Raw genomic sequence first — 144,179 nt, 5'->3', positions numbered from 1 at the left:
TGATTGCCTGGGGAACCCGCCCTTTCCAGCACAGGGCTGCACCACCCTCTGTCATTGTTTCAGGCTTAGGTGGAGCAGGGGAAGTAAGGCAGCCAAGAGATTAGTATATTTTCTCACAGACAATGAGGACACAGGCTATGTCAAAGCTGAGGGGCGAGGGTCCATCACCCCCTTTTGCTGTAGCCTCCAAAGTCCTTCCTTGGGGACCTCCCATGTGATCGTGCTCTTAGGTCGTTTACCCCTTGAAGAATCTTACCTGTCATTGGCTAATCGACCAAGCATTGGGGGCCAGGCAGGGTGAAGTAAAAGGAGTGGAAGCAGTGCTCCTGCCAGGGGGATAAGCTTTTGTCTCCTTGGTGGTTTATGGTCCAAGGTCATTCTCTCAGCCTTAGCCTTGGCAGGGGTTACAGCTTCTGATACCAGGCAGGGCGGTTCCCAACAATAAGCCATTCCATTTTTTCCAGTAGACCAGCCACTTCTAGGTGGTATGTACGTCATCAGAACACTGAATTCCTTGGGGATGAGCCAGCTGTTGCACTTCCTTTGCTGCAGGAGGAGTGCCTTGATCAGGAGCAATGCTGTGTGGGCTACAGTGACTGTCAACAAGGCACTTTGTGAGCCCATGGATGGCAATGCCAGCAGAAATATTACAGGAGGGAACACAAATTCATATTCAGAAAGCATATTTTGTCAAGAGAAGATGACTCAGTTCTCACCATGAAAGACTTAGTGCAATGTCATTGTGGCGGCTGGGATCCAGTGTCCTGGGAATGTGCACGTTGGCATGCAGATTATTTCCAACTGAAATTGGCTAAAACACAACACACTCAAGAAGTGCTTTTTACTTCCTCTTTTTCTTAAGGAGATTCAGATAGAAAAACCTGTTTTAGGAAAAGGGCCTTGGAATAATCACCTTAAGAATTTTCACCCTAAAATTAGCCCGGAAGACTCCAAGCATGTTAGCCTAGATACCCCACTCTGTCCCATTGTTTCTGAGTTGTCAAGCGAGAGTCTGCCTGCAGTGTGTGTTCTGCTCGTCCTTAAGTACCTATAAATCACCCAGTCTCACTTCAGAAATCGAATACCCCGGCCCCCTTTTTTTCTCCTTTGTCCAAAATGTCCTGTACATCCAATGCTGCCTCACTGTCTTTGGAATTTTCATGCTTATGTGAATTCCCCATGTGCAAGTACAAACATTTTGATTTTCTCCTGTTCATCAGCTGTTTGTTGTTTGAATTCTTTGACCAATCAGAAGAACTAGAGGGACAAGGGGACAGTTTCCTTGGCCCTGACATAACCAATCACCTACCGTTTGACTGGGTACCAGGCATTAGTGCCACACCAGGGACTCAGTGTTGCTTCTGTTGGTAGGAGGTTGGGCACTCAGCAATAAGCAGAGGCCAGAGTCTCCCTTTTCATAGGGAAGCCGAAGCTGGGGAGCTCATGAGTAAGCTCCATCTCGGCCATCATGGTCACTTTGGTCCTGAGCCACTGAACAAGGACTGATGGAGTTGGGGTGACTGACATCCACCTAATTGTCGCTTTACCCATTTGATTATTGAGATTATGAAAAAAGGACAGCTTTCTCCAAAGTACTCTACAAAATTCAGGCTCCTTACTTTACCTTGGCTCTAGAATGCTTCATTCCACTGTACTTTTGGTTCCCTCAGTGCCCTCCTATCGTTTCAAGTGTTCCTACTTCCCATATGCAGGTCTGTGATTTAGGTGTGAATAAAAGAATTTTCATTTGAGAAATAATATTATTGTTGGTGTCCAACTTAAAATTAGATCTTTTCATTGTGGAAAATATGTAAAGGCCATGATCCATTCTTCGTTACGTCACTAGGCATTTTCTGTGCCTGTAACGATTAAGCAGGTTGCTTTTTAATTCAGTTGTATCTAAAGTTATGTGGATTATAAATATATACTGCTGTTTTCACCTTTATTCCAATTCCATTTTCTCCTTTACTTTCAAGGTTTATAGTGCAACTGAGCTTTCCAGGCATGGGTTGCAGAGAGATATTCCCCCCAAATTTAAACTGTCAGCAGTATGCTCGTCTGAGGCTGGCCTGGACTAAGAGAAAAATCTCTAGCACTTCACAAGCTTTAATTTCTGTAGAAATTCCCCAAAGACCTTGTTATTGTTTGATGAAGAATACGACTTGTTAAGTATGAGGTGAGACTTGAAACTGCATTTCTTTTTATTTTATTTCATTTTAATCATTGTTCGAGTACAGTTTTCTCCCTTTTACTCACGAAACTGTATTTATCTAACAAGCTCCATGGTGACATCCATAGAGTGCCAATCTGTGGGCCTATATTTTGAAAACAAAGGAAAAAAAGACATAAAATGTGCTTTTGTTCTTGATTCAGCTCTGATCGGCTCCTGCGAGCCTACGGTTACATTGTCAGGAATTTCTCAAGGCAATTGTCAACATAGCCATTATAAAAAGTTTAATCGTCTAATGATCCAAACTTTCAATTAAATAAATTATATTAAAACATGTAAAATGTGCATCTAAAATTCATCATTTCTTCATTAGTTTCTTACCTTTTATTTGTATCCACACTGGAGCTTGTTAACAGCTGGTGTGTCTGTGCGATGAAAACACTGGGTCATGGTGTCCTGAGACATGTCTCGTTCTAACTCCACTTTCAGTAGCATCATGAATGGCCAGGGTGGGAGTGGTTATAACATGTCCTGAGACATGTTTCATTCTAACTCCACTTTCAGGAGCGTCGTGAATGGCCAGGGTGGGAGTGGTTATAACATGAAATTGACAAACACGGCAAATCATTGCCTCCCCCATTTTTCCAAAGAGGCTGTTGTTAACATTGCCAACACATCACTGGTCCATAGTGAGGCTTTTGACCTCTTATCTAAGTTATCACCCAAAGGGTAGACCAGGTAGATGCAATGCTCTGTAACTGCACTCCAATCCCAGGCTTGAAAGAGAAATAGACACCACTTTACTTCTTCCGTACCTGAAAAGAACTACACTCTGAGCACTTAGACTCTGAGCACTGAGACACATATTGACCCTGAAGAGATAGAAAGGGCACTTCTCTGAAATCTTTGGTTCTTGCTGTACAAAGAAAATAGCTTTTAGTTTAAAGACTCTATGATGTGAAATTTTTGTGAATATGTGAATTAGAAAATATGCTGGTTTTAGGAATCTATATTTGTACTAAAAAAATATTTGGAGCAAACGAAAAGTCCCTTGTGAAATGAGCCTTTCTGTCCTCATTGGCTTTCTTTACACTTTTATGGCACATTTACTCTTTCATAGTAAATTTACACATTTACACATTTTATAGATCCACCTTCACAAGGAGTTGTCCAGCTTCTACTCTTGTCTTATAATAATTTTAGCCTTGTAATGCATAGGAATACCTGGGTAAAACTGCTGACTATAAGTTTAAAATACTATGTAAAATTTATTCTTCAATCTGCACTTAACTCACCCATTTAAGCTCAGTTCAAATATTTCCCCATTCCGCTAATCTCCACGGACCACAAAGGTAAAAGAAATATTCCTTCCTACCTCACCTCTGAATTCCCAGAGTATTTCCTGCTTGGAAAAGAAAATCAATCAGAGCATCATTCAGGTAAGATTTTATTCAAAAAATGCCTAGTGTGTGAAGGCTCTGAAGGCGTGAAGGAGCATTCTAAATTAGGGAAAGGGGTGGAATGTTTTATGGGGCTTTAGCAGGAGGAAAGAAGTCGGTCAAATTCCAGCTAGTTCCAGAAATGGAGAGATAGGAATTTTTTTATGTGGATTAGCAGTCATTGTTGGGGTAGCCTGGGTTTTTCTTTAAAGATTTTATTTATTTATTTTTAGAGAGAGGAGAAGGGAAGGAGAAAGAGGAAAAATAACATCAGTATGTGGTTGTTTCTCGTGCACCCCCTACTGGGGATCTGGCGTGCAACCCAGGGCAGCCCTGACTGGGAATCGAACTGGTGACCCTTTGGTTCACAGGCCAGTGCTCAGTCCACTGAGCCACACCAGCCAGGGCAGCAGCCTGGATTTGATCTAAAGGATGAGAGGAATAGCTGGGGACTCTGTTATGCACCTGGGTGGGTGGAACAGCTGCCAGGGACAAGATCATTTGAAGACCATGGTGGGGAATTCCCAGGTCTTAAATCCTCCAGGTTCTCTCATACACATCGATTAGTCATTTGGCGTTTTCAATATACCTTATAGTTAGGGTGAGGATAAAACCTTTCTTCAACAGTAGGAGAATGAAAACAAATGGTACTAATAATTACTCTAGAAGAATAAGCACAAACCCTATGATCATCACACATTCCATTATTTTAATCCTATCTTTTTCTGTTTGTCTGATCAGTTACATTTTAAAATTCCATATAGCAACACAGTGCCCAAGAGGCCTTACAACTATTGCTCGATTGACTGCGATAAAATGGTTAATATAAAAGTCTTCACATAAACACTCACTAACTATAGCTCCAAACTGCCTTCAGGTAATTTTAATCCAGTTTACATTTCACACTCTCTTCTGGGCACACGGATGATATGTCCCCTTACATCTCAAGAATACCGCAGTGTTACTCAGCTGGTTTCTGCAATACCCACTGTCCTATTATTTCCCTGCTTTTAGAATTCCAAAAGGAGAAAAAATTAATATAACTTCTCTATGTAAAGGAGAAAAGCAATATATATGAAAATTAGTCAAATATACTAACTTTAGGCATTTTAATTTGTGAAAATTCATTACAGTTCCTATCAGAACAGTCCTCACTCAATTCAAGCATGGTGAGCTTTGAAATAAGTCACAGTACTTTCAAAGTGTTTTAAATTTATTCCTTTATGAATTACAAATCTGTACATGAAAAGAAGGTTTTCTGTATGTTATTTGGAAATGTAACAATGGCTATGAAACATAAAAGAAGATAAAACAAGATCAGTTAAATTTCTTGAACACATGAATATATACATTGCCAAATTAAAAATATACAAAATTAAAACATCTATGCAAAGTGATTTTTTATTATTGGATAATTTTATAAACCACTTAACTTTTCTATTAATTTTTATCTCCATAATAAAATTGGAATAAACTCATTCAGCTCAACAAATATTTAATGAGCACTATCAACATAAGAAAACTACTTTATGACTGAGTCATTTTGTGTTTCTAATATTAATAAAATTGGATACTTCCAACTGAGGGGCTAACAGTCCAAGAGATAGAGACAAATATGTCAACAAATACATTTTTTGAAACACATTTCTTTTCTGGGTAATGTAATAGAAGAATAGATCATTTTACCTGGAGAATCAGAAATAACTTTGAATTAGAAAACTATTGAAATGATTCAAGCTAAGGAAAAATATTAAATTATTTTTCTTTCAGCATTGGGTATTTTTAAATCACATTTTATGATAAAGTTGATTTATGAATACAACTGATTTGGAAAAACATAGAACAATAAAATAAAAATCACTCATAACTCCATCACCCCAAAATACTATTGTTATTTTTTATATTTTCTTCTATTCATTTTTCTTTTTCATAAATATACTTTGAAAATAGAACTTGAGTAATAAAAATGTATTAACCTGCTCTTTTCACTTGATATTATACTATGGAAATTATCTGTCATTACCTGTACTTCAGACACAAATTTTAATGATTTCTAAATATTCTACTTTAAGATTTGTCTTTAGTAAAATATAACAGAAAAGAAAACTTTTTCAAGGGTAAATACATCTGTGCTGAACTCTCTTATGAATGCACTGTTGTGTGAATAAGTGCTTTTTTCCTCTAGAATAAATTCTCAGAAGTTAAATCAAAGAGTCAAAGTAAATGAATATTTTAAGGTTCTTGATACAAGTTACCAAACTGCCCTTAAGAAAGATTGCTGATTTATATGCCTGTCAAGAACGTATGAGAATTTTCAATTATCTGCAAACTCAAAGATGTCATTATTATTTTTTAAGCAAAATGGCTAAAAAAGACCCATTCATCAATTTAGCAGGTGAAAACTAAACTCCTGAAATATGTTGTTTTATTTTGCATATCTTTAATCTATCATTGGATTAACCTTTTTTTATGTTTGTTTGCTTCTCCCATTTCTCTCATTTTGTGATGAACTCATTTTTTTTTCTGTTGAATTGTACAATCCTTTTCAGTGTTTTAAGAATTTAAAAAAATTAAAAATTATAATCATTTGTCATAAACATTGCAAATATCTCCCTGGATTAACTATTGCCTTTCAATTGTATTGTTCATTTGTCTGTTTTTTGGACATTGTAGAAGGTTGAAATTTTTAACCTTAAAGATCAATGTCTCTCTTTAACAATTTTTGGCTTTGTGACAAGCTTAGAGAGGCACTGCCCACTGAAAGATTACATAACTGACTGGAATTTATTTTAGTCCTTCACACTTTTATTTTACCATTGAAGCATTTAATTTACTTTGCCCACTTAATGATTTCCAGCCATTTACTGCATTTTTTAAAGGATTTTATTTATTTAATTTTGGAGAGGGGGGTAGGGAGGGAGAGAGAGAGAGAGGGAGAAGCAAGAGTATGGAAGAGACACATCAATCATTAATCTGTTGCCTCTCGCAGGCTCCCAGCAGGAGACCTGGCCCCAAAAGCCAGGCCCCTGCCCTGAACAGAATTGAACGGGTGAGATTTCGCTTTGCTGGGTGATGCCTAACCTACTGAGCCACACCAGTCAGTGCCACTTAATGTTTTTTTACCTGGAATTCTACATATCTGATTCTCATATTATAAACCTTCCATTTACCTAATAAACCTGTCTGTTCTTTTATTGGAAAGCTTTTTGCACTTTTTAAAATATGACACTTTCAAAAAATTTGATTTTTGCCTTACCTCACCAAAGAGTTCCACCTTTGAATTAAAACAGCCCTTTTGAATTGCTTTTACATATTTTTCAGATTTTTTTTCTTCATCTTCATGACTTTAAAAATTGCCACAAAATATCCAGAGTGGGGGTCATTTAGTGATGTTGCTTATAGTGGCTGGTTTCTTGCAACAGTACACGGGAATCTTCATTCTCAGCTCAGCTGTAACTCCTCTGTTTGGTCTGGCTTCTGCTGTCTTGTTTTCTGTTCTTTCTGCTTCCTTTGTGTTTGTTTTTACTATGTGGACTTTCTGAAAAGTTTTATTTCACTGATATAATCTGCAGTGTTTTAGAAGACATATACAGCATTCTATTACTATTAAACTTTAAATTTTTCAAGGATTGCTCATTCACACAGGTGTCGTTATTAATACAGTCGGAGGGATTATATAGCAGTTGTCATTATGTGATTTTAATACTGCATATGTTAAAAATAATTTAATATTTTAAATGGCATTCTTTTTTGTATTGAAAATAGTTTATTTTATTCCATTGCCATATTCTTCACCATTACATTTAATATTGCAATTTATTTATTTATTTTTTCACTTCTTTAGCTGGTCATTCCTCTTCTGACTTTATTTGCCTCTGTCAACTGATGTGTTATCGGGTGATTTTTTAAAAGTATATCATGGGTGGCATTTTTATGAATCATTTTTATATTTGCATATATTGCTATCTCCTTTCACAAAAACAACTGGCTGAGTATACAATTATTAGATCAAATTAAAACTTCAAAAAATACGATTCATATCTTTGGCACTTAGGTTTGCTTAGAACATTTTAGCAGATGATCTTTTTTTTAGATGATATTTACAAAGAATTTGTGGGACTAGATGAAGTTGCTCATTTTATATTTTATTTTGTTTTATTTTCTTTTTGCAGACCCAGGATATTTTACAACATAAACATGTTCTCATTGCTTTTAATCTGCATGTGCAAGATTTAATTGGTAGGACTTTGTTTATTGTTCCTCGTGTATTATTTTGTTCCATTTTTCATTCACCATTAAAATCAGTTCTTTTGTTTCCATCCTTTTTTTTAATTTTATTTTCATTGTTGTTCAAGTACAATTTTCTATCTTTAACCCCCATCCCAGCCCTCCCCACCTCCCATTTCATTTCCATCCTTTTGTGATTTATTTCTGCATTCTCAAAGAACTTCTGCATTTTATCCTCCAAATCCCTAATTCTATTCCTCACTATTATAGTTCTGACCCTTCTCAATCCAGCATCGATTATTATTCAGATATTTTTCTTTGGGTCACTTTGCCATTCTTCCTTGTCTCACACACCCCTTTTTCCATCCTATCCTACGGTGCTGTAATGTCTGCCTTGTCTCTCTTCAGGACCTCCCCGTCCCGTTGGGTTGGGATAATGTCTCCTTGCAATCGAGTAAGATTTTTTTTCAATCTCATTGAGGTTTTCTTTTCAATGGTTTAGTGATAACTTTCAGATTTATCTTCTCCTTCTATATCTTCATGATGATGGTCCTTCCTCTTGTCCTGCACTGTTATTCCCATATGGTTTTATTTCTCTTTTCATCCTTGAGTGAGGCAGAACATGCAGGGTGTTCACCAGAAGACCCTTTGTGTGGTCTGTACACAGGACTGTTAGTTTTATGTGGCTGAGAGTTCGATTACATTCTTGAGTTTCTACCTGGAGATTGATTTCTATGCAGAATCCCAAGGCCAATATTTAGTCTCTGGTGGTAATTTATCTGATGCAGTGTAGCTTCACTGGGGTTGATTCATGTCTTCCACCCATTGTCCAGTTTCTCAGAGTTGAAAAAATCCACCCCCAGAATCCACAGTTGCCAGGGTCTTCCCAGGATTCCTTTTACGTCCTCTTTTCTCTTCTTTGTTTTATTATTGGGTTAGTTTTTATGGGGCTGTTCCAGTTTTCACATTTATATGTGTCTTCAGATATTGGTAAAAAATTGGGAGATGTTAAATTCAGAGCTGTTGATAGACTATAAGTCATTTACTCTTAACTATAAATCTTTTTATAGTTAAGCTTTTTACCCCTTCTGAGTTTCTTCTTCATTAATACTTAACTTAATCTTCTAGCAGTATATCATGCTATATTTCTCTAGCTCATTGTTACTGGCTTAATTGTGCCCCCCCGCCAAATTCATACATTGAAGTCCTAACCCAAAGTATACCATAACGTGAGACTGTTGGGAGATAGGTACTTTAAAGAGGTAGTAATGATGTTAAAATGAGGTCATTATGGTGGGTTCCAATATGACTGGAGAACTTTTAAAAAGAGGGAATTTGGATACAGATAGGCACAGAGAGGGAAGACCAAGTGAAAACTCAGGGAGAAGACAGCCATCTATAGGCTAAGGCCATAGGCATCTATGGCTGACTTTGGTCTCGGACTTCTAGCCTCCGGTGCTGTAAGATGTCAGTCTCTGTTGTTTAAGCCTCCCAGTCTGTGGCACCAGTCATGGCAGCCCCAGCGAACTAGTACATCCTTTTACAGCCTCACAATGATAGATGACTATTTCTCCCACTCTCCTTGTCCTTCAGGCCTGCTCCTCCTCTCCCATATTCTCACCCTCAGCTGAGGACCCTGTGTTTTATTTCACTGAAAAAATATAAGCCATCAGAAAAGAACATCCACAGATACTCGCTACCACTTCCATATGGGACACATATATGGGACAAGCATGGAACACATAGACCATCTGAAACCTTTGCATCGGCTGTTCCCAGTGCTGAGGTGTTCTTCCCTGAGACACCTGCATGACTAACTGACTCCCCTCTCTTACGTTATTGCTCAAATAACACCTTTTCTATGAGTTCTAACCTGACCAGGTCACTTAATTGTAATGCACTCCCCAACCCTACACTCACCCTTACCTGATCAATTCTTTTCACAGCACCTTTGAATACTCTACATAATTTATGAATTGTTACATTTGTCATTTATTGTCTGTCTCTATCAGAGGACAAGCCCCAAGGACGTAGAGGTGTGTGTCTATTTGCTCCTGATCTATCTCAAGTAACCAGATCAGTGTCTGCACAAAATAGATGCTGAATAAATTTATTAAATCCACTAAGAAGTTGAACATCTTCAAAAATTCCTACTCAGCTCCAGCTCCCTGTTTGTGCCCTACTTATCAACTGGGAAAAAAATGAGATTAATTTGGTGGCATAGGTCATGTACTGGAGAGTAACAAGCATACCAGATTTCTGTGCACACCAATGGATTATCAGTGTCCTAGGACAATGAATCACAGGTCTGGTATTTATAATGGCACCCCCTAGCAGAAGTGCCTTTGACTGCTACCTATTCTTAGGACATAATAAAGTACTAACTATCCGCACGAGCATCAAGCCGATGGCTCCCTATAAAAGTTCCTACTTTTTTTCAAGGTCACATTATCTAAGAAAGTCTGATTTCTTGAAATTTTTTATTAGAGTTGACATTGAATATTTCCTATTCTTTTTTCTTTTTTTTAAGATTTTATTTATTTATTTTTAGAGAGGGAAGGGAGGGAGGAAGAGAGAGAGAGAGACATCAATGTGAGGTTGCTGGGGCCCGTGGCCTGCAACCCAGGCATGTGCCGTCACTGGGAATTGAACCTGTGACACTTTGGTTCCCAGCCAGAGCTCAATCCACTGAGCTACGCCAGCCAGGGCTAAATGTTTCCTATTCTTCATGAACCTTCTTTACCGGTTCATGGCTTTCCCCCCAAAGTTCCCCGATCTGGCCCCCACTCTGCAGGTCCTGAGGCTGAATTCCCCAGGTGTCGCTCTCTGCGTCTCCCCTAACACGCCCCCACTTCTCAGACAGGAGGAGGCAGTGTTACACAGAGAACACGGGCGTGAGCGAGGCCCGGAGGCAAGCAACCTGCCTGAGTCTGAGTCCTCCCTCCTCCTCCCTCCGCCACATCCTGGTCCCCTTGACTCGTCTCGCCTGAAGCTTCCTTTTCTATGAAACGGATCAAGTGGCAGCGCATACCTAAAAGAATTTGTGAGGACTGCAACATCTCACGCATGCAAGCTATTGGCCAGAGCATTTTCAAAGAAGAAGCATTCAAAAATGTCATCGGTTGTTGTTCATGTTAACTGGCTGTGGCATGCATCGGGAACCAAGGATGACTTGTTTTTAGAAACCCTTGTGGAAGCAGTGTGTTTTACTCTGTTCCCTTTACATTGGCATCAGCCGCGGCAGGATTTTATTTTCTCTGTTTCCTTGGATATCAGCACTTGGGCTGCAGAAGGCAGGCATATTTGTAGGTAAAATTAAGTGTTATGTATCACTTTCCTCCACGGAGCCTCCTTGCTCCCTGCTCTTTGCACCTCCCAATATGCTGCGTGCCCGTGGATTCAGGGTTATCGTGCTTCTCCAGGGAAGAAGTGTCGGGCTCCCCAACATTCAGGCTCCCTGGGAAAGAGTTTCCTTTCCTGTGGGCTATCCTGTGTCTCAGACACCAACAACCTACCTGAATCTGCATTCAACTTCGACTTAGTGAATCTTCATCATTTTATGTTTAATATACAGTGTCTGCTTGTAAGCTAGTAGAGTCATACAAAAACTCACTGAATCATGTAAAATCTCTCTCATTTAGGCAGGAACCATGAAAATATATTTTTAAAAAATCAAGTCGCCCTGGCCGGGTAGCTCAGTTTGTTGGAGCATTATCCCGTACACCCAAAGACTGTGGTCTGATTCCTGGTCAGGGCACATACCGGGTTGTGGGTTCATTTCTTAGTCAAGGCAACCAATTAATGTTTCTCTCTCACATCAGTGTTCCTCTCTCTCTCGCTCCCTCTCTCTAGTGTCAATGGATATATCCTTGGGTGAGTAATTTTTAAAAAGTAGAAAAAATATAAATAAATAATATCAATTCATACAAATTAGTTTTTTCAATATATCCCAATGTTTGATAGTTTTGTTCAACGGAATTTTACTGGTACCTCACTATGTGCCAGTCCTGACAAAGCAATCATGGTCCCTGCCTCAGCACTCCACAGAATAATGGGGGTAGGGGGGACTCAGTCCCTAACATTGACAATGAATACAATAAGCTGAGACATAACGTATTAAGTGATTGGTTTCATTGTACCAAAATAAAGTTGCTTTTACCAAGTATATTGTTATGCCCTGAGAATGCTTAGATGTTTTAAAAAACATTTTAATGAAATCCATTAAATGGCCTTTTTATAATCAAAGAAATTTGTGAAAAAGCAAACCTATAACTTCTTTTCAGAATTCCTGATGAGAAATCCTTATACATGGCCAACATGTGATAAATCCGTTTTACATGAAACATATATCTATAGCTATTTTTTCATTAGAAACAAAGAAATTTCATGAACAATGGCTGGAATCTGGGGCTCAGCAAGAGACACATTTTGATGTAGCCTCACAATTTACTACAAAAATTTCACATTTTTACCCTAGATTTATGGAGTGTTTGATCCAGAAACACTTCAGTATGTTTAAGAGTCTCCTTCCAGTACCTTTGGCTTTCTGCCCAGTTTCAATCAAAGCAACATTTTTATTATCAAGTGGTTTCTCTCTGTCCCTTTGATGTAGTTTTAGCTTGTTAAGTGCATAGTCAGTTCATTCCTTTCTATCAAACTTTTTCGCAAGTTGATATCTAAAGGTAGACAGTATGACTACAAATACTGCCTTATTAAATCCCGCATCTCCACGCAGACATCCGGATGAGAATCGGGGGTGGGAAAGGGGACTGCAAGTGTTGATCAAAATCCCACACATTGATTCCGGAATCTGACCTGAGTGAACCGCTTACCACATTTCTATTTTCTCAGCTGGAAGTAAAATAAAGTTTATGTGTCCCATCAACACTCTCTGGTAGCATTAAGGCTTTAGAATGTTAACTGTAGCTTCTCTTCCCCAAATTTGGAGAAGCCACATCATCTGTACCTGAATGTGGCTGAGAATAGTAGGTTATAGGGGTAATTTTCAACTGATGGTTAAGACTACCCATACTGTGTTTATTAATGCCAATGTTTGTATTTGAAAAATTTTATAAATTACTCAACTTTCATTGACATGGGAGGGCACATTAGTCATGGTAAAAACCTGTGGATTTACCCTGAGGTGCTTTGGCTCTAGCTAGATCTTGGGAAAGATTATTGCTTTTTTTTAGTTGTTGGGATGCACATTAGATCTTAATCTCTCTATGAGTGGACACCAACTCTAAATTGTCCCCACGGGATCCCCTGACTTCTCATAGTAACCAGCTTAGTGCTTGCTCAGTAAGTATTTGCAGAATGAATAATTGGATGACTCAGTGAATTAACAAGTCATCTCTCAAGGAATAACTTTCATATGCAAACCTCCACATCACTGGAAATGCGTAATCTGCAGATAGATTATTCTGTAATGCTTACATAGCTAAGCCTCCATCTTTTATCGTACTTATGAGTCCTTCCTTAACTTTCATTTTTCTAGAAATGTTGGGAGGTCTCACGCTTATATTAAACCTGTTGCTGCTGAAGCCTGGCTCCCCTGCCCTTTCTGGCTCACCCTGTAAACTGAGATGACAGCCTTGGCTCTAGGCTCAGCGCATAGTCACGTGACTCCTCGCTGGGGCCTGTTGACCTCTCAGAACCAGCCAGCAGGGAATCAGAAGAAGCCGAGACTTAACGATTTCCAGTGAAATATTTTCTTTGAGGTTTCCTCAATTATTCCTTCCTCCCCATAAACAAACACTATCGAACAAACGAAAACAACTTCTGATTTGCCCAGTGGGAATTTGCTATAGGATCTAAGTATCTCTTACTCTGATCTTCCAGGAAACATTCAGGGATTTCCTTGATAGAGAAAACTGACACCTCAGTTCCATCAGATGAGGATCTTGCTCTGTGTCCCGATGAATGATATGAAAATTGTAAGTAAGTGACCAGAAGTGGGGGGGGAGGGGTGGAGGATAATGGTGGAAAGAAAAGGAAGGCACTAGACAAAGAACATGTATGAGTGACCCACGGACATGAACAACAGGGTAGAAATTAACTGTGGGAGGCCCGTGGGCAGAGGAGGGCAAAGGAGGAAAAACTGGAACAACTGTAATAGAATAACAATAAAAAAACATTAAAAAATAAAATAAAAATAAAAATGTAAGTAGCTTTATGCATATTTGAAAGCATTACAAAGATAGCAACTTTTTTTTTAAATTGGAGGGGAGTTTGTGGGATCTTTCCAAAGAGGTGTCAGACGGTTGTTGTTGGTGTTCCGATCCAAGAGTGCAGACTTCAGAGCCAGCGTTCCCCCCCCCACCCCTTCCAATACCCCCGATGAAATGATATTACACAAATAAACCCATTACATCACAGAAAGCGGTCCACACAAAGATAAGCGATTTTCTAACAAATGTCGGAAAGACTGAAACGGAGGGGAAGCCTGCTGACAGATGAAAAACAGCCGCGCAAAGTAGGCGGAGGAGGACGGCGGCAAAGACGAGTCAGACTCGGGAGCGCTTCCAGGCTCCACTGGCGAGGACAAGACAGAGGAAGGAGAATGGCTTGGAAATACCTTCAGAACTAATGTATTTTTCCACTTTCAGTGAGGTGTAGTTGGCAAACAAAACCGTAAGATATTTGAAGGGCGCGACACAATGATTTCATATACGTGCACACGGTGAAAGGATCCCCCACGGAGTCAATGAACACATCCACCGCCTCACTTATTTATTTCTTCTACTTTGGTGAGAGCATGTAAGTTCTATTCCGTTAGAGAATTTTAATTATACCATACGGTTTTATCAAGTATAGTGACCATGTTAAACATTCGGTCCTCAGAACTGAGCCTATGACTGAAAGTTTATACCCTTTTACCAACTTCTCCCTATTTTTTCCTGCTCCCTTTCTTTTGGAAACTACTTTTCCACTCTTTTGTTGTTGTTGTTGCTGTTGTTGTTGTTGAAGATCTAGTATCTTAGCCTGAAATTCCCTTCATTCCCCACTTCCAAAGCAGCCCAAGTTTTCCCCTGGCAACCACCTGACAACTCCAAATAATTTACCAAACTGCTGTGGAAATACAGGGCCGATGGGATGGCTTCTGGAACTCCAGAAGAAATCGCTTCCATTCTAGAATGTCGAGGACCTACTCTACATACACATTAGCTTTTCTCCTGCTCACCCTCACCTTGGCAAGGACAGCTGATCAGCCCTTTACCATGCAGAGAGCCTGGAGTGATGTTTCTATTCATTGAAAAGATCAGCGGGGAAAAGACACACACAAAATAAGTGACTAGTTTCCTTCAAGTTCACCCAAGTCCTCAATCCTTAAACATGGACAAACCACTAAAAATCACCACCCTCTGGGAAAAAAAAAAGCACCAAATAAAACCTCCAAAGGAACAAACACAACAGACTCACTTGTACATTTTTAACTTTTTGGATTGAACTTTGACACACACATAGACTCCTTCTGTGGTTGAAGCATGTAACACAACCTTGGAGGGTAAAGGTAAAGGGGGAGCAGACATCAGGTGGGGCTGGGGGAGAAGCAGAGACGGAGACAAGAGCAGAGGCATCAGCAGCAGCATCTTTCAAAGTGACACTGGCTGTCAAGAGACATTGCTTCAGTCTCATGGAGTAAGAGAGATTCTGTTATTAAAGGCATGAATGCAGCTCATAGAGAACTGTATCAAAAATTATAAGAGGATAGGAAAAAAGAGTGCAGTGCCAATGAAATGCCATTTTTAATGTATAAATCAATAATTCAAATGATGTAAGAGCAATCACCAGAACAAATAAATATAGAAACGCTTAAAATTCCTTTTCTCCGGAAAATGAAACTGAGGATGTTGAGGGTGTAGGGGGGGTTGTTTTGATTTGTATTCTAAGCCTTTCTGCTCTGTTTCATTTCTTAATTTGTACATAAATCACTTTACTTTTGAAAAATTAAAGCTGGACATTAGTGCAAAAGAGAGTTCTTTTCTCTGACTTGCGGTTCGATTTCCATTGTTTAGATGTTATGTGCCATAACTTACTGACTGGGCTTCTCAGTAAAGGTACCATTGCACTGACTAAGTTGTCCTTAAGCACGTGAAAAGGACAGATCCATCTACCTAAGGACTCCTTGTCTGAATCCCACAGGTATTGTCACAGAGTTGTGACTATGTGACCCAAGGTGGAAAATCTCCACCCTGAGCATCCAGGCATTGAGAAAGTAAGACACACACCTCATTACCCTCTGCTCTGTGCACGGTTTTGTCTCCCCCAAATCCTTCTCTCTTTTATGTTCCACATCTTTTTTTTTTTAAAGATTTTATTTATTTATTTTTAGAGAGGGAAGGGAGATAGAGAGAGAGAGAGAAACATCAATGTGCGGTTGCTGGGGGTCATGGCCTGCAACCCAGGCATGTACCCTGGCTGGGAATCGAACCTGGGACACTTTGGTTCCCAGCCCGCGCTCCATCCACTGAGCTACGCCAGCCAGGTCCACATCTTTTTTTTTAACATAAAACTGTGTTCTCCTGTATTCTGAACTTCACATTCATCCGGGGCTTGTCTCTAGATCCATTTCTGGCTTCATAGCTTAATTCTAATTCCTAGTTGTTCCCTGGATTTATGGTTTAATTTGGCATTTTCAGTCCCCAACTGCTTTGATGGCCCCATCACCATCACCAAAGCCTATATACCACAGCATGACACTGGCATAGACCAAACCATTTCTACGAGACACCACACAATGCTGAAAAAATTATAATGGCACTCCCTGAGGCCCAGGAATTGACACAATGACTTTGGTAGTTCAGATTCAGGAAATAACACATAGCTGGGAAACTGGGTAATCCAATTCATAGAATCCATCATACTCTGCACGGTGTTTCAAGAGTTTGACTCTGTTCTTACTATATTATAAAAATAATTTTCTCTAGAATTTATTGTTAACTATTTAAATCAGGGTTCATTTTTATCAGCTAACTAAATCAATATTGTAAAATACTATAGTATACATTTCACCACTTACTCCTAGTTGCACACATTACAATATAGTTTGAAATGTATTTGTTTTACATGAGCTTTGCACACAGCAGGCACTCCCAATGCACAAAGGCAGACAGCAAGGTCATACTAATGTTAGGCAGAGCATTTACCCATGAAGAGCATCAAAACAATAGTGTCATTACATGTCTTAGCATTCAACTGCAAATTGCCTTATAGTGTTCAAAAATTTTAAAAACCTTCCTTTTGAATACCAAAAATGACCATGTAACCATTTAACTATTTATTAAATAAATGTATTGATCATTTAGTAGAAAATTTAAGTCTTAGAATGAGGATAATATATGTTGAATTCCTTCTCTATTATTCACTAGCTTCAAGAACTTGAGTGAGATTCATAATCCTTCTAAACATTTCTCCTAAACATTCAAATGTGGAGGTATTAGTCAGGGTTTTTGTTTATAAACAACAGAGGCCAGCTCAGACTAACTTAAACAGAAAAGGAATGTATTCAAAAGGTATCAGATGGCTCAAAGCCTGAAGTGTATCACATTACAGACTCATAAAATGATAAAAAATCAGGGAAGGAGAAATAATATACATAAACATTACTCAAGACATCACCAGGCGTTATACCATGACATCTCAGATTCAGGAAATCATTTCAGACAAATTTCCTGCGTCTTTGAATCCCTACACAGTAAAAAAAAATATCTGATAGACCCTACCCCTCCACCTACCTTGGGAATCCCTGAAAATAAAAACAACAGTTAATATTTCATAGCACTTACCTCATGACTTGTACTATTCTGAACCCCATGGATTTCATAACTTATTTAATCGTCACAATAACCACATGGGGTTGTCCTTTATTTAGTGAATTAACTAATGAGGCTGTTCATTTTGATCAACTAACTACTGATATACATATGATGATTATTGCTCATTCCACACATTTGGAAACTGAGGCATGTATGTGATAAGTAACTTCCCGAAGACCTCACTGTTGGCGAGTGGTAATGCCAGAATTCAAACCTGCTGAAACTTGGTGATTAACATGCCAACCCCACCGATGATGGAGGTGCCAGATACTCAGTGGTTGTGTGATAATCATGTAATTATGTGATTATATGGTCATGTCCCTCAAGTCTTCATGAAATAGGGATCGCTAATGATGAACTATTTTATATTTGCTAAAGTACTTATGTTTTAGAAGTACAGGCTGACTGTGGAAAGCATTATGGAGATGCCTCAGAAAATGTAAACTGGATCTGCCTTTCTACCCAGCAATCCCACTTCTGGGAATACATCCAAAGGAACTCAAAACACTAATTTGAAAGAACATTAGCACCCCTATGTTTATTGCAGATTTGTTTACAGTTGCCAAGATATGGAAGCAGCCCAAGTGTCCATCAACAGATGAGTGGATAAAACAACTGTGGGACATTTACACAATGGAATTCTACTGAGCCATAAAAAAGAAGAGAATTTTACCCTTTTCAACAACAGCGTGGATGGACCTGGAGAACATTATGCTAAGTGAAATAAGCCCATCAGAGAAAGACAAGTACCATTTGATTTCACCCATATGTGGAATCTCATGAACAAACTGAACTAACAAGCAAAACAGAGACAGACTCATAGATGGAGAGCAGATGACAGCTAGCAGGGGAGGGGAGTTAGGGGGTGGAGGGATTGGGCAAAAAGGAAAGAAGACTCATGCACAGGAACAACAGGAGATTACTCAGGGGAAAGAGATATAAGGAGACTGGTAATGGAAAAATATATAATAAAGATAAAAAAGAAAAGAAAAACTAAATTTATAAAGAAGTACAGGCTGTTTCCTACACTGAGTGGGTACAGTCTCTCTCTGGTAGAAGAAACATTGGGAAACATCGGTGTAAAACTGCACGGACAGTGGGGAAACGCACTGACGATGAAATCAAGGCCAGCGCCCTAGCATAGTGCTGCCCATCCATTTCACATCATGACATTCTGAGAAAAGGATCTTTTTGCCCAGAGTAATAGAAAAACAGACCAGGACGTTTGCAGCTGGAGCTGCCCTGCACCCCACCTGCCTCTAGTGGGATCAGAAGGCACAGGCACCTCAGGGGACCTACAGTCCATTCACAGCAGTGCCCCGTCTGCCATACAGAATGTTTTCAGATATCAATAATTAATATTAGAGATTATGTTTTAACAAAACATTCTGTTTTCTTTCTTTCTTTTTTAAATCACCAAAAGACTACTAAGCAAATTCAAATCTTCTCATTTGCAGGGACCTTCAAATTTCTGCAGGTAGTGTTTATAAATTATGCTATGTATCAGGACTCGCCTATTGACACAGAAGTTTAAAAGAAAGAACTGTTTAGCAGTTACTGTGATGCACTGGGGCGTGGGGTGTAGCTAGCTCTCTCATCCAGCACCTACCTCAGCCTCTTCACACAGGCGGTGCCACGGCACTTCCCAGAATGCAGTGTGAAAAGTGCTGATCTGCGTAAAACAGACCGCCCTCCTCCTCTTCCGACCACGACACCCCACGCATAGAAACCTATCTCCACTTCCCCCAGATGCGCCGTATTTTCATCTCTGGCCTTTCCATGAAGTCTTCACACAACCTAAAATGACCTTCCCTCTTTCTTCCCGACACTCTACCTACTTAGCCATCACCTTCCAGCAAGAAGTCCCTGCTCGGACTCTAGAGGGCTGTCATACGTACTCTTCTTTGCCAAGTTCCTTTGTCACCCTCTGTCAGGGGACTCTTCATTCCACAACATAATGGTTTACTTGGTGGCCACACTGTAAACACGACCACCCGTCCGCCGAGCTCCAGGCCTAGTACGCAGCACCGAAGGCTCACGTATTTTCTTCCCTCCTAAATGGTTTGTTGTTAATTTCATTTTCTACTATATCACCCCGTATCCCAGATTGAGCCACTTTTTCTTTTCCTTTTAGATCACCATTGCCAGTGGAGAGTAAGGGAGTGTGTTGACACTACTCTCTTGGCTAGTGGGAGTAGAACAACCTTTCAGGAGTGTTGAACTTCTCCCAGAAAGGAGCCATAACCCCAAAGGAACATGAAAATATCTTCCACTGGCCTCCTAGAAGCCTGACTTGTGTTTCTAGCCTCCTGTTTGACATCATCCCTTAAATGGCCTAAATCTTTAAATTGTTGGTAACTCTTCCTCTTCACACCCTATAGCCAATCTGTTAGCAAATTCTGTCTGGTCTACCTTTGAAATGTATAAACTATCCAACGAATTCTTAGCATCTCCACTACTTCTGGTCCACTGCCAGCCAACAATCCTCACTGGGATTATTGCATTTTGCCCCCTACCTGGCATCCCTCTTGTCACCTCGCCTTCCTACAGTCTCCTGTCACCTGGAATCCTCATGGTGCCCCTCTGCTCCAAACTCTTTGTTCTCTGTCATTTTACAACTCACTCAGAGTAAATGCCGAGGTATTTTCAACTGCCTACATGATCTGCCCTTCCACAGTTTTGCTTCTATCTTCATTCTAAATTATAATTCTCTCTCTCTCTCTCTCCCTCTCTCTCTCTCTCAATCTCTCTCTCTCTGTCCCCCAGTAACTTCTACCATTGCTTGAAATGCCCTGGACAGCCCTGCTTCACAGTATTTGCCTTGTTATTCCCTCTGCCTGTCATGCTCTTCCCCCACATACCACACACCACACGTACATGGCTCATTCTTGTTTCATATCTTTGCTCAAAGACACTTTCCTAGTGAGGCCCTCTATAAACATCGCACTTAAAAATATACTTCCTACTAGACTACTCCTCACTTTTTTCCCATAGTACTTACTACCATCTGAAAGACCATATGTCTTATTTATTAATGTATTCATTATCCATCTACGCTTATTGGAATACAAGCCCTACAAAGGCAGCATTTCCATCTTTTGTTCATTGCTGTATCCTAGCACTTGGCACAAGCCTGATCCATAGTAGAGGCTCAGCAAATACTTGTCAGTTATCTGAACATGGAGAGCACAACTTCAGGATCAACTCTCTATTATTGGAATGAGCACATAGGCAGCTGTAAATGGGCATCTGCCTAGGTTTCTGTGGAATAAACTGGTTCTAGAGAGTGCAGCACTGAAGAAAGAATATAGTATCACAGAATTGTACTCTTGAAACTCACATGATTCTATCAACTAATGTCACCCTGATAAATTTAATTTTAAAAAATTATTCAACCCCTTGATGGTCAGATCACTTTCATGTGAAATGGAATAATTTATGTTATTAATGGAATAGCACTAACAGTAGTAATAGTAATAAAAATCTACTTTCCAAGGTGGTGGTTTAAGGGCAGATAGAGGTAATGCAAGTCAAGCATCTAGCACAGAGCCCATTAAATTCTAAGTGTTCACTAAATGGTAGCCATTGCAATCATCTTTTATCACCATTATTATTATTTTGAGGTGTGAGGTAAATGAGAAAAAAACTTCTGGATAATGAGATTTGCTTGGAAACTTGTTCTAAAACACTTGGAAACAGAATGATGTGTTCCCGCTTACTTTGGGTGAATTTGGAAAGTGTGTTCTCTAAAAGAATGTTTCATGTTTTGTGACCCGACACCAAGGTCAAAGGCAGAGAGCCAGAGCTCCATTTCTGTCCTAGGCTCTGTGATCTGAGCAGCAAAGGCAGGAAAGGGGGTTCCTGACGATCCGCATCATTCTCTGCTCACCTGGGCAAGCAAAGCCACTTAGAAAACCTGAGAACCTAACCCTACGGAGTCTCTGGCTCACCCTGACCACACCTCCCTGAGGGACACTTGAGGGACCTTTGTAATAGCAGAGTCCCCCCCATGACCGAATAAAGTGGAGGCCAGGAACACTGAGCTGTCAATGGAGAGGATAAATTGCTCCCAATGAGACTATTGTGTACCAAACTGTTTCATTAAAAAAAATAGATTCATTAGTTTGGATATTTTGGACAAAACATTTCATTGATCTTTTTCAGAAAATGCACTTCATAAAAAATAAAAAAACAGTGTGAAAATCACTAGAATATGTAACTATTTTTAAGTCTTGAGTGATTTTTAACACTAAGGGAGAGGAAGATAGGTCTGTAATTTGAAGTCAGACATGTCCCAAGACTCCTAAAACGACTTACACATTCAAATTAAAGTGCAATACGCTCCTTCATGCTGTTGACAGTTCATAGAGCCTTCAATGACTGGAGCACAATACTGATTAAAGTAAGATTTTTTTCCCCACAGTAAGAGAGAATGACTAATAATGCGCCAAGAAACATTCTTCAGGTAGCCCAAGTTTCGAGATAAAGGCCCCATGACTTGGCTGTGCTTGGCGCTTTGGGTTTACATTTTCACACGGGAGCAACGTCAGGGCTCCCAGTAGCTCACGGGTGCAACTGCTCTGCAGAGGCTGTCCAGGGTCCCACGCCTGCTGTCACATAATACTGCGTGACTTCCTGTCACTATCATTCATTGTTACACCTTTCCTTTACACCTTTAATAGGTGCTTGCAGTGATTGTACCCGGATAAAAAATACTTATTTTAGGAGGAAAAGGTGTACTGGCAATGGCAAATAATTCTCAGCTAGAACATTTTCCATTGTGGACCACCTCTATCCAAGTCCCCAAGTCTTCTGCCCCAAATTCAAAACCTCGCTTGCTACAGCCACAGCCCCGGCCTCCCCTTCTTCCCCAGTCCTTTCTCCCACCACCCCCAGCCTCTCCGCCATAACTTCTCCCTCCTGGAGTGACCACTGGGCTTTGCTTTTCTCCTCCACACCCCGAGCCCAGCACAAGGCTGCTCTGAATAGGGTCTCTCCCAAATGTATGCAGCTGAGTAAAGCTAGACAATTTAAGAGCCAGACGTGTTTTCTAAGATGATTAGCTCTCTTCTCCGCTTTCTTTCTTCTACTGTCTGAACACAGTGTTCAAAAGCAAGTGATCTAGTTACAGTTGTTTGCAGCTTTTGGTTCTATATGAACCAAATCGGCCCATCACCAGGCTACTTGAGTTTCTAGGACAAACCATATCATCACATTTGATATAGAGATAGATAAAGATGAGCTAGAGATAGAGATGGAGAGACACATAGTGAATGATAATGAATGTGACTATGACACAATTTCAAACTTCATTTAAAACCATTTGAATTTTCACACATGTCTGTGTTCACATACCTTCTCTGTGTGTATGTGAATGTGATATAAATAGCACTGTACTCTTCTCACCAACATTCTCTCTCTCTCTGGCAATGCCGTCCATATCCATGGCTTCCATCATCACCTGTGGAAGGGGACTCTTGGGGGGAGCTCTCTAGTCCAGACATCTCCCCTGAGGTTTAGCCCTGTCTATTTGATAATCTTCTCAAGATGAACACACATCACTTTGTCACCTTGCTTCTTCTACCCACTGGGCAAGGTGGAATTAAGGGAAGCCTCTTCCAATGTCTTCTCTTGTGCTACCCTCCAGTGAGCAGTATGAAACAGAAATCCGAGGTGCCCATTTTCCTTCTCTCTCCTTCACCCTCAATATCTAATCTATCACCAAACACTGTGTATTTTATTGTGTGTTTTTCTGGCCTAGTGCATCATCTCCATCTCCTTTAACACCATGAAAGTACAAGCCAAATAGGGATCCAAATGAGATGGGTTTTTTTATTGCAATGGATCAAAGCAGGAGCTAAAGTCAGGGACATGAAGCCAAAAGTACCCATATTCTAAAGACACCAGAAAACATTCAGGGGCCTGATATGTCCTCAGGGTTTATTAGGAAGTGTCCAAACCAGCTGGAGCCTCCGGCCATAGCCCTATTGTCTTCCTCCGGTTTCTAAAAGCAGATTCCAACAAGGAGAGAGAAAGGAACAGTAGAAGTTTTGATTAGAGAAGAGCTCTGTCATTTTGTGAACCACCGCTCACCCTGCCAACACCATTGTTATCCCCAGAAAGTCGGAGAAAGAGAGTAAAGGGGGGTTCTCACTGGCTTTCTCTTTCTTACTCTATGTTTGCTTATAAGCCACTTTCGACTATTGGAGTGAAGAGAAAACAAGAACGAGGAAGAGATGTCAGTTCATAAATGAAGTTATTTTGCTTTGAATTCCCACAGTTGTTACGTGTACATGCCCCCTGGGCCCAGTAAAAACACCGTGGAAGCTACGTGGGTGTGAGTCATCTAGCCAGCACCTTGGGCAGGAGGACCGGTTGCTGGGAAAGGAAAAGTCAGCGGCAAGAAGGTATGTGTGGGGCATGAGACAGGGGAGCAAGAGCAGCGAAGCCACCAGACAGTGAGGACGCCCTCGAAGTACTATGTAAAGAACTCACCCATGGGCTCCACCAAAGCAAATGGCATTTAGAAGTTTGCCCCGAAGGGAATGTCTTCAGCCCACCAGAGAAACAGTAATGGTCCAGAGAGGGTGGCACCATCAGCAGCTCAAACAAACAAACAAGACAAAAGCATAATCTTCCTTCAGAGCCCAGCCCAAACATCCTGTCCTCAAAGCATTCTGCCCACTAGGTCACAACCCATGATTAAAATTTGTGTCATACTGTGATAACTCCTTCTGGTATTTGTCAGGGGGGTACTTTTACATTAGTTTGTATAGTTATTTAAATGATGTCTCTCTCTGTAATCTGCATCCTCCCCAACCCCAACATGCTGCTTTATGATGGCAGAAACAATGTCTGTTGATAGGTATTTTTTGTATCCTATCTGTCTAAAACAGTGTTAGACACATAGTAAAAAAAAAGTCAATGTTTGACAAATTAATGCATTATACAATTTATGTATATGATCACAAATATATTAGGTACCAAATTTTAAATCTTATAGTTCATCAGCAGCTTTTCATTTCGTCTGCATTGGTGTTACTACAATGCCAGTGTTCATCAGTGTTTTGGCCAGTTGGTCAAAGGCCATAACAGCTTAAATAGTTGACACTGAAACTCAAGATGCAAATCGATTTTGAATGTTAAGCCTTTAGTCTATGTGTCCCTGGTTCATAGAGATGCTACTCCCTGAGCATCATCAGGTTAAAATTAGGAAGAACTTGGATAAGTCCTCTAAAGATCAAAAAGCGAAGAACAGAAAACAAAAATATGCAGATATGCAGACCCACCAACAGGGTCTATTTCCTAATACTAAATGGAAAGGAAATTATACCAGTAAAAGCACTACAACAGTGAGTATACAGTAAGTCCCCAGTAAATGTTAGATAATTACTGTAATTATTATACGTGTATAACATTTTTGTTTGCTAATGATGTATGATCATGTGCAAAATTCAGTTGCAATTTATTTCATGTTTAATTCTTTAATATATAACTATATTAAAAAGTCTGACAACGTTAATTTTGTATACTTTTAATAGTAGACTTGTCCAAAAGTCTAGCTCTTTTTTATAATTATTTTCATTTTTCTTATATTTAAAGATTTTTTACTTTTATTTAAAAATTTTCTATCAACATTTATGCCCCCATGCCTTCTTCCACCTCATTTTTTCCTACATTCTAAAGAAATTGATGATGCGCTGTCTTATTAGAATTCAGAGGCAGCATTAAATCGACTTCATTGATTTTATATTCCAATGTGGACGCAGTGGAATCTCACGCAGCAGCCAGCCTTCCTGGCACCAGGAGACACATGGAAAATGCCCAGATTTCTCCAAAGTCGTCGGTTAATAGAAACTGTCATGGCTCAGTGGCACTTTGTGCTTCTGATAATGAAGCAAAGTCAATCCGAGAGGAGGTTACTCTCAGTGTGAAATTGGCTGCTCACCTCTGGGAATGCCTCTGGAAAATAACTTCATGTGTTCAAGTTTATTCTGAGAATGATTAAATAATTCTGAAATGGCTGCTCTAGGTTGCAGAATTCTTTTCTTTCTAGAAAGAACGGGATGATTTTTCAACCCCAGAATGTCATCCTCAATCTTCAAAATAGATCATAAATTAAGACATTAAAGTAAAAACCAAGCCTTATATGTGCATCAAAGGTTTAGTCTGTGCCAAATAGCGACAAGCTTTAGACAGAAAAGAAGAAAAAGTCACCGTTCCTTGGAATATAAGTGCGCTAATCCTTTATGAGAAACTCTTTGATTTAAACATGTGGTCTTGGTACTGCAGGCTCAGGGGCACCATCATACAATTAAAAACATATTTAAGGCAAGAGTTCTTTTAAAAATATTTATACAATACTCTACCTTCTTTAACCTAAAAGAACACATGTAATCACATTGTAGATATTGCCATTATCATGAAAACCATGGCTTCGATAGGGCAGTGATAGCTTTTTATTATTTTTTTGTTGAGACTAGCAAGGTCAAATAGCCAGGATTTGGTTTAAAAGAAAATGGGTGATTGCTTGTCTCTTTTTTTCTTGAATTTCTGGGGTAAGTTAAAATCTAAAATGACTATCCATGTTGTTATTCATGATCTCTTATTTCATGACTATACCCGTGTCATTTGCAAAAATAAAACTATGTTTCTGTGGTAACTACTGCCTAAAGTCATTAAACATTAATGTGAGCCAAAACAAAAACAAAAAAAGACAAGAAAACCTCATGATAAAAATGGCATGTTTTCTTCTTACAACTGAAGCCTGCAAATCAAACCAAATGATATGGGGAGGGCTGGGATGCAGGGGGTGGAGGGGGACAGAGACGCGCTTGAGGCCCCCGTGTGAGAATATGATGTCCATGAGTCATTGTTAGGAAGCTACGCTCTTTAGATCTCAATAACAGTGATGAGTTTGTCCTGAGTCATCCACTCTCTTGTCCAGATGTTTCTGTGACTAAGTGCTTAATTTTCAACAAGTGCGTTTCAGCAAAGCAAACACACAGCACACGGTATTTATATTCATTTATAATGTTTATCAAAATCAACAATGTATCAAATTACTATAATTTCTAAACTATCTCTCATAAATATGCACAGATTTACTCCACAAAAACAATCGAGGCCATAAATGTTTTTCAGCACTACTGACTGAAGACTTCCTCTCTGACTTCCAGCTGTTTAACAGGGAGTTTAAGTCACCAGCAACTTCAGAGGACAATTTCATATTACCGGTTGCTCAGCCATTTTACTGCTCTTCCCAATACATTTAGGACCGCGCAGGTTTTTCCCATTCATTCCACAAGACAGGAAGCAAAAACAGTTTATCAACTTGGCTGCATGCTTAGAGAGAGTATGGACATAGGACACAGCATTCATTTCACGTTAGATTGCATGGTTTCCCGCTAAAGGCAACCTGTTCAAGGGTGGGGTCATGATAATGGATACTTTGTCACTATTTAGCAGTATGATTTAGCCAATAAAGCCAAAAGACCGTAGATTAATTTGAAAATCCAAAATTTACAACCTGTGTCCACAGAAGTCCTGAGCACTCTCATAAATACAAGCTTTAAAACACTTGCTGAGAGCGGAGAGCAGCCCCATCTCCTTAGGATGGCATGCAAAAGAATATAAAGGAAGACACCAGAGTTCTTCGGGGGATTCTGAGGCTTAAAAACAGAGAACACAGACAGTGACATATGACGACGGGATTGGACATATTAGGCAAGGCTGGGCCACACAGTTTTCGAAGGACTGCAGCGACCAGCAGGGGCTGGTTGTTTTCACAGGGTGCCCTGGGGAAGCCTGGCCCCAGCCAGTGTCTCTACAGATGCACAATCAGTGCAGCGACCTGCTGACATTCTGGAAGGAGAAACTAAAAGGCATCAGGCCTCACACCCCAAGTGGATCTTCTCAGAAATCCTTCTGTGGCAAAGACTAGGATAAATTTCAGTAGCTTTATTAAAGACCCTCCTCTAAGCCCTGGCTGGCATAGCTCAGTGGATTGAGCGCAGGCTGCGAACCAAAGCATTGCATGTTCGATTCCTAGTCAGGGCACATGCCTGGATTGCAGGCCACGGCCCCCAGCAACTGCACATTGATGTTTCTCTCTCTCTCTCTCTTTCTCCCTCCCTTCCCTCTCTAAAAATAAATAAAAATGTGTGGTTTTTTTTTAAAAAAAAAACCCTCCTCTAGAAGGCATACAGGGATGTGCAAGTTGACTGATTTTTATTAAAATTGACTTTGGAATTATGACAAAATGTCCTCCTAAAATTCAACATCTTTCTCTTTCTTGTTCAGTTCTATTTATACGGATTGTCTAACAAGTAGGACTCAGGTAAGATAGGAATAAAGTATAGTTGATACTAACAGTGGATTCATAGTAACATGCATGTTTATCTGATGTTTCAGTGTAGTGTCCTAAATCCAGAAAGTCTAATGTTGTGAAGAAAGTGGCTCTATTTAGAATGGTAGACATATCTTAGATAGGCAATTCCTATCTCTCCATTTTTTCTATGATAATAGTAAAATGCATAAAAAATCCCATAATAGAGATGTAGAAAAATATTTTAAATGGAGGGCAATAGCACATCTGCATTTTATAAAACCCTTTGTGGGGGCAATATTGAGGGCACAAAATTCATTAGAAGGCTATTTTCAATGAACTCAGGCAAATAGGAACCTAAGACTGAAGGTCCAGTTGTTTCATCTGGACCCACCACCACTGCCTACTCTTCCACTTCTCTTGGTAAGAATTAAAATGAAATCCAATAAAATAATTAATGAGGCTAAGGTCATCATCCAAAGTGATCTGTTAAAGTCAAAACTCATGAACAAGGTAAGGTAGAGGAAAGACCAGCCCAAAACAGTATCTTAGAAAAAAAAAAGTTTGGAGAACTGAACCCCTGGACCTGAGCAGGGAGCACTTTTTATTAGGGTTATGGGAATATCCTGACCTGAGCCCTTAGTGGTGAAGAAGCTCGCAGAAAGCAAAGATTGCGAAGAAGAGAACTTGGAAAGCAATAGTACAGATAAGCAGTGATGAGGACTGAAAGAATCACTGCAAATCATTGCAGATTTGGGCAGCAGATGTACTGGGCACTACAAGATGATGCTGCACACAGGTGTGGGATGCAAAAGCTGGGTACCATACTTCTACTCGGCCCTACAGCTTTTGAACATTTGGATATTCCCATCACTAGACCTACTCAAGTTTAAAGGGAAATTGAAAAACACAACTAAGATCAAGGATAACTGAACTCTGCGTTATCATCCATTTAAGATTCACGGTTGTACTACCTACTCCAATTATGCAGATTATTTGGAACAGACTAATCTTTTCTTTCAACTCTCTCCTGTTTTTATATTTCATCAATTTTCAAATGCTCACAAGGTATTGAACATTTAAAATTTTGTTACTACAAATATGTGTTCATCTTTATTTTTAAAGTTACTAAAAGTAAACTTTGCTGATACGAGTTCTCACTGTGATTTCTTCTCCATATTGTAAGACTAATTTGGAAGGGGCAAGGATCACTGTTTATCCATTGATCTGTTAATCAACACTTGTTTTCACATTTTGGCTTCTGCAAATAATGCTATAAGGAATATGTAATACAAATATCTGAGTCCATGTTTTTAATTCTTTTGGATTATACCTAAGAGTAGACTTGCTGGGTCCTTTGTTAATTATATCTTTAACCTTTTGAGGAAACACCAACGTTTTCTACAGTGGCCACATCATTTTATATTCCCACCAGCAATGTATAAATGTTCCAGTTTCTGTACATTCTCACCTACACTTGTTATTTTCTCTTTCATTATTATTATTTTAGCCATCTTTGCAGGTGTGAAGTGATATCTCATTATGACTTTGATTTGCATTTCCCTAATGAGTAATGCCCATTTTTATGTGAAAATCACATTTAGTAAAATAATTAATGTTTATGTTTCTAACTGTTTATTTGTGGTCTTTTATTTTCTAAGGTGGTCTTTAAAATTTTGTACCCTTAGCTCAATATTTTAAAATGTATTTTAAAGGAGAGATTAAACTTAGTGGTACTCCTTTTTCTATTTCTTTTTTTTAAAGACTTTATTTATTTATTTTTAGGGAGGAAAAGGAGGGGGGAGAGAGAGAGAGAGAGAGAGAGAGAGAGAGAGAGAGAGAGAGAAACATCAATGTACGGTTGCTGGGGGTCATGGCCTGCAACCCAGGCATGTACCATTACTGGGAATCAAACCTGGGACACTTTGGTTCCCAGCCCGCGCTCAATCCACTGAGCTATGCCAGCCAGGGCTCTCTTTCCATTTCTAATATATTCTAGAGCTCAATTCAGCAGTGTCTTAGTGAAAATTATTATGGTTTTCATTTTTTAGGTACACATGTTCATGGAGAATTTCAAACGGAACCAATAGCAGCAGAGAACACATTTAGTATGCATTTGTTAAACTATTTAAAGAATATATGAAACACTGTTCTAGTTCAATAGGAGACTTATTTATATATGACTTATGTATGACTTATTTCTTGTATTATCTTCTTGATCAAATGTGATGCCTGCTTATTTAAAAATGTGGCTTTGTTTTTAAATATATTAAGAATGTCGTCTGATCCACATGACTTTGTAAATACAGGTAAAATAGTTGTCTGTCTTTATACTTAATCCTCTTTCCAAGTCATACTTATTTTCATATTCTTTATTTTTCTCAAAGTATAAAACTTGGAATTTATTTTTAATAGCTGCTGGACATGACACATAAGAGTCAATTATCATACTCTAAATATAGGCAGAGTGATTCTAAAGTAATGATATGTCTATAACTTGGTATTAACCTAAAATTTAGGCATCCAGTGATTTCAAAGCATTCGATTGATTTTTTTTAACACCAATGACTGAATTTTATTTTTTTTATTTTGGACACTATTACAGGTGTCCTCCACTTCTCCCCCTTTGCCCCACTTTACCCAGCCTCTGCCCTCTCGGACTTTACCGTATTGTTGGGTGTGTCCATGGGCTATGCATGGATGCATCTATGTTCTTCTGCTAATTTCTTTCAGTCCCTTCCACCCTCCCCCCTATGTTCCATGTGCCCATGCCTCAGGTTTATTTTTGTCCATCACTTTATTTTGTTCGTCGATTCCACATATGAGTGAGATCATATGGTATTTTTCTTTCTGTGACCGGCTCATTTCATTTAATATTCTCCAGGCCCATTCAGGCTGTCACAAAGGGTAAAATTAAATTTAATACTCTGTGTAGACAGGCATATTACCTGGCCCTAATTTGAAGATAGATATCTTTCCAAAGAATCTTTATTTTTATAACTTATTCCCCATGAAAGAATATATTGGTTTGGCACTTTTCTTAATTTTTTAATCCACATGTGCTATGACTGACTTATATTCAATATTCAATATTTTTCATTTCTTATTAGCATTTCATTAAAAGTTCTTTAAAATAAGAAGTAGTGGAAGCCTTTCTGTTTTCTCTTTTTAAAAAGAGGGTCACATAAGAATGAGATTGTCAATTTATCTTAAAGTTTTTTCTCTTATCTGTTTCCAAGAGCCATGCTCACCAACAAGACTCTCCCACTCAAAAGCGTGGAAATAGACACGCGGAAATGTGCAAAGGATAATGTCGGTGGTATGAAAACAGGAGTGGGTGCTTCACTTCCATCTCCTTCTGGAGGGTTAAACTGATACTAGCCTGAAAAATACACATAGAACATCTCCTTTCCCAAAACACACACTCACACACAAGTCGTTTTAGCAGTCTGGAAGGGATTCTTGAACTGCTCTAACTTTGAAAAAGGGTAGACCGATTTTTAATTGCTAAGATAATGGTTTAAAGCAAAAATGATTGTTGGTAAGTTTTGAACATTCATTGTCCAGAAGAACCTAATAATACCTTTTACTAACAATCCTTCAAATAATAGGGGGAAGTAATTGACAGAACATTCACCAAGACAGAAAACAGGCAGAAATTGCTGGCTTAAAAATTAAAAACTGACAAGCATTGTACTCTGATCTCAACTAGACTGACTTCTACCAATGAGGAGACAATACACCTTGATCACGTGTTAGCTTTTGAGTTTTTGGTGAGCATGTGTAGTCTTATTAACAACAATAAAAATGAACACCAACAAAAACATAAACAAGCAATATCTGCCTTTGATCCTAAAAGAAATGGTTAAGTTGTGGTGAATCTGAGAGATGTAACCCACAAAATGGGATGATGGAACACCAAACCACCCTCCAATCATCCCACAGGGTTTTTCTAAAGTCTGAGTGCATGAAGTACCGAGAAGAGTGCTCCTGTGTCCAAGCAGCACTTAACTGTGTCCGAGAGAACTGCGACACCTAATTGACACCCAGCACCCAAGACAACGTGTTACCACTTAGGAAGCTCCATCTCAATTCTGTCTTTCAAGCATGACCACAAGCCCCATGGAGCAAAAACAGGGAGCTCTCCAGAAAAAGCTCTTTGCCAATTGACTGCCTCTTAGTTGCACAGAAGAGGACATGTAAGTGCTCCCAGCAAAGTGCAGTGGGTATCTGAGAAGCCCTAACAAATCTGTGGGTACCTGTTCACACACCCACCTTAGAAGCTATCTGAGAGAAAGTGGCAGCTGTAAGAGGTCAGCTCACTGTGAAACATCTCATCTGTTCTCTAGCAAAGTGGAGTGTATGGATTTTTTTGATCAATTATACTATATCACCTGGTGGTCTCATTTTCCATAAATAAAAGAAAATCAAAATAATGGTGCTTCTAAACTTCAACCATACACAAATACTTCTACATAATACTTCTCCTAATAAAATAGCACTGATATCATAATTATAAGTATACTTAAATGTATTTTGGGTGTTTTTTTTTAGATACAACAACACACATGATAATACATGTGCTAAACTATATATTTTACTATATCCTATTTAATTTTTACTATTTGGTATTTCATATAAATATCCCGAGACCTAATATTCAAATAGTTATTTTCATCTATCTCCCTCAACTTCCAAAAAAGAAGCACCTACCCTTAACATATAAATTAAAAGTGCATACAAAAACTCTTTTATTTTTCACATGAAGACAGAAAAACTGATTTTCACTAGGAATCCACAGCCTTGCTGTGACTGAGAAGAAATAGCAGATGTTGGTCTCCATGGTCAGTTTTCAACTACGATGACTGCGTCGTCAGTTCTTCACCAGCTGGCCCGAAGAAACTCCTTTCAGACTCTTGCATCTCGGTTGAACATAGATACCTCTCTCATTTTTCAATGCATAGTTAAAACAGGGCTACAGTGTTTAACAAAACTTAATTCGTCTTATTCTCTAGCAAAGTCAGAAAGTCAGAGATCCCCAAACTCAGAGAACACTCAAAAATAAAAACCAGATAACCATTCAAAATTGACTTCAATGCTGTGCTGTCTCAGCCTTCCCGCTGGCTTTAAGTTAGAAGGGGGAATTGTGCCAAGACCTCTGAAAGTTGAATAAACATTGAACAACCACATAATGCCTATGAAAACCACCATGGTTCACTATATTTATGACATTGTGCTGATGGGGCCCAGCGAGGCAGAGGTAGCCTACACCCTCAATGCCTTGGGAAGAGACATGCGTGCCAGAGGCTGAATAACAGAGTCCAGGAACATGGAGGGAGCTGCCGCCACCACAAGTCCTCAGGTGTGCAATGTTGGCAACGTTTCTTTCAGGTCCCAAGCGAAATACATGCCACTTTACCCTGTACATGCAACTGTGAAGAGAGAATCACAACAACTGTTATCCTCCTTGGAATCTGGAAGCAGCATAGATTGCATTTAGATGCCCTTCCCTGACATGTTTACCAAGTGGCCCATGAGGCTGACAGTTCGAATGGGGCTGGTGGAAGGGAAAGCTCCAGAACAGGACTCAGCTGCACCAGGCTTCAGGGTAAGGAGCTATGCTGACTGGTCTTTCTGAGCCATTGTCTTTAACCTATCATGGCGTAACAAACCGCCCTGAGTCATAATTACTTACAACCACAACAATCATTTACGAATTAAAATTTGGGCAGGGCTCTGAGAAGATAACTCATGTTTCTTCTGCAATTCCTGGGCCTCTGCTGAGAAAACTGAAGTGGCTGGAGGCCTGGAGCTACTGAAGGCTGGCTAGATAACCTCTTCACGTGGTGTTTCAGGTAGCTGGAGCTTCCCCACAGGACGGCAGCTTTGGAATGATTGAATTTCTTACACGGCTGTTCGGGGTTCCAAGTAGAAATGCACACTCTGCCAGTCCTTGAAGACGTGATTCTCAAAGGGGTCTGTGCATCCCCTCTGCCACACCTTATAGGTCAAAGAAATTAATAAATCATCCAGACTCAAAAGTAGGGGTTTAGAGTGCTTTTCAATAAGTGTGATAAAGACTACGCAGCCTTCTTTAACCTGTGACAGCCAATGGATCCACCAGTGCTCAAATTGTGTGTGACTGAACAGATTGTTGTAATACCTCTATCATAGGAATTAAATATAAAATCACAGCGGGGGGGGGGGGGAGTGGTGACAAAACCATGCCCTCTTTTACAAGTAACTATTCCTTCTTTTTTTTTTGAGAGACAGTTCTGGGCTCACTGTTAAGCTCTGATGAAACTTAACACATGACTATGGAACACAAAGTAATCAAGTGACGTAAGCAGCGCATTATCACGTGGCTGTCATCTGACCCACCAACTAAAAAGAGGCCTGCCTATCCCACTTCCATTCCCACCTGGGAGAGGTGTGTACATGATTAGGCTTCAGCAGGTCTGAATACACAATGGCATGGGGGGAGGGCGTTCGCACACCCAGGGTGCGTATTCCTGCTGCCCATCCCTAAGCCCTCAGCAAACACCTGCGCCTCATTCAGAGTTCCCTCTCACTAACTGGTTGGCAGAGGTTTCTTCGTGACACCCTGATACCACACAAAACTGGACATTTATGGCTCTACCTTTTCCTTTAGGATGGTCCTGAGGGACAACGGGAGTGGGAACTCCTCCCAGAGGAGAGAACGTCAAGCACTGCGGTCATTCTTGTTATCCAGAGTTGGTAGCAATGCTGATGCACGGGAGGAAAGGAGGAGGAGCCAGTCCTTACTGCTGGGCCCCTCCTACTACACCCACATGCGCTTGTACAGGAAAAGGAAACAATTCAACAAGTTAGTTCAGGTGGGTTTGTCAAGTGTTCAAGCCTCTCAGGAATAAATCTCAGGTCACCTGTCAGCTAAAGAAACTGTCCAGTGAAAGTATTGGCTAAAAGCAAAGAAAATATGAAATGAATAGTTAGGAAAGAAATTGTTATGCATATCAAATACAACTTTTTGGGCAGCTTTATAAACAAAGACTACAGTGATGAAACATATTTTTCACTGTTCTGTTCTGTTATTTATATATGATTCCTTTTTCTTTTTCACTCTCACTTTTACTAGAGACTTTCTACAGGATTTTACACAAGATTTTTATGGGTAATGATATATCAGTGCAAAAACTAGAGGACATCAGGATGTTGCTGAATTATGAAGGAAAAGGAAGAATAAACATAAAGCAGAAATGCAGGAAGGAATGAGACTGTGCGATCTCTTTGAGAGAGAAGGTTTGTTTTGGTTGGAATAGAAATAAATGTGTTAAGCGAAACAGTAGCACTTTAAAGTTACAATGCAGTTATTTGGAACTTTAAATATTGGAAGACGGGTAGACGAATGTGGAAAAGCCAAAGGGACTTACTGAGCAGAGAGTGGACATCGGCTCACTCAGCACCAGTTCCAGCCCCCTGGAGCTTATCTTCCCATAGCGCAGGGACCGAAAGTAGTATTTGTGTACTAATGTACCAAAGCAGAAAAAGCATTCTTTTAAGAGATTCAAAAGAAACATTCTGTAAAAATTAACTTGCATTCATGATTGTTTCAAAGTGCTTAGCCAACACATAATGGAAATTTATTTCCTTAACTTAATAAAAGAATTTGCCAACCTTGACAGGAAAAAAAAAAACCCAAAACCTTGTGTTGGAATATAGGTGCATTCCTACTATGGTGTTTATGGTGTTCCAAACTAACACAGTAAAACAGGAAATAAATTAGACTAGACATAAATATAAAATAAAACAGAAAAGTGTCATTATTTATGGCTAACATGTTTATGCACCAAAAAAATAATGGCAATGAAAACAATTATAGTTCTGTTTAACATTTATTAACCCCTTACTATATCAGGCACTTTTCTAAGCTGTTTATTTACATAGACTAACTTAATAGTAAGGATTATTAACAAAACTAGATATCTTACCAAAATGTAGATTCTTTAGCTAAAATATTTGAATTCTTTAAAGTCTAGCAAGTAATTGGATGCATGCATAAACTACACAATGAAATGATGTTCCTGTAAATATTTATTTATTTATTTTTAAAAGATTTTATTTATTTATTTTTAGAGAGGGAAGAGAGGGAGAAAGAGAGAGAGAGAAACATCAATGTGTGGCTACTGGGGGTCATGGCCTGCAACCCAGGCATGTACCCTGACTAGGAATCGAACCTGTGATGCTTTGGTTCACAGCCCACGCTCAATCCACTGAACTACGCCAGCCAGGGCTCCTATAAATATTTACATTTAAAAAGAAAACAAAAATGTCTAGTCTTAACAAAAATAAATGTACAAGTACCCCAGGAATAACCAAACAAGTAATGAATAACATCTATAAGGAGAAAATAGAAAAACTTATTTTAAAACACAAGTAATAAGCACCCCCATGTTCACTGCAGCATTATTTACAATCGTCAAGGTTTGGAAGCAGCCCAAGTGTCCATCAGTAGATGAGTGGAGAAAACAGCTATGGGACATGTATACATGGAAGGCCACTCAGCCATAAAAAAAGAAGAAAATGTTACCCTTCGCAACAGTATGGATGGACCTGGAGAACATCATGCTGAGTGACACATGCCAGTCAGAGAAAGACAAACGCCATATAGTTTCACTCATATGTGGAACCTAATGAATGAACTGAACTAAGAAGCAAAACAGAGACAGACTGAACTGTCAGAGAGCAGGATGACAGCTAAGGGGAGGGGGGTTAGCAGGTGGAGGGGTGGAGCAAAAAGGAGACAAGGACTCATGGATGTGGACAACAGTGTGGTGATTGCTAGGGGAGGGGGATATAAGAGGTTTAAATGGTAATGGGAAAATACAATGAAAATTTTAAAAAAATAAAAAAAATAAAATAAAATAGAAATAGAAATAAAAATTTTAAAACAGAAAGCAATGGGACCACTATGGGGTTTTTCTTATGTGCAGTGGCATTAATTAGGCTAAAATTGTCTCTGTTATCTAAAATAATAATTTAAAAGACATAAAAATACAACAGGAAAGATATACAAATGTCCTAGAAGAGGTGATCTTGTATGGTACAAATTTAGTTTCTCACCGCATTAATTTATAAATCAATGTAATTCAAATCCACATATCAATAGGATTTGGGCTACTGACAAGCTTATTTTAAAATGCATATGAAAAGTAAATGTGTGAAAATAACCAAGAAGTTAAAGGATAAGCAACAAAATGAGCAACTGAGACTTATTTTGAAACTATGGTAACTAAACACTTAATTCCAAAGGAATGCACAAATATATCAATGGAAATAACTTTGGGAATGATGGAAACAAACAAACAAATAAAAAATGAACCTGCACATAAATGAAAACTTGATATAATACAGAAGTGGCATCACAAATTAGGTCAGATGGAAAAATAAAATAAAATATGACCCTAAATTAATTTAAATAAGCAAGTATAAATAAAAACTAAATGGTTTGAAACTCTTTGGAGAACATATAGGAGAATACCTTTATGGCATCAAGATGAGAAAATTTTTCTTAAACAAGATGTAGGCAGCTCGAATCACAAAGAAAAATACACTACAAACAGTGTACCCCAGGTGACAAAAGTATGTATAAACAAGGTTAAGAAAAATAAGCAATATTTGAAACATATATAACATGCAATAAATTATCTATCAGAGTACATAAAGAATGTCTACACCTAAGAAATTGAAAAGTAGTAAAATGTTCAAACAAGAATTCACTGAGAAAGAAACTCAAATGGGAAGTGAGTGAATTTTCCAGCTTCTTTGCATTTTGGGAGAAGCTAATTAAAATCTGGGCCAATGGGAAGTAGGCAGATGTGGTGAATTCCATTATGATTCTGGAGAAAGAAGAGAATGAAATGGAGAAGGAGGAAGAAGCAGAGATGAAGGAAGAGAAGAACTGATAAGAAAGAGAAGAAGAAGGAAGGGGAGGAGATCAGAAGCAGCCATAACCATTCTCTGTGATTCTCCGGCTAGAGAAAAAAGGAGAGGCAAGATGTTCGTGCTGGCCAGTCTACAAGGTAAAGGCTGCTTGCTAGCATCTTATTATTCAAGAATTTGAGAGTTCAAGGTTTATGGCTGTCATATTACTAACATAACAGTCTCAACCTGGCTTAAGCTACAGTTTCTACATCCCAGGTAATGACAACTCCGTCCCTCGACATGTTCCCCCTCTTCTTCGTCAGCATCCAACATCAGTGGATCCTCTTGCTCTGCCTTCAGAAGACACCCAGAGTCCCACTTTGGCCGTCATCTTCCAAGCCATCATCGTCTGTCACTTGAGCTACTGCAACAGCCAAAAAATTACTCTCCCTTCTTACTCGTTTTCCTATGTCAACACAGCAGCCATAGTGATTCTCCTGAAAGGTACAGCTGGATTTCTGTAACATGATTCTGCCAGCAGTGTAGTGGTTTGAAATTTCCCAAATGTCTCCACCAAATAGAAGAACCAGTAAGGCTAAAGACAACGTAGATAACAGACCCAGAATATACATATGTGCTGGTGACGTGCCCAAGATTAACGGTTATGTGACAAGGGAGCAAAAGTGAAAGACAACTAAAGAGTCTAAAAGTCCCCAGTACATATGCACCCCGAAGGAGAGGACTTGCCTGAGAGGAAGTCTGGGTAGAGAAACGGAGACCAGTGAGTGAAATGAAAGAAAAGTCTGCGCAGGCTCAGAGTTCCCCGTAAGTGCCAAAAATGACCCAGATTGGGTGTGACGGTTCTAGTCTTCCATAAAACCTCACAAATACCCAGAAAATAGCTCCCTCCTCTAGAAGGACAGTCCTATGGGACACAACTAGATTGAGCCAGAAAGGAACTGCATGAATGAAAGAGAATTTTTGAGGGGCTCAGAGAGAGGAAACGCCTAGAAGTATGATCGACTTCGGAAGGCAAGGCCTGCGGACCTCAGAGGCAAGAGGCAGAGAAATCTCTCTAAGTCAGAAATAGCTTTGAGAAACAAAAATGTGGCTCAGAGAGAGAAGACATGTTTCAAATCTTTACTGGTGAAAACAGAGAAAGACATTTTTAAACTGTGATGCGGAATAAGCTTCCCTGGCCTGCCTTTCTCCTAATATCCCAAGAAATTTCATCTTATTTTGTTTCTCGTTCAAACGTGGGGCGCACACACACGCAAAGTTCTTTCACCACACAAAAGTATTGCAATAAAACCCTAAATGAGGTTCAATCACATTAAGACAATGAGAATTCACCAGAAAGAAAGAGGTCACAGAGTGAATGAAACCTTCAATGTAATATTTCAATATTAGAAGAATAATTAAGGCTTTGATACAAACAGCAGAAAGGAGAAGTATAAAAGCTCAGCAGAAATTAATAGATGTCGGCAAAGAATAAATAACAAAGAAAAAATTCACAAAAGAACTAAAGGACGCACTATCTCTGGCTTTAAAAATGGAAGGTGACTGTGAGGAAAGGACAGTGGGTGCCCTCTGGAAACCAGAAAAAAAACAAGGAGACAGATTCCCCCTTGGAGCCTCCAGACAGGAATGCAGCTGCCCACCTGGGTTTTAGAGCCTAGTGAGACCCATCTCAAACTCTGCACCTTTGGAATTACAAGATAATACGTATGTAATCTTTAAGTCACAAGTTTGTGGTCATTTATCATTTCAGCAAGGGAAAACAAATGTAATACACATGAATTATTCTTTTATTCTTTTTAAAAAAAGAATAAAAGAATTATTCTTTTTTAAAAAAGATTTTATTTATTTATTATTTTTAGAGAAGGAAGGGAGGGAGAAAGAGAGACAGAGAGAAACATCAATGTGCAGTTGCTGGGGTCTGTGGCCTGCAACCCAGGCATGTACCCTGGCTGGGAATTGAACCTGTGACACTTTGGTTTGCAGCCCGTGCTTAATCCACTGAGCTACGCCAGCCAGGGCTTTAAAATTATTCTTAATGTATAAAAATGAATTAACACAGAACCCAGAATCACAGAGTATACTTGGAGACTTCTGCTGTACTGGGAAATGTTTTAAAATGTCTCAAAATGACAAATGCATGTTATTTTTATTACTGGTCACTAAACTATGTATAGTTGTGTATAAACTATGTATAGTTTATTATGAATTACACATGTTACATATGAAATATTTGTAAAGACAAAAGCTATAGACAAGGCCCTCAGGCTACAGAGAAGCATCACCTTCTGTGTACCCCGAACGGACATCTGCTGAGGTGGTGGGTTTGCTCATCAGCCCCACGGCAGATGGAGGACGGCACAGAGAGTGCAGGTGACAGAATGCCTTTCTGGGCTCTCTACCCTTTCAGACAGCAAAGTTGTGTGAATTTCTCAGGACTGTGTGGACATCGTGAAACTTAACTAAGTTTGAGCCAATCTGCTGGCTTCCCAGGCTAGGGAGCTGCCCATCCGGTGAGGAGACTCCAACCACGAGAGTCTGTGGGCAGACACTGGTGTCAGATGCGCTGTGTAAGCGCTGGGGCAGCGGCTGGACTGCAAACATGGGGGAACTCTATAGTGGGAGTCTCTGCCCAGCCCTCTTAAGAAGCCACGCATGTGCTCACAGCCAGCCAGCGTCTGGACACGTGCCATACAGAAGAAAATGACAGCCCATTTGTGTCCGTCTCCAAAGTACACGCAGCCAACAAGGAGAGAACACTGGCCAAGGCCAGCTAAGTGAAGACTGTTTGCCCTTTTCTCTACTTCTCTCCTCCCCGACTCCCTCTGACCTAGTGGAGCTGGCTCCCGGCTCTGGGGGAGGGAGCGGGACGACGGGGACCAGTGTCAGAGCAGCCTGTGCCGGGTCTCCGCTCCAGGTCCTTTGTGCCAACAGCCCGTCCTGAGATGGGAAGAAAAAAGTGTGGGGGTAAAAAAATAAATTAGAATTTTGAACTGGGCTGGAGTGAGTTTAATTATGGAGTGTGACCAGATAATTATGGAATCTACCCTAGATATCATCAAAGAATGGGAAAAGGGGGATTTGATGTAGAAAATTTTACGACAGTAACTGAAAAAAAAAAGCTGTGTCAACCTATTCTACCACATTGATACTGCTGGAAAAAAAAAACTTACGAACATAGAAAAGGGTCCCATGACCCTGTCTAAGCAGCTAAATGTGATGTTCAAGTTCAAAGATGGTGGGCATCGAAGTCCCTACAGCAAGTGCTGTACCTCAGCCACTCTCAAACCCTGGATTAGTTTGCCAGTCTTCAGAATGTAGCAGACATCTTCAAAAGTCAACCTGTTTGCTCAGTTTAAGAAAGGATACTAATAGTGACTATTGTATAGGGCTCTGAGGATGAAAGCAAACTACAGTTACAAGCACAAAGTAAACACCAGGGTGCTTGACACATGGCCAGCACTCATTGACTATGGACTTGAATGACGGGCTGGGAGTTGAGGAGCCCAAGAAGACTTTCTGGAGATGGTGACACTAGAACCCAACCCAGCAGGGGCGTTGGTGAGGAGAGGGGCTGGGGACGTCCCAGGCAGTGGGAACAACAGAGGCAAAGAAACAAAGCAAGAGAATGAAACGCCGTGATGTTTGAGGGCGCCCACCCCTCGAACGTCACGATAGTGTGCAGCCAGCTTGTCCGCCAGTAGAGATGCTGTACTAACATTCTGGCGTTGCTGAGGCATACATTGTTGGGGGGGGGGGGTATGTCTGAAAAAGGGAGATAAATACTAGAGCATGAAAAGTCTCGGTTACTCAATTTCATATCCTTCTGTGCCCTGCATCCTCAAAGAGGTTCACACTCTTTAGTTATTATACATACCAGGTCTTTTTGATCTGGCTCCTGCCCACATTTAGAAATTCAAAAGCTCCTGCATGCACAAACAGGTAGATAGATGACTCCAGCCACAACCTGAGCTATCCTGAGTACATTAAAGGCCTCACGTCATGGTACTCTGCTCACACTGGCCTTAATGCTTGAAACAGGCTTACTCCTCATGTATAGGATGAATTCCTTCTTCCAAAGTTCATTTAATTGCTGCCACCAATGGGAAGCCTTGTCTTTTTTTAATTTTATTTTTTTACCAATCAACAAATATTTCTTGGTCCTTTTGCATGCATGACACTGTGTCAGATGCTAAGGGTGCAAGCATGAGCACGCAAAGCCACTGTCCACAAAAGCGAAAAGGTTTATAAGGGAGATGGTCGAGTACATAGGCAGTTACTAGACAATGTTATGGCTCAGATTAGCACAGAGCGCTCTGAGGGCCCTGGACTCCTAACCGAGACGTCTGAGAGCAAGGACGCTTTCCTGCACGCCAGCGAGTCCCCTGTGTTTCTACGATACCACCCCGACTGCTGAGAGGACGGAGTGGGAGGAGAAGGGAATGGAGACGTGCTAAAACTTACTGTGCTGTAGTATGTATCGGAGCCAACACTCAAGTACTTTCAATGGGCATCTTACACAGTCCTCTCAACCCTAAAAGACATGGAGTTATTCTCCCTGTTTCAAAGGTGAAGAAACTAAGGTAATGGAGGCAAGTGAATTTGCCAACGGCACTCAGCTAGTGAGTGGGTGAGTCAAACTCCAGCCTCGATCTGGTTAGGCCCGGTTCCAGGCTGTAAAGCATCGCACCATACCTTTTGTATAGCAGCGGCACGTCTCTGTGTTTAAAAGATGATTATAGATTCAGAGCAATTGTCACAATTTGCTGTAAAGACAGTTCACATGTCTGTCTCCCTAATTAGCCCATGCCCTTCTTAACCCTAAGAGATCCTCTGGGACATAGAGAATAGAGCTTAGATAGTGGAGCTGGGCACAAGCAGGTTTACAGTTGTGATACAAATAAATAACACATTAATAAGTAAGTAACAATACAAGAATAAACTCTGTTTCACATACTCACACTGTAGACCTACTTTGGCCCACCCTGTATTATTCACCCATCACCTACAGTTTCCAACAGAAAGATGACTCAGAGTTAGCACTCCGTAAATGTTAACTCAAATGCAGCAATGGAGATATGAATGAAGGAATCCTTAAATGAATGAATTATCTTAAGAACGGGAAGGAACTGAGCACATGGGGAAAAGCACAGCGCTTTAGAGGATGGTGTCAGCGGGTAATGGGCAAAGGTCCAGGCCAACATGGCACCTTGTCAGCCTCCAAGAGCTTCAACCATAGGCAACGGGCAGATGTCCTGGCAGCCTGGCAGGTCTGTGTCAATGGACTTGGCAGGAGGAAATAGATGGACAACCAGGCAGGCAGGCGGTTGGCACCAAGGATTTTGGAAGCAGGTAGCAGGTAGCATGTAGTGCGGTGCAGAAACAGGAATTCATCCCATTTAAGCCCTGGAGTCACAGAGCGGCACTACTATCCCAGACGACAAAAGTAGGCACTCACAGGCAAAGGGAACAAACCAAAGGACAAGATCTGAGGCCTGGGTTCGTGGTCCAAAGATGCACCAGCATAAGAAGCTGATAGATGCAAAGCCAGCAGGCCATGCACACAGCTTTGTCTGAACAGCCTCTTTCTAGAATCCTTCTTGCTCTTTGGATCAAGAAACCTGTTTATAGTCATTTATTGGTCTCAGCTGCGGGGATAGGTGGGGTCTGGAAGCAGGAAGTCAAGCGCATCCTTAGTAAAGGAAAGTTTCTGTGATCAGGCCAAAACCAGTGGAGTCATCCTTGATTCCTCAGATTCTTTCATGCCACATATCCAAACAGTCGGCAAATCCTGTAAACTCTGACTACTTAATTCCACTGCTATGACTCTGGGCCCTGCCACCATCATCCCTCACCGACTTAAAGGCAGTAGCTTCCAGCCACACCCTGGCTTCTGCTTTTCCCCCTTCACCCCACACCCCTGCACCCCTGCCTCAGTCCATCCGTCTTTAGCACAGTGCACAGAGAGACCCTATTCTCATTTTGCTCCATTCTCTATTTGGTTGTAGTCTTTCTGTTACTGATATTTCACAGTTCTTATGGCGTTGTGTTACGTACACATTGCAAGTAAACTCGAAGGCTATGGCTTGTCCTTCAGGGCACTGCATCCAAAACCCACCCTCCAGTGGCTCTCCCACTCACCCAGAGAATAAGCCAACATCCTGAGCTATGAGGAAGTACATGATTATTTCCTCTCTCTCTCTCTGACCTCACCTCTTACAGCTTCCTCAGTTGTTCCGTTGCTGTGACTGATGTGCTCTCTGCGGCGATGGCTGTTCTCTCTGCTGGAATGTGCTTTCTCCAGACAGCCACTAACTCCGTCTCCTGCTTTCTTCACATCTTGATTCAAATATCACCTTTTCAGTGAGGCCTTCTCTGCTACTCTGTGTATAATTTCAGAAGCCCTTCCAACTCACATGCCCACAGGCTATCCCCTGTTTCTAATTTATTTTTCCTCCTTAGCACTTATAATTATCTAGCTTGCTATATGCTTAACCTACTGACCTTGAGGTTTGCCTCTCTCCATCACTACAATATGAGCCCTATGTGGGCATGGGTTTTAGTTTGTTTTCTTCCTTGCTCTGTCTTCAGTGCCTGGAACAGTGCCTGCCAAGTGGCTATATGATAAATGCTCAACATACATCTGCCAAATGAATGAAGAAAAATAGACATTAGAACATTTATGTGCGAAGAAGATCCTGATATGACTTTCTGATGAACTAAAACTAAAATTAACTGTGGTTTAATTTAAATTATAGAATCAACAACACTGAGATCCTAATACCATGTTTATGCGTGTATAAGAGGTCTGTCTGGAAACAGTCCAGCCATTGTTAATATAATGAGAACAGTTTGTATGACATGGATGGAACCTGGCAGCCAAAGAGAGTGGACTGGAATGTGCGCATGAACAATGACGACTTCACTGTGCTAGCTGGTGGGGATGGTAGGCGCTGATGAGTGAGCATGTGTACTGTGTGGTTCTCTCATTCACAATGACCCAGTAGAGCAACAAATCGGCATCAAATTTTGCATGAAACTTGAATATTCCTCCACAGAAACTATTCAGATGATTCAGAAGGCACAGCATACTATAGGTAATTAGTGATTGGCAGCTTCATCACAACAATGTGCCCACTCATGCATCATGTCTCCTGCAGAGATTTTTGGTGAAACATCACATCACTCAGATGAATCACCCCCCTGCAGCCCACGCCCCTTGGTGCCCTGTGACTTCTGGCTTTTCCCAAAATTAAAATCACATTTAAAAGGGAAGAGATTTCAGGCCTTCAATGAGATTCAGGAAAATACCACAGAGCAGCTGATGGCAATTCCAACAAAGGATTTTGCAGAGTATTTTTGAACAATGAAAGAGATGCTGGGAGAACTGTGTGAGGTCCCAAGGTGCCTACTTTGAAGGGGACTGAGGCATCATTGTCCCATGTACAATGTTTCTTGTATCTTGTAATCTTCTTCAATAAATGTCTCTATTTTTCATAGTACGCGGCTGGATACTTTCTGGACAAATTGTGTGTGTGTGTGTGTGTGTGTGTGTGTGTGTGTGTGTGAATTGTATATGTGTGTAAGACATAATCTTCTCAGCAGTTTAGAAACCATTTGGGCTTCTTAAAATCAAAGTCAGAGCCTTCAATATGCCGATATATTTATTAAAGCCCAAGAAGATAATTAGAGATCAGATTCTATTATCCCAGCTTATTTACCAAGTGAATTCATTGTTCTCTGAATACCCGTTTTAAAAGGAAAATTACAATTTGAGAGATTTTTAAGAATTGTTCTGAATACATACAAATCCCCTTTTTCAAAATCATTTGACCCCCAATTTATAAGAACAGAGATTTCAAATACTAGACATACGTACCAACAGCATATCAGACATTGATAATAATCACAATAATCTTTCTTGCTTAATCTCAGATTTGGCCTCAGAATCGTATTCAACACACTACTAGTAGCATTTGATTAGAGCTGGGATGAAGATGAAACAAATTTGCCAGACCAGAGATTTTAACTCTACCCCCTAAATACAATGTAGCCTCAATCAACATTTAAAACGTAATAACTTTATATAACCAAGCTGCAGGAATCAAGTTTTTCTATACATATCCAGTAATTCTCACTAACCTGACCCAGAATCATGTGCTACAGCATCATTTCCATCCCAAACTTCTCTGCATACACAAGTGGTGCAGACCGTTTGCTGACCACTCAGAGGGCTACAGTCATCTATATCCACTGCGATGAGCATGACCTCTCTAGAACCTGTGCTACTCGGTCGCTTTATTCCTTACATTCCGATTGATCTATGCAACCTTCACAGCGCCCTGTGCATACTTTGCATATTGAAGGTGCTTAATATTTCCTAAGTAGCTGTCCACTAAAAATATAACAGCTTCCTTATTTGAGTGTTATATTCTAAATCTCTCCTTCCTTGCATCCTTATTATAAATCTGCAAAGCCATTCAAAACTAGTTCCAGGTAATACAAAGAGAGTTCTCATCATGTATCTCCAGGAGCCACTTCAACCATTTTTAATTTTTATGCCATTCAGTTTGGAGTTTTGATTCTAAAATAAACAATTTTATTTTTTTATCATTCTATGCCCTACCTCCTGGAAACAAAAGAAAGATAATACTGCATTAGCTCAAGTGCTCTCATGGGTTTCTTCTGGTTACCTCATGTATGCAAAAACTACCTCACTTGGATTATAAATTCTTAAAGATAGAAACAATGTTTTCCACTGTATTTTTATTCCCCACATTGCCAGCACAGACACTTTCTAAGAGCTTTTTCCGTGAATGGGTGAATGACTGAATGGATGAAATTTAAATAGGCTCTCACATAGTATTAGGTAAATTCTACTAAAATTTGCATGTGAATACTAACATTCAATGTAAGCCAATAAAGGACTTTAATATACTACTCTGACATATCACAATGTGAATGTGAGCCTATAGAGAACTTTAATATACTACTCTAACATATTTGCAATGTGAAACTGGTTCACAGAAAATGAAGAAATGGAAGAACCAATATTGTCCAACAATAAGCTGGAATTTTATTTTGCTGAGTTGTTCTTAACAGAAAAAAAAAAAAGCAAATAATGAGAACGATCCAGGGAAAACTCACAGAACCTACCAGTAGTAGAAACATAACTGAGGAGCTCCCTGCATCAAACAGGCCCCCCTAAAATAAACAGCACTCCACGGGCAAAAAAAACAACAACAATGGAAAAAAGGTATCTTTTATGTTTGGCCTTTTTAACCATCTCATACAAACAAACCATTTATCGTACAGCTAAGTACATACACAAAAAATGTTATGGGAATGCTTGGGATAAGATTGTCTTTTGGTGGGTTTTTTTTTTCCTACAAGGTTGTTTTCCTCCCTAGAGACTGTAATGAACATGGTCATACCACCAGTAAAGTCAGAAGAAGAACCCAGAACACTCCAAAGGCTGAGTTGGTTATCCCAAAGTCATTAAACATGACTGAACCCTAATAATTTGTACAAAAATATAAAATGTAAATAAAAATACAAACAAACAAGCAAACAAACAAAAAAGAAACCAAACAACCTTTAACACCACTTTTGCAACGTGAATACAGATCCGACGTTCACGTCGCCCTGGGTATAGGTCTGACAAGGCAGAAGTCTGTTTTCCAACCCAGCTGCTAGCATCCAGAAACCTTCAACAATCTCAAGGTAATACAACATGGACCCTTAAATTCTGAAATGTTCTCCATCCATAAAGACGGGCTGTCATAATGGAACATTGTGTTCTCCAGGTAAGATAAACATTATGACGTTTTCCAAGGAGGAGCAGAGGATTATTGCCCAAAATTATGTGATAGATCTGATTAAAAAAACCAGAATGGAATATGCAGGATCTGTGGTGTAATAATCATTTTTACAAAGTACTTAGGCTAACACAAAACCATACCTCCATTGTCCAGTCATTGGGGAATGTCCGATACTCATGTATAAAACTGCACACAACCAATAAAAATCACACAAAGTTGTTTACATCAGCTTCCATAGACTCATCCAATTTTGTTGAGATACGAATAATACTGAGCTTTGTAAGTTCAATGCTGGTATGGTAAACAATTAAAAGAACATCAATAACTAATGATTTATTAAAAATAAAGTACATATAAAATATGAAATTCTATATCTTATTTTATATCTTTGGGAGACAGGTTACGTCTTCTGTCTCCTCTTTCTCTTATCTTCCGCAAGCACTGATGAAGAAACACAAGCATTTTCCATCTAAGTAAGTTCCCTGGGAAAGCCTGTCTCTAAGGTTATATTCAAACCAGTTGAAGAAACATGATGAGCGCTGTTTCCTAAAAATAAAGAAAAAGTGTGATCAAGCATTCTTATATTATTTCTCTCTCCGTGCTTCACTCTGGAGAAATTTGCTTGGAGAAAGCAGTCAGTTCCTAGATTCAAGCAAATTTCTTCCTTATCCCTTTGCTTTTCAAAGGTTGATTTAAAAAAAAAAGAGCATGTGAGGGAAAAAAAATGAAATGTAAAAAGACTATATAATTTCTTCCTGAAATAACATTCAAGGTTACCAAACTCACTGAGGTAGATTCCAGGTCTCCTGATGATGACAAATATCCTGAATTACGTGTAAATGTACTGTAAGTATTTTGATGCTCTGTCCTTTTCTAATATCTTCTGTCTGCAAATATCTTGCCTGCAAATCTCCTGAGTGCCCTACTAGGGAGTCATTATACTGAAATATGCTGCTGTACCCAGATTCCCTCTACTTCAAAAACATGTTCATCATGGCATGGAAAGGATCATGACCAAATGCTGCTCTTCAGAGTTCCCAGGCAGCTGCTGGTGGGCTCAGAGCCTACTGAGCTCTGAAATTCTGCACTGAGAAGGCATGCCGTAGCTAAAATGAATGAATACCTACTTCTGAGTCATATGTAATAATTTTATATAACGTGTATATTTTTTGCCAAAAGCTTAAAGACATAATACTAGGCATACAGTAGACATTAATGAAGCTTATTGACTTGAATTATGGACATAGTCATTGTTGGGTGCCATTCATGTTGCAAATGCACCGTGAGATCCAGGTGTATGCAGGGACTGTAAGTGATCAGACTGTACGAGGTGGAAGTCATTAAGGCTGTGGTTGGTTCCACCCATCTGTTCATCACTGAGATCACAGGTAAGGCATTTAGTTCCTAGGACACTGTCATTGAAGATTCTGGCTAATGCCAAAAGGATTACACAACAAACTGTAACCTGAAAGAACGTCACCGAAAGGTTACATTTGACATCAGCAAGTAAATTATTGGCAGAGTCGCCAAGTAGTCATAGGTGCAAAAGTTCACCCAAATAGCTTTACGACAATCTGGGGAAGTTCATGGAAGTGTGCTTTTTACCAGGTATGCTTGTTTTAAAGCATCAGAAGAAGTAATAAATAATTTTTATGAATAAGTGTGTCATTCATTCATTCATTCATTCACTAAATGCTTACGGAGTATGCACTATGTGCTGATGCCAAATCTTGTCCTAGGCACCGGAAATCAAAGTGAAAAGTGCAGGGAAAGCTCCTGAGACAATTAGTTCTAGAGGGGGCGAGGAAACAATAAACTAGTAAATAGACACACGCTGATTCAGACAGTGAGAAGTATGTTGAAGAAAGCAAAGCAAGGGGATCCAACAGAAGAAAACTCTGGGGCAGAGTAGCCCGGGCAGCTACATAAAGCCTGACTGGGTGATATCGGAGGGAGACCTATAGGCTACAATGGAGGGATCTAGGCACAGAGGACTCCAAACAGAAAAAAACCAGCAAGTATAAGCTGGACTTATTCAAGAAAATAAAAGAAATAGGCCGATGTGGCTACAGCACACATAGCTATAGTCTGTGGGGGAGCGCGGACAAGGCTAGGAAAAATTTGTATAGAACCTTCTAGGCTGTGGTGAGGATTAACGGTTATATTGAAAGTGCAACGAAGGCCCGAAAAGCAAAAGGCCGCCCGGTTCATACAATGTTTCTCTCTTTCATCTATGCTTCTCTCCCTCTCTGTCCCCGTCCCTCCCCCTTTCTCTAAAAATAAATAAAATCTTTAAAATAAAAACTCACTGGAGAGTTTTAAACAGAAGCATGAAATGATCTGGTTATGTTTATTTATAAAGACTTATTTATTTATTTATTTATTTTTAGAGGGGGGAGGAAGAAAAAGAGGGAGAGAGACACAGTGTGTGGCTGCCTCTCACACCCTCCCTGCTGAGGGCCTGGCCTGCAACCCAAGCATGTGCCCTGACTGGGATTCAGACTGGCAGCCCTTTGGGTTATAGGCCGGCACCCAATCCACTGAACTACACCAGTCAATGTTGGTTGTGTTTTCAAAGGAACACTCCACTGTTGTTTAAGGAATGTGTCATTTTGGGGTTGTGCAGGAGAAACCAGCTGAAAGCTTTTGTGGCAGTTCAGGTGAGACATGGTGGAAGTTCTGGGATCATAGTTATAGCCATGGGGAGGGAGAGAAGTAGATGAACTGAAGATATATTTTGGAGGAGGGGACAACGTGACTCGCTAACTAAGTGCATGTGGGGGTGAAATAAGGGGACAAAACTAAGAATTCCTATGTGGTACACCTGACACTCTGTATCAACTGTCATTGGGAAATAAATTAATTTAAAAAAAGAGATAAAAAGAGGACGACTTTTAATTTTTGACTTGACCATCCAATCCAGGCGGAGCAATCTGAAGAGGAACAAGTTTGGAGGGGGTGGATATCCGGAGATCTGCTTCTGAGATGTCTGTTAAACACAATAATAGTATCTACCTTGTAGAAGAAGTAAGAAATGTATGCAAACAGTGAGATCAATACCTAGCACACAGTGCTTGTTCACTAATTACTAACTATTATAATTACCCTCCCAGTGCAGTTGCAAAGGTATTAAGGACCTAAAAGATTCTGTGAGAGATCAGGACAGAAGATACCATCTGGGAGTTTTGTAGATTCAGTGCTGCTCAAGCCATTTTCGGTGAAGGATTTTTATTTTTAATGCATCATGAACCAATACTTTTGTAAAACGCAACAAACACGAATGATTTTACAAACAAAAGAAAGCATACCAAGTACAGTTGGCTGATGTGCTTTGTGGCCAAGGCAACACCAAATATAAGTTTCTCAATCTTACTCTCAATTTCTGTACTTACCCCTTGTGTCACACAGACCAATAAGAAACAACTGGCAGACCAAAACCAGCCCAGGAAACACACTTTGAAGAGCAGTCACACTCATAATAGAACTAGAGAAAGGGGGCCCTGGAACAAACGCTGGGGCATATCTAACTCAAGGGTGGGGGGGGGCGGGGGCGGGGGCAGAGGGCTGTTCACTAAAGCAGTCTGAAGCAATCCCGGAACTTGAGTGGATGAGCTCACAAGCAAGGGATAATCATATGTATTTACGAGTGATCAGTTGCAAATAGGTATGAGAAAAAAGCCTCATCATTCCTACCAGGAACTCGCCCCTCTTCCCACAGATGACACATCTGAAGAAACACACCCGCTTCCGTAATTCACCCTCACAAACACTTCAGTCTAATCATAGGAGACGCAATCTAGCGCTCAGGATGCATTAAGTATCCAAAGCGCCTCCTCTACCAAGCTAGGCTCCGCTTGTGAAGACAACAATGATCGGATATGATAGCTACCGAGCCGTCCCTGTCCCTAAAGGATGCTCCCAAGCCTCAACACCTCTGTCAGTAATTCAAGACTTGCCTTATCGTGGCTCTGTCACTCAAAACTCTGTCTCCAGGGGGCCAGGCGCCTGAAACCGAACATATGCCCCAGACCAGAGGGCACCTGGAATAATTCTTAGGGAAAATGGTCAGATTTCTGGGGAAGGACGTCAACAAAGTAAGGGACTCTCCATACAGTCCAGCCTTTGGTATGCAAGACTTGTTTAACTTCACACATTCTTGGACCCAACCCCCACCCTCTGGACCCCGCCACAGCAGTGCTGTTCTGTCCCTGAAAGACGTCCTCTGGTTTCAGGAATTCTCCTCCAGGGCTTGAAAAAATAACTCGGGCTGCGGATGAACTTGAAGTTGGAGGAGCCTGGGGCCAGAGCCTCTAATCAAGAAAGACTCCCTGGTTTCCACGGCTCCCGCGAAGCTCCGGACCCGAGTCTCCGGAGCCCGAAGCCCCACCGGAGACTCCCCGCACCGTGGGCGCGGGACGGTGGCGCTCGCGGGGGCCGGGCCAGCGGGCGAGGGGCGGGGCTGTGATTCCCGCGGCCGAGCGCCAGGGGGAAGAGGCGGCTCGGAAGACACCGCTCAGCGAGGGGCTGAGCCCGCCTCGGAGGCGCATGCGCGCAGCCGAGCGGCTCCGGCTCCCTCCCCGCCCACCGCTCCCTTTCCCCCGCCTCCCCTGCATCCTCGCCTCGCTCCCTCTCTCCTCGCCCGCTGGGTGCTGAAGTTGGACGGATGGCAGCGAGCAGGCTCCGCTAGAGGACCGAGCAGCCCAGCCTAGCGCCCCCGGACCTGTCCGTGCGCTGCCCGCACCTCCAGGCTCCTGGGTAAGATGTTGCCACTGAAGCCGAGCGGTGCTAAGTAAATGACAGCAAAATGTCTGCTTTGCACCGATGGATGGATTTTTTAAAGGTGGTGGGAGAGGGAGATGAAGGCTGGAGGGGGCGGAGAGTGCAACTGCCAATGCCCAGGTGGGGGAGGCTGCCGTGCTGGGGTCTCGGAGCTGCCCGTGGCGCCCGGGCAGGGAGGGGGGCCGCACCGCAGGTTTGGGAAGTTGAATCCCGCGTTGTTGCCTCTGCTCCATCCGCTCGCTGGCCCCGGTGTTGCGGGACGACTGGCAGAGTGTCCTGCTCGCCCGGGGAACCCTTGATCGGGTCTCTAGAGGGGAGCTGAGCGCCTTCTGGTGACTGACAGAGAGGGCTACGCTGGGGGCGGCGGAGACCCCGCGGGGGCGCGAGATCCTGCGGGGTTTTTCTGGTTGGTTGTTGGAAAACCGAACGTGAAATTAGCAGTGTCCAATCCACCGATCACCTGGGGCGGAAATTTTTTTTTCTTTACCTTTGGTAAAAATGCATTATTTCAGGTGGGGAAGGTGTAAAAACAGCATTGCAAAAACGCATACCTTCAGCTTCTGAGGTGTCCGTGTGGGTAGGGGGTGGGGGTCTCTTTTGTTCCTTCCCCTCCTCCTAGTCGAAGGAAAAGCAGCTCCTGTGTGCTCGGCTCGGGGTAGATTCACTGCCGCGGAGGGGACGAGGAGGAGGAACGCCCACCCAAGCCCTAGCCGCTGCCCGGGTGGGTGGACTCGAGACTCCCTAGCTGTGGGTGATGATGATTCTTTTTATTATCGATGGATCACAGTGTATAGCTGCCTCCTCGCCAGCCTCCCTCTTCCTCTCCTCTGCTTGTGCTGCGGCAGAGGCTGGGCGCAGACACTCGGCGGTTTCCTCCCCTTCTTGCTACCTCCCGGTCTCGGTGGATCGTGTCGGAGGGCTAGAGGATGGCGGAGGGACGGAGCTGGCCTCGGGGCCCCGGTTGCTGAGATGCCCCTCAGGAGCGGGAGGTTGCTGGCAGGGTGTCCGGGGCAGCCCGCGCTATCCTCGCGAGTCCTTGGGCTCTTGGAGGCAGAGGCGGGGTCGCCTGGTCAAAAAGTCCCCTGCTCGGGGACCCGCCCTGCACCCCGAGCTTCCATCGGAACCCCGGACACTCGCTCACCTGGGCAATCCGCGTAGCTCTGGCAAGGCTGCCGCTGGCTCCTGGCATAGTTGCCTCACCTCCACGACCCTTTGATAAATGTATCCTTCTTTAAGAGTCACTGGAAGGTTTGTCTAGAGAACTTTGCAAGCTTCCCATGGCAGTTTCATTTTTTAAAATTGCTTTACAGCGACATTATTTCCACCGTGGGATGGCTATCGCAAATAATAAAGAGGAATCTTGTAGTTAGGTTCCCATCTAGAATAAGCATTTCTGAGCCGGGATGGCATCTACATTTCCGGCGTTCACACACACTGGTTTTCTTTCTGAAAATCATTTAATTGGAGAAATGAAACACAATTTTTACGCTAGTAATAAAAAATAATGTTTTCCGCCTGGTTTCATAGCTGCTAGACACTGTGTATTAATTTTGGAAACTGGAACATTTCAAGTTCTGTTTGTTTCTAAAGTTCTTTGTAGGAGTAGTAGCAGGTATCCATGGAAAATATACATTATAGCACTAAAATCTAATGAAAAGCTGATTTGTACTCACTAATTCAAAGGAATGAGCAGTTTGATCTCCAGTTGAGTTACTATTATTAACCTATTTCCTCTGTTAGCAGTAAACTAAAACAGTAATTAGCACACTCAGGGGACAGTAGATTTATTCACTATTTTTGTAATCTTAAAAACTATTTCGAGAGAAACTATGGAAGGGTAGTTTATTGGCAATTTTTGAAGATGAGGAAAGCTAGTGTTTATTATTACAGAGTATTGGGTGGTATCATTTATGAAATAAGCTCAGTTTCCGGGGGAGTGACACCCCGATCTCAGAACCCTGGGCATTCACCCATCATCCCGAATTTATAATCTGAAACATTACGAAAACCACTTGATTCACAGAACAAATCACATAAGATGTTGTGCCAGTTTCTACCCTTTTTGCTCCAGTTCATCAGCTCTTCCTTGGTATTTAGTCCCCGTGGAATGGAATTAACAAGGCGAGTTCATTTGACCTTACTGTATTGGCCAGCTCTGAATTCGAATCTAAAATAATTCGAGTTGACTCAGACTAAAAGGTAAGGAAGCATTTACCTGGTAGTTTACACTTGTAGAGACAGACAGTGGTCTTTGTCTTAGAAACTAATTTGCTGAAATATATGGACTTTTCTAGAAAAGTAAAAGGTGGGCATGGACAAAGTATGGAGGCCAGAGGGATGGGAATACTTCCAACCGCCATTCTGCTGAGAATCCCTTTTCTGATAGTCCAGCCCTGCTTACTTAACAGTGAAGACACTGCACCCCCCAGAAGTGCAGGTGCACAGGCCACTGTGTACCCAGTGGATGAGATGAACACTATGTGATGTTACAAGGCATGTATTTAATCTGATTACTACAGTTTGAGTTTAAGTATGAGTGCATTTACAGGCTTAAAACTGTACGACATTTCCAGAGAGATGTCTGGGATCCTCAGAAGTATTATAAATTTCAGCCCTGGTGGGTGTGGCTCGGTGGATTGAGCGCTGGCCTGTGAACCAGAGGGTCACCAGTTCAGTTCCCAGTCAGGGCACATGCCTGGGTTGAGGACCAGGTCCCCAGTGGGGGGCATGCTAGAAGCAACCACACATTGACATTTCTCTTGCTCTTTCTCCCTTCCCCTCTCTCTAAAAATAATTGAATAAATAAATAATCTTAAAAAAAAAGAGTTCAAATTCTGGAGTCAGGCAAACCTGGATTCCCAGCCCTGTTTTGCCTTGGAAGGAAGGAAGGAAGGAAAGAAGGAAGGAAGGAAGGAAGGAAGGAAGGAAGGAAGGAAGGAAGGAAGGAAGGAGGGAAGGAAGGAAGATTATAAGTTCTTATGGAAAGCTTAAAAAAATAAAACAATCCTTTCACGTAGGTAGCAGAATTTTTAGGGCTGGATTGAGGATACTCTCATTTTCCCATCTCTTTCCATCTCCACGTATCCCTCCAAGACATTCCTAATAGCCAAGGGAAGTCTTTCAGACCACTGTTCCTGCCATTGTGCCCGCACCTAGCACAATCTTTAGCAAAAGCCAGGTGTTAGATAAGTATTTCTTAAATGGATAAATTCTGCACAATGGACATGGTTCACAAAAGTCATCTAGGATTTGGGATTATATTTTTTAAAAGAATGCTCATGCTTATTATGAAGTACACTAGTTTGAGATCTTAAAGATCATGTCCACAGCCCTACATCTTTTGAGGAAGTCGTTTTTAGAATTGTCACTTAGTCAGTAAGCATGTTTTTAGTATAAGATTTATATTATTGATTTGTTTACTAATTATAAAAGCAACACATGCTCATTTTGATCCCCTGGGACAGATTAAACAATCTATAAAACACAAAGTTTAAATTCCCTGTGGGGAGGCATGGATGTGATGAACATGAGCTTTGGGTCAAGCTGACCTTGGCTTGTGTCCCGGCTCCTCCATTTAATAGCTCTGTCACCAAGATCAGGGGATCCCCAGTTTCCTCAGATACACAATAGAGGTAAAGACCCGCCTCCCAACATGTGGGTAGCCTGGTCTGAGTACTTACAATCACTCTAATGCCTTATGAACCACTATTGAAAATACTGGGCGGTTTACCACCAGCTCATTTCCTATGCATAAATGGACTTTTTTTAAGAGTTGGAATCCTATTGTAGAACTTCATATTTGCTTTTTAAAAAATTAGCAATACTTTGCTGGTGTTGCCCAAGAAAGTGAAATTGGTATTTTTTAATAGAATTTAGAGACTGTGAAATAATTCATCTTATGGATGTCTTCCTTTATCTAGCCATTCTTTTATTTTTGAATTTTTATTTTATGTCCAATATTTTACAGTTTTAACCTATATGCATCCATATATATGGGTTTTGGCTGTCTATCTGTATGGTATTTTTTTTTCCTATTAGCTTCGATGGTTAGAACATCTAACACTTGCCAGCATGATACCTTCTTTTTAAATATCCTGGCTCACTTGATGGGTAAAAAGTATGTTTTCTAAACTTTTATTTCTTTGGTTATTAAAAATGCTAATTAAATTTTTGACATGGTTATAAGGACAAACAATTTTAAGGCTGGCTTGTTCAAGTCTTTTGCCCATTTTTCCATTGGTATTCTGATACACCTTTCTTATTCATTTGAGTGCTAGTGTTAATTTTTTAAAAAAAGGCAAAAGCCAACATTGGAAAGTGCGTAGTGACAAAGAAGACACGTGGCAAAGGCTTCGGAGTTCACTGTGGCTGAAGCAGACTCCCGCTCCGACGGAGCCGAGCAAACATTGTCAGAGGCCGCAGGTGCATCGGCCGTGGGATTAGGCTGCCGTGGTGTCCATCACCTACTGCCACCTGCCACCGTGCCTGGGCTTTCCAAAGGGCACAGTTGCTTTCACAATCATCACTTAATGGTTGGGGTCTGTCATTTGTCTCCTTGGGCACTGTGCACACGCACTCACACCTCACTGTGAATGTTGGTACGCAAGGAGCTCTCAAATTTCCATGGATTGTTTCTGCCAGTAGTCAGATGACAGACCATTTGAGTTTTCCTGAAATAAATGAAATTGAAAGGAAACATGAGAGTGGATGGAGGTCCTACAGAGCATTCATTGAACGTTCTCATCAGAATGAAATCAATTACGTTTAATTACAAAACCATGTCAGATTAGAATCATATCGCAAATTTTAAGCTGTAGGTGAAATTTAAATACTTAAAAGGTAAAAATCAAATCTAGTCTCTTAATGAGGTCCATATGTGTCGTGCTTCCCATGATTCAGGGCTCTGGGAAGCTCCTGGTTTTGACACTTTTAATTCCACGACTTTTGACAAGTTTGGTTTCAAAAGCTTAAAGATTTAGTTTGAAAACTCTATTAAAAACTTGTTTAGATATTAAACTAGAACATGTAAAATTTCATCATTATTGCTAGTTCCAGTTTATCCAGTATAGTAAAACCGTCAGTAATTCAGAATCAACGAACCTGGAATTTATAATGAATGGGAGGCCCCAAAAAGGGAAGCAGTGAGTTGTGCTGCAACACAAAATCTTCTTTCAAATAGAACTGGATTTGAATTCTTGCTCCACTATTCACTAGATATGCAGGCTTTTTAATTAACTTATATAAACGTTTCATATTTGAAATTCTAGCATGATGTGTGCTTCCTTGGGTCCAACTTCTTTGGGACTCTCTGAACTTCCTGGACTTCCTGGAAGTCTATTTCCTTTGCTAGATTAGAGAAGTTCTCCTTCATTATTTTTTTCAAATAAGTTTTCAATTTCTTGTTCTTCCTCTTCTCCTTCTGGTACCCCTATGATTCAGATGTTGGAATATTTAAAGTTGTCCCAGAGGTTCCTAAGCCTGTCCTCATTTTTTTGATTTCTTGCTTCTTCATTCTGCTCTAGTTGAATGTTTATTTCTTCCTTCTGCTCTAAATCAAGATTTGAGTCCCCATTTCCTTCCCTTCACTGTTGATTCTTATAATTACATTACCCAAGATTAAAGATAAGGAGAGAATCTTAAAAGCAGCAAGAGAAAAGGAGACAATTACCTACAAAGGAGTTCCCAGAAGACTATAAACTGATTTCTCAAAAAGAAAAAAAAATCTTGCAGGCAAGTAGGGGCTAGAAAGAAGTACTCAAAGTCATGAAAGGCAAGGACCCACATCCAAGATTACTCTATCCAGCAAAGCTATCATTTAGAATGGAAGGGCAGATAAACTGCTTCCCAGATAAGGTCAAGTTAAAGGAGTGCATCATCACCAATCCCTTATTATATGAAATGTTAAAGGGATTTATCTAAGAAAAAGAAGAAGATCAGAACTATGAAGTATAAAATGATAACAAATTCACAACTATCCACAACTGAACCTAAAAACAAAAACAAACTAAGCAAACAACTAGAACAGGAACAGAATCACAGAAATGGAGATCACAGGGAGAGTTATCAGCAGGGAGCGGGAGAATGGGGGAAAAGGTATAGGGAATAAAAAGCATAAATGGTAGGTACAAAATAGACAGGGGGGATTAAGAGCAGTATAGGAAATAGAGAAGCCAAAGAACTTATATGTACGACCCATGGACATGAACTAAGGTGGGGGGATGCAGGTGGGAGGGTGGGGTGCAGGGCAGAGGGGAATAAAGGGGAGAAAAGAAAATGGGACAACTGTTATAGCACAATCTATGAAATATACTTTAAATAAAATAAAATAAAAAATAAAAGAAATTCTAGCATGAGTAATAGATATCTAAAATACCTCTAAATTTCCTTTTTTTGGTTTTTTAATTTTTTGAGTCTTCAAGTATCTATTTTAGTGTACTTTTTCTATTACCATTTATGCCCCCTGTACCTTCTTCCCCCTCCACCCACCCACCTTTCTCCCCACCCCCTACAATCACCACACTATTGTCCAGGTGTCCATGAGTTCTTTCTCTTTTTTTTTTTCCTTTTTTTCTGGATCCCTCCACCCCCTACCCCTACCTAGCCATCAGCTCACTCTAAATTTCTTAAACTTTATATTTGAGATTTAAAAAAAAATCTCTGAGTCAATAATATAATTTTATTATAGACAATGAATGTGTTTCACAAAGCAAATATTTACTTTTTGGTATTAGGTCACAGGCTTTGCACAGTACTGCTGATTGGCTGTTGAAATACAAAGGTTATAATTCAAGAGTCACGGCATTACAATAAAACAGACACAACTCCAAGGGAGATGATGACATGAATGAAATGAGCAGGTATATGTTTATTTCATTGCATAAATTATGTCAGATCTTCTTCATGGCATAGTGACTTACATCCAGTGAAAACTCTTTTGTGAAAACAGACAACACTGTCCCTATTTACTTCTGGATGCAGTGAAAGGCGGGAGCGTGTTTTGGGCGTGCTACGAAAAGCTATCTAATCTAGAGATTTTACGAGGCAGTGTTGGTTCTAGGAAGACTAACCCGTGTCCCCACCCGTTTCCCTCAGCTCTGCTCCTTCTCCAGGCTTCCGTTAACCAAAATCAACAACCATTTGAAAGTCTCCTGTATGAAAAGTAGCCATCTATATAATTTAATTTAGAGAATGTAAAAAAGCATATGGAGAGTTGCCCTGAAAAGAAAAGGGCTTTGAAAGCAGAAACTGTAATTTGCTAGGAAAAGCTCAGATTTTGAATTCAAATAACCAGGATTTAACCTTAACCTTGTTGAGCCTTGGCATCATTATCCGTAAAATTGAAGAATGTCCATACTTCAACAATGTTGAAGGATTCAATGAAATTGTGTCTATAAAAATACTTCATATATATGTAATCACTCTGAGATGGTTAGATGCTGTACTACAATTAAATAATTAAAATAAACCCAAGAAACACTGTTTAGGTGATAAGTCCTTAAAGGATTTTAATTTCTTGCCAGTATTAGGCTTAACTAATAATGGTTCTTATTAATGTTGAAGTTGCTCTCTGTACGTTTGCTGTGTTATCCTTTTCTGACCAGCACGTTTAACCAACCAGTTACATGATTCATTCATAAACATTCTTGAGCACCTACTGTGTACCAGGCTCTGCGATAGAACTTCTGGATGCAAAAACTGATTAAATATGTCCTTTTTCCTAATGAGCTCACCTATTAGCGTCTTCAACGGGGTATTATTTTGCTTTTATCTGGTGAGCACTGGTCGTTCTAAGTTTACAAGTCACAACTACATACACCTTGGGAGTAATATGCAAGGATCTTCTTAGGGTTCAGCATTTTCAGGATAATTCATCTAAAATGTGGAGGCCTTTACCCCTAACGAAAGCTGCTAAGCAGAGACTCAGATAAGGGGAAGGGAAAGCAGGAAGTGGCTCTGCCCGTGGATGGCCTAACAACCACCACCGCGTGCAAACAGCGAAACACGGGAGGCTTAGCCTTCTTTGTGGACCCACCCCAACTCCCAATTCACCCTCCTTGCCCGAAGGAAACGTATACCTATGTGTGTACTGTGCCTCCCCCCTCCCCCCACTCCGTCACTGAGAGGCTACCCTGGGTAATCAGTATAACATAAGTATATTCAAATAGGGCCGGGCTGAGCCCACAGAGACAGAGCGATACTCCCACCCTGCCTTAGGATCCACACTGCCCATGCAATAAAAATATAAAGTTTTCTCCCAATACTACTGCAGTTACTTCTTTAATAATAATCTTTCGTAATAGAGTAAATTGCCCAGAAATCCAGAAAACTCTCTTCAGACATATATATATATATATTTGTAGAGAAAGAAAAAAGAATTCAACACCTACCTGTAATCACTGGGGTGAGCTCTCAATCCAGCACCTACTAGATTTATCATGACAAAGGAAGGTTAGATATCATTCATAAAGTCAGGGTAAATAGCTCAGTCTCTCCTAGCAAAATGTTGTGAATATACAGTTAATTTGGCTGTGTACAGTAATAAATTAACTTGAAGGTAAGCCTAACTAATTTAACTTGTCTGTCATTAAACCTTTAGCTGGCCCATGAAGAAGTAACCGTACTTGCTAATTTGAAATTTAGACACATTTCTTCCTCAATTTATTTCTACTCAGCACTATTCATACAGCATTTTATCTGTGAACTTCATATGATGAAGAATCACTAGAAAAAAGCAAAGGAAAAACAAGCATTTTGTGTGAGGGCACTAAAGCATAGACATCCTATAAAGCAAAATAATGACCTATAAAATTTACAGACTGTTATGGCTGACTGAATGCTGTATTTTGAATTGGAGTATTAAATACCCTAGTGTGACCTGGAGGCTTATTTTTTCCCTACCTGTTGGGTAGGTGAAACTTGCCATTCGATTTTTCCCTCTCTCTCTTTTTATTACTGGTGTCATTATTAATATATTTATTATTTCTAAATAGATAAGGAAAGAGTATCGATTCTTTTTGCACATCTAAGACTTAAAATAGGTATTTGTGTTTTCTTTTTATAATTATGGGACAGTTAATCATTTCTTGCCTAAAATGTAAGACATATCATGAGTTCAAATGTTAAATGTGTCGGAAAAAAAAAACAACCCTGCTGTTTTATTCTCTTCTGGTAGTCAGAAACAAACTGGCCCAGTTGTCATACTTCTGCTGAATTATGAGTAAATAATGTTGGTCCTTTTGATTCAAGCTCTTGGAACCCATGTTTTCTTCATCTGCTCACATCCAGTCATCTGAGTTTTTGCTGAAGAAATATTTTAGTCTCACTCGCCTTTGGTAAACCCAGTGTCTAAGAACCCACCTGTGTTTAAATAAATGGTGGGTTTAGTTGAAGGATCTATTTACATATCATTTTAATGCTGAAAACTAAGAGATGAAAAATCCCTCTACGCTAGAATTGTCTCCAAAGTTTATTATTTTGAAAAGATGATTTTGTGGGCAGGTGTCTGAGTGTATGTGTGTGTTCCCCTTTTTGTTCGTGGGTTGACAGCAGGAAACAACTGACCTGATGGCTGTGTGATCACGGGCGAGCGTTCAGAAGGAAAAGATACACACTGTAGAGTCTGAGGGGAGGTTCCAATGAGATAAGAAGAGAAGCCAAGCCAAACCCAGGAAGCCTGGGCTCAGAACACAAGACTATTAGCTTAAAACTCACGATATCTTACAGGATAACATCATTCAATACATTATTATGTAACTCTGCTGTATTATGTAACCACTTCCAGTTTTATGAATTCATGTGACCGAATCTTAAGAAGGTAATTTCTTCCCATTAATTCAGTAATTTCATTGACTGAACAGCTGAGTAATGCAAGGGGTGTTTTGTGAGATAGAGTTTCATTAAATAAATATTAACTCCAGGAAGGAAAAAAAATGGGAAGCACTTTCCTTGACCTGACACAGTATGGTAAAGAATTAGAAATTCTTGTGGGCCATGACAAAATTCAGTCACATGGATTTAAAAAAAAAAAATCTGTTCCAAATATTTTTTAAAGTGCAGCAACTGAAACTTTATTTTATATAAAATCTACTGTATTTCTGTGATGTAAAGAGATCTCTACGGACGGCTCTAAAACCCCAGCAGAATAAATGCACGTGCTCAGCTTTGCTCTCTTGAGCAGTGGGGCAGTTCCGTGACCACATGTCTAAACTGGTTATTAAGACTTTGGGGAGTGACGTGTATGCTTGGAGAAGCTTGTCTGCTCGTTGTCACTGAGATGAGTTTTAAGGGAATGCAGATGTATTGCTTAGTAGGATCACTGAAAGTAGTTACTTTGGGAACCTGCTGATTCCACCCAAAATCAATGCTGGCACTTGCTGTGCTGGCTGCTCACCACTGTCGTCCCAGGAGAGTTCTAGTCTGGTTAGACCTCAGGGGAAAAGCAGGTCCTGTGCTTGAGAGCACAGCTCAGAGGCTGCAATCCAAAAAATTAAGTTAGGAGCAGGCAGAAGTAATGGGAGGGGAGGGCGGTCTGTCAGTGCTTCTGCAAATATGGCCTGTTGGTCTGAGTTTACAAGTGTTTCCAAGTTTCCTTGGGGTTCGTCTAGTTATCAGCTTCTCCTCTTTGTTTCTCACCTCCTTATTCAGAATTAATGCAACTGATTGGAGTCTTACTCTGTAACTGGGAGTAGTAAAACTAAATTAGGCATAGCCAAGGCCTAGGGAGCCTAAAGACTAACAGAAGAAAGAAATTATGTATGTAAGTTGCTGTTCCTGTTATATTCTAGGAGAGTGATAACATGCTGTGAGAACTCAGGGACTTAGATACATTTTAGGTGGCCAGACCTGGCAAAACCTTTGTAGAGCTTGTGACTTTTTCTCAAATTATTGAAAGACAGAAATTTGACAGGCAAAATAAATAAATAAATAGATAGATAGGTATCTTCCAGGCTCAACGACAATATATATAAAGGCACAGAACTAGGAAAATTAAAAAAAAATCTGTAGCATAATTTCCCAGAAGCATATAACACATACAGGAAATCACAGGATGTGAAGGGCAGAAAGGAGACAGGTGGAGAGTGAGAATCACGTTTGACAGGCATCGAGCACCGTGGGTGCTGTGCGCGTGGAGATTACAGGTGAGACTAGTACTCCCTCCATTCTGTGCAGCGGGCGGGTGGAGGGTTGGGTAGCTGGGGGGCTGGAATCAGCATGGGGGTGGGAGGAACAGGATTTCAGCTACTGGAGCCTGAACTGGGAATGGGCAAAAGACCCCAACCTAAGGCAGTAGGAAGATATCCTTTTGCTCAGAGCCTTCAGGGTTTGGTCACCAATGAGATTCAGAAGATGTTAAAAGGACTCTTAAAATTCACAATGAGGATTTGGGCCCATGTGTCTGGGTAAGACTGATGCTATTAAGATCTAGAGTAATTGACGTGATGAAGAGGTTAGGGGGGAAGTAAGCTGCATTAGTTCAGGCTGGGAAATGGTTTGACCCGTCCGTCAGAGTTCTAGCAGATGTTCAGCAGGCTGTTGACTCAGTAGGAAGCGACAGGTGTGACCTCAGGCTATGTCAATAGAGGCACACAGTATCTAGGATGAAGTTGGTGGCAGTTCTGCTCTATGCTGCATATGCAAACCACAACTGGAATGTCAACCTGAACTTCTTTCCTTCTGGCCACTGTGGTTGCAGGTTTTCAGTACAGATGGGAAACTTACCAAAACCCGATAATTTATAGAAGAAGTAACTGGAGGAATTTCTACTTTCTTAACCTGGCATAGAGTGGTTCCCCTAGAGAATGTGAGGGCTTCACCATTTGGAGAAGGGCCATGTGAAACGATTAGACTAATTTTAAGTTGCCCCAGTGGTATAATGGGAATAATAAAACCACATGGCAGACTTGTGAGAAGATAATACGGGCTAATGCCCCCGGGACACATTTGGCGTTTAGTGTGTCTCCGCTCTTATCATTTCTCTTAAGACTAGCATTAAAATCTGTGGGTACACGCCATGGAAATAGATTTTGGCATTCTATTAGAAATGACATTTTCATACGCAGTGCTGGCTAGCTAGACGGGCTGCCTTGAAAGGCAGGGAAGTGGTTGTCAAATGTCTGAGGAACAAACACTGAGCAGAGATGTCTTGGAGGAGATGTAAGGATGGGGAGGGTAAAGAAGGAACTTCAAGGTCTCCTTCTAACTCCAAGCTTCAAATCGCCTCTGGGGAATTTGGAATGCAAACGCAAGAGAGAAGCTAGGGCTAGAAATAGAATTTGAAAGTCTTTCCCGGGAGGTGACAGTAGTGGGTTATTGCTAAAGGAAAAAGTGTAGAGCACCAGGCCCCTAGAAAAGGAACCTGGGCATGCAGGAAAAGGTGGAAACGAAACACATAATACAGACGTGTATACGCTCGTGCATGACATGGCCAAGATGAAAAAAAAAGTGTTAACAAGAGAATGAAGATACCGTAGTATGCCATGGAACTGAGGAGGTGTCGTTTTTAACCGATTTTATTCATATGTGTAATCTATTAATTTTCCAGAAAATAGTGCAGGAGGTTTAAGACGGAAGAGCAGCTAAGCTTTGCCATGTGGCCGAGTGGGTAAGAGTGAGACCAAAACGAGACGCTGGCTTGTGCAATGAGGAAGTTCCTTGCGATTGTCTAGAAAGCACTTGTGATTAATGATTTACACATCATCTATTTCCCAAAGATTTGAGGCAGCTTAAATAGAAGCACTTTTCACACAGGGCAATGAAAATGAAACAAAATAAAGATAAGAACCCGCAGAGAGAAGTGAACGGGGGGGAGGGGTGAACTGGCTGCAGACCGTGGGTAGGACTGTTATTGAGGCAGGAGCTCTCACTCACTGCGTTTTAGCTCTGCGGTGCCAGCAGCCGGTATAAAGGGGTTACAGGACCGGTTCCCTATAATTTATTGGTTAATGAAAGAAAACAGGTTTGCAGAAGAATTTTTATTTCTTGGCACTAAATTCAAAGGAGTATATATCCCACGGATTCTTAGATAAGGAACAATGACATGTTAGACAATGGGGTAATGATGATCCCGCTGAAGACGTGGGCTTGCTCTGGATTGCTTTTTCTTTTTTAAACCCTTGAAGGTCAAGGATGTAGTATTCAAATGTCTGGAAAAGCCAGTAAGACAATGGTAATTTCAGACTAGTTGAGCATCTGAATGCTGCTGAGTCTGAAAAAGTAGCATGTAAATCAGACTGAGAGTGGAGGACATCCCAGCAGGAGACTCCGGGACAGTGCAGGGAGGGACTCAGAGGGGAGAGGGCACCAAATATTGGTTTAGCCAAAAAGTTTGTTATATCTTTCCCCTAAAATAAATGATGCGTTTTTCATTTTCACCAATACCTTGATTGATTTGTGTGTTTTGAGTATGTCAGCTTTCTCCTACTATTGGCTTGTAGTGGGGCTAAATATCTTCCAGTGCATGAGACAGCCCCACAGCACAGAATTACTTGGCCAAAATGTTAGTAGTACCAAGAAATTTCACAAGCCACTTCTGACATGTTCAATCAGACACAGCACCTTCTCCATACATGGCATATATTTTTTGAATGTTTCAGTTGTGTTTTTATCTTTCTTGAAATAATAAAGCCTAATATGCCAAAAATGTCACATATTTCATCTTCAGTATTAAAATGGCTGCACAAAAATTAATCTTGATAAGTTTTTCTTTTTAAAAAAGATTTTACTCATTTTTTTAAAGAATTGATTTATTTATTTTAGAGAGGGGAAGAAGGGAGAAAGAGAGAGAGAGAGAGAGAAACATCAATGTGCGGTTGCTGGGGGCTGTGGCCTGCAACCCAGGCATGTGTCCTGACTGGGAATTGAACCTGCGATGCGTTGGTTCGCAGCCCACGCTCAGTCCACTGAGCTATGCCAGCCAGGACAATTTTACTCATTTTTTAAAGAGAGGGAGAGAAACATCAATGTGGTTGCCTATAAGTACCTGGCCCACAACCCAGGCATGTACCCTGACTGGGAATCAAACTTGCAATCCTTTGGTTTGCAGACTGGTGCTCAATCCACTGAGCCATACCAGCCAGGGCTGATAATTTTTTTTTTTAATGCACATTGATATGACAGCTGTCACAATACAGTATAACCAGTTGTTTTGAATGAAGTTAAAGACCGCTGAGCACTACTAGAGCCATCATATGGAAAAAAACTAAATGAACTTTTTGGCAAACGCAATACCTTGCAACCTCAGGGCCTTTGCACTTGCCACTCTCTCTGCCTTAAAAACTCTACCCCGAACTTTCTCATTTTTCAAGTTTCCGTTCAGATGTTACTTCTCCAAAGAGACCTTTTCTGGGCTCTGCCTAGTGCTGTCCCTTCTTCCTCAACCCACCTCAGTTTGTCACTCCCTAACAACAATCTGTTTATTTAATTCATAGCATTTACTTCTCTGTTAAATTACTTTATTTATTATCTGTCTCCCTTCTCCCACAGGGTAGAATGTAAACGAGCACACCATGCAATGCCAGGAACAGAGTAGGTGCTCAGTGCATGTAAGGAATGAATATTGTGGGGAGCGGGGGTGGGGAGAAAGCTCAGAGCCGAGGGGGTAATGGACACACGGTGCGGGGGCTGTGGTGGGGGTGCCCCCGAACACGTTAGCGGAAAAGAGGCTGATGATCCTGATAATGACAAATTTCACACTGGGAATTTTAAGGGCACTGGGGTCTGGGAGAAGAGCGCAGATTCTCTGTACATTTTCCTTTTCACTCACAAGAAGCATGGGTACTAATACGACGGTAAGTTTACGCATAGTCACTGTTCAGGTTTCTAAGGGGTGGAGCCGAAGTGGGAAGACTAGGAAGGGCCCTACCCTGTGCCAAATTCCCTTTCCCCTTGGATGAGAGGGTTTAATATTACCCACTTACATTTTGGAGAACAGCTTTCGAAAATATCATTCGCTGTTTTAACATAGATCATGTCGCAGGATTCTTTCTCAGAGAAATCAGCTAATAGGGCAACTCCTTTTATGATTCCTCCTGGCAGCTAACAATAAAACACTTACTGTGTTAAAACGTGTGCGCGCACCGGTGTGTGCGCGCCTGTGTGTTGGCGGTAAGAAATGGATCAAAATGGACTAAAATGTGAATCAGATCATTAACATGTCAATAGAAAAGCGAAAGTTGCAGGTGAGAGAGGACCCTCAGTGCTGGGAAGGAGAGGAGCCAGTTGGTAGGAGGCTGGAGCGGGAACACTAGGTGAGCCAGGAGCGGAGATGCTGTGAATGCAGATGAGCTGCTGGAAAACCAATGGGGAGGAGAGGACTGAACACAGGAGAGGGAATAATAGCAGCCTCTGGTGGGCGGCAAAACCAAGAGAAACTTTGTTAAAACATTTATTTTTAGGTTTTGGGAAGACTAAGTTTGTTGGCGATGAAAAGCAAAGTTACCCGTGGAGAAGATTCAGAGACAATGCTGTAGCAAAAAAAAATCCTGGAGCACCAATTTTATGCATTCTTGAGAAATTTGAAATATTGATCAAAGTGAAAACAAATATGAGGAAAAAGCATATAGCATTTATTATTTGTTTGTTCATTCATTCACTTATTTTAGGTTGGAGCGTGTACTTGAGAGAAATTTTGATTAATTAGGCCCTATTTTGGGCTTCACATCCAGAACTTCAGAATCCAAGTTAGCTGTTCTAAGATAGTGGAATTTCCCCAAGGCTATGGACAGTTGAGGTGTTTGGGAAGCATACTAAGCTCAAAAGGAACCTTCGAACCATCTGAGTCCACGAAAATAATGGGCCCTTTCTTCCTTCATCTCCTCATTTATTAATATTTTAATTTAACTTATTAGCCAGAAGAAAGATGTCACGGGACAAATATTACAAATTATTTTTTTCTCTGGTGACTTTACTGGAAGCATCCAAAATAACAAGAAGTGTTTTCAGCTTAGAAGATGACAAAGTAAAAAATAATCCGTTTTTTTTTCCTATGCTGAATGAGATTTGATCATAACATTAACTGTATTACTTGTCAATTGACCAAATGTTTGGCTGTTAAGTAAGTAAAATAAGACTTTCCTGTTTATAATTTGTTAAATTGTTCCACAAGAGGATGTAGGATCTTATGTGTTCTTTTGTGTAATGAGCAGAAATGTAAATCACCAAAGTAACGACCAGGTAAGAATGCAAGTTTGAGACATGAGCATTAAAAAGAAAAATAGTGACTCCGCTACTCACTGGGAAAACAGTCTTTTGAATTTAATATGAAATAGGTAGATGTATACTCATTCTCGTATTTGAAAGCTAACTAATGAACTGTCATTCAAAATAAGGGGACAAACTGGTAATTGAAGTGCAGATTAAAAGATGAAAGACAGAAGTCAGTGCTTAACTACAGATCTTTCAAATCACAAAGCAAAAACTAAATTCATAATGTAATGTTCTATTATTTGTCTCTAATGTTCTGCTGCACTGAGCTTTTACAGCAATAATCTGGGAGTGAAAAATAAGTGATTCGGGAAACAGTTGTAAGTTAAAGGGATTCATGTTGAATGAGAGACGGGATTTTTGTGTATGGCTCATCCAGTGAAGTTTCTCTTTTAGCAAATACTTATTGAGCAACTACTACATGCCAGGCGCTGTTTCAGGAGATTCAGATTTCTTAATGGACAAAACAGACAAAAATGCCTGCTTCCATGAGGTATCTATGTTTGATCTTTGTTTTTTTTTAAACTGGCTTATGGAGGGCTTTGTAATGCATTTGGGGTCTTCTGGAAAGCAGGCTACTGAATGTAGTATATGTAGCATCCCAAGTTCTGGGCACAGCGGGGAGAAGTGGGCTCATTTTCCTTTGGCTAGAAAGCTGACTTCCCTCCAGTTATTTCCCAGGAATGAGCGCCTGTTTCATCTTCATCCCTTAGCTGTTTTATGTGTCTGCCTGCCAAACTTGCCTCCTTGTATTCTAGGCTCTGAGGTGCATTTCAGAGAATTTAGAGCATAATTAACTGAAGTAGAAGATTTCTGAGGTACGTCAGAAAATGGAGACCACATTTAACAGAAGTAGAAAACCAAAAGGAATGTGTTCCAGAAATGTATATATTTAGGCAATACGATAGAAATGCAGTTTTATTGTGTCTAAGCCCTTGGGAAAATTAGGTATAGAAGCTGTCTAATGTGCAGAGCCAGAACGGAAGTGAGATGAATAAAAATGTATAAGCTGTAAAAGAGAAGAGGCAGAGACAGCTTAAAATTATAAGGAAGGAAGGAAGGACACGGCCCTCTCTTTTGTTTTTGACAGGTGTTTAGCAGGTTGCCCCAGAACTGACATGAGCTCAAAGTTTCCAATTATATTATCGGAGAAGCAGTATTTCCTGAAATAACTCATTCAGAGTGATCTGAGCTCCCTTTCTACCTGTGATCTGTCTTGGTTCGTAACGACATACACGGTATCACAGGATGGCTTTGTTTCCAGGAGTAGCAACGGAGCAAGCAATGATGAATTATCAAGAGCTGTGAGGGATTTGATTATCACCAAGGGGAAATGAAGGGGAGACGGAACCTGAATGTATTTCAGGAAACTACAAAACTGTAGCTCGTGCTCTGGTTTGTATTTTTTTTTTTCCATGATGAACTTCAGAAGACATTACAAGCACTCCACCACCACATGCAATAATTTTAAGGCTAAAAAAGAGCAAGTGATATATTTTTACAGCTGGAACTTTTAACTATTAATGTTTTAACTTATGTATTATTGGGATGGAATTAGAATTTGATTTTCTAGCGCCTGGTAGCTTAGAAAGTCAATATAAACTTAAAATTTATTTTGTACTCGTAATTGTTTTATACAAACAGTATGAAAAAAATTCATTGTGGAATTGATTTCGTTTAACTTAAAAGAACAATGAGGGGCTTCCTGGTGAGATGAAATCAATTTAAATAAAGCTTTGAACTTGTGCTTAAACTTGTTTTTTGACACTAACCCATAACTATAATGTTACATGTGTGGGGAAAGCGTGGCACAGTGGTGACGAAGCCTAAGCTACTAACATGTCTATGTCTGTCGAATCTTGCTGTGGGGTTCGGGAGAACGGAGCTCTAGCGAGAGCTATAAAGCTGCTGAGCAAACTCGGGACAAGTAAGTGTAATAATATTCACAGGAGATCACCGTCAGTGTCATCAGGACAGTTATGGTGATGACGGCTAGTCAGTCATCTGGGGTTGCTGACCAACCGTGGGCCTGGATGCCTTAGGAAATAGTGAATTCTCTCTTTCTAAAAGGAGGACTGCAGCCCTGGCTGGAGTAGCTCAGTGGATTGAGTGCCTGCCTGTGATCCAAAGGTTTGCTGGTTCAATTGCCAGTCAGGGCACATGCCTGGGTTTCGGGCCAGCTCCCCAGTTGGGGGACACAGGAGAAGCAACCACACATTGAAGTTTCTCTCAGTCTCTTTCTCCCTCCCTTCCCATCTCTCTTAAAATCTTTTTAAAAAGGGAGGATTTCAGAGGCACACTCCTTATCACTCAAGGACCATCCTCTTCATCCTCTTTCTTCCACCGCTCTCCTGACTGCAAAGAGCAATGTACTTCCTCTGCCACTTCTGTGCCTTTGCTCCTACTTTTTTCCTCCTGGAATGCTGTCTGTATTTCTTTTCCTTTGCTTTTCTAAATGCTGATCACCAGTTAGGTCTCAGCTAACGCCCTAAGACCTCCAGGAACCCTCGATGGGCCACGTCCTAAGGGCCCGCCCATCCGCTGGAGCTGCTGCATAAGAACAGGGGCACTTGCCCTGTTCATGGGCAAAATTTTCCCTTCCCATATTCTTAGCAGAGGGTGGCATCGACACAGTCGCCCGTGCTGGAACGCCAGCAGTCAACCTTGACCCCTCTCCCTCACACCCTCCTCATCTACTCAGTCCCTGACCTGGGCGTGGTCTATCTCTTGGGTACTTTTTGTTTCCACCCCACTTTTCCACGCCTGCTCTCCCCAATCACCATCGCCATCTTCCCTGGACTATTGCAGCGGCCTCCTGGACTTCATTCTCACCCCACTCCACCTGGCCTCCACGCCAGTGGTGCTGGCAGGACCAAACGTGTGACTCCGGACGCTGCCTTATACTTAGAAAGCTCGCCGTGCCTCCCTACCGCCTCCAGATAGAATCCAAATACTTTCTACCTGACTCTTTCTCTGATTACTCCCACCTGTCTGTCTCCCATTACTGTTACTTCTCGGGTAGCTTATGCCCTAGCCACACTGAATGAAGCAATGAAACTGTCTTTAAAAGTGGCTATACTGTCATAAATCTCCTTGATTTTACGCATGTCATTACCCCTGGGTGGCATGTTTTGCCTGCCTTTATCCACTTGGAAAACCTCACCTTACATTTTGCTCTCAATCAGACTCTCTGGCTACCCCTGGCCTAAGTCCATGCTTTCTCCTCCACAAGGGAATACTTAGTACAGACTTTCATGATCTCATAGCCGGGACAGAAGCTTGTTGAGAGTGGAGACTAATTTTGGGAGAGTGTTGGAGGGTAGGAGGAGAGCTTTTCCTAAAACACCCAGCACAGATAATAGGTCTCTAATACATATTTATTTATGAGGTTTCTATTAAGCTTCAAACTGACCTGTCAACACTCTCTAGATAGGCCATGATTTTTTATAAAACAGTAAGAAGGTAGACACAGAGTAACATCTGTTTGCCAGGTAGCCCAAAATTAAATCGCACGGATGATGTAGACATACTTGGAATGCCCAGGACAGGTTTGCTGAAGCTGACCAGACTCCAAATTCTGTGAGGCTACTCTGCCCAAGCTTGTAATAAGGCCCTGTGTGGCCTATCCGCATCCCTCCTCCACGCCCTGCCCCCGACAGCTCTCTGACCTCATAGCTATCCATGCAGCAGGCCCAACATTACCAGTTCGAGTCCTTCTTTTCTCCTTCCTTGAATGTTCTTTTCCCAGATATACATGTGGCCCGCTTCCGTATTGCCTTCCTTCATCTTGGCTTTTTTCAGGGACACCTTCCTTGACCGCTATTTAAAATTGCCTCCCTTCCTTTCCTACTCCTACCTTGTTTTTCTCTATAGAAATTAGAAGTTCCACATGATTTTTATCTTTTATTCACTACTCTATCCCAGGAACTAAAACAGCCTAGCTTAAAGTAGCCGTTCAATACTTTGTTGAATAAATCAATGAATTCATCTGACATGTGCAACATGTTTCTTATATGTCCAGTTTATTTCTCTTTGAATAATCTTTATGTCCATGATCTAATTTCAAGCCAGGTAGCTGGTTAATGTCTGACCTTAGTCAAACATGGTTTAGATTAAGAGTCATTTATCTTGGGTCTTACTTGGCCTTGCCACTTTCTAATTATGTGACCTTGAGTGAGTCATTCTGTCTTCCTGGGTCCAGTTTTCTCATTTATAAAACAGGGCTAATAATACCTAGTAAATTACTAGGAATATGACAAACACCACAGCTATAAATTTCTATAGACATGTTTATTGGAAACCGTTTATTTCTTACCCATGCAGAGATAAGAAATATGAAGAAGCAACTTTGCATAATGAGGAATTTGAACATAAAGTCAAACAGATGTAGATTTGAGTCAGTTCTGTGCTACCACTTATTAGCTCTATGACTGAGGAAATATATCTCCTTTTCTATAAATAAGGAAGAAATTTTATCTCAGAACCAATTGAAATTCTGAAGGAGGTAATATTGTATATCATTTCAACAATCGCAAGATACACATTTTTTCACATTTTAATATTTTGGAAATCAGTACGTACTTTACAATCAATGATGTCCTCTGTTCATTGAAGCATGGTATCTACTTCAAACTTTCCTGTGTGAAACAGAATAGTAATTAACCACTCAGAATCTTTCAGGTCATTCTGACAATTTCAAGACAGTTTCCTTTCCTCTATTGGAAAAAAAGTAGCTTCCAGTGAATAATAATAAAATGGTGAATAGTGTCTTCAAAGTTTAATAACCATTATTTGTCAGGCTGCCTTTAAAATTTGTTTTTCTGATTTTTATCTAAAAGAAAAATTAGAAATGTTGTGAAAGCATTAACCATACAGTGATTTCCTCAATTTATTTTTTCCTGAAAGAGGGTGGCACTGTTTTTCTGGGTCCCTCTCCTTGTATCTTCACAGAGTTTGGTTGACACTCTGTCTTCCCTTTGGTTTGGTCATGGAGGACAAGAATAGAAGAATATCCTGGCAACCACAGCCGCCACGCTTGACCAGAATGTGGTTGCTAGGAGTGAAGGGTAGTAGCTGCGCTCAAGAGAGCACGTGGCTCTGCCTTCCCGGAGGACCCAGCGGGCTGATTGGGAAATCCAGGGCCCCAGGCAGCATTCTCTCCCCCGCCGTCAGCCCAAGGGCCTGGAAATATCACTATCTTATCCTGCCCGCAGTCAATGAGTGGTAATATCTTATTGCTCATTTAAAAGAAAATATGAACACCAAGGGAATTAGAAAGTTACTACTAAAGATATCATAAAGAAAAGTAACATTTCAGCCCATTATTCCTTAAACACTCCCCTATTAAACTGAGACTACTAACTTGTCCTTACAACGTAGCAGTAGGGTATGACTGAACTGTTACAGCCTCCTAGGTATCTTGCGGTTCCTGGTTTTCAGTTAAAAGAATTGTAAAAAATAACTGAAGAGCACAATATGGGTTATTGCAAGAAATCCTATGTACATTAACCACATCCTTTGTGCACTGAACTATAAAAATTCTGAGATGGTTATACTTAACTTCCATAATGACTTTCAATAGAGAAAGCTTATTGCACAATTCATTTTATTCGTTTGGCAATTATGGTGGAGATTCTACCAAGTGCCAGCCACTGAGTAGCAGGGCCATGGCCAAAATTAAATATTTTGAGACATAAATATTGAAAAATATTTTGAGATATTTTGAAACAAGACACATACACAATGAAAATAGAATGGCTAATGTTTGTATTGTATTTCGACTTGATTTGAGAAGGACACCAAAATGTTTTGGGCTTAGCTTTTATTAGCATTTGAAAGAAAGTAATATTCAGAAAAATAAATATTTTTGGATTCATTCACATAAGCCAGCCCTCCATTGGCATCTGTGATGAGGTCCTTCCACGGGCATGGAAGGTCTGGAGGGCCACTAAGAGCCCACGGCTGCTGAGGCATTCATTGCCTGTCTCACAGCCATGGGAGGGAGAGAGGCTAAGGAGGATCAGTGAACTGCCTCGCAATAATTTTAAGCAAACTCAGACAGTCACCTGGCCTACCTGTTTTCATTATGTGCTTAATGGGTTCTATGACTCGAGTATACCTCTCACATATTCTATGTCTACATTTCTTGGGCTAAAGAACATATGATTCAGTTCATCTAGCTTCAAGGCCTATGTAATTCGGCTGCCCTCATTTTCCTCTCTGAAGAATGGATTAGCGGATTGACACATAGGAGACCCTTTTAATTCATGAGCCTACGCCAACTGATTCTTTGATTCTTTTTTCTCTTTGATCTGAACATTAAAAAATGAGATCACTGGCTTCCATTTGGGTGTGCTTCCGTCCAAAATAAAAAATGGAAATAGGTTGCAGAGCGATGTGTCTGTGACTTCAGTTTGGAACTTAAAAACCTTGTTTTCTTTGGCTAGGCAAAGCTACAAATTGATATCAAATTAAAAACTCCAGTACAGTTAGTCCTACTCCCTTATCATCCGAGTCACATCCCTAAGATTGTAAACACCGTAGACCTTCTGTGAGTTCACATATGTCTGTGTGCATGTACACACATTATATTTGTAATTTTTACTTTACTCGGAAGATGTGTGAGTGTTGCCAGTGTGTCTCTGCCTTGTTACTTTTTCTATCCCCCCTACTCGTGTCCCATTAGACAGCATCACCTGGTGTCCACTGTTAGGACCTGTGGCAGGAGTTGGGTGATGAGGCTTATCACTTCCCTCAGTAGAAGGTTGTAAAGGAGCAGAAAGCCTTCATTGTACAAAGGCCAGTCACTGCACTGATGAAATGCCAGAGAAGGAGTGTGATACCTTGCTGGTGGTAGTTACCACTTCATAACCACTCACCACAAAAGTTCACCAAGGGTGGCAAATACTGTCAGTCCTGCAGTGTTACTTTTCATTTTATGGAGCAATTCTGCTGTATATGGAAATGACATCTGCCAGTGCTTTAAACCAATAGCATGCAATATGGTCATGGATGGAATAGGATGGGATGGGATGGGATAGAATGGAATGGAATGGAATAGAATGGAGTGGGGTGGGATGGAGTGGAATGGAATGGAGTGGAATGGAATGGAGTGGAATGGGATGGAGTGGAGTGGAATGGAATGGAGTGGAATGGAATAGAGTGGAATGGAGTGAAATTAAGGAGTGGAATGGAGTGGAATGGACTGAAAATGAGGAGTGGAATGGAATGGAATGGAATAGAGTGGAATAGAATGGAGTGGAATGGACTGAAATGGAATGGAATAGAGTGGAATGGAATGGAGTGGAATAGAGTGGAATTGAATGGAATGGAATCTAATGGAGTGGAATGGAGTGAAATTGAGGAGTGGAATGGAATGGAATGGAGTGGAATGGAATGGAGTGAAATTGAGTGGAGTGGAATGGAATGGAATGGAGTGGGATGGGATGGGATGGCATGGGGTGGAGTGGAATGGAATGGAGTGGAATGGAATTGAGGAATTGAATGGAATGGAATGGAATGGAATGGAGTGGAATGGAGTGGAATGGAGTGGAATGGAATGGAGTGGAGTGTGATAGGATGGGGTGGAGTGGAGTGGAACAGAATGGAGTGGGATGGGATGGGATGGGGTGGGGTGGAGTGGAGTGGAGTGCAATGGAATGGAGTGGAATGGAGTGAAGTTGAGTGGAGTGGAATGGAATGGGGTGAAATTGAATGGAGTGGAGTGGGATGGGATAGGATGGAATGGGATGAAATGGAGTGGAATGAATGGAATGGAGTGGAATGGAATGGAATGGAATGGAGTAGAATGGAATGGACTGAAATTGAGTGGAGTGAAATGTAATGGAGTGGGATGGGATGGGATGGGATGGGGTGGAGTGGAATGGAATGGAGTGGGATGGTATGGGATGGAATGGAATGAAATGGAGTGGAATGAATGGAATCGAGTGGAACTGAATGGAGTGGAATGGAATGGAATGGAGTGGAATAGAATGGAGTGGAGTAGGATGGGATGGGATGGGATGGGATGGAATGGAGTGGAATGGAATGGAGTGGAGTGGAGTGTAATTGAATGGAGTGGAGTGGAGTGGAATGGAATGGAACGTAGAAGTCTATAAAACTAGAGTCAATCTTAATTCGAATGCTTAGAATGTGGGCAAACAGCTTAAAATTTTGGAGCAGGTTTTTGTTTTTAAAGTAAAGTAGTATTTTCCTGATAGAATTTTAAGGGATAAATTAAGTAAAACATCTAGCAATGATGTCCACTGTATATTAGGACTTAAACTGTTATTTCCATTGCTTTTACTATCTAAATTCTACTTCTAGTATTCTAGTGAAATATTGATATGGAGAATTACATCTGAATATAAGAAGTATCTAGGAGAAGTAAGTTTTTAGAAGAATAGGTAAATTGTGATAAGTAAGAGCTTATTATTGCCTCTTACACAAAAAAAATGCATAATGTCTATGAGAAAAAAATATGGCCATGTATAGCACATAAATAAAAGCATTTCACCTTTATGTATGTAAATCTCATATTACGCCCATGTAAAACTTTGATTAATCAGAACACTCAGGGCACAGAGCTGCAAGGTAAAAGATCTGTCAGGTTAATTAAAGCTCAACCAGTCTTAATCTCTTGGGGATAATTCCTGTCAAATTGAAAATGTATTAATTTACTTTTCTGCCCCATCAAGGAGAATGTCCCTCAATATATATAGTCTTTGATTTGGAAACTTGGAGAAGCTTGAAAATATTATTGACACTAGTTCTTGCTTAAAGGATTATAGATTTAAAGAGAAGAAGCTGGAAGCAAAGGGGCCACGTTACATTTGAGGGACAGCCCAGCACTGTAGGTCATTTCATACGTATTTTCTCATTGACTTTTCACAGCTAAGATGCATTCTTCCCTTTGTGGAGTGGTAATTGTGGAGCTAAGGCCACTGACGTGTAGAGAATTTAGGTAAGATGCTTACAGTTATTGAAGTAGTGAGTGGCACCACAAGGATTTTAATGCAGGACTTCTGATTGAAAAGCTGAGCCTCTTTTTTCCCCCACTGAAACACATTTTCATTATTCTTCACAAAGCCACTCGTGAAACACAAAGTCACTTGGATTCCCAAAGGAGAGGAACTTAGTGTGGGCACAATGCATACCTCCTTCCTCTAGGACAGGCACAGCTATCCTTTATTACTTATGAATAAGTTTTAGCAGAGTTTTTCCTCATACCCATCCTTCTCTAATAATAGCAAGGTTGAAGAATAATTCAAATTGAGTCAGAGTTATACTTATTCGAACTTCATTCTTTCCCCAGAGGTATTTAAAATTTAGTCCAAACCTTCTCCACTCCATCTTTTTTATAACGATAAGTTCTGAAAGTATCTAAATTTAAATCAATGAATATAAAACAGAAGGAGACAAAGTCACTTTGCAGACATTCTGCTGGAAGAGAAAGGAAAGGAAAGGTACGAATGCCAGGGCTTCGTTTAAAAAGTGTGTGCGAGGGAGAGAATGGGTTATTTCCACTAACTGTGGTGTGTGCATGTGCGTGTTTACTACTAGTGTGCTCATTTTCATTCTGCACTCCGTTCTGTCTAAAGTGATCATATAATTTAACATCCAAGTCAGTTTCACTTTAGAAAGTGACAAAGGGCACTGGACACATTCACCTTAAGCTAAGAGACGTGAATACGAACACTTCCACACCACTGAGACTGGCTTCCTACCAGTGACCCCAGGGAATTTCCCCCCTGGTGTTTTTAGCTCATCTTCCTCTTTCTCTCCCATAGTGCACCTCCTTATTGTTATTCCTGGAGGTATTATTTCTAGTCATCCTTCTTGCTCATCATCACCTCTTCCAGACCAGTCTCTCTCCTGCCTCCCTAAAAATCTCCAGATTTGAACCTCACACCACTTGTTGTTGCTGTCATCCGTTGAACCCCTGGGCTACTCTCCCTCATCTCCCACCAGTTTTTGCCCTTGGCACACTGCCACTAGCACAGCTTACTTCTCTTCTTAGTGATTCCAGAGAGTGACCCTCACCTCCCTCGAGGTCCTCTTTCCCAGTCCTTTACCCTACACTGGACACTCATTCCCACACCATGCCTCCTTAAACTGAGACAGGACAAAATTCGGCAACTCCTCCATAATCTCAGTATTCTCTGACCTCACTGCCTATATTATTAACTCATCTACTTCCCAGACTTCGGCAATTTTTTTGACCATACAAGGACCTAAACTTTGTTAATTCACCTTCCTTAATCCCCTTGATGTCCTTTCACTCCTGGGTGCTGAACCTTTTTTTTTAAATTTACCTCTGGACTGCTATGGTCTAAACCTTTTCAGGCATGTAACAGTTGTTCAATAAATGTTTGTTGAATTAAAGAAGAAATGTATGTAATGAATATTTAAACTCATAGTCCATTGTCTTGCTTTTGCTCTTAATTATTTGACCATTCTCTCATGCCAATATAATACATATTTTATCAAAAGCCACAAACGACAGCTGACTGGTTCACTGCTTTTTCTGTAATTTGTCGAGGCACAGAGAAGTCAAAGTGTCTGTTAGGCTGTTACAGTTTATTCTTAAGTTGCACTCCAATAGGAGACTGAGTTTGAAACCACCACAAAACAAGTAGGTTCTCGCCAGTTCCCCTCTTGCCAACCTTACATTTAGAGGATGAAGCCCAGTTGTAAAGAAGGGGCAGCCTCTACCTTGGCCTTGTTTTTCCAATGCTTTCTATCGTGTTTCTGAACTCCTTCAAAAAAAGTTCCAGGGGATGGGTGAAGGGATTAAGAAGTACACATTGGTAACTACAGAATAGTTACAGGGATGTTAATCACAGCATAGGGAATATAGTCAATAATATTGTAATCACTATGAATGGTGTGGGATAGGTACTTGAAATATCAGGGCAAACATTTTATAAAGTATATGAATGTCTAACCACAAGGCTATGCACCTCAAACTAATACTGGATAATATTGAATAAAAGCTGTAATTGAAAAAAAAAATGAAGTTACCATATACCAATAAAAAAAAAGTTACCGTACTTTATCTGAAATAAACATGAAAGTTGGGGGTTTTCAGTTTTACGTGATCCAATCCACCCAAGTACACAAAGGCCACTTCTATGACTCCTTTATTCATCAAGTTTAATATGTGAGCATTTTGTACTGGGACATTTTCCTTATGGAGAAAAATATTGCTAAGTTTTTAGGGATTAATATGAGCTAGTATTTATGTGGCCATGACCATATAGCTATAAAAGTCTATGAGCTGAAAGAGACTTGAGAAGATGATCTAGTTTGATCCTCCTCCTGTTATAGAAAAGGAAGGGGAAACCCAATGAGGTTAAATGGCTGATGGAAGGTGACAAGGAAATAAACCCAAGTTGATACCCAGGGTCCAGTCTGCAGCCGCTCATGCTTACTGAGTGGTTATGTGGGGCGCGAACACGTAGCCGAGAATCTTACCTGCCTCCCAAAGTCCTCATGGTACAGTAGCAAGGTCAATCTTACTGTCATCCCCATTTTTTTCCAAGTAAGGCAGTAGCCAGGAGAGGCTGATAGCATTTCTGTATGACACAGCGTGCAAGGGACAGAGCCTGCCTTTAGCCTTGATGAAGTCACTGTTCCCCAGTACCTTGTGTCCTTTCCTAACACTACAGATGATGTTGTTCCACCTGGCAGGCCTGTTTGTCCCTTCCCTCACCATTCACACCCGAAGAATGACGCTCCTTTTGGAAGCCGCTCCAGCCCTCTCTTCTGTGTTCCAATACAACTTCGTTCATGCCTCCATCAAAGCGTTTCTTTTAAATCCAGTATTGTGTATTATCTACCGATTTGTGTTTCTTCTCACAAGACTGTTAGCTCCCTGAAGACTTATTTTCCCCTTACATTTCTGGGACTTCACACTTGTAGATAGAAGATGTTTAAACCATATTAGTTGGATGACTATAGGACAACCTATATGCTTTGGAGAAAGGAAGCTGATATATTCAAATTTTGAGAACAGTGTGGATCCTAAGCATTGTTTGCAATTACTTGCAAACCATGCTGTCTGTATTTCATATAGAATCAAAATAATCAAGAGAGCTATGTGTCCCTTTCATAACTCAGCAAATATGAATAATACATAATTAAATCATTTTACAGTCTGTCAATAAAGTGGGAGAAAGGGCATTTCTGGTAACCGGTTTGAGACACTTCCTCTTAAAGTACTTATTTCAGAGAATCATTTGCAGTAGTTTTAGAAATTCAATGCTGTGTCTCTGTAGAATAGTGTATATAATTCAGAAGTCCACTGTACTACATATTCAATTATTAAGTGGGCCGAGTTTCTTAGAGTAAATACACCTGGTATTCAATTTCAAAATCACTTGTGAAATTGCAGCATTTTCCAAAGCACAAAGTAGAAATATGTAAAATTGTAAACACAACAATACTATTTCAAAAATGTTCCTCCTATGCCATTCGTGCTATATTCTTTTTTGCTGTTTTTTTTTAATTTAAATACCTATCACATGGTGGCCAAAATATACCCCCTTGAATTCCTTTCAATGGACTTTTTCATATCAAAAATTGTTTCATAATGAAACGTTATGATTTTCTCTCACTGCTACTCTGTATCTCTAGATAATTTGCCGGTGATTGATCAAAACTGAATATCATAAATAATGCCACTTGAATTTCTTTTTCTCCCAAATTATTTAAATTACTTTTCTAAAAAATATCATTAATAGTAATCAAAAATCACAGAAGCAGAAAGTAGAATGGTGGTTGCTAGGGACAGGGAAGAGAGAATGGAGAATTTAATGGGCATAAATTTGTGGTTTTATATGGCTTGTCATGAGAATAATGTATATGTATTTACTACCAGTGAAATGTACACTTAAAAATTACTAAGATGGTACATTTTATATTTGTGTATTTTATCACAATAGAAAAATGAAGGAAAAGTAAAGTCATAAGTCTGTTTACCCTGGAAGAAGTGCTAACATGAAATAGGAGTTGTTCAGTGATATTTCACCAAAATTTTGTCAGAACTCCATTGAAAATGAAAGAGGATGGTGCTTTCATTTCAACACGGTCTCCATTAACTCCATTTACTAAGTGCCCACTCTGTGTGCAGCTTTCTGCTTACATCTTGGATGACAGTTACTGGAAAACACGTTATTGACTTCTATGACAGACATATTGAGAACATAGGAGTTCACACACAAAAATAAACAGCATGTCCATGATGTTCTAATAAAATGATATGAATACTAAAAAAAATGTAATGGCTTTCAGAAATTGTCACAAAAACACACCAAATATCAAACTTTTTAAAAATCCTTACCAGATGACATTTTTTCATTGTTTTTTAAAAAAAATTTACATATTTGGTATTTTTTTTTTAATTTGGAGAGAGGAAAGAAGAACAAGAGAAACATTGATGCCAGAGAGAAGCATCAATCAGTTGCCTCTCATAGGCGCCTATACAGGGGGTCACATGTGCCTGGACCAGGGATGAACCCACAACCTAGGTATGCACCCTGGCCAGGAGTTGAACTCACAATATATCGATTGGGGAAGATACTCCAACCAACTGAGCCTCACTGGCCAGGGCCAAAAAATATAAAACTCTTAATGAACACTGGCATTTTGCATTATTATTAAATGTGTTATTTTTTAGAGATAAATGTTCATCTTCTTTTATTTGTGTAGTTTATGTATATATAACACAGCAATGTTAAGTATAACATTGCCTACAAAATTACACTCATCTCTGAATGTGGTAATTACAAAAAAAAAATTAAAAATTTAAAAATTGAACATCCTAATTCAAATATGTTTTATAAGGATGTAATTGATAACAAAAGTAGATAGTCTATTTGGGAAAATGTATAAAAGCCCCCTGTGGAAAATACAGGAGTTGACAAAAGTAGGTTTATAGCTGCTCAAGTGCAAATGGTACAATAATTAATAAACAAATAATAACATAAGAATAAACTCTGGCACGCTCCCAACTGTAAATCTACTTTTGCCCAGCCCTTAGTATATGTGTGCCTGTGTGCAGGTGAGGAGGGCGAAAGAGAGAAGGAGAGTTGGGGAAATATTCTGAGACATCTGCCCTTCTCCCCAGGACTGCTTGGGTAATTTTCAAGTAATCCATATATTGAAAACATCTCAAAGAACTGCAGAAATTAAGAATTAGGAAGTTGAAACTCCTATTTCCTTGTACCACAGAACCAGCCTTTCTGAATGTATTCAGTGTTCCGAGTTTTCTATATTTGGTTTTCAAAGAGTGATTATGATGAAAACATGGAAATTAGGCAGAAAAAAAGTAGAGAACTAGAGTTGTTCTTAATACAATGGGATTTTTTTTTCTCTAATCATGAGCTTTAAATGCATATGACTTAGCTAGGGCAACGTAGTTTGAGTCGTGGATGTGTGTAACATTGTGGAAGAGTTCACACAGAAAACCTCATCCCTTGATGATACCAGATAAAATATAATCATATGTATATGATGCACTTTCATACATATTATGACATTTGGGCATGAGAAAAACCCTGTAGTTAGTAGAGGGTTTTGTTTCTCTTAGTTCCTATTTTTCTACCTGTATAGGTGGAAAAACCAAGGCTCAGTAAATTAAAGAGAACTGTCAAAGGTTACCCAGTGATTTAGCACAAGTAACCTGAAGCCCTCGTCTCAAAACCAATGACCTTTTCACTAGGTCAGTGTGAGTCTCCAGAAAGCTGCAAATGGACATTTGTTGTATGTGTATCCCTTTGTCTTCTACATCAAGACTGTGTTAAGTAGATGTTAAGTAGGTGCTATTTTGGGTACTTTCTATTCTACCTATGTCCATGGGAGATTCTCTAAAGTATACCTACTATTTATCCTACCCTTAATTACCTTCCCCAAAGGTGTTCCAGTACCCCTGCCACTTGTCCCCTTGTTTGCTCCTTACCCATGGAGCAAACCAAGGAATGATCATAATCAGGAATCGGGTCCTTTGTCTGGTAGTTAAGGAGTTTGTGGAAGATAAAGTATACTTCTCCTAGTGGAAAAAGATGAACCAAACTAATACTAGAGTCATGCATTGACTTAGAAAAAGGATCGCCGCACCAGGTACCGGTGAGAAGACATCCCTGGAGAACAGTGATATTCAGAGATTCCAAAAGGATCAGGTCAGATGGCCATGGCAATCTAAAATGTGGTTCACCTTCCCATAGGGAGCATGAACATACCATGGAAATGTTCATTGTACAATAACCCCAACCAGAAATTTGGAATCAAATTAGATGCTACATGTGCAATAGTTTTAGAAAATATTTTAAGTACTTGGTTGTAAGACTAATTAATTACTGTTAAGAGTATTTCCTAAGTACCATCTTCATAGTTCTTGGTATTCCCCAAGGTATCTGCAGTCCGCGGGAGCCCTCTCTCCCCAATACAAGGCGACTGAAAACAGTACTCTGAACATGGGAGGAGTTGGTCAGGCCATTTTCCCTCCTTTTACTGGTTTCCAAATGGAAGCAAGTCAAAGGGGGAAATTGAAACCATAACTGCTTTTCTAACACTTTGTTCCTCGGGGTACTTGGACTAAAAGGATCGTCTAGCAGCAAAACACATCTATGGTACAAGTTATATGAGTCATCAGATGCTTTCTGTATGATTCCAAAAAATTCATAAGCTAAATTGCCCTGGGATAATTTGTGAGCAATGTTCTGACCTCTAGCATTTCCAAGTCTCACTTGACTTTGTAGCTTAGAGGTATTTTTTGAGTGATTGTGGCACTTTAGTGCTGTGATAGCCCAAGGCCGTTTTCCTCCAAGCCATGTATAATTGTACATTCTTTATTAAAGGGCAGAAGGAGTAAAACTGAGGTTGGAGATCAGTAAAGACAAAAAGCAATCTGAGGAAACCACCAAACCAACGGGGTATTACTTTAGAATCCTGATAATCAAAATACTGTAGTTTCTAGGAGAGATCTTAATATAGCATCTATTGATAAAAACTTCAGTGTCAAAAACCAAACAGCAAGGATGCTTTTGACCATCCTAAGGAAATGTCACCTATGTGTTCAATTGCTGTAATGAAAATTGTAAAGTTAAAGTCACACCTTAATTTTTACATATATCAACTAGACAGTATTTTCTTCAAAGAATTATCCAAAATGGACAATCATGTATCATATAAAATTCTAATATAGCACTTACCTAGTTGCTTTAAAAGAAGATGAAATTTTCTAGATTTTTGGAAAAGAAGAACAAACAAAAAAATAAATCCAGTAATCTTTTGAAAATTTATTTTAATGATAGGCTTAAAGTTTGTATCTAATAGTAAATATCAGTCTTAGGATATTTCTAGCTGGATCTGGATATTGCATTATTTTAATCTAAAAAGCTTATGCATTGATCTAAATGTCTTGTCAAATACTGATTGGAAATTAAGATTCATTTTTTAATTCCCCCATTATGTGATCTAGTTCATTGTCATTGTACATACCGGTTTTCTTAACATTATGCAATAAACATTTTCAGTTTTTGTAGCACTCACACAAAAAAAGGAACCTTTTTTAAGAATAGAAGAAAGTAATCCCTGGCTGGCATAGCTCAGTGGATTGAGCGCAGGCTGTGAACCAAAGTGTCGCAGGTTCGATTCCCAGTCAGGGTACATGCCTGGGTTGCAGGCCATGACTCCCAGCAACTGCACATTGATGTTTCTCTCTCTCTTTCTCCCTCCCTCCCCTCTCTAAAAATAAATAAATAAATAAATAAATAAATAAATAAATAAAAATAAAATCTTAAAAAATATATCTCTAAAAAATAAAAAATAAATAAAAAAAATAGAGGAAAGTACACTTCATCCAAATACCCAAAGGTAATCTAATGAATTGATTTAAGCCACCAGATCACAACACAGAAGGTCTATAAATCACATGGCCATTATGTTCATTCATATTAATAAATATTACTGCTAAAATGATTTGCCTTTAGTAACAATTATGTGAAAACTAAGTCAAAATAAGAAGGTTGCTAGGCAAACATGGAATCAGAGAAGGATGTAAAATAAATGACTAGTATCCTCATGCTATTATTTGATAAATGTTTTCACTGTGTAACGATTTGGTTGTAGTTTGTTGCTGTGTTGAGCCATACATTTACTTGACTTTCGAATCTAAGTTTTCTGTGTAAAATCTATCATTTCCCTTCTGTTACCACAGTTTTCCTCACAGGATACAATTTAGAAGCTTAGATTTCAGTCTTTTTAAATACATTTGCACTCGTATCTATGGTGTCTCCTAAACGACTTAATCCCCATGTTAACATAAAAATGGAGGATCGTTCTTGCAAATGATGAGTACCTTTACACTTGAATCTGTGCTAATTGTCGAGTTATGAGTTGCTTTATTATTCACTTTCTTGCATCGACTAAAAGTATTTCGATCGCACTTCTTAAATTACTTTTTAAAGATGTAGTCACTTAAACATTGGTAGACGTTTCTTGCTCTGTAAACCTTATCATTGCTACTGCCTACTGCTGTTATTTGCACAGTGCGCTATGAAAACAAAGGGTGAGTAAAAGCACAATCAGTGATTGATTATGGAGAATGTTAGTGTTTCTTTAGACCAGTGCTGTCTAAGCACATCAGCAAAACACATCTATAGTAAAAGTTATGGTCCAATATAACTTGTACCATGTGGTACAGCACAGTTAACACTAGCTACTTGAAATGGGGCTAGTGTGACAGAGGAGTTCATTTTTTCTTATTAAAAGATTTTATTTATTCATTTTTAGACAGAGGGGAAGGGAGGGAGAAAGAGAGGGAGAGAAACACCAATGTGTGGTTGCCTCTCGCATGCCCCACACTGGGGACCTGGCCACAACCCAGGCATGTGCTTTGACTGGGAATCAAAGCAGTGACCCTTTGGTTCACAGGCCAGTGCTGAATCCACTGAGCCACACCAGCCAGGGCGAGTTTTTCATATATTTGATTTTAATGAAATCTAAATAGCTGCAGGTGGATTGTGGCTACCATACTGGACAACTCAGAAGACTATTAATGATGAAAGAAGCATAGAACTTGCCCAAGCAAACTTTCTGGTAATGTCAAAAATTAACTCATCTTACGGCCCTGAGAAACATACGTTAGTGGTTAAGAGCACAGGATTTTGGAGCAGATTCCTGGGCCCACACCTGGCATCTGTGTTTAGTCGAGAGCAAGTCGTATCATTAATCTCTCCATAATTCAGTTTCCAGTCCTTTATAGTCGAGAGCAAGTCGTATCATTAATCTCTCCATAATTCAGTTTCCAGTCCTTTATAGGATGGAGTTAAAAATGATAGTGCCTACTTGTCAGTGTGTTTGTGATAGTTAAAAGATTTAATACCAGTTTCCATGTGCTTAGAATATTCCCTGCCGCCAGTAATGCTTAAGCATTCTGGACTGAAAGAAGATAACCCATGAGGAAGAGATGTACATACAGGAGTTCCGGTTTCCTTCAGGGTCACGGTGACTCTGACATCACCTCTTCCTCTGGGGGTCTCTAAAACGGGATTCATAATTTCACTTGCAGCATAATTGGTGTGCAGGCTGATGTATAAAGTGAGAGATGAAGTCAGTGACCACTGGTGTTCTCTGACCCTGGTGATTCGGTGGTGATTTTTGTCTCATGCTTAGAATTAACTTTCAGATAGCCTGTGAATTATAGAATATATTTTTAAAGCACCATATCCAAATCTGTCGTTTGTTGTGAAAATCAATTCACATTGAGTATGATGAATCATGGCGTCATGCCGTCCTGCATCCTTTTTTTCCTTTTTCAGTATTGTCATTTTCTCCAGTTTTGAAAAAAAATGACAACCAGGAACAGGATACAATTACCATGGTGCGTTGGGTGATTAAATCCATAAAAGAATTCTAGAACCAATTATTTTAGTATTAGTCAGGAAGAACCAAAGCCCATGACTTCGTAGAGTTGTGATTGTTCTTCAAAAGTTTGTTTCCCTCAGACACGGATGAACATGGATCCTAACAACTCTGCTGAATGATCAGGCGAACAGATTGGCCAAGTTAGAAGGACAGCCACCTCCTCTACACTCCAGTTTGGTAAAGCCATCTAAACCTGCACAGGAAGCACATCATGCTATACTTGCAGACTGGATGTGTTAGCTCTATTTTTAGAAGGCCAGTCTCTTGGGCACTTATTTTATTTTGTTAATGAAGAAAGTGTGAGAGTAATGAAGTAAATGTGGCTATGAAACTCCATCATAACATTTACTAATGCCACTCACAGGTACAGAGAGAGCCAAACATTTTGAGAGTGATTTTCTTTCAGTTAGATGATGCAGACACCGGCCCGCGGTGTCCACGTCATTATGGATGAAATGAGACATTCACACGGACTACTGAGCCCGGTGGAGGAAAAGGGACAGCATGGCTTTTCTGTCAGGGGGAGCAAGAGTCTTGGCCCTTGCTGTGACTGGCCTTTATTGGGTTTCTCGGCACATTGCATGATGGTCCTCATTTACTATGCACAGGTTCGCTTTAGGTGGTTACCTTTTACAGAAAACAAAGGAGCCAATGCTGCTAATCACATCACAGAAGAGGGATATTTGCAAATGAAAAGGTGAAAGTGGTTGAATTGGTTACGCTCATCCTTGGAAGGTTTAGCATGGATTTTAGGAAGTTACTTTGCAGTAAATGTCCTCAATTCAGGGTGAGGGAGTTTTAACAAAAAACAAGACTCATAGTGGCTTAAGCACATTGCAGGCCTGATTGCCCACGGAAGAACCTATCCATGGGCATGGGTCCTGTGCATCTCTGAGTGGGAGCTGGCCCCACGCAATGCAGAACAGTCTCCTACAGTTAGACCTGTAATACTCAACACATAATGCATGGGCTAAAGCTGGTGTGTGAGCTAATAATTACTGATCAGCCTCAGAATTTAACTCAGTACACTGCTTTCTTCACTCTGTGGCAAACCCTTCACTGCAGTGTAGACCAGTAATAAGTGTGCTCCAGACTAGAACTCTGAGAAGCCCTGAGTTAGAATATAGCAGGTTCAATCCGGTCTGCTAACCTGCACTTTGTCCCTGGTTTCGTGCAGCGGCCTGGCCTTACCTCTGCTGCTCATTTGCTGTACAACCCTGATGGAATTCACATAGCTGCTTTGTAGCTGGCTCTTCTCCTCTGTGTGAAGAGAATGTGGTGCCTGATAAACCCTGATGTCCTTTTCAGGGCATCATGCACATTTGTGCGATGATTGAGTTTAGGTATAGCCATGGCTAGCAAGAGAGAAAAGGCTAAGTCCATTATGGCAATTAAGTATTATACTATTAAAATGATGACTGTGGATACTGCGTGAGATATAAACATGATTATGGTAAGAGAAACCAAGAGTGGGTCCTATCCTGTTTGCATATACACCGTATAACAATTGTGCAAAAATGGATATACAGAAAAGACTGAGCAAAAGATTTTTAAAACCATAATTTTAAAAGCATTATGAAATGATCAGGCCTGTGCATTGACATTTTTCTTTCTGTGTTCTCTAAATTTTCATACATGGTTATATTGTCCACAAATATAAATGAAGAAATAGCATATAAATGGATTCAAGTAAATAACACCCCTACAATTCTGAGTCTTTTCCTAGGTAGCTTAATGAATGCTACTGTTCTACAGATTCACCGTTTGGAATTCCCTGTGGCATTGTGCAGCTATTTCTTCTTGCACAAGTGAAAGCTCTCCCAGGGCAAATACTTCCAGCCACTCTGGGGTTCCAGAAGCTGTTCACGGGACTGGACCTACATAACCTTCGGTTACATTAGAGGAGGCCCCACTTCTCCTAGCTAAGGCGATCTCCAACTGTCCTTTCTGTCATCCCCGTCGTCTTGGGAACCTCAAATCCCTTCTGTCTTTAAAACTAAGAAATCCCTCTCTTGACTCTGCGTTCTTTTCCAGCTACTCTCCATCACCTCCTCTCACCTTCAGAGCCAGATTTTTGAGAACTGTTTCAGCTCTCTGGCTCCCTTCCTGTACTTCAGCCACCTCCAGTCAGTCCAGCATCCTATGACTGTGTTAATACAGCCCAACCTCTGGGTGCCACTGACTGCGCCCATGTAATTTTTGTTTTTAAATTTCTGTGTCAATCAGACATAGAATGCACTGTAGTATAACACGGAAAACAAATTTGCTAAGAACCTGTAGGTAGCTCGCAGATCTCTAAGAAGGCCAGGGAGAGAGGAGCTACATCCCAACGGGGCAGCTGTAGGAAAACACCACTGCTGCTTCTGCTCAGCATAGATAAAGCTCCAGGCTGGATGGTAGAAGCGTTGCTTCTTCTGTACTTGAATAGCCAAACCCTTGTACCACTTTGTGTTCCAGGAGACCAGTTCTCTCCGATGTGGCCATCTCTTCCCTCTGCTAAATAAAGTAACCAGTCATTCATCCAAATGCCAACAGGTTTTTCATCACTGTGTTCTCACAACCCACGATCACACATTATACTTGAATCAACACTGTCAACATTTCTATTTCATGATGAAGTTTACAATGGTATTTTCAGGGTGCGTGTATGTGTGTGTTTTTAAAAATAAACCTTTACCTGAAATGCTACTTTGAAGACTTTAATATGGTAAAGCTAACATTGACTCCTCAAGATAAGCATGCCATTTTATAGTTTGCAGAATCAACACATTTAAGTAATTTTATCTTACAGTCTCCGATTTCCTTTGTTAAAATGCAGTTCTTCGAGTTTAAATTCAGTTCATATCATAGCAGTTATGTTTCAGTTCTAAGATCTAAGGATGGGATATTTACTGGTTCTGTTTCTTGTTTCTCCTCTCTTTTCCCACCAATATTGTCCAAGAATTAATGAATCATGTGCATCAAAGATTAGTACTAATGACCTTATTTCCATAAAAACAGACATGCCATTCAGCCAGCTTTTCTTTCTGAAAGCTTATTCTGTAGAAAATACTCCATTAGTTAAAATTTTAAAAAATGACAATGTTTATCTTCCATAACTCTGACTATGGCATAGAGCTTAATCTGTTTCAGTATTCCCCCTCCCAAAAAAAAAACTTTTTGAAAAATCTGTGATGAGAGCTGTAATAATTATCTTCTAAAAACTAATGCAGAAAACTAGCTTTCTTAGCCTGAGATATTCATTGTAAATGAAACAAGTGTTTTCTCACCACCAAAATTCAGGTAAACATTTAACTAGCCACGTAGTTTATCTTGTAGGTGATGAAGACTGGAGTTCATGGGGGAGGGTTCAAGAGATAAGGTTATTTTCCTATAAAGAACTGCAGAAATCTGTTAATGGTCTTCTTGCATCTTTGCTAGGTAGTAGGCCATGAGAACATAAAGTGAGATTCCACAAAGTCAAGCAAAGAAGGAGACAAGAGTTGTAAGCTCAACAGTCCCAGGGGCTTACATAGGAGGGAAGCCACTCAACCTCCAAGCAGCCCGAGTAGACGGGTCACCCACAGTAATCACTCGGAGCACTTAGTGGTAACCCCTGCGAGGTCAGGCCTTAATAGGGGTGCCAGCTGCTCTTGGAGTGAGGACCACTCAAGACCCACACCCGCCAAATGTGCAGAGGGTCTTGAATGGATCACGCTGATCTGCAAGTAGTTTAATAGCCTTCCAGAACAAGGTTCCACTTCCATTAGAAGAAGAAAACAAAATTAAGGCATCCATCAATGTAAAATTGCCATGCCTGGCATCCCATAAAAATTACTAGACATACAAAGACACGGTAAAATATGACTCATAACCAGGAGAAATATCAGCCTGTAGAAACAGGATTTTTAAAGGGCACACATGGATGATGGAACTAGAGGAAAGGAATGTTAATACAGCCATTATAACAATGTTCGGCAATTAAAGGAACACATGGACATAATTCGGAGAGACATGGAAGGCATTTTTTAAAATCACAAAGTGAAACTTAAAAATACAATGCCTGCAATACAATAAAATTACTGGATGGGTTTAGCAGATAGTACAAAAAGAAAATCAGTGAAATGGATGTAGTAATAGGATCTATGAAGATTGAAAAACACAGAGAAAAATTACTGAAGTAAAAATAGACAGGGCCTGAGTTTTAGGCTGTATAATATACACGTAATTAGAGTTCCAGAATTTGAAAGGGTACAGTACAACAACAACAACAAAATTGAAAGGGGGTGAGGGAACCAGATGAAAGAAGGTGAAGGGACTAGCCAAAAAACATGTATGTGTAGCCCATGGACAAGGACACATACAACAGTGTGGTGAGGGCAGAGGGAAGGGGATACGGGGAATAGGGTACAGGTGGGAAAAGGCAGAGGGAAATTGGGACGTCTGTAATAGTGTAAGCAACAAAAATATTTAAAAAATTAAAGAAACTGGGAAAAACATCTGAAAAAAATAATGGCTAACAGTTTTCCAAATTTGATGAATTATGTAAATTCAGAATTCCAAGAAGTTTAGTGAACCTTAAGCATAATAAGCAACACCAATTAATGTTATAGTAAAATAAAGACCAGTAACAAAGAAATCTTACCAGAACACACTCACACAAATACACACAGACGTTATACAGAGGGAAGCAAAGATCGCAGCCAACCCAGAATTGCTGCACCCTCCATCTATCTTTCAAGATGGACAGCTAAATCAGTTTTATCTAACAATCAATAAATGAGAAAACTTGTGCCAAAAAGAACTATACTGCATGAAATATTAAAGGAAGTTATTCAGCCAGAAAGAAAATGATACCATGTGGTAAAAGACCTTCACAAAGAAAGTGAAGTCTGCCAGACATGATGAATATGTAGGTTCGTAGAAAACCCTTTTTTTTAATGGTTTTCATTTTCTTTAAAAATGTATTGATTGGTCAAAACAAAAACAACAATGTACATGGGGGTTATAATGTATATAAAAATAAAATGTGTAACAATAAAAGCACAAAGAACCAGAGGCGTGTGAAATGGATGTCCAGTTGAGGGAGGAAAAAGAGATGAGACAAATTGAAAACAAATAGCAGTGTGGTAGACTGAAAACAACCCGTATCAATAATTGCTTTAAAATAAATGGTCTAGAAAGATTTCATTTTGACGGTAATATCTTCAGACTGCATAAAAAAAGCAAAACAGTGAGACCCAACTATATATATAGATATATATAGTTTATCTATATGTATCTAAATATAAATATATATCTAAATATAAATATATAAATCTCTCTCTATATAAATATATATATATCTATATATATAGTCAAAAAACAAACCCTGCTCATTTTAAATAAAAAAGTTACTAGTAAATAAAGAGTAAAAGAATGAAGAAAGATACATTGTCCACAGCTTGGCAGTAACCCTCAACCTTCGGACCAAGTGTGTGCATGCGCACAGTAAGAGCTTCAAAGTGCACAAAACAGAAGCTAAAACTGCCAGGAGAAACAGGAAAAAAGCTGTCAATAGTTATTTGAAATTTGAACATGCCATGGGGAGAAATTGGTAGAACAAATAGAAGATTAGAAAGGGTATAGCTAACTTGAATAAGGTAGTCAACCAATTAAATTTATGAACACTGTATCCAAGTACAGTATAATACACATTCTTCTTAAGTACACATGAAATATTACCAGGATATATCACTTGCTGAGCTATAAATCAATTTTTATTCAATAAAAAATTAAAGTTAAAATTTAAAATGTACAGAATATGTCTTCAGTCCAAAAGGGAATTAAATTAGATATTAACAAAGAGATATCTTAAAAATGCACAAATGCTCAGTAAATAAACAGCATACTTCTAAATAAACTATGAGTCAAAGAAAAAACCTCAAAAAAGAAAATATTTAAATGAAAATAAAAGCACAACATATTATAATTTTATAATGCAATTAATGCAGTGTAATGGTGAAATTTTGCAGCATTTAGTGCTTATGTTAGTATGCTTTTGATTCATAAATCTCATATTTGAAAAGTCACATAGCAATGTAATATCATTTGTATTTGTTTTGTTGAGCATAAGCCTAAACTTTGTTTTGTGTTAAAGTGCAATGATATATTTCTTTTTTTATTGTTTTTCAAGTACAGTTGTCCCATTTTCCCCCCACCATGCCCCCCATCGCATCCATTCCTGCCTCCCAACCTTGTACCTACCCCCTTTGGCTTTGTCCATGGGTCCTTTATACATGTTCTTTGAGGGCCCTTCTCTTCCTTTCCACCATTATCCCTCTCCCCACTCCCCTCTGGTTACTGTCAGATTGTTCTTTATTTCAATGTCTCTGGTTTTATTTTGCTTGCTTGTTTGTTTGTTGATTAGGTTCCACTTAAAGGTGAGATCATATGATATTTCTCTTTCACCTCCTGGCTTATTTCACTTAGCATAGTGCTCTCCAGTCCCATCCATGCTGTTGCAAAGGGTAGGAGCCCCTTCTTTCTTTCTGTTACATAGTATTCCATTGTGATATATTTCTTTTTAGTGAAAAGATATGTATATAGATAGATGTATCTACCTATCTGCTTATCTTTTGTCCATTTTTTTAGGTTTTTTTATCATATTTTTCTTTTAAAAAGAGCTCTCTGTTTATATGAAAATTAACCCTTTAAGCTATAAATTTAAAATATTTTCCTCCACTTTTTCATTTGTCTATTGATTATACTTGTGGTGTTTCTGTTTCTGTTTCTGTTTTGCCATGCAAAACATCTTTCATTTATTTCTAGAATTTGATCATGTTTTTCAAGACTTTCTTCCTTCTGGGCTATAAGACTTCACTTGCATATATTTTTAATTTTTTCATTTATGTCTGGAATATATTTAAAGTGTATTCTACTATAGATTTGGAGGATTCAATTAACTTGAATCTCATTTGAAAATCCTCTAACATTACTTAAAAGAATCTTTTCACTTGTATTCTATACAAAGTGTCCATGTGTTTGCTCTGTATATACCATCAACATTAAACCAGGTTTACCTGTGAAGGACAAATAAGAAGGAAATTTTATAAAATAAATCAAATTATTCTCAGCTTATTTAAAGCTGGGTTACTTAATTTGATCTATGTAAATAATCTTTAACTACAGCAAAGAATAAAATGTATGAACTCATTTATTTATACTGTTACTTACTCATCCTTTGTAACTTCATCCAGTTGAAACCATCAGCCCAGCTCTGCTCTCTGTTCTGAGGAGCATCCAGGCAGGGCAGCTAAGGGCTTCATGCTGGATTACACGGTCAGGGAGCGGATGGTGGTCTCTGCCTCGCCAAGCTTCTTCTCTCTTAGCAGTGTATTCAAAAGAGAAGCTCAGAGATGGATTTTAGTTCCTGTCCCGAACTGAGGTTACTGTATCAAAGACAATCAACCCATTAGTCAACAATCTACCTTTGATACTAACCATGCACCGTGCACAAAATCCTTTTTTAAAATATTACCAACCCAATTAATGATTGCCAATTTATTAAGGCTTAGGAGAAATTTCTACTGAGTGTATCTTGTTTATGACAATATATACCTAGTAACTGGAAAAGCAGTCTTTTCTTGCCAATTACAAAATTAAGGGAAAATTTTTTTTTTCAATCTACAGTTGTTTCAATATGGCAACTAGAGAGTTTCAAAACTTTTCGACATCCTTTCTGCTTTTAACAGGGAGTTTTTTGTGAGGAAGCTGTTGAAAATGAATAGTTTTCTTAGTAACATATTTTGTGGGACAAGTTTAAACACAGGATGCAGAGCCGAATGAAATGAAGGGGGTGTACTATTAGGGGAAATACTACTCATGTTCAATGGATTTTGTCTGCCTGTTGAAACCCAGGAACACTGACTTGGGATCAACAGACCACTGCTGACTTTGGCTCTGCTGATGATGGGTACATGAGTGGCCAGAAGTGAATTGTTTCATGAGCCACCGGAAACACTATCAGCTTTGGAAATGTAAGAGATGGTGTCCAGTTATCCCACAGGTGGGGGGCAGCTCTTTTCTTGGAGAGAGTGGGGCTCATTTCCCGTGGAGGATACCGGGCCAGTGGTATCCATCGCTGCTGCGGATGCTCGTCGAAACACGAGAAAAACATGTACACGGACAACTGAGTCCCATGGGGGAAATAGGGTTTCTCTAGTGGAGAGCGCCCCATTCTCCTGCCCGAGCAGGCTTTTATTGGGTTCATTTACACGGGAATTCAGGTAAAGCTCATTAATCATTACCAGGAAGTAAGGATCAAACAATAGATAACAGAGAACTCTGAGGGCCTATTTTGAGTCAGGGTTAGATAGCTAAAGAGCTGTAAAACTGAGGAACAAACTTACTTCTTCCTTGGACCCTTATCATTTCATTGAGAGCATTCTAAACAAAGCAGGTTTCACAGGATTTTACATATTCTTACTTAGGCCTGATTGCCTGGGGAACCCGCTCTTTCTAGCACAGGGCTGCACCACCCTCTGTCATTGTTTCAGGCTCAGGTGGAGCAGGGGAAGTAAGGCAGCCAAGAGATTAGGAGATTTTCTCGAAGACAGTGAGGACTTAGGTTTTGTCAAAGCTGAGGGGTGGAGGTCCATCACCCCCTTTTGCTGTAGCCCCCAAAGTCCTTCCTTGGGGGCCTCCCATGTGATCGTGCCTGTCTGAGGTCATTCCCCCCTTGGGGACTCTTACCTGTCATTGGCTAACCGACCAAGCATTGGCGGCCAGTTATGGATGAAGTAAAAGGAGCAGAAGTGGCGCTCCTGCCAGAGAGATAAGCTTTTGTCTCCTTGGTGGCTTATGGTCCAAGGTCATTCCCTCAGCCTTAGCCTTGGTGGGGGTTACGGCTTCTGAAACCAGGCAGGGCAGTTCCCAACACCCATCACCTACACAGAGGTTTTCATGTGGGTTCTTACAGCAGGTTATTATCACTTCTTGAGTTTTATCAGGACTTTGCCCTAGAAATCTGTGCTAGACCACATTGCTTAGAACCTATCCACAGAGAAAGAAGGATTCCAGATTAGACATAGGCCATCTTAAGTTTAAATCTGCACTAGGCATTCACTAGTAGCTGGTAATTAATCTCTAGCTTCAGTTCCCTTATATAGAAAAAAATGACAATATTTACCTCATAGGTTTACATGCATGAGAATTATGTACAAGTACTCAACAACAACAAAAATTTTCTGCTTGAATGTAAAATGGCACAACCACTTTGAAAGACAGTTTGGCAGCTTCTAACAAAACTAAACATACTCTTACCACAGAAGCATATGTCGTGCTCTTGGTATTTACTCAAAGAACTTGAAGACATATCAATGCAAAAACCTGCACACGATGTTTATAGTAGCTTTATTCATAATTGCTAAAATTTGGAAGCAACCAAGATATCCTTCATTAGGTAAATAGATAAATAAACTGTAGTACATCCAGACAATGAACTATTATTCTACTCTAAAAAAAACAAAAACAAAAAGAGCTATGAAGCCATGAAAAGACATAGACAAACCTTAAATGTGTGTCACTAAGTGGAGGAAGCTGATCTGAAAAGGCTACATACTGTACAATTCTAACTGTAGGACATTCTGGAAAAAGCGAAACTGTGGAGACCAAAGATGTGTGGTTGCCGGTGGAGGAGGGGATAGGGAGTGAGTAGGCAGAGCACACAGAGTTTTCAGGGCAGTGAATATACTCTCAGGATATTCTAGTGATGGGTATATGTCATTCACATTTGTCCACGCCCACAGGATGTGCACACACCAAGAAGGGACCCTCAGATAAAGTGTGGACTTTGGGTACGATGGTCAGTGTAGATTCATTCCTGGTAAGAATGTGCCGTTCTGGTGATGGCGTTGATACTGGGGGATGCTATGCATGGGTGAGCAGGGGTTGTATGGGAAATCCCTGTACCTGCCTCTCGATTCTAGTGTAAACCAAAACTGCTCTAAAAAACAGTCATTTACAGGAAAAATTGTTTTAATTATCTGCATCCCACTTCTATTAAATGATAAGATCTTTTTCTCCCTAACCAAGTAACATAGTGTCGGAAGCCTTTCTTTTGAGGCCAACTTCTGCTGAGACCTATAACTGCAGTTCATTTTATTTTTTAATATTTTAATGGTCTGCCCTGGCTGGCATAGCTCAGTGGATTGAGCGCGGGCTGCGAACCAAAGCATCGCAGGTTCGATTCCCAGTCAGGGCACATGCCTGGGTTGCAGGCCACAACCCCCAGCAACCGCACATTGATGTCTCTCTCTCTCTCTCTTTCTCCCTCCCTTCCCTCTCTAAAAATAAAATAAATAAAATCTTTAAAAGAAATATTTTAATGGTCTATAAAATAGGTGGGATAGAGCGATGTTAGGCATTTATCCAACAGTATGTGAATTGCTTATACTTTTCCACACTCCCGTGTATACTAATATTTCTGTCTATACGTGACAAATCAGTATCATCAGTATTAACTGAGTGGTTAATTATTTGTACCTCAGATGCTGAAGATACAAATAATTCTATAGTTCCGTATCTTCAAAATACTTACACAGAAAGGACAAAAGCATAAAAATAAGTATAGTTAACATAAATTGAGAGCTTGCCATGTACCCAGCACTGTGCTTATTGCAAGGATCTTTTCCTTAAGTCTTTACACATACTGGTGAATTAGGTAATGCTATTATCTTCATTGTATAATTGCATGAGCTAGGGCTTACAATGGTTAGGTAACTTGCCCCAAGAGTAAGAGGTCGAGCTATAATTTCAGTTCTCAACTACTATATTAGAGTATATTTTCCCTAGCAATGTAGCTCTGACATTCAGTGTAGACAGTAAGTATCAGAACGTTGCTACTCAGTGTGTGATCACACGTGATCTATGTGCTGATTGTCCGGACATCCATGATTGGTCCACGACAAGTAAGTAATGAAACTGAGACTAAGTGGCTAGAAATGTTTACAGCAATTTGATGATAATTTTATGCCTATTAAACCCAACAGTAAAAACTAATTGGGTCTTGTATATTCCATGGGCTCATTTCATGTTATTGTTTATTTTTATCATATTTAAAGTGTTGCTCTCTGGCTGATTGGAAATTTAAAAAACAAAACAAACTCTGGTCGTACCCCATCAACAGTGTGGTGAATCCAGAGGATTAGTGAGATGAGAAACTGTCATAGATGAAGTAGGAATTATGGTGACCATGTGAATAGCTAATGGTAATTGAGTACTTACTGTGTGCTCATCATGGTTTAGTCTCTCTCTATATATTTTATATATACACACACATATATATAAGTATATAATATACGCCATCTATACAGTGTTATACATATATGTATACTTGTATATATATTCATCTGTGTATCGAGAAAGTTATCATTTCATATGTCACAACAACTCTAGAACTTTGAGTGGATATCTGTCATGCCTGTTTTTCTTGATTATGTCCTGGATATTACTGCCAATATCCACTTCCCCCCCAAGAGTTACTCTTTGTGGAAAAAAAAAACCCAAAAGGGTTTCGTATATTACCAGGTTTATTCCATGAATACATAAGGGTGGAAAATAATTATGCTTCCCCAGCACAGTCCCCCACCCCCCCCAAAAAAACCCTGCCATTTTACTTATTAGCTTCTGTGTCTGTATTTCGGATAGTGCTTGGTGAGCCGTTGTGAGTACCTGTATCGGGGCTTCTCGGTGGAGCATTGTCACCTGTGGCCTGAGAGCTACTGCCCGCTGTTCCTGGAATGAGTAGAAACATTTTGCTGTGCGAGCGCAGAGCGCTGATTGAATTCACTGAATCACTGGTGTGCTGCCTGGAGTGTGAGGTGTCTATGAAAAAAAGGAAGAAGATTGAGCTGCTATTAACTTTATAACATGGGGCCAGTTTGCCGAAAAGATTTATGTTAAAGGCAGATCAAAAGGAAGTAGTAAATTTGATTAAACAGCCGTAATAAAGGGCTCTAGGGAAACATGACCATACATCCACTTCAAAACATGTTTACCTTGGGTAGAACACAGGCTTTCTTGAAGTTTTTTGGTTACTTGATGTGTCTTTAAATGTTCTTTTTTAGATGTCTACTAGTGTAAGACAAAACATAGAGAATGTAGCATGTAGCTTTGGAAACAACAGGTAATGTACTCATGCGGAGGCGGAGTACGTCTAAGACGAGGGTGACGTGAAATGAAGATTGTCTTCAATGGAGAAAGTACTACGAAGGGCGGGAGCGAGTGAGAAGTGACCTACGTTGCCTTCGAGGTAGAAGAAGATTTAAATAGCATATGGGGACATTAGGAGAAACGCAAACATAAATGGGATGTATTTTGTGTTTTAACTCCTTCTGGGGATGCTTTCAGATAGCATTAATCTCTTTATTCCCATTTGAAGTGTTCACATAAACATTTTTCTCTATTAAATCTCCACAGCCATTACCCCTGTTTGTGAAATGGTCTTAAACACGTGTATAAATAATTACCGTTAGGAGCAGCAGTCTCTCTGGCCCACCCTTTTTCAAATATTGTAGCTTTGTCTTCTCTATTAATTTGTTTCCTTTCCTATTTTAAATCTTCATTTCTTTCCTTATATTAACTTGTTTATCTGTATGCGAATTGAAATAATGAGCACGTCTGCTCTCTGAGAAGCCGCTTGATGAATCTGAAAATGAACGTGTCACTTGCATGGAAGTGCAGTCATTGGTTCCCCAAGTAAACACGTGGGACTCTGTGTTACTCAGTGGCATCTTCTAGAATGTTCCAAAGAAAGCATTAGGGCCATGTGAAGGATTCTCGTGGTCACCATACCGTGTCCATGACAAAGATTGCTCTTACTGTAATGTATTTTTGGTCCGATTTCCAAAGCATTTACCCTAAGTGAATGCAGCCTTTCTAGACTAAAGCAAAGCCTGAATCAGTCAGGTAAAAATTGGATTTTTAAAAGCTCTGCTTTATCTGTTTTGGTCTTCTTTCTCAACTTGCTAAGTAATTGATTGACCTTCCCCTTCATTTGTGCAAAGCTGGAGCCGGGGAGAAAACCTGTGCTGGGGGAAGCCTTCCATTCCTCTTGTTTCACTCATTTACCACATACTGACTGAGCTCACTGGTCCCCAGGCTTCTTCCTGGGATGCAGTTCCTGGAAATACGGCACCTTAAACCACATTCATTCAATGACACTGAAATAGAAATAACTAATTATTAATGTATGTGTACAATCAAATAAATGCCAGTTGGCGTTAAATTCCAAAGTGCTAAAAGGTTAGTAGATACTACCATTTTCAGAAGAAAAACAAAGGGATACACTTTATGAGAGACATTTCTCCTCATTAAATGAACTCTTTTCCTCTGAGCAAAGCAGAGGCATGGCTGTCTGTAGAGTGAGATACTTGCTGCATCTCACAAAGTGCCACTTCTTGGTGGGAGCTTAATGGAGCCACATAATTACTCTTCCACGTGTACCAAGACTGCTACAATGGGCACCTTGGCCTCTGCGCTTAAAGGGTTCACGGTCATTTTTGTTGTTGTTCTGTTCTCAGACATTATTCTTTTTTGCATTTTTTATTGTTATTTAAGAATAGTTGTCTCCATTTGTCTCTATTTTCCCGCCACCACTTTCCCCTACCCCACCCACCCCCACCTGCCACCCTCAATCCTTCCCCCCTTTGGCTTTGTCCGTGCGTCCTTTATGTGTGTTTCTTGATGGCCCTTCTCCTTCTTCCCCCTATTATCGCCCTCTCCCCTCCACTCCGGTCACTGTCAGTTTGTTCTTTATTTCCATGTCTCTGGTTCTATTTTGCTCACTCGTTTGTTTTGTTCACTAGGTTCCACTTCTAGGTGAGATCATATGGTATTGGTCTTTCACCACCTAGCTTATTTCACTTAGCACAATACTCTCCAGATCCATCCATGCTGTCTCGAAGGGTAGGAGCTCCTTCTTTCTTCTGCTGTGTAGTAGTCCATTGTGTAAATGTGCCACAGTTTTTTGACCCACTCATTTACTGATGAGCATTTAGGTTGCTTCCAGCACTTGGCTAGTTGTAAATTGTGCTGCTATTAACATTGGGGTGCATAGGAGAACTCAAAAGTCTTGTAGGAAAAACACATACAACACAGCTATAAAACAATAGGAATGACAGGTCACAGAAGGTGGGGTAGTGCCAGGTACCTTCCCACAGGCTGGCAAAGACTGCCTGCAGAAAGTACCTCCACCAGGTGCTGGGGATCCCAAAAGGACAGACTCGATTCTCTAAGATGCCAGAGTCCAGTCATTTAAGCAGGCTAGTATGCAAATTACAATTTAAAATGATCAGTGCACAATACTGTGTAGCACTGAGAGGAATGCATCTATTTTTGGCAAAGCAGAGGATGGAAGACAGGGGATGGTAAGCAAGATGAACATTGAATGGGGTACTACAGTTAGACCCCCTTATCTACAGAGGATGTGTTCTGAGATCCCCAGCCAAAGTCTGAAATTGTGGATAGCCTCAAACCCTAGGTATACTAAGTTTTCCCCTACACATACCTGTGATAAAATTTAATTGTAAGTGAGGCATGGTAAGAGATTAATGACAAATAATAAAATAGAACAATTATAATAATAGGCTAAAATAAGAGTGTGGTTGTCTAGCTCTCTTTCAGAATATCTTCTTGCACTGTACTCTGCCTTCTTGTGATGGTGTGAGATGATGCAGTGCCTGCATGATGAGATGAAGTCTAATACTCAGAATGGCACACAATTTAAAACTAATGGATCGTATATTTCTGGAATTCTCAATGTAATGTTTTCAGACCATGGTTGACCCCATGTAACTGAAACTGTGGAAAATGAAACTGCAGATAAGGAGGACTATTGTATCACAATTTTGAAAATAGCACGCTAAAAAATACCCACCCATATCCAAGAAAAAAAAAACAGCAAGAGCTGGTTTGTAGACAACGCTTTTTAGAAAAATACACCACGAGCCAAAGAGTGACGTGGAAAGCTTGCTCCACTGCGTAGACATCTGCGAAGCCGGGTGGGTATCCGACAATTGAAATTGAGGAGTGAGTTGTTTTCCTCCGCAGGGAAAACACGTCACATCTAGGAATGAAGATCTGTACATGATGAATTGTTTCCTTGTCCACTCCGGTGCTAAAGAAGGCCTCACAGATTCAGCTTATTTAGCAAATACCTTTTGAGGGGCTACACACTGAATCAACAACTCTATGGCAAAACTGAATGCTCTCACTAAACATGACAAGATGGCCACAATTATAATGAAGTTTGTTGCAGAAGGACCTGGTTGTGGGTACTATGAGTCACTAGAGACTCCGCTGATTTACATGTGATAAAAATTACAGTGTTCGTGGTGAAATGAAAAAGCAAACCATTCCCCTTCTTTCTTCACTGAGGAAGCCTTTGTGTAGATCCCTGAGATAAGAAGATTCCACCCAATGCAAATGAAGCCCCACCCACTAAGAAGTAAAATGATCTCTCAGCAAAAAGACCCTGATGGAAATCTTCCACATCTTAGCCTGAAAACATTGTACCACGACACCTTTTTCACAACGCTGTGAACAACTCGATCCAGTTTTACCTTGAGAGCTGTCATTATTGAGTGCTTACTATATATATGTACAAAGTCTTGTTCTGAGTACTGTTACATGTTCATTTAACATTCACAGTAGTAATGATGTACTGATGTGTTCTATTATTATCAATGATTATCTGCAGATGAGGAAACTGGGACACAAACAGGGTAAGGGACTAACCCAAGGCCCCACAGTTGTCAGCAGAGGCAGGACTGCCTGACCGCAGAGCTCATTTAATCACCGCACCGTGGTGCAGCTCGGAGGAGGTTGCCATTTGTATATTTGTAAGTTGGAGTTCTAAAACCAAACCAAATCCAAGAGTAAAATGAGAAATCACTAATTTTGGTGTGCAAAGTCAGTTATTTCCCAATTCAGCTGATTTTCCAAAATTGATAATCTCACTATACCAGCAGCTTGACCATTAAGAAAGACGTAGGTACTGATTTGTACTTCTTAATCCCTTCACCTTTCTCACCTAGCCCCCCAAGTCCCCTCCCATCTGGCAACCATCAGTTTGTTCTCAGGATCACTTTGAAAATTCTATGAATGTCTAATCTTTATGCTATAAGCTGAAACTAATATATATATGTGTGTGTATATATTGCATACATATTGACAGGGGCTGCCCTGTCAATGCAATATATGCAATATATGCAATATATATTACATACATACACACACACATATAATATTGAATATCAACTAAAATAGACAAATTTAAAAAAATGAAAGGTATAGTAACATTTCTTCCAAAATAAGAAAATAGAAAACAGTTATTCTTATATTTATGTATTACCGTATCAAAACACCAGGCAAATTTTATGTGGATTTTTAAGATAAAATGTGAGTGTTTACACATTCCAGAACTTTCATTCTCTAAGCTTCCTGGCTGTGAGTTTATCCCCATCCTCCATCTGGGATACTTTGGGAAAAGTAGCACTGTTCAAATTTGACAGTGTGCCTTAGAGCTGTAAGAATTGTATTAAAGTGTAGAGATCTCTGCCTTGGGAAAATAGATATTTTTAATAAGCAAAGGAATCTTTCATATTCAATAGACAACACTCATTGTGCATCTGTTATTGACAGAATACACTGCTGTGTTAAGGAAAACCAATATATAAGATAGTTTTCTCCTTCGCATTAAGAACTTTACAATCCTATTGGGAAACAATGTATAAACAAAACAAATGAAGAATAATATTAGTCGGTGCCCAAGAATTAACAATATAATCCACAGCAGTGTAGAAACTGATTTTTAAAAAACAGAGGTTGCCCGTCTCCTTCCCCAGATGTAGTTTGAAGAGAGAACAGGTGGCTTGGGCAGCCCCTGTCAAAGCCAAGAACCTCAGAACTAAGAGAGGATTGCTCGGTCTAACCACCCACATAGACTTGAGGCCAGCCTAAGCCAACCTCTTCCAAAGTGTTGTCTAGTCTGAGCCTGAATGCCCAAGAGTGTTTGGCTTGATGCTAATCTCACAGGTAAATTATGGTCTCATCTGAGTATCAGACAAACCTTCCGTACGTGGAAGCAAGAATCTCTCGGTGGCTCCTACTCATCAATCCATCGTCTAACATTTAGACTCTTACAGAACAGACCTACATTCTTTTTCAGATCACATCACTTTGAATATTAGCAATTATTATTCTGATTGTCGGGGTCTTCTCTAAAGCTAACACCTTTGTTCTAACAGTAGTATTCTTAGGAGATTTTTAAAATATTTTCAACATTTCTCCTCCCAGTCTTCTGAACACATTTCAACTTCTTCCTTCAATGGTGCTGACCAGAGTTGAATGTAGCCATTTAATCAGTCCAGACAAGACCTGTCACCAGCCCTTTTTAGAAAAAAATACATGCTTCTAACAATGCATTCCAAAGTTTCCATTAACATTTTGTTTACATTGAACTGTTGACTATTACTGAATTTATTGTCCACTAAGTTACCAAGAATTTTTCATGTGCTCCTGTTAACCATGTTTCTCTCATCCCAGTCTAATGCAGTTTCTTTAGAACCAAGTTCATGTCCTTATATTTATCTTTATTTATTTATTTGTTCATTAAAAAGAGGGAGAAAGGGAGAGAGGTAGGGAGAGAGAGAAACATTGATGTGAAAGAGAAACATTGTTTGGTTGCCTCCCATAAGCTCCTGGACTGGGGATCATATGTGTCCAGATCAGGGACCCAACCAGCAATCTAGGTATGTGCTGTGACTGGGAATTGAACCCACAATCTTGCAGTTATGGGACGATGCTCCAACCAACTGAGCCACACCAGCCAGGGCTATATATATATTTTTTATTTTAGCTCGTTTTATTCTGTTCATTACTCCAACTGTAAAGATATTTTTGATATAAAGATATAGTTAACATATAACATTACATAAGCTTAAGGTATACAATGCATTGGTTTAATACATTTATATATTGTGAAATGATTACCACTGTAATTTAGCTAACACCTTCCCCATGTCACATATTTATGGTTTCTTTTTTTTGTGACGAGAATATTTCAGATCTAGTTCTTTAGCTACTTTGAAATGTATAATACAGTATTATTGATGATAACTGCAATGCTGTGCCTTAGACCTCCAGAACTTACTCATCTTCTAACTGCAAGTTTGTACCCTTACACTAGCATCTTCCCCATTTTTCCCAACCCCCAGCCCCTGGGAACTACCCCTCTCCTCTGTTTCTGCTAGTTCTGCTCTTTTCGGTCCCCCACACAAGTGGGGGTATTAGACAGGATTTGTCTTCCTCTGTCTGCTTTATCTCACTTAGCCCAATGGCCTCAAGTGCATTCGTACTGTCACCAAGGACAAGACTTCCTTCTCTCTCGCAGCTGAGTAACATCGTGTTATATTGTAACACAAATATAAGAATAATTGTTTTATATTTCTTACTGTGGAAGAAAAAGAATGTTCCTATATCTTTTTAAAAAATGTATCCATTACAGTTGACATTCAATATTAGTTTATATTAATTTGAGGTGTACAGCATAGTGGTTAGACACTTACATAATTTTCGAGATGATTCTGAGAACAAACCATGTGGGAGGGGTGGTGGGAGGTTGGGTGAAAGCTGAAGGGATTAAGAAGTACAAGCTGGTACCTACATCTTTCTAATGGCCAAGATGGTTGTGTAGTGAGATTGTCAATTTTGGAAAAGCCAAAAGACTAAGCAGACAGTGAAAGTTTTTGCAAATGTTTCAAATGATATTTGGACACCTTTACAGTGATTTCAACCCAAAGCATCCTAGAGATTCCCTGAATAAACTGATACCCCAGATGGCATTTCCCTCTGAATTTTTCCAAATTAAATATTTTAACAGTAAGGAAATTAAGGTATTTAGTTCTCAAGAAAGCTTTTGAATCTTTCTGCAAATTTTTGTGATACAGATCAGGACACTTGGTATAAAGCTACTTTGTGTGTATGTTTCCGAAGAAAAAATAGGCAAAAATGTTTACCTCCATGGAACTTAATTTCTAGTTGGCTAGACACACAAATGCATAAAACTTATGGCATAACCAATGATGATTGGTAGTATGAAGGCAAATTAAACCACAAAAGGCAATAGGTCATGCTGGAGATGGAGTGAGGGAGTTGCAATTTTAAATAAGGTAGCAGGGAAGGTTTCACTGAGAATGTAACCTGTGAGCGAAGATGTAAAGGAGTCCAGCCCTGAGTGTGCAACGGGAAGTGCAAATGCCCTGACATATGATGTTCCAGGGGGGAGGCAACCGAGAGGCCACTTTGGTTAAACAGAGTAAGGAGGAGAGAAAAGAACGTGCATCAGACAAGTGACAAAGGACCACATGGCAAACTCCGTGGCTTTCACTTTGAGTGAAATGGGAAGAAACCGGGCAGAAGATTTTTTTCTTTTGCTGAAATCATCTCTTTAAAAAGATTCACTTGAATGAATGACCTACGAAGAGGAAGGGTTGAAGGGTCGCGGTAGAAGACACGTGGAGGAGGCCAGTTAAGAGAGATTTGCTGCTCCGCCGATGGGGGACCTGAGTGAAACAGAGAAGTTGAGGGTGACTCCAAATTTCTTTTGGTCTGAATGGTTAGAAAGATGAGACTTTTCACTTACAGAAAGTGGGAAAACTGGGAGGAACTGCTTTGGTAGCGGGGAGGGGTGGGATAAGAGAGTCAGATCAGTGCACATTATGTTTGCGATGCCAAGTTGAGAAAACCAAATGGAGATGTCAAGGAGGTAGTTAAATATATGGGTCCCAAATTCAGAAAAATACCCTCTTTATGGGACTGTAAATTTGAGAATTTTGAACAGAAAACTGGTAGACCCAGTAAAAATCTCAATGAGTTAAATACACACATGACAGAGGATGGATTTCTCAGGACAGGGTACTGTGGCCATCCAAAATTTGGAAGTGAAGAAGATAAAAAGGAATTACCAAAATGGACTGAGAAGTGACTAGTAAGATTGGAAGCAACCAGGTAACCCCAGAAGGCAAGGGAAGAAAGTGATTCAAAGAGGGCAGAATGATCCCTGTGTCAAATGCTGATAGGCTCAGGCGATTATGATGAAATGAAAAAAAAAACTATGGTACATTTACACAATGGAATTCTATGCAGCAGAAAGAAAGAAAGAAGGAGCTCCTACCCTTTGCAACATCATGGATGGAGCTGGAAAGCATTATGCTAAGCGAAACAAGCCAGGCAGTGAAAGACAAATACCATATGATCTCACCTTGTACAGGAACCTAAACAGCAAAACAAAGAAACAAGCAAAATATAACCAAAGACACTGAAATAGAGGACAGGCTGACAGTGACCACAGGGGAGAGAAGAGGGAATTTCAGGGGACAATGGGAAGTGTTTACAGGAACAAATTTAAAGGACACGTGAACAAAAACTAGGGGGAGGGTGGTAATGGGAGGGAAGAGGGGAGGGTTGGGTGAGTGGGCTGGATTGGGAGTAAAAGGGAGAAAACTGTACTTGAACAATGATTAAAATAAAAAAAAGAAATGATTCGGATTTAACAACCTGGGGATGTTGTATTGTAAACAAAAACGGTGTCAGTGGAGGGACAGGGCAACTCTCTTATTTTCCCAATGTATGTAGTCAGATTTATTTCCAGACTATTTCTAAACAGAGAAATATGGAGTTGTATTTCAGCTGCTCAAAAATTGAGTATAGTATATTTTATCAATTTCAGTTCAAACATCTCTTATATTCCACTCCTTCCCGCTGAATTTGTTTTCTTTTGGCAGAAGTTGATTTCAGCAAGGATTTGCATGATAAATTCAGTTTATATGTCATAAATCATCTTCACTCTTGAATTAGTGTTTAGCTACACATAAAAACGTAGGTGACAGTTTTTCTCCCTCAGCACGTGGAAAACGTGCGTCCTGCACCCATTGTCTCTGGCCTCTAATATTGCCCATGAAGGCGACTGTCAGTACGTGCTACTTCGGAGTTCTGTGGTTTTATTATAATGCATCTAAGTGTGGATCTACTTTCATTTTTATTTTATTAATAGTGTGCAGCATGTCACGTGCTCTTTTAATGTGAGCCTTTGTTTTGTTTTGTTTACCTGCAGTTCTGGAAAGTTCTCAGCCAGCTTCTTGAAAATAATACTTCTTTGGTAATCTGTTAGTTAATTCTCTCCTTGTGATGAAAATCTTATCAGACGTATATTGAAGCCTTTCAATGTCACTGTTGTACTTGTCTCCTTTATTTTTCTATGTTTTTGCTGAATTCTGGGCACAGTTCTTTGGCACCATCGCTCATTCTCTTTGGGATTTCTTTGGGAAGATATTATTCCATCTGAATTTTTTAACGGCTGTGTTTTTGTTTTTACATGTCTGTTTTTCATTCTCTCTATTCTTGTTTCATATTTGCCTGTATTTGTTTTTGTAACTCCTTGCTCTCTAATATGAATATGACAAATGTTCTCACAGTTTTTTATCACATTGTTTACATTAGTTTAATATGCTTATTAAACTAATTTTAGATGATTCTGTTTTTGTTTTTGTTTTTCAATTTTTTTGCATTTTAGCAGGAGGGTATTCCTTTCCTGGTTGTTGAGTTGGGTCTCTGTTTTTCAGTGTTGTTTGGATTTTTTGCTTTCAGGCAGCCTGTGGAGTGAGTGGTATATTCCCACTCTCACTCACTCTTCCTAATGTACCGCTTTTCACTGGTCCCTGTAGTCAGTCCCTCGATTCCCTCAGTCCCACAGCAGCTCTTCCGTGAGCACCCCAGGGTTTCCTCCAGCCAGCAGTGGTGCTGACATCTCTGACCCACGACACTGAACCTGTGGGCTGCTTGGCCGAGGTCAGGCCTGGATGGCATTCCCTGAGTCCTGTCCCTCCTGTAGCTGGGTGCAACTGAGTGGTGCCCACAGTTCTCCCAGCGTCCTGTCACGAGCAGCGGAAGCACACAGCCCCCGGTTTTACGCAGGTGCCTGGGCCTGGTCTCCCACCACTCGCAGCGGAGCGTTGTATGTCCGGCTGGAGTACGGGACCTCTGCACCTTGCCGTTCCCACACCTGAGTTACAAAGTGCCTGTGACGTTAGCCTCCATGTACTGACCGCTGTGGTTTTCTGGTTTGTTTCTGGTCCAAAGAGATGCTTGTCTTGTTTTCAAGAACATGGTATTTTTTAAAAGTATCTATCATTGTATTCAGAACTAAAAATTTAATTTTTAAAGCTCGCAATGCCAAAACAACCTGACGTATTTGACATTTTTAATATGCACCGGTCTCAGCTACACATATGACCATGCATGTACATGATTTACATACATTGCATATTTTTGAAAAAACACCACTCAGCAGAATTCATTCCTTTTTCAGAAACGTCATGCTAAATGTGATATTACTCTACTAAAACAAAACTTTATTTTTCATCCTCAGCCAAGTCCTTAGGCTTGGGCTTACAAACAGAAAGCAGCTCACTCGGTCCGATCTGTAAGATGACAGGCGGGCCGTCCTGTATCCCAGCGGTGTTCCTATCTGCCGTGAGATGTAATACAAATTCCACCAACGTAATTCTCCGGGACTGGGTCTCTTGTCTCTTTTCACGATTCTCTACATGAGTCGGGGTGGTGGGGGCCAAGGAGGCGACAACGCCTTTGCAGCAAGGTTGTGTCTCGGAGAATCAGGCATTTTGCCGATGTGATCGAGATTAGGCCCCTGGAGAAAAAGGAGGTTGAGTATTTTTACGGAAAGGTGAGAGAGCACCGAAAACACTCTTGATCTTCCTCACAATGGCATCAGTTAACAGCCTCGCCACGCTGGCTTCTGAAGCTCCGTTGACCTCACCTCGCTGCAGACCGCAGGGAGGAAGCGGGAAGGGCACACCCCCCTAACCACTTGAAGGTGTTCCTCCAGAGAGGCAGACGCAGTCTTTCTTGAGTTAGGGAGGAAGTTAAAAATAAAACTCCACCCATGATATTTACCTTGCCAACTGATCTTGATTATGTGACAAGCTTGCTACTGACATTTTATGTAGCAGATAATGATCGAAGGTTGTCCCCAAAGTTTTTAGGATACCCTGCTAAAAGCTGTCCTGGACAATTTTTCATCTGACTGTGCCGAGGCCTGTGTGTTTTCCCCTTTTCTAAACCACCTTCCTGCCCCCACCCTGTAGTCAAATTTTGCTTCCTTTCAGGACAGGCGACTTATCTTTACTGTGACCTTTGTTCATGCCTTACAACACGTGTTCTCTCTTCTTGCAGCCAATCCAGTACTCACGCAGCTGAAATGCGAAAAAGGCAGCAGCCGCAAAATGAAGGAACGCCCGCCGTGCCCCAGGCGCCTGGAAACCAGAGGCCCAACAACACGTGCTGCTTCTGTTGGTGCTGTTGCTGCAGCTGCTCCTGGTACGTCCTGTTACCTGTCAGAACCGTCCCGAGCTCGGTAACAACCAGAGTGAGCATGCGCGCTGAGGGCCACGCGAATTTTGCAATCCATCTTTTTCTTCCTTTAAAAGTAGGAATTATTGGAGAACATCATGGACTTAATGCAAACGTTTCCATATGCGACGTATATTTCCTCAGAGCCCACATTTAAACTGATAGTAAAGAATGAACAATTATTTCATAACATGTTTTCTTTTGCCCATGCTTCTTAAGGGTACAGGTAACAATAAGATTATGTATTTGTTTAACAATAAGCCACATTCTCCAATGTTACAGGAGGTGCAAGAACGCTAAGGTAGTATCTAGCAGTGCCGTGTGTAGCTCTCACTGTTGAGTTTTAGTTCTGTGCTATCTCACAGGGCCTTGCTCTTCAGTCTCAGAGTCAGACAACCAGGAGCCAGGAGGGCAATCTCAGCCACGAGAGAGATGACAAAGGCATGGACAGCAGTGCCACAGACTCATGTTGACAGATCTAAAGGCCAGGGGCTACGATGGGTCTGAAGGCCAAGTCAGTTAATTAAAAACTCTGAACTTGGAGCTGGAGCATCTGCTTTCCAGGGCGATTTTATCACTGACAGGCTCGGTGGCATTAAAGCTGTAACGTCTGCGTTTTGGCTTCCTTGATTGCAGAAGGATGAAAAGTTACACAAGCTGGTTCTGCAGGTCCCGTGTAGTGCTCAACGTCCGTGATTCAGGCACTTTGGAAAACCTGCTCCGGTTCCAAAATTTCAAAGTGCTTTCAGATAAAAAAAAAAAAGCAATAAATACCCTGGCCAGGTAGCTAGGTTGGTTAGAGCATCACCCTGATACTCCAAGGCTTCAGGTTCAATCTCTGGTCAGGGCACATACAAGGATCAAACAAGGAATGAATAAATAAGTGGAACCACAAATCAGTCTCTCTCTCTCTCTCTCTCTCTCTCTCTCTCTCTCTCTTTCTCCCTCTCTCCCTCTCTCTCTCCCTCCCTCCCTCCCCACCCCCCTACCCCACCTAAAATCAATCAATTAAAAAGAAAGAAATAAAAGCAGTAAGACCCAGAGCCCGAAGGTATATGCAGATGAGATTTCTCAAGGGGATGTCAGATTACTGGAATTTTTCATACAACCCTAAGTTTTGGAATCCTTTAAGACCCAATTCACAAGTGGATCTTCTGGGTTAGCAGTGGTTTTCTTGATCTCCCCAACCTATTTCAAAACCCTAAAGAAAGCCTCAAATACTTGTATGATCTCTACAAGTTCCCGACGTCCATTAAGTTTATTGTTATGATATGGTGGCAAGATGTTCTGTCCTTGTGGCCAAAATAGAAGATGAAATGTGTCACAGTACAGTGGTGAACTTGGTGTTGAACAAACTCTGAGCATCTGGAAAACTTGATTTCCAGAAAAAACAGCAGTTGCAAGATTTAAAGCAGTTTCTGTAAATACCAAAAGTGCTTCCCATATGATGATACTTTGTTTGGGGAAAGTATATAATTTCTTTTCTTTCATTCTTAAGACTGAACTATTTCAGATGGAAGAAATAAGAGTTCTAAAGGAGGGACATATTTCAGTAAAAATCATGCAGGTTTTTCTTCTGAATCACTCCTAAAGTGATTATGGAGCTCTGGGCTTGACCCATGAAATACCGTGGATTACCGCATGGTGCACATGAGACGTCATGGAACAGGGCGGGTCTAAAGTGGAACTGCCTGGGTTCAAATCTCCTCCTCCTCCGTAACTGTCTGCTTGGCCATCTGAGGACTTACAAGATGTCCTCAGCTTCCTCATCTGTCACATGACAGCAATAGAATCCCTGCCTCATAAGGTTTCTGTGAACATTAAATAAAACACATATGAGCTGAGAGACCTGACACATTTAAGTATGCATTTAATAAGAGCTCACTGGGCTATTAAACATTTCATATTGGAAGAATAGAATCTCTTTAAAGAGGAGCTGGTTTGAAATAATGTATGTTTAATATTAGCTCGTGGTTGTAATACAAAAAATGTGTTGGAACGGAAAGCCATTTTTATTTAAATTCTGTATAAGTCATCGCAAATACATCGATACTCAGTGCTGAGAATTATACTTCTATTTCTCATTTGCATCACGCCACATTCCAGTGACCTGTATGTGGTTTTATTTACCTGCCACCTTTAATTCTGAATTGTTTCAGGATTAAAACATCAAAGCAGATAGAGTACTGAAGGTTCATTTGCTGTCAAACAGGTATTTAGCAAGACTTGCTTTTATTAATATTAAACGCGAACGTTAAATAACAAAATATTTCCCATGAGCTCACGAGCATTATTAGATTGTCACAGAACACAGGCTGTGGATCTAGAACAGCTTTTGGAAACTGCATTAAATTAATGCATGCCTCTGAGATGATACGTGTTTGGACCCCAAACTCAGGGTGCGTTAGATGGGCGTTCAGTTAGTTCTGGTGTATCATTGTCGAGAACTGCGTGTGTTAGCAGTGAGTCATGGATGCCTGAGTTAGGCTATAAAATGCACAATCTATAAACTTGCAGGTCTTCTATACATAATATGTGAGAGGTAATTCCTACTGTAAACTGATGAAAAAATGAAAGTTAAACTGTCTCGAACAATGGATGTTATCTCACTGCAGATGAAATGTCCTTTACACATGCATTTTAAAAATATTATTTTTGTACTTTGAGTGTAGGGGGGAAAAAACTTGTAAAGGCTTATTAGAGTGAGGGGGGAAAAAAAAAGAAAGAAATGTTCTTCAAATTTTCCAGGCTAGGTCAAAGGAGCAGAACAAAAAGAAACACTAAAAAAATGTAATTTAGGGACCAGAAAAAGTTAGAAATCAAAATATGAGTAACTGTCATTTGTAAATAGCAGCAGTTGTCATGTAGATTTTACCTCCTTTTTAGGAAATAAGAGTGCTAGAAAATATATTTCTGTATCTAGTAATAAATACGAAGACTTCCATCTAGCTTCACACGTTAAGGGTTTTTTTAAACAATACAGCATTTCCCTCAAGTTTGCGTTTCTCATTCAAATGTCATCCTCAGCTCCTCTCCTAGTTAAATTTACCCCTTTCTTCATAAAATTATCACTATGCTTTATTTTTGGGGGGGTGGTACAGAGAGTAAGTACATAACTACTATTTCCACAGTTTTTTTTCACAAATCTAAAAAGTTTGGGTTGCGTTCACAATGGCTAATGAAGCGGATCAGTCCTCTGCCCCTGTCGAAAAGCTACTTCCTTCCCCATGTCAGTCTCTCTCCACCTCCTGTTGCCCCCACAGCCTCCATTTCAAGAGAAAATGAGAATGAGGTTCAGACCATTCCGTCTGTGTTACCTAAATCAGTCGTGGAGGCCTGGGTCTCGGCCCTAAGAGGAAGTCTGTACATTTGCAAGTTGTATTGTATACGTGAGACCAAGCTGTTCCTGAGGTTCAAGGTCGCCACCGTCAGAACCTCATGTTCCTCTTTTATCAGGATGCAAGCAAAATGACCTCACTCTTCGGGCAGCTAAACCCCTCTGCCCTTTCTTCATGAAAAGGAAACCTCTGAAGGGTGTGCGGGCTCCTCACGGCACTGCCATCGCCAGGACAGCGTGAGTCCGGGCTCCTCACGGCACTGCCATCGCCAGGACAGCGTGAGTCCGGGAGGTCATTCAGACAGTCGGGGGTGAGGTGACAGGCGTGCGCCTGTCTTGCAAATTAGAAACTGCTGTGCGCTCGCAGAAAGAGGCGCCTCAAAAAACGAGATGCAAGGTGGCGCTTTCCAAATCCACTTTGAGCTGGAAGCTAATTTCCATCAGAGGTTATATTAAAATAACCCACACTATTTTTTTTTCAAATAAACATCATACACTTTTTTTTTTCAAATAGCTCAGGAGATTTTGTTTTTTCAAATAAAGTCTACAGTAGGTCCTTCTCCATCCTTCTTTTAATTCCTCCTTGCTCCTGCTGATGTCCTATCAAGCAAGACAGATTTCCATGTTCAGTCATACAAAGCTATAATTCAAGAGACTCCAGCTACCGTCTCTCCAAAACGTTCCCACGGACTTCTTGTGCTGCTTCCTGGTGGTCAGGGGAGGGCTCTGGGGGAGCGCAGGGCCCACGTGGGGCTGACCATGGCCCCAGCCCCCCTCCTGCAGTTTCCAAGGGAATTGTTCTGTCTGCAGCTATTTTACATATTAGCCTTACCTGTAAGCTGTTGTTTGGAGGGAAAATAATACCCCCGCTAAAAAACTCTTTGGAAAATGCTCCTCTGATTTCACAGAGGAGACTGAGGGCTTGCCTCCTGCCTCCTGTCGCCTTGCCATCCGTGATAGAAGTGGGACAAAAGCGCAATTCCCTGATCGTCCAGTCCCTCGTTTGGCCCACTCTAAGGTGACATTTCCAAACGTTTCTTTTCCAAATTTGATACGAACCATTTCCAAAGCTTCTTATTTTCTGAACTCTTCAAGCATTGCATCAGGTACCACTTTTCAGGCTGAAGTGACATTCTCACGCACCAGTGTGTCTTGCCTACAATATCTGGCTCAACTCACACACCCTTCATTCTTCTCAGGAGAAACTGGTCACAGACCGAATTCAGTGAATCGTCCCTGTGACAGCTAAACTCGTGTCCCTGTTGAACACACTGGTTGCCAGAGTGCCCAGACCATGGAGAGCTCTGACTGGGGAAATGTTCAGCACTTCGTAAACATGCTTCCAGTTGCCCCCTCCCCCTCCATTTTTAACAATCACCACAGCCTCTATAATTCAAAACTGCAAAAATAATGTCCTATTTTATCCTCTGACGCTGTCACACTTCAGCTCTCTGCCAATGGAAACACTAAGATGCATGCTTTAAAAGCCAAAGGATATTTTTTGAAAGGAAAAACAAATCCATGTCTGCTCCATGGTAAAGAAACCGCCCTCTGGAAATAAATCTGCTCGAGAGGCGAGATGAATCATTTCATCTGAGGCACCAGTGAGCACAGGGTCCCTTCCCTTACCTCCCTTCCTCAGAGACCGGTCCGTCCATCTCACGTGGGAGTGTAGGGTAGCTGCAGAGGACTTCCAAAGGACTTGTAACCAGACCGTCCTACATGCAAAGAATTCTACAGTTTTGACACTGTCTCACATGGCATAGATAAATTTCCTCCATGGCTTCTATAACTTACACAGCCAAAGTTATTTTGCAATTCCATTTCACCATTGCCTAGATACACTTCCTTACTAGTTTCTACAACTCACACGATCAAAGCCATGGACCACAGTGAACCCAGGTGTCCCAGACCATATACACAACACCAAAAAGTGGACATTAGGACGACAGGCCTTCGAGATGTCATGCATTTATCAATGCATTCATTACAATTTACTTCTGCCCCTTCCTGTTGTGTTCCATTAGCTTTCCCCAGAGTCTCCGTGCCTGATCATTGGGTGCCACTCCCCAGGCCAGCCTCGAGAAGAACTTCGTATCAAGTTGCCTCGGCCAAGTCCGTGGTGCATGTGACCAGGGTGCTAGTTATTGGCAAGCTGCTACAAGTAGAACTCCTTGACCATTTTCCGTGGAAGGAAGACCACTGCTACTCTTCTTGACCGTGTTTACTGTAAACGCCTATTTTTCTGAGTGTCACATTGCAGTGTTTAGGTCAGCAATAGAAAGATAGAGGCGAAGAAAGCAAAACAATAGATGAACATATTATGCCCATTCATGTGTATGTGTGTGTGTGTGTGTGTGTGTTGTGTGTGTGTATGGCAATAAGAGGAATGGAGAGATTACAAATTCAAGAAAAACTTAAGGTGTACCGTCAAGAATTTGCAGTAGATACGGAAGAAAATGGAAGGATAACCCACATTGCTGCTCCAGTGGCCAGGTTGATGGCAGTTCCATCCGACGTGAAAACACTAGACTAGGAGGTTGTGCAGCGTGAGATGGGTGAGCTGACCTCGCTCTGTCGGGTGTACCCAAGAGTGAGTTGTGGAGGTGCATTTGAAACTCACCGAACACGTTTCGGTGATCTATAGCAATGAGGGAGCCGTCGGTGTGCAGCCTAGAGTGGGGGAGAAGGATGGCCCGGAGTGGAGGGCTGGACTGAAGCCTCAGGAACCAGCAATATTCGGGGGGCGGGGAGGGAGCGCTGCTAACGCAGAGCGCAGAGGAGACACAGTCCGAGAGGTGACACGAGCATGACATCAGGGTCCAGTTCCACCAAGACGGGACCAACCAGAATCGCAAATACACCAGGAAGGTCGAGTGCATGAGAAGTGTACAACCTCTTGTCATCCGCCCACCTGGGGGGTTGCCCATGAACCGTGTGAGGGTCAAGCTTCTCCTTCATGGGGACCAGGAGGAAGACTTAAGAGAGAAAAATACCAAAAGAGGAAATGAGTTTCCCTCTTCAAAATTTCAGAGGCAGCCTGACCTTTTGGGGGCGAAGGTTCAATTTGAGGGACGTTGGTGTTCCCTTCTTGACCTAATCAAAGCAAAGTATTCCATTTCTAAAACAATATTAAATCCAGCCCTTCCAAATCCAGGCCAAATTTATTAGCTATGTGGACAGTATTTAAGAATTTCCCCCCGTCTCTCCGGATCAATAATGAAGTAAAAAATGAGGTTATGACATTATGCTACCCCTACCCTACCTATACGATGTCACAATTGTACTATCTGATGGCAATAAGCACTGGCACTTCATTTGTGTCCCTCTCATCAAAATCTGCACTATTTGTCTCAGGCCTAGCGTACTTTCTTTCTTTCCTGGTGTGAGCGTGGTGGGCCTATAAAAATAAACCTGTTATTTCAGGACACCACTCAAGAACTACCTGCTTTTTGTCAGTGAGAGGATAAAATCCACTTCTATTGAATAGGGAGCTGATTTTTAATAATTCTGCTTAATTGGTTTTATAAATATTGTATTTTCTGGTGCTGTAAAATTCACATCTTTATTTAAGCTATCAACATACTATATATGAAAATATATCTCATGTCCAGGAACGTGGGTTCTTAAGTAGACAGCAAGTTTCTCCTATTGCTACTCCTTATGTAAAGCAATATAGATCATATAAAAGTCTGAACCTCTTTAATCAACCAATTCCATGACATAGTGAAATAATAGTTCCACGTGATCCATTCTAAATAGATGTAGTCTTGCCATGCTTAAAGATTACACACAAATCCTAATAACACGTTTCCTCACGTAAAGCCTATATTTTCAAAAGGCAGCATGGGGGAGGGGAGAAGCATGGCACTGAGATTAGACCTGGACGCATTCCAGTTTCATAATATGTAACTGTCAACCTCTCCCAGCCTCAGTTTCTTCACCTGTAAGCTGTGATTAACAACATATATCAGCCAGTTAGTTTAGGGTTCAGTACATTGTGGGGGCCCCTGAATAATCCTGTATTGATCGGCATTATTTCTGACCCCCCTTATAAGTCTGAGATTGAAAGGGAATTACCAGACTTGGTAGAATTTGACCACTGTGTGCTTAGCGTGTGCTATTTACATGTTGTCCGTTCATGTAACGGAACCCGTGTCTGCATCCTGTGCCCCGGCCCTTTCTCCCCGGCTCACACATTAACCAACCAGCACAGGTGTAGAGCAGGCACCACACAGCCATAGGGTCCCCAGAGTGCTGTACGTGCACTGTTTACTGGGGTTACGTTCCCCAGGGTCTTTGCCTTCAAGCCCGTACACATCCACACACACGGTAACTGGAAAATGCCAGAGGAGGACTGCATGGCTGAATGGAGGAGGGGCTCCAGCATCTGACGGATGTTTTTCCTCGTGCCAACTCCTGCAGGTCCAACTGTTCACGCTGGTTCTTCGGACAGGGACACGCGTTAACGAAAGCCGGAAGCTGGAGCTCCCACCACACTGACGCATTTAGAGACTTGGATGACCCCACGCCATTTTAATAATAGTATCCACTAACTAAATAGGAGTCACTTGGCCTTTTCACTTCCCAGATATTTGCTTTCCCACAAAAGCATCCACTAACTTAATTATGACTTACAGGGAAAATTGCAGTGGGTTGAAGGAAGAGCTTAAAATAGAATTTCAATCAACCTGAGAACTGAAGTAGAAGACTCTGATGATGTGTGTAATATGAAGTGCATCTAAATATTCAGTCCTGTAAGTCTCTGAGTCTTAAGGGGGGAAAAAACCTGTTTATGTCAAGTAAGAAGCTTTAGTTATTTAACTAAACATTGTGGATCCAGATTTTAACCGTGTAATAACTTAAATGCAGTTGCATTCTAAGTCAAATTATGTGTCGATGGACCTAAAATACATGGCCTGGAGTTTCAAGTAAAAATGAAATAATATAATATTAATAGAAAAAAGACATTTTTGAAGCCCATTTTTTCAAACAGAAGCATATATAAAGGGAAATTGGTAGCAAAGAGAGAGTAGGAGAAGATGAAGAGATCTGTCTTCAGTTTCTTGGCATCAAAAAAGAAATCAACATTTACATATAACCTGGAGAGCATTATGCTAAGTGTAATAAGCCAGTCGAAGATAGACAAGTGCCATGTGATTTCAGTCTAATGCACAAAATAGACCAATAAACAAAGTAGAAACAGACTCATAGATAAGAGAATGGACTGACAGCTGTCAGAGGGGAGGGAGTTGCAGGCTGGGGGGAAAAAAAAAAAAGTAAAGGGATTAAGGGAAAAAAAGCCGTAGACACAGAGGACTGTATGGTGATTACCAGAGGGCAGGGGGTGTGGGGAGGCAGGAGAAGGCACTGGGGATAAACGGTGATGGAAGGAAACCTGACTTGGGGTGGTGAACACAACGCAGTATACGGATGATGTACATAATTTTATTAACCAATATCACCCCAATTAAGTCAATAAAAAGTAAAAAAAAAAAAAAAAAACATGCAACCCAAACTGGAATTGAAATGGATCTTTTAAAACATTTTAAGTTAAAAAAAATATTTTCTGTCTGTTGGCAGTTAAAAACTTTTTCAAATTAATTTGCTTTTAAAATATATGACCTAAGTTCCATAGTACCCAGCAACAGACATTAGAGTTCAAAACAATTTATTATTGGAAAGAATAACTACAACGCTAATAGGATTATATCTGCCTAAGGAAAAAAACACTGAAGTATTTCTAAATCAAATCACTTGGGGCCGGGGAGTATCCGGAACACTTTCTAAATACCAAAAAGGGAAGTGGGTGTAATTATGCATACCTCTCAAGATTAAATTTATCATCTTCGAGTTTGATTTAATTGAATGACTTTTCAAGTGCCTTAAAAACATGTAATTATCAAAACTCCAAATGTGTACAAAGAGATTCTTTTAAAGATTTTATTTATTTACTTTGTAGAGAGAGGGGAAGAAACGGAAAAAGAGAGGGAGAGAACTACGTGTGAGCCTGTCACACATCCCTAACTGGGGAACTACTCCCAGAATTTTTTTTTCTGGTTTTATTGTATTTATAAAGGCAACATAGCCATCTAGTGGACAGATTTTTAATAGCGGGTCATTTAACTTGGAGAGGTTCAAGTTTATGAAATAAAAGCTTAAGCCAAACGAAATACTTGTTTTAAGACACATGATACCTATGATAAAAAGAAGGTGGAGTATTTATAGGGGTAATGCTTCTTTTTTAAACAAGTGTTGTAATACATTTTCCAACCACCATTCTTATTCCCACAGTTTCCATTCAAAACCAAGTTTCACCAAAATGTACACATGAAAGAGGAGAGGTTCGAGTCACAAGTTTGACTGACGTGTGTTTTGCTATGACTGGAATTGTGGACGGTGCGTGTGCGCTGCCCCGCCTTCCGGTTCCTTCTTTTCTGCGCTGTGTGGTCTTTTCTAAGCGATGCAGGATGCTCTGCTCCCTCCCACACTCCCCCGTCCCGAACAAAGCTCTCTCTGCGGATGGGAGCCGGTGGTCCTTCCCAGGGCGGCTCCTGGTCCCGGCGCCGCCGCCTGCTCTGCGGTCACGAGGGCTATCACCTGTTCTCTTCCTCTTCCAGCCTTTGCTGTCCAAACTTTCTGTAACCACTCCTGCCCGGTAATCTCAGCTCCAGGGACTGGAGAAGTTCCCCCTGTCCTGTATCTGTTGCACATTCAGACGCCTGGGCAGTGACTCCCACAGCCGCAGTGCTGATGGAGGGGCACCTGCACCTCCTCCACCGGATTGTGATGGGCTTACGCTTTCCAAACATTTAAGAGCAATCAGTGGATGCCGACGCTAACTAACTGTGACGCGGGTTAGTTGTGGGCATTGTGTAAGTCAACCTCGGTGGCGGTTTCCTCGCCAATAAAACGGGAAGGATCAGTAACAAATCCCTGCTCGCCTTTTAGGACAGTAGTGAGGAAGAAGTGGTAGGTGATGTTTGAGGAAGTGGTTTATAACAACGGCAAGGTGTTAAGTCTTTATTTCCTCCAGCTGAGATTAAGAAATCTTTGATAAAATTTGGAATTGTCATTTAAACTTTATTTATATTTTTAAGATTTTATTTTTATTTATTTTTAGAGAGAGGGCAAGGGAGTGAGAAAGAGAGAGAAACATCAGTGTGTGGTTGCCTCTCACCTGGCCCCCACCGGGGACCTGGCCTGCAACCCAGGCATGTGTCCTGACTGGAAATCGAACTGGTGACCCTTAGGTTCGCAGCCCGTGCTCAGTCCACTGAGCTACACCAGCCAGGCAGAATTGTCATTTAAATATGTAACCAGTTGGCCCTCATATTTCATGAAGCGTGGGTAATAATTTGCCTTTTTGTCTCAGGTTTCGAGTCTTTGCTTGTGTAGTAGGTCACCACCATTATCCCCATTACAAATGGAGAAACTAAAGTGTAGAAAGCCAAAATCATTTTTCAGGAGGTGTGTCCTAGATTTGGAGTGCCCTGCTCGTTTTCTTGGCCCATTATTTAGCAGCACCTCACTGCTGTCCCTAACTCATTGCCCCACCCCCACCCCGACACATCTGATCTCCCCATTCTGTCCGACATGGATGTGCGTGGCGCCTCTTTCACAGCTCCCAGCCTCCGCACCTTTCTCTCCCCCTACTTGGAATTCCCTTGGTCCACGTGTCCACGTGGCAAACACCTGCTTATTGCTCAGTCGAGTTATTCAGTACCTGCTCTATGAAGCTTGTCTCAATCTCTCCTGCAAAACCGTAGACGCCGCACCTGTGCCTGCAGGAACGCCACCTGCATCCCTCTGTTTTAGCTCTCGCTGCAGTGCTGCGTGTGCTGCTTGTCTACCTGTCAGCGCTCCCCGGGGTTGGAGCGGCTACTCATTGACCTTGAATTTCCAACCCAGGCGGTGCTGCAGAAACCAGGTGTCTCCGACGTATGTATAAACTATGGTTGACTACTAAATAACACTGCTGTGTTATTTTACCATGATATTTTTCAACTGAGGAAAATGGAACATGTAAAGAATAACCTGTTATTTTTTTTTTTTTTACAGAACCTGAGGATGTTGGGTCCCTTTTTACACTGGGAAATTTGAGGTAGAAGCTGTTAACTAAAAAGGGAAAACTGGTATCACAACGTGAGAATGTTAAAATACTCACTAGTATCTGCCTCACTAATGGCAGTGGCTCTTCCTGGAGCCTTGAAGTCACACTGCCTTAACTTGAAGCATCCTATTCGTTCCTCAGTTGAGTGTTTGTGTAAATACGTAGTTTTGTGATCAGCCCCTACCCCAGAGTCACCGTGGCTGTGGCAGAGTTTTCCTCTTATCTGCACCCACTTCAAAGGTTCTCCCTAAGAACCAATTGTTTTTCTTACATAGTGGACCTGTCTTCCACAATAGGCCCCGCAGGGATCCGTGGGGACAGAGCAGTTGGTAAACTCGGTAATGAGCAGCCAGTAATGCTGTCCTCACCCCACTAGCCAGACTCCCCCGAAAACAAGCAAAAAGGCCATCCGTACGCAAAGAAGGCATCATTTCTTTATTTTTTAAAAAAGATTTTATTTATTTATCTTTAGAGAGGGAAGGGAGGGAGAAACAGAGAGAGAGAGAGAAACATCAATGTGTGGTTGCTGGGGGCTGTGGCCTGCAACCCAGGCATGTGCCCTGACTGGGAATCGAACCTGCGATTGCTTTGGTTCGCAGCCCACGCTCAATCCACTGAGCTACGCCAGCCAGGGCTCATTTCCTTGAAATATACCAAATGTGATTCTTCTGTTCCTAAAGTCACCATCCTCAAAACTGTCTAATGTAATTTTAAGTGCTTATTTCCCCCTGTTTAGCCTAGGTTAGACTGGCACGTCCTTCTGTAAATATGGAAGCTTTAATCGACTTCCACAGTGAGCATGGTATACGCATTCTGTTCTATTTATGGCTTTAGTTGTTTGAAAAGCAGAAATGTTCATTTAAAACATTACAAACATTGTAAAAGTAAGAAGTACATGTCTCCATATGACCCCTCACTATTGTGACACTTACCGTTTTTCTTTTAGAGCTTTTCTCAGGCACATACAGTGTGTATATGTTGATGTATTTGTTGATCTAAAGCAAATATTTCTGGCAATTTATTATCTTAAAAAATCGACTCTCTTACTGAGAGCAGGAACTTGGGGACAGACATTAGTCATTCCTAAGACAGAAATGACCGTCAGTCTAGTACGCACTCTCCTATCATTTTCTCCATTCTTTTTCATCTTCAAGCGTCACTATCAGTGGTTCTTGATCATTAAAACTTGGAAAGCGACTTTTTTGAGGACAGCACTGCCAGACAGTTAATTAGCAGGACACTTGCTGATCGCGAAAGGTCAGTGTCTTTCTATGGGACAGTTTCGTGTCCAATATCCAATCAGGAAATGGAGCAAACAGCGAACAGCTAAGCGTTTATGGAACAGCTGTTTTAAGTCACTTTAGTGCATGTGTGTCCAGATTTTACCATCTGTAGAAATGAGGTATAAACACAACCCAGTATTTCATAATGATCACTCCAACATGGTGGCATTTGGGATGTTTGTAAACATCGCAGAAATGGGTGGAAGAGCCAGAGCTCATATTCAGAAACTTGTCAGTCGTGCATGTAGATTCTAGATTTGTTGCCCTACAGCAAATATACAATAGTGAAAAAAATTTTTTAAAGATATTGCATAAAATGGAGAATACTTGCATGAGTGTGTCACACTGCGTTTGTAAGGAAATGTAGCAGAAATAAATTCTCAAATTTATTATTTCATCAGCAAAAGCAAGCTCTTTTCTTAGTCTTTTTAATAGTACTTTCCTATGTGTGCACACATATAAGCTCAGTAAAACTTGGCAGAAAGGGTATTAATTTCCTGTTTCAATATGTTCTTTGTAGAATGTATCAAAATCTGCATATTTTACACATTTGGCATCATTAATTTCTCCCAGGAAATTTTACAGAATATTGTCAACCTCCTCCTACCCACTTTCACATAACTATTGGAAATGTATCATCAAATTCCAGAGAAGCGCTGTAATCACACCTGGAGAAGTTAGTGACTCTCTTCTAGCCAAGCAGCTGACCTAAGAGCGCAGCAACACCGAGGACCGAGGTTTCCTCGGCCAGCTCAGTCTGCAAGCACATCCGCGGCACCCACGTGCGGGACACAGACAATGGTGCTGCTCTCTCTGAATCCCCTTCACTGTATTCCCCAGGGCTGCCCCGCGTCTGAGGGCGCCGCCCCTGCACGTGCTGTCTCCGTGCTGAGCACAGTCAGCTTGCTGGGTTTCCAGCAGCAATTGGCTGTAGTTTCTGCTTCCCAGAATTCTTAGGGCCACACCACTGTTGGGAAGGTGTACTCTTTTCTTTCCACGGTTCTACACCAAGAAACCTGCCAGTGTCCCTAGAAACTGTTAGAAGAGAACTTACTTTACTTCACTGTTCATCTTTTTTTCATCGAGGTGCCTTGTTTCTGAGTAAGCAGCCTATCCAACTCCTACTGAGTTCAGTTTTCTGCAAGAAGTCTACTCTCTGAACGAAAGGTTCCTAGCTAGCGTCACCCTCAGTTGTGGATGGGCCACTCCTCCTGAAATTCTTCTTCCCTTCGCTCCAGCCTCTCCGTCCTCACCTTTGCGCCTGAGAGTAAGGGAATGTATTCATGAGCCACCGCCTCAGCTGCCCTTGCCAAACTTTCTAGATTAAGAATGACTACTGATACTCGCAGGAAGCTTTACCCACTAAACTCCTTGCCACCACAGCCACATTTAGTGACCCTTTTCTTCATGCACATAGTGAGTAGTTTATTGCATCGGCACCTGCCATGGAGCATGCTTCATAGTAGGCACTCAACACAAACAGCAGGGTCATTTGCCAGAACTGGGTTTAACGTCCAACCATACCACATATTGTGTGTGACTTTGGACCAACCTGACGCGCAACCCTGGGACTCACTGCTTATCTGTAAAATCGGGATCATGAAATTGAAGGTAAAAAGACAGTGCCTGGCACGTACAGACATTAGAATATAATAGTTTCCATTTCCTCTTATTGAAACAATGAATGAATGAACAGATGAAAGAGATGTTAGCTGGACTTCTTTTGCTCTCTGACAGGCTCTCATGAAGCCCCTCAGCTCCTACACGGGGGTATGTTTGCTAATTCAGTAGCTTGACTTTTCCAAGTCATCCTACCCAACTGCTTCTTAGTATCTGCCTAGTACCTCCCTCATCACATCTTGTCTACACCTAGAACCTTGGGTGTCCCACCCTAAGGCGCGGCTCCGGCCGTACAGAAGCTGAGGGGAGTATCCTAGATCCTGTCATCCTGTAGAATTTCTGGATTCATGTCCCAGAGACACAGAGACTCTCCCCACCAATGCTCTCCTTTCTAGAACCCCTGGGGGCATTGGAAATGGACTAAATGGGATGAGAGGGCAAAGACAAAGTCAACTGTGAATCCAGTGGTTCAGACTTGAGTGTGTGGAGGAATGACGGTATCGGTGACAGAGAACCTGGTCTGCGAAGGAGGGTGATGTGCATTATGCAAATGCTGTTTCAGATTCTGACACATTGTACCTTTTTAGCTATCCGTGGAGGAAAGTAAATAGAAGACAAACTATGAGTAGAACTAATCAAAAGTCAAAATCAAATTATTCCAAAGAGTAGCGTAATAATGTGTATCAAATATTAAAGCATATGATCATGTAGGCAGGTATCTCAGGGATTTTAAGTAATTTAAATTACATTAGTATGAAGTCAGAATGTGTAACAGTATCCATTTTTTGAGTTCTGATTTTTTTATAATTTTATTCAATAGTGATTCTCTTTCTTTGAGTTGACATGGGCTTACCCATCTTTTAAAAATGGCATTGCACTTCTGTACACCCAACCTTCTCACACAGTTGGAAATGAAACTCTTCTGTGCAGCAGTTTCCTGCGGCTGTTTTCCTTTTCTTTCAACAAGTGGTTTTCCATAGACAGAATAAAATGTTATTCTACATTGCAGCCTCACTGTGAGAAACGAGGAAAGAGCGGAAACTGCAGAAAGACCCACGCACACCACCAAGATGGAGAGCATCCAGGTTCTAGAGGAAGAAGGGTGAGTGACTCATGTTGTAATTGCATCTCGTATTCATACACGGGTTACATCTACTCCGCGCTGAGCTGTCAGCTTGGGCTTCTTCCTGTCACTCCTGAGAGTGGGCTTGGGAGATGAATGCACACACAAGCTGGGAGATCTTTTGGGATGCCATTGCTTTCCATCCGTTCTTCTGTTAGCTCTGTGAAGCGAGCAGCTCACATATTGCCTGACTTTATCTTTCCCTTTCAAAAAGTAATGACTGCTGCATGAATTAGGCCCCTCAAAATGGGCTAATTCTTTCCTTCCTTGTTCCGACGACATTTCTTTCAGTCATCCTCTTCTTCTGGGAAGAATCTAAAACACATACACACAAAAGATGCGGAGCTGCCCAGCTCGGTCAGAAAGGGCAGGCAGCTGGCGTGCCGTCCCGTTTCCATCAGAACTGACTCTAACCAAGTATTTCCTCCAAAAGGAGAAGTTGAAACGAAGAACGGGATCCACAGATTAAATCAACACACAAGTGGATTATTTGTGTAATTATAGGTACTTTCTTTTTCTACTGATGAGAAGGTTTTAATCTTGATGCTGCGGAGCAATGTTTTTCTTCTGAAATTTTTTAAATGAGTGAGGGAATTTAGACATTTTGGAATAGTAAAAATCGATTTAAAATACCTTCTCAAAAAGGTGTACACACATGTCTACCTTCTTTGACCAGGTGTGTTTTAGTTTAGAAAATCACTAAATAGACTGTTGAATGGGAAAGCAAGATCCGTTTAACCATAAGCACCCCCAGTCCATTTCTCCCACTTCTTTGATGTACTAGCAAAGGGAGCAAGAACTGGTGGTTTCTGCAGGAAAGTAGCCACTAAAGTAGCCACTGAAAACCTGAATGTAGGTATCTCAAAGGTCCTAGCTGTCCTCGCAAAGGCCCTGAGCTTTGTAACTGCAATGACTTCATTCACGGGTAACACTTCATTCACAGTACAGGGTGGGCGGAAGCAGATCCACAGTTGTGCGTGTGCAAAACATAGAGTTTATCCTTATGTTATTGTTTATTAATTATTGTATTACTTTTCAGGCAAACAACTGTAAACCTACTTTTGTCCCACCGGTATTTAATGGAATCATTATGAAAGTTTAGGAAAATATGTGACAAATGCACACAACGGATTCTTCTTTTAGATCTAGTGATTTAAAAAGAAAACAGCCACCAGAGATTTAAGGAGAAACAGTATCTTCTAGTTTGAAAATGAAAATCTGCATCAGATGCAAACAAAAAAAATTCAGTTTGCCCTTCGGACAATAAGTGTATAGACTGTTTCTATGACCTTGCAATATATCAAGGTTTGAACATTTCCGGTCTTGGGCAGGAATGATGAGGCCCACGTGCAGAGTGTGTACAGCCCCCTGCTAGTTGAACACTTGGCTCCCTGACATGCAGCTTGTACCTAACACTGATTTTTGTCAAGGCCCAGAAATCACTCACCTAGTCCTGGCAGATTTTTTTGCCAGATCAACCCGTACTGAGGGGCAGTGACCACTAGGTGGCAGCAATTGAATAGAAAGTCTATCTGCTCCTGGCCTGCCCCGGGCTGGCAATCAAGGTCCCCGCAGGATAACGGCCCATTCTTTCTCTGCAGGCAAAACCCCACATCCGATGAAGTCCTGTCCTGGTCTCAGAATTTTGACAAGATGATGAAGGCCCCGGCAGGAAGAAACCTTTTCAGAGAGTTCCTGCGGACAGAATACAGCGAAGAGAACCTACTTTTCTGGCTTGCCTGTGAAGACTTAAAGAAAGAGCAGAACAAAAAAGTAATCGAAGAGAAGGCCAGAACGATATATGACGATTACATTTCGATCCTATCACCTAAAGAGGTAAAACACCGGGAAATATCGGTGTGGGCTTCCTAACCCAGGACGAACCTGCAGGGAGCTCTGTCCAAATAGGGTCATGCATGGGGTGCGGACAGACTAGAAGCTTCTCCGCGTAGATCATTTAGATTCCGTTGTAAGGGTCTGTGTGAATGTGTTTGAAAGCTAGGTGTCCTCACTCTGCTTTGTTCGTTTACCTCTGGCTGACCCTGTGGCAGTCTCCTCGCTTCTCGGGACTAACCTTAGGAAGCCTGTTGGAAATACAGTTCGCTGTGACTTGACACTAACGTGGAAAAGAATTTACTTTGGGGCGCCGTTTCCCAGAGTGTGACCCCCAGATTCCCTGCGTGAGATTTCAGCAGGAGCGTTTGTTGGTAAAGCAAGTTCTTGAGGCCTACCCAGGACTTCTGAATCTGAAGTTTTTAAGACAGAGCCCAGAAATCTGTCCATTTCACAAGCTTCCCACATATACCCAAGTTGGGAAACCTCTGAGATAGGGGCTCAAAAAAAATACCACATTTGTGTTGCTTATGATACAGAACTGAGGAATGAGCCTTTATGCTCCATTAATATTCTTGAGGAGAGATGGGTACGGTAATTATTTTACTTATTCCAGCTGTACTATCATTGAAAGTGCAAGCTATTTTTTCCCATTGCCAGAATGTACCTATTAATACATGAGGAACATTTCAAGCATCCAAATGAACACTTTTCCATTAAGTCCCAGCTGTTGGACTTCAATGCTGCTGGTGAGGGAAGGGTTAATAGCATGCGGAGGCCCCTGGAGTGCTGAGTTCCAGAGGTGCTTTCAAGCCTCTCAACTCAGAGGTTCTTAGGGTGCCTTTTCTTCCTCACACCACCCTCTTCTGGTCGTTTCTGCCTGTCCTAAACCGCTGTGATTTCTACCTGTGCACTTGAGTGTCCTGACCTGGTCCCTTTCTGCTCCCCGAGGGTAGCCTCCGGTGTGCACGGACATTTATGAAGCTCTCTGGAAAGAGGCTGCACTCATCAGCGCCCCACCCAACACTTGCCGGGGCCCCAGCTGACTTGCACTCTTGCCTTGAAATCTATGACAGTGTCTCCTCTAGCAGTCTCCGTGTCTGGGAGTCTCTATTAACGATTTCCCCTCCAGTGAGGTCTACCAAAGTAACTCATTTTTGTATGCGGTTTTAAGTGCCATTGGAATGCCAGAGTACTCCAACTGCATCGTCTCTTAAACATGAGAAACCTTGAGTTGGATACACGAAAGATTGTTTTATTTTGTATTTCCTTAATTAACATTAAAAGGTATTTATAGCAACAAGGTAGGGAGAATGTTTTCTGAAGCGTCAATGTATTTATTACTGACGCCTTTTTGTTTCTATCACCATTATAACTCTACATGCAAAAACACATTCTCCAGGTTTCTGATCTATCTGGAACTCAGCATTTAACCAGTAAATAGTACTTGGATTTTGTTAGCACATTGACTTCTTTCTCATTTTTATTTTAATACTGCATTATATAGCAAATATATAAAATAATCCAAATGTGCCCAAAGGCATGCTTCTCATGACCATAACTACACATAATTACAGAGTCTTTGGGAAGCGAATCTAATCCATTTCTCGCACCAAAATATGCAATATGTATCATCTTAAAATGATAATTGTCTAGGTTATCTAGTCCATTCCTTTGTACCATGTAGGCATCATCTGAAAATGATGACTATTCCATTTTTAAAATAATATTATTAGAAAGAAAAGTATTTGTATATTAAGTACATATAGTTCCTTTATTTTAGTCACTATTTCTAATTTTTAGTATTTTATGGAAACATTTTCCTATTGTCCCCATAGCTCCTGATCTCCAGATTTCACGGATTTGTAAAATACTTAACTTTCACAAATTTTACTTCCTCTTTGGGCCATAGTTTAGAGCTATCAGAGTTATTCATTACTGAAAGATAAACTTGCGATTGTAAACCTACTTTTGCCCACCCCTGTATTTGGTTATTGTTTAGCAGCAAAAACAATTAAACCAAATGTAGGTATTTGGAATTGTAAAAGACCACTGTTTAAAAAGTTCTATTTTCAGCCAAGGTATAGCTGTATTTACTTTTGAACCATGTCGAAAGACTGGACCCGCTGACACACAGCGTGTCACGTACTTCGAAAGAGCCCTTTGCAAACTCTTGTATCTTACTGACCTTTCCATGCAAAAGCTTGTCAGTTTCTAATCAGCCCCAGGACATCACAAATTGTCTGACACAACGCTGAGTTATCACCCTTCAGACTTTGCATTCCGACACTGGAGAGAACACGTCGCACCAAGACAGCCCTGACTGTGCGGTAGGAGGAGCACTGAACTAGTTAGTACTCAGGTGCAGGGAGTTCCAGCCCCGGCTCTGCTTCAGCCTGATTGTGTGGCCCAGGATAAGTGAGCTCACACAAGTCAAAAGGGGCACAGAGAACAGGAACCAAACTGACAATAGCAGCTGTAAGGCCCTTGTGCTACTTAACTTCATGCCCCCCCATGCCCCACAACGTGGTTAGTAAATTATGGTCCTCCTCACTGCTGTCCACAGGTTCAGCCTCGGAACCTCTCTCAACACGGAACCCGGGGCAGCCAGTAAAGTCCCAGTGGGATGGAAATCTTTTCCCCCGTGGGGGCTAGGTGATCTGGCCTTCCTACCTCTGAAATTCTATAACTATTCCTACTTACTCTGAATAATTTTAAAGAACACAAACATTTGAATCATTTATAAACTGGTAACAACCAAATACAAAAAATTATCAGGGCGTTATTCTTAACCAGAACCCCATATTTTTTCACTAGACTGTCCATTTACCTTAAGTTGGTTGAGTTACCATGCTTCTCTTTGTTAAATGTAGAGGAAGTCTACATTCTTAGAATTCTTTATCTAAGTTACTTCCTACATGGAGCCAGTAGGCTGAAAACTGCATTTCGTGGTTTGTCTTAAAAGCAGGTTTTATGTACTTTTAACAATTTGAGCAGCGTCCTGTATAATAGGCGTCTGAAACCAGGAGGCCGTACAACTTCCGTTTCTTGGAGTGGCACACCTGTCAAGAGAGGAAGGGCCAGATTTTACACTTTAAAAAGAATCTAAAAGCGAATTAAAAATAGCATACGGGTAAATTTTCTGTTTTATATCATGTCCTCAAAAAACATGGAAGTAATGAAGACAAATAGCAGCCTTGCTGTACATGGCAGATGCTGCTGGCAGCCTGGATGTATTAAGTATTGGAAAGACAAGCCCCCCAAAATAAAGGACTTTCATTAAAAGTGTATTTAACGGCTATTACCAACCAACAACAGCACTGAGCTATTGAGTAAAGAAATAATTATACATCCTGCAACAGACGTCTTTAACCAGGGCGGCAGCCTGGCCCTGCCCCCAGCCGTCCCTGCCAGGGTGAATAGTTCCCTCCAGTGCTACCGCTGCCTTGTTCCGTGGAGGGGATCTGTGGGAAGAGCTCTGAGCCCCACCGCCTCTGTGACTTCTGGCTCTGCCGCACGGCGGTGGTCATAGTAATAGGGATCGTGTTGCTTCTTCCGATTTCACCCTAACTTTCCCATTGCTACCTGGGAGGAAAAAAGCAATAAACCTCTTTAAAACACCCACATTTTCTAAACATAATGCATATGCGATGGGCATATGGAAGCTGTATGTAGATGTATATTCCTTTTCAAGAAAAATTGTGTGAATTCAGCACTTCCAGTACTTCAGATCAGGTTTTATAAACAGGACTCACTTACCTATGTTTCCTTAGACTCCTTTCTTTGTGCATGCTTATTATCATTCACAAATACTTGGCGAGTATTTCCTGTGAGCTGGGTGGTAGGCCAGATGTCCAGGATCTGGCAGTGAATGGCAACAACCATGAAAATACAGCCTATTTATACAGCTCCTTAAATACAGCTCCTTAAGGAGCTTCCATTCTGGGGAGACGGCACATCATGTCAAAAAGAAGGGACTAAAAATTGTGATAAACTTGATGATGGAGGTGAAGGTGAAATGATGTAGTTTAGAACTGGGGTAGTCAGGTAGGTTAGATTCAGGTTGATATAAAATCTAGAAGTCATTGGGCTTGATCAAACAGGTGCCATCGTACTTAGGATCAATTATTATTATCTTACACTGGGGTGAAACGTTGTTGTTGATGAAATGAAAATCTTATTTTACTGTTATTAGGAGTCTCAAAATAATCCTTTAGCCGCTAGGATTAGTAGCCGCTAGATGGCACCATTTTACAACAAAGGAAACTCACTCCCCAAGAAGTAAACGGATTGTTCACGGAGGTTAGAACTATATTCTTAGAGAAAGAACATAAGCCCAAGGTGTCCTGATTTCAAATGTGCTTTTCTAACCACAATATGCTGATTAGTTATTCCACTGTCTAGTGCTTTCTTTGTGACACTACTACAGATTTCTATGAATCTCACCTTAAAACTTGAGGCAGAATGAGAAATAGAAACCGTAGCTGCCAGCTCAAACTCTCCTGGAGACAAGATATGCTTTCCCATCATTTCGAGCCTACCAAGGATACGGCTGCAGAACTTTTATCCGACCAAGAAACAAATACCAACCATCAGTCTTATGCAACTTATGATCGTTTTCAGTAGAAGTAATCAACACAAAATTATATGACTAAAAGTGCACATGGTAAAAATGTATTAAAATTGATAGGACAACCAGATATTCTTTAGATCTATAAAATTTAACATAAAAAAACAAATTTAGTTAAAATTAAAAAGCACATCTCCTGTGGCAGAAGCTAGACTTGGTAAAATTTGATACGTGCTTATAAAGGAAAAAGAAAAAAAATCTATCAGTATTTTATAGAAAAGAATTCTAAATGAAACAACTTCAGTAAAATTGAAAATAACATGCAAAAAAAATGGAGGAAGAATCTTAAATCATGCTATGCAAAAAGTTGTTCTAGGAATTTCCGTCATTGACTTAATGAAGGGTTTCTATGAGAAAAAATTCTCAGTGAAATTCATCATTGTTGGTATAATTCTGCCAAAAATTAAGAGTCTTGAGTTTCCATTCTAGCATGTTGATGGCTGGGACGGAAAGGCAGCACCACAACTTGGTGTGCTCCCTTTGGCCATCGTCATCCAGCGTGATGTCCTCCTGCCCAGGGTAGGAACCCTGGGCAGAGTAAGTGTGGCGCTCAGCTCAGTCTGACCCAGGACCTCCCACGCCACACCGACAAGGTTTGTCTCCATCCGCCCTGCTTTACCTCCTCACTCACGGCAGACCTTGAGCCCTCACTACATCTTCCTCCCAGCTGGCTTGTGGAGGTGCCGATGAGTATTTTTATGTGTGCAGCCACTCGCTTTTCTTCTGCCTGCCTCCCACTCCCTGTGGGAATGAATGCTCCCACGTTCACGGATGCTCTGCCAACGTTGCCAGCACCGCGGAAACTGCTGGTTAAGCGCTGCCACACCCGCCGGTTCGGCGTGTGCCCTGTCTCACCAGCAGCTCTTTCTGAAACTCGGTCATTGCTGCACTGCGCCCCTCCCTTCTGCCATTTAGATGTGAGTCTGTGAGGACTAAGGAAAAAGTTCCCGCCGTCCGAGGGCAGCTCTGGTCTGTGCTACTCAACATTCTGTTCCCTTAGGATGCGCTCTTGCAGGAAACTCCTCATCCCTCCAGCCCCGGAGCCCACGTACCTACGATGGCCTAAGGAGCCATCCAGTCGTGCCTGAACCCTAGGGTGGCTATGGCTCGGGGCCCATGCTGGGATCCACCCCCCCGTTAAATTGTATTATAGATACTCTACAATCTGAAGCCCAAAGATGCCACAAGATGAAACTGTAGATTGTTAGACCCATGGGGTTTATCCTTGTTATTTGACCTCTCTACACTTCTTTTGACTGACCAACAAGCTATTCAGACAAACAACCAGATGCTAAGGTAAATATTTTATTTGTTTTTCATCATCTTGTGTGCATGTATTGAACACCTTTTACACATACCGTGGTGAGTGTGGGGTGAGGGGCCTACTGATTTGGTGGAAGATACTGTCCCGACCTCAGTGGGTTGCTACTTTTACCTTTTTTTTTTAAGTTGAATTCATTGGGGTGACATTGGTTAATAAGATTGTATAGGTCTCAGGCGTTCGGTTCTATCATTCGTCATCTGTATATTGTATTGTATACTCACCACGCCAAGTCAAGCCGCCTTCCATCACTATTTATCCCCTCTTTACCCTCCTTATGAATTTTTGGGAACAGTTTGAGGAGGAGAGGTGTTAGTTCTTCCCTGAATGTTGGGTAAAATTTACCTGTGATGCCATCACGTCCAGGACATCTGTTTGCTGGGAGTTTTCTGATTACTGCCTCCATTTCATTGGTTGTAATGTCTCTACTGAAGTTTTCTGATTCTTCCTGACTCACCTTTGAAGATTTGGATGTATCTAGGAATATACCCCTTTCATCCAGATTGTCCAGTTTTGTGGCATATAGTTGTTTATAATATTTTCTTACAATTTGTATACATTTTTGGTGTCAGTTGTTACTTGTCCTCTTTAATGTCTGCTTTTATTTATTTTGGATCCTCCCTCTTTTTTTCTTGATGACTCTTATAAAAGGTTTGCCAATCTTGTTTATCTTTTCAGAGAACCAGCTCTTGGTTTCATTGATCTTTTGCACTTTTCTTTTTAGATTCTATTTTATTTATTTGTGCTCTGATCTTTATTATTTCTTCCACTCATGTTGGGTTTAGCTTGTTGTTCTTTTTCTAGTTCCTTTAAGTGTAAGGTTAGATTGTTTATTTGAGATTTTTCTTGTTTCTTGAGGTAAGCCTGCAATGCTATGAATTTTCCTCTTTGGACTGCTTTTGCTGTGTCCCATAGATTTTCAGATTGTTGTGTTCTCATTTTTATTTGTTTCAAGGTGTCTATTGATTTCTTCTTGATCTCATTTTTTACCCATTCATTGTTTAGTAACACATTATTTAGCCTCCATGTCTTTGTGTGTTTTTCAATTTTTTGGTGATTGATTTCTAATTTTATACCACTATGGTCAGAAAAGATGCTATATATGATTTCAGTCTTCTTGAATTTACTGAGACTTGCTTTGTGTCCTAATATGTGTTTTATCCTCGAAAATATTCCATGTGCACTTGAAAATAATGTATATTCTCCTGCTTTGAGGTGAAATGCTCTGAAGATATCAATCAAATTCATCTGATCTAGTGTGTCTTTTAAGGTTGCTGTTTCCTTATTGGTTTTCTGTCTGGAAGATCTGTCCACTGGTGTCATTGGGGTGTTAAAATCCCCTGCTATGACTGTATTATTGGTTTGGCCATAAATTTCACTCTGTTTTTGAGTAAAAATAAGAGACACATTGTTCTCTCCTTTTATGCCCATCAAGATTTGCTTTATATATTTAGGTGCTCCTATGTTGGGTGTATAAATGTTTACAAGGGTTATATCTTCTTGTTTGATCACTCCCTTTATCATTATGAGGTGTCCTTTTTTATCTCTTACTTTAGCCTTTGCTTTAAAGTCTTTTTGTCAGATATAAGTATTGCTACCCCAGCTATTTTTCATTTCCATTTGATTGAATTATCTTTTCCCTGTTTACTTTCAGGCTGCGTGTATCTTTCATTCTCAGGTGGGTCTCTAGTAAACAGCATATATGTGGGTCTTGTTTTCTTATCCAATCAGCTACTGATGCCTTTTAATTGGAGCATTTAAGCCATTTACATTTAAAGTGATTATTGATAGGTATGGATTTGCCATGTGATTGTTTTAACTATTTAACTATATTCTGGTTTTCTCTTCCTCCTCCACTTCTTCATCCTCCTTATCTCCTCTTTCTTCTTCTTAAAGAACACCCTTTAACATATCTGGTAATATTGGGTTGGTATTAACAAAACCCCTTCCGTTTTTTTTTTTTAGCCTGGGAAGCTTTTTATTTCTCCTTGAATTTTAAATATCCTTGCTGGGTAAAGTAGTCTTGATTGTAGGTCCTTGCTTTTCATCACTTTGAATATTTCATTCCAATCCCTTCTGGCTTGAAAGGCTTTGTTACAAAGTCAGCTGACAGTCTTGAGGGCTCCCTGGTAGGTAACTGTCTTTCTCTTGCTACTTTTAAGATTCTCTCTTTGTGTTTAACCTTTGCCATTTTAATTATGTGTCTTGGTGTGGGCCTCTTTGGCTTTATTTTGGGGGTAATTTCTGCACTTCCTGAAATTGTATGTCTTTTTCCTTCACCATGTCACGAGAGTTTTTAGTCATTTTTTTAAAAAAATAGATTCTGAATCCACTGCTTTCTCTCTTCTTCTTCTGGTGTCCTGATGATTGGATGTTGTTACATTTCATGTGTCCTAAAGGTCCCTTAAACTATTCTCATTTTCTGAAATTCTTTGTTTCTTTTCGCTGCTCTCATTCGATCTTCTGTTTCTTCCAACCTACTGTTTATTCTGTCTAGTGTATCTTTTATTTCAAATATTGTGTTATTTATTTCTGACTGGTTCTTTTTATGTTTTTTCCATCCAACCTACTGTTTATTTTTTTCTAGTGCATTCTTTATTTCATATATCATATACTTTATTTCTGACCCTTCTTTTTTTACAGTTTCTATGTCTTCATGCTGTTGTAGTTCTCACTGAGTTCCTTGAGCATCCTTATAACCATTTTTTTAACCCTATGTCTGGTAGATTGTTTGTCTCCATTTCATTTACCTCTATTTTGGGAGATTTCTCCTGTTCTTTCATTTGGGGCATGTTTCTTTGTCTCCCCATTTTGGACACCTTTTTGTGTTTGTTTTTTGTGTCTTAGGTAGATCTGCTATGACTTCCAGTCTTGGTAGGGTGGCCTTATGTCATAGGTGTCCTAGGGGACCCAGTGACACAATTTCCTTGATCACCTGAGCTCAGTGCTCCAGGAATGTCTCTTGTGTGAGTTATGTGGACCCTCCTATTATAATTGATTATTGATTACTACTGGCCAATTAGTGTGTCAACTTTCAGTCTGGCTGACTGTGAGTATCAACCCCAAGCACAGTGTACGAGCCGCTGTTCAGGTGCTAACTGCACAAAGCAGAATTCACCTCAGCAGTGTCTAGTGCCTGTGAAGGTCTCCTTTTGGATGTGCTGCTTGTGGAACTAATTGAATCTTGCTCTGATGTCGTCCGAATCTTGCTGCTGAGTTGTTGTTTCTGGGGCCTCTTGGAAGGGACTCTGGTGCAAGCCAATGTCAGACACTGCTTGCGACTGGCCCTGGTCAACCTGTTGGGAGCTACAAAGTAATCCACAGTTTGTGGCTGCCTCTGCTAGGCCTGAGTTTGTGCGGGAAGGACCATGCTACACACCAAGGCTGGCTTTTACCAGCACCAGGCCTCCAAGCAGGTCAGCTAAATTCCTGAGACACCCCAAGACCTGCCTCCACCTGCTGGCTTCCTGTTAGCCTCAGTCACTGAAAGAGCCTCTGGCGGTATTTGAGTTGCATGAGGTATGTTCTCAGTGAATCCCCAGGGAAAAGCAAGTGGTGTTCAGTAAATTGATATAGATTCAAATTCGGTGCCTGTGCTGGGTCTGATGCCACTCAGCTAGTGCCCCAGCATGTACCAGTCTAGCTGGCACCTTTGCTGAGTGCTTGCACGCCTTTGTGGTAGGCTATAGTGTCAAGGAGTCGTCAAGGAGTCATCAAGGTTAGGCCAGCAGAGTTTATCAGGACCAAACAAACCAAGATTTGGCCGTGTGAAAAGAGGACTCTGTACCTGTCATGTGTGCTAGGGAAAAATGGCCTGCACCCTAGAGCTACATAACTCAGTCTGTCCCAGATTCTTCTAGGAGGCTGATTTCAGTAGGACAGGGCTGCCAGGAGTTGGGAGGATGACGCTAGTGGATCTCTTGTCAGGGGGAGGTGCTGGTCAGGCTTGGGGGAAGGTGGGGACATGGCCGCTGCCCCAGAGCCACACAACTCAGTCTGTCTCAGATTCTACTCAAACCTTGGCAGGACAGAGCCACCAGGAGTCAGGAGGGTGGAACTGCCAAAGCCTAGAGAGTGTGGCTAGTGGATCTCCCATGAGTGGGAGGTGCCGGTCAAGTTCATGGGAAAATCAGAGAAATGTGTCTTACCCAAAAGCTACACCATTCAGTCACTGACACCCCCTGAGCCTGCCAGACCTTTATACCCAGGTGGCTTAGTCCTCAGCAGGGTGCAAGCTCTTCAGAGTCGGGCAACGGAAAGTCCAGAGGCTATTGTATGTCCCTAGGTTGTTATGAGGCCAGCCCTTGATGTACCTCTGCCCTTCCTACCACTCTTGATGTGGCTTCTTCTGTAAGTGCTTGGCTTTAAGACTTCCCGTCAGCTGCGCTAGTTGGTTATTCAGGTTGATTGCTCTGTGTTTTCGTTGTAATTCCAGTTTGGCTGGGAGGGAGTGAGTATAGCTTCCACCCAGTCTGCCACCGTCTTTGATCCTCTTAAATATGTTTTTTAAATCAAAATAGCTGATGTGTTTTTGTTACAAGCTACCAAACTTTGAACAGTACTACTTTCTCTGTGATGTTTCTCTACTATTTTTAATTTGAAAAAAAAAACCAAAAAAACAAAAATTTTACAATGAGGACTCAAGATATTTAGCAAATCAAGTTATTTTATTTCTCTGTCTTAAGATAACTAATATGATCCCAGCTACTGAAAAACAGTTACACTATATTTAATTATGCTATTATTTCAGAAATAAAGGACCTTCTTCTTTATCACTAATCTAACATTTTTTTCTCCCTTGAAACAAAAAGTTCTCAAGTTTGAACATGAAAGTACTGTTTATATAAATGGTGGAGGGTGTTTGGTGAGACTTCACCTTATTACAACACCACATTATAGAGCAAGATCAAACAGTTTAAACTCCCACGTCAACACTTTCCTGTTGAGTAGAAACACAAATAATATTTCTAAATAAAAATCTGAGAAAAATTCTGTACTTATTACTTTGTACTTGATAATGATTTCATATGGCAATATTACAGAAAATAAAACTTAGATCTGATTCCAGAGCATAAATATTATTTTGCAATTCCCGACAAAGAATATGTAGTTCAGCCAAGCGATGTTTAGTGCTTTGCAGTTTATAAGTTGGTCTGGCTAAACCATAGAAATTTAGTCCAGATCACTATTTCTTGACAAACCCTCCCTTAGCAGCCATTCCCCAAGGTATATCCATCAACCCAACTCCACACAGACCATAGAGCTCAGAAATCTGGGGACACCAGGTGACATATGGGCAGTCCGTCATTGGGACTGTTTTAGACTCCAGGCTTAATTCAAACAGTTGGTAGACAAGAAGCCAGAATCAAAAAACGCTTTTGCATGATCATTATAATGAAACATTTACGCATAAATATGAAAAGCTTGTACAGACTTGAGTGTGTGATGAGACAGTTAGCTACAGATCACGGGCCCTAGTCCTTGTTCAACAGTGAGGACTAAGCAAACCCATCAGGTCTCACTGATGATTTGCCTTTTGCAGGGTTTTGCTAACAAGTCATTTCATGCAGAGCTAATTTTTTAAAAGATTTTATTTATTTATTTTTAGAGAGGGAAGGGAGGGAGAGAGAGGGAGAGAGAAACATCAATGTGCAGTTGCTGGGGGCCATGGCCTGCAACTCAGGCATGTACCCTGACTGGGAATCGAACCTGCGACACTTTGGTTCTCAGCCCGCGCTCAATCCACTGAGCTACACCAGCTAGGGCTGATTTCTATTCCCCAAACATGTCCTTATTGCTATTTATTTTTCTCCACTTCCCTTATCAATATACCCTATCAGTTCCAACAGGATTAGAGGGAAAAAGACAACTGAATCACTTGCAGAATTTCTGCATACTTTTCAAATAACATTATATTAATTCATGGGTATTCTGAATTCCTACTTACATCACTCCTTTCAAAGACTCCACTTGAAGCAATTATTCTGCTTAATGTTTAGTACAGCGATCTTTGGGTGTATTCTGATATGAGGACTATACAGTTTCTTGTGTGTTGGCGAGTAGACCTAAGACGTAAGGGTGGCCCACTGTGGTTCTGCTCAATTAGGAACTTCCACATTCTTTGTTTCCCACTTTAGACAACATAGGGCTTGCTGGCATATGAAACCATCAGCATTTGATACGCATGTTAATTTTTTTCCCAGAGAGCTACTCTCTGCCAAAGTTTTTACCTGGCTCCATAAAGAGAGTTACCCAGAAGTCACATAATAGTGCAAGGTAAATTTGTATTCTTGCTAGGGAGTTCTCTGGTACCTCAACAATGAATAGAAATTGTCAAAAACAGTTTTTAGTTTTTTGTTTGTTTAATTCAACTTCCGAAGGAGAAGAGTTTCCAAAGTTATATACCGTTTAAAAAGATAACATCAAGATGTAGGTAGCTGGATTGACTCTTCGGAATTTCTCTGAACCCAAAGTTATTTAATTGAGATCTTTTGAAAAAAAACGTTATTTACTGTATCTGCTCTTATTTCTTTTTAGGTCAGTCTCGATTCTCGAGTTAGAGAGGTGATCAATAGAAATCTTCTGGATCCCGATCCTCACATGTATGAAGATGCCCAGCTTCAGATATATACCTTAATGCACAGAGATTCTTTTCCACGGTTTTTGAACTCTCAAATTTACAAGTCATTTCTTGAAAGTACTGCCGGCTCTACTTCTGAATCTTAATTTTCGTTTTCAAATGTCTCTGGGGAGGGCTGGGATGGGAAATAAACGTAGTTAAATGAACACCAGAAGCTGAGTTCCTGGAGAACTCCAGTCTAGCATTCCTCAGGCTACTGTGAAAATACAACCAGGTGGTCTTTGTCTCCATCTTTACCAAGGTCATCCATGGTTAAGTTTGGACAAAATACCACGTAAAACAATGAATTGCCAAATTAAGTTCATTTCCTTGAACACTCACTCTGCTTGCAAGCAAACTGTATTCGTAGTCCCACCAACAGTCTCCTAGTGTATCTCCAGAGACTGCATGTGCAAAGTAAAACTGCTTCATTTGCCACATCGTTGTTGTAGTATTTAATCCAATGGCATAACTTATATCTGTATTTAAGGACTTTTGTGCAATATGGTCTTACAGAAATCGATGCCAAAAAGTCGGCCGTGGTTTGCATTTTTAAATATAATCCAAGACAGAAAAAGCCAATTTTTAAATTGTAACAGTGGTATTCCACCTGCTACATACTGTGTTCAGTACACTAACTTCGAATCCAGTGTTTCTGACCATGGGAAAAAAAGAGCTATTTGTCTCTGTTCGTTGGGAAATCCTAATGGGGGATTCCTCTGGTGGTTCCCTGCCAACGCTGTGGCATTTTCATCACAGAAGGGTTGGTTGTGTAAAAAAATAATAACGTGAAAAGAGAAAAAAAGCACAAAATAATTTGGAGACATTCTCTCTCGACAAATCAGAATGATATTGTTTTTCATTGTAACAGAAGAAAACGAATCTATGTATATATCACGTGTCCAATACTGTAATTAATTTATTAAAGACTGGCTCTCCAGTTCTAAAACAGTTGTGTTATGTATGTACTTTAGCAAGAAAAAAACAATAAGCTTGATAACTTAGTTTTGGAATATAAAGAAAGGACTTAGAGTACCTACATGTAGCATCATAAAAATTTTTTGATGAAAAGCGTCTGTCCCTGTGGCATATTTTCTTTGAAAGTAAAATCCAATGGGAAGCTAAGTCTTAAGTCAAGAACAGTTTTATAAGGGTTATGAAGAGGAAAATTCTCTACTTCAGACCCTGTTTTCACATAATATCTTAAGATTACTTATTTTAAAAATGTCAAAACCAAACTATTAATTCTCATCCGTGATTGAAAGGCAGTGCAGTACTCAAATCTCCTAGCTGCCATATTATTTTTTAAAGTTTCACTGAGTCTTTAAGACAACAGAGGTGCCTGATGTTGGCACGTACTTTTGACATTCAAGAAAACAGTATCTTCTTGTGCCCCCCCCCCGCCAAAAAAAGTCAGTGTCATATCTATATCTAGGTGTTACCTTTGAATATTAATATCCCCTGGAGGCTATTTTTTTAATCTTAAACTTATTAAATATTGAGTAACCTAAAAGAAAAGTTTTAAAACTATTTATAGAGAACACTGGCCTTATATTAAGGATGATATTAAAATAGGCTTTCTTTGTCATTTTTAACTACCTCTCATTTTTTAATTTATTGAACATAAAAAAACGAGTTTGGGTTTTCTTCTTAAAATTTATTTTACTTGAAAAGTTAACATCATAAGTTTCCTTTTTCCATAAACTTAAAGCATTTTAAGCATTGTTTTTTTAAGTAAATTTGATTTTCTAATTTATATAGAATTCAGGAGATATGTTTAAAAGGGCTATTATCTATTCCCTATGCAAATATTTTAACTGTTGCAGTGTTTGACAAAATGGGATTTAAAAAAAAAGTTTGCAGAGTAGAAAACAAAAATGTTCTGTTTACACTGGCGTTGCTGACTATCCTACCATATTCAGCACTTTTAAATACATTATTTATGAAAATGTACTTAAAATACAAGATAGAAAATATTTATAATAATCATTTCTTTTAACAAATGCTAGTTTTTGTCTGAAAGTGTTAGTGTGTTAAGACATACTTTATCCATGTCAATTGGGTATTTGCTATTTCAATAATAGTTTTCAGTAATATGTTGAAAAAGACAACTATGAAGATGTTTACAAAAAGTCATATTTTTTTCTTAAAGAGTGAAGAAAAACCTAAAAGAATCATCACATCTATTGTGAAGTTCTATTGTTCCTGAACTATTTAGTTTTTGGGTTAGAATTGAGTTTACTATGCTACTATGATGTGTACACATGTGTGTTGTAATACCCTCCTCGTTGCTGTGTTTGAAGCACAATAAACTGGTGCACATGAATAGAAAGTGTGTAATATACTATGATACACTGCATGCATCGGCCTTTTAAAATGTAGGCTTTGTATCCTTTTTGTTACTATACATGATGGTGACCTGCTAGTCGTAAGTTATCTTTATAAGATACTTTGGACTATTAGATGAATTGTCTGTTTGACAATACTTTTAATGTTTTACCAAATATTTAAAAGATAAGGGCCCTTGTAAAGAGTCCTGATCCCTAATGTGGGCATTTGTAAAATGCAGATTTTGAAGTTAGTATATCCGCTTGAAGCCTGATTAGGAAGTTGTGTTGAGAATGATTCTAGATAGATTTACGCATCAGATGTTGCTGACCACGCTGTGTGAGCATTTCTGTGCTAAATTCCTATTTTGGGGGGTGGGAGGGAAGGGTTCCTCATTTAATTTCAAAATGTTTAAAGTTTCTACCTAAGAGTATGTCTGTATATTTGCAACTCTACAAATTTTTAAAGTATAGTATAACTCCTTCTGTTTTAATTACAAAGCTATAATAAACAAAAATAAATGCCCTCAAATGGTGTCTATGCTACCATTCCAAGAGCACAATATTTGTTTGGGTAGGATTAGATTTTTTCCTAGTGAGTAAATTTCTCCCTGAGGAAAAATTAGCACTTTAGAAGGTACACTTGTGTTTTAGATTGCCAAGATATCTTTGTATACTGTTAGAATCTGCTAACGCACACAGAAAGAGGTTCATGCTCTTTCTGTAGCGCCTAACTTCAGATGTATCTATAATGGAAAGAAAAGTAGAGGATATAGATTATATATAAATATATATCAATACACTGGAGAGCCAGATTTCTTCAGAGATAGATCTTGTACGTAGATCACACTGACAGTGATGGATGACATTGCTTCTTCACTCTGGACACCTGTTAC

At 40.5% G+C, this 144,179-nt stretch overlaps 1 protein-coding gene across 1 annotated transcript; it reads left to right on the top strand.

The window, feature by feature from the left end:
* The first annotated feature begins 52,328 nt into the window (after positions 1-52,328).
* RGS17 (regulator of G protein signaling 17) lies at positions 52,329-141,905 on the top strand. Its single transcript, XM_045844208.1, has 5 exons — positions 52,329-52,478; positions 110,901-111,044; positions 126,440-126,532; positions 128,155-128,389; positions 140,875-141,905. The coding sequence occupies exons 2-5, from the start codon at positions 110,926-110,928 to the stop codon at positions 141,061-141,063; spliced, it is 636 nt and encodes a 211-aa protein (XP_045700164.1). The 5' UTR covers positions 52,329-52,478; positions 110,901-110,925; the 3' UTR covers positions 141,064-141,905.
* Positions 141,906-144,179: the final 2,274 nt, after the last annotated feature.

Source organism: Phyllostomus hastatus, unplaced genomic scaffold, assembly GCF_019186645.2.
Source record: "Phyllostomus hastatus isolate PE091 unplaced genomic scaffold, TTU_PhHast_1.1 phas_contig_40, whole genome shotgun sequence".
NCBI lineage: Eukaryota > Metazoa > Chordata > Mammalia > Chiroptera > Phyllostomidae > Phyllostomus > Phyllostomus hastatus.
The sequence above is the reverse complement of the archived record's forward strand: the minus strand, read 5'-3'. Positions and strand labels throughout refer to the sequence as shown.

Coding starts and splice junctions, on each gene's coding strand:
- RGS17 (XM_045844208.1), top strand. CDS start 110,926: ATGCGAAAAAGGCAGCAGCCGCAAAATGAAGGAACGCCCGCCGTGCCC. Junction 126,533..128,154: donor CAGGTTCTAGAGGAAGAAGG/GTGAGTGACTCA, acceptor CTTTCTCTGCAG/GCAAAACCCCACATCCGATG. Junction 128,390..140,874: donor CGATCCTATCACCTAAAGAG/GTAAAACACCGG, acceptor ATTTCTTTTTAG/GTCAGTCTCGATTCTCGAGT.